The sequence below is a fragment of the Oncorhynchus nerka genome, linkage group LG1 (genome assembly GCF_034236695.1).
Source record: "Oncorhynchus nerka isolate Pitt River linkage group LG1, Oner_Uvic_2.0, whole genome shotgun sequence".
Taxonomy (NCBI): domain Eukaryota; kingdom Metazoa; phylum Chordata; class Actinopteri; order Salmoniformes; family Salmonidae; genus Oncorhynchus; species Oncorhynchus nerka.
The window spans coordinates 43,992,449-44,131,463 of NC_088396.1; the positions used below are offsets into that span (position 1 = coordinate 43,992,449).

General features: G+C 41.3%; 2 protein-coding genes across 3 annotated transcripts; one reads left to right on the forward strand and one right to left on the reverse strand.

The window, feature by feature from the left end:
* Nucleotides 1-9,177: 9,177 nt before the first annotated feature.
* On the forward strand, nt 9,178-19,163 carry LOC115122946 (cobalamin trafficking protein CblD-like). Of its 2 annotated transcripts, none has more exons than XM_029652223.2 (8): nt 9,178-9,324; nt 9,636-9,682; nt 9,765-9,915; nt 10,112-10,332; nt 11,794-11,902; nt 12,222-12,352; nt 18,327-18,413; nt 18,624-19,163. In XM_029652223.2, the coding sequence occupies exons 1-8, from the start codon at nt 9,300-9,302 to the stop codon at nt 18,822-18,824; spliced, it is 972 nt and encodes a 323-aa protein (XP_029508083.2). In that variant the 5' UTR covers nt 9,178-9,299; the 3' UTR covers nt 18,825-19,163. The 2 variants fall into 2 exon arrangements, with proteins under 2 accessions (XP_029508083.2, XP_029508084.2); XM_029652224.2 differs by having other exon boundaries at nt 9,211-9,337.
* A 57,092-nt stretch (nt 19,164-76,255) lies between these two features.
* On the reverse strand, nt 76,256-121,379 carry LOC115120958 (ly6/PLAUR domain-containing protein 6-like). Its single transcript, XM_029649943.2, has 5 exons — nt 121,215-121,379; nt 88,374-88,547; nt 82,925-83,023; nt 81,252-81,382; nt 76,256-79,020 (listed from the first exon to the last, which is right to left on the reverse strand). The coding sequence occupies exons 2-5, from the start codon at nt 88,489-88,491 to the stop codon at nt 78,847-78,849; spliced, it is 522 nt and encodes a 173-aa protein (XP_029505803.1). The 5' UTR covers nt 88,492-88,547; nt 121,215-121,379; the 3' UTR covers nt 76,256-78,846.
* Between the last annotated feature and the right edge of the window lie 17,636 nt (nt 121,380-139,015).

A 139,015-nucleotide genomic window follows, 5' to 3' on the forward strand; every position in this document is an offset into this window, starting at 1 on the left:
ATGACTAGCTGGTAGATGACTAGCAGGTATGTGACTAGCTGGTAGATGACTAGCAGGTATGTGACTAGCTGGTAGATGACTAGCAGGTGTGTGACTAGCTGGTAGATGACAAGCTGGTATATGACTAGCAGGTATATGACTAGCTGGTAGATGACTAGCAGTTATATGACTAGCAGTTATGTGACTAGCTGGTAGATGACTAGCAGGTGTGTGACTAGCTGGTAGATGACTAGCTGGTATGTGACTAGCTGGTAGATGACTAGCAGGTATATGACTAGCTGGTAGATGACTAGCAGTTATATGACTAGCAGTTATGTGACTAGCTGGTAGATGACTAGCAGGTGTGTGACTAGCTGGTAGATGACTAGCAGGTGTGTGACTAGCTGGTAGATGACTAGCTGGTATGTGACTAGTTGGTACATGACTCGCTGGTAGATGACAAGCTGGTATATGACTAGCAGTTATGTGACTAGCTGGTAGATGACTAGCAGGTGTGTGACTAGCTGGTAGATGACTAGCTGGTATGTGACTAGCTGGTAGATGACTAGCAGGTATATGACTAGCTGGTAGATGTCTAGCAGTTATATGACTAGCAGGTGTGTGACTAGCTGGTGGATGACTAGCAGGTGTGTGACTAGCTGGTATATGACTAGCTGGTACATGACTAGCAGGTATGTGACTAGCTGGTAGATAACTAGCTGGTAGATGACTAGCAGGTATATGACTAGCAGTTATGTGACTAGCTGGTAGATGACTAGCAGGTGTGTGACTAGCTGGTGGATGACTAGCAGGTATGTGACTAGCAGTTATGTGACTAGCAGTTATGTGACTAGCTGGTAGATGACTAGCAGGTATATGACTAGCAGTTATGTGACTAGCAGTTATGTGACTAGCTGGTAGATGACTAGCAGGTATGTGACTAGCAGTTATGTGACTAGCTGGTAGATAACTAGCTGGTAGATGACTAGCTGGTAGATAACTAGCTGGTAGATGACTAGCAGTTATGTGACTAGCTGGTAGATGACTAGCAGGTGTGTGACTAGCTGGTAGATGACTAGCAGTTATGTGACTAGCAGTTATGTGACTAGCTGGTAGATGACTAGCAGGTGTATGACTAGCAGGTATATGACTAGCAGTTATGTGACTAGCTGGTAGATGACTAGCAGTTATGTGACTAGCTGGTAGATGACTAGCTGGTATATGACTAGCAGTTATGTGACTAGCTGGTAGATGACTAGCAGGTGTGTGACTAGCTGGTAGATGACTGGCAGGTATTTGACTAGCCGGTATATCAAATCAAATCAAATCAAAGTGTATTTGTCACGTGCTCTGGATACAACAGGTAGACCTTAGAGTGAAATGCTTACTTACAGGCTCTAACCAATGGTGCGGGAAAAAAAGGTGTGTGTGTGTGTGTGGTGTGTGTAGGTAGGTAGGTAGGTAAAGAAATAAAACAACAGAAAAAAGACATTTGAAAAAAGATTAGCAAGGCTATATACAGACACCTGTTAGTCAGGCTTATTGAGGTAGTATGTACATATAGCTATCGTTAAAGTGACTATGCATATATGATAAACAGAGAGTAGCAGCAGAGTAAAAGAGGGGTTGGGGTGGCACACAATGCAAATAGTCCAGGTAGCCATTGGTTACCTGTTCAGGAGTCTTATGGCTTGGGGGTAAAAACTGTTGAGAAGCCTTTTTGTCCTAGACTTGGCACTCCGGTACCGCTTGCCATGCGGTAGTAGAGAGAACAGTCTATGACTGGGGTGGCTGGAGTCTTTGACAATTTTTAGGGCCTTCCTCTGACACCGCCTGGTATAGAGGTCCTGGATGGCAGGTAGCTTAGCCCTAGTGATGTACTGGGCCATACACATTACCCTCTGAAGTGCCTTGCTATCTGAGGCAGAGCAAATGCTGTACCAGGCAGTGATGCAACCGGTCAGAATGCTCTCGATGTTGCAGCTGTAGAACCTTTTGAGGATCTCAGGACCCACGACAAATCTTTTTAGTTTCCTGAGGGGGAATAGGCTTTGTCGTGCACTCTTCACGACTGTCTTGGTGTGTTTGGACCAATCTAGTTTGTTGTTGATGTGGACCCCAAGGAATTTGAAGCTCTCAACCTGCTCCACTAGAGCCCCGTCGATGAGAATGGGGACGTGCTCGGTGCTCCTTTTCCTGTAGTCCACAATCATCTCCTTAGTCTTGGTTACGTTGAGGGATAGGTTGTTATTCTGGCACCACCCGGCCAGGTCTCTGACCTCCTCCCTAAAGGCTATGACTAGCTGAGGATGACTATATGGTGTGTGACTAGCAGGTATGTGACTAGCTGGTATGTGACTAGCTGGTATGTGACTAGCAGGTATGTGACTATCTGGTTTATGACCAACTGATATATGACTAGCAGGATTGTGACTTGCTGGCATTTAACTATCTTATATCTGACTAGCTGGTGTGTGAGTAGCTGATATTTGACTATCTGGTGAGTGGCTATTGGGTATGTGACTAGCTGTTATATGACTATCTGGTATGTGAACCATCTTTTCATCTGAATATATTGGCTTTTGAAAAATGACACATTAAAGATCTATGTCTTTCATTCACACCTCTCCAAAGACCTTTTTTATTTATTTCATGTTAACACAATTTTTACCCTGTGTGTTTTCTGACCAACCGGTGACAGCCATTCATATCACACTCCTATCTGCTGTTATGGCTGACACATGTTCTTCCTTCATGAAAACATCCATGTGGGATTCTTTATGTCCCAGTGACAGGCCAGACCAGACATTTCCTCGTAACGCCTCAAGGAACCCAAATGAGTCTATCGAAACAATTACAACAGGTATGAGCCTAAAGAGAGCTGTTGAGTTAGAGGATAGATTTTTTTTTTAAATCACTCAGTCAGACACACATGTGCTGCTCTGAATTTTTTTTCTCCCACAGCATGGAAAAACATTGGACGGATAACATGCCTTTTAAAAGAAATGTCCAGCAGGAAAGTATTTTCAAACTTTCTTTCAGAACTAGAAATGCTTTTTCAATGTGTGTAATCTCTTTAGATGCAGAGGGGCTGTAGTGGCCTACAGTGTTGTCGTACAGATTCAAACAGTCACTGCAGCAATTGCAATTTTACACTCCTGATCCTCTATTCAAAAGGCTGCAGATGCAGCTGTCATTAAGAAACCAGTGCTTGCCTGGTGTTTAGCATAGAGCTAAAGCGTGCATGTACAGTACTCAGCAACTGGGCTTATTGTAGAATAGGGCAACCACCTAGTCTTCATGTACAGTACTCAGCAACTGGGCTTATTGTAGAATAGGGCAACCACCTAGTCTTCATGTACAGTACTCAGCAACTGGGCTTATTGTAGAATAGGGCAACCACCTAGTCTTCATGTACAGTACTCAGCAACTGGGCTTATTGTAGAATAGGGCAACCACCTAGTCTTCATGTACAGTACTCAGCAACTAGGCTTATTGTAGAATAGGGCAACCACCTAGTCTTCATGTACAGTACTCAGCAACTGGGCTTATTGTAGAATAGGGCAACCACCTAGTCTTCAAAGACATCAGAATGTTCACAGCTTTTTTGGAATCTCTTCTGTCTCTTTACAGGTTCTTCCTCAGTCGAATCCCTAAAAAATACATCATAGCAGAAGCTACTGCTGGGCTTCTTCATCCATTAAGGCCTCCATCATCTGTGTGTTCTGGAGTGTTGACTGTCAGGCAGTGTGAAGCCAGCTTTAAAAAATGGAATGTGTTGGAATACAGTGAGTTCCAGAAGTATTGGGACAGTGATTTGTGTTGTTGTTTTGGCTCTGTACATCAGCACTTTGGATTTCAAATGATACAAAGACTATGAGGTTAAAGTGCAGACTGACAGCTTTAATGTGGGGGTATTTTCATCCATATCGGGTGCACCGTTTAGAAATGACATTTTATGGGACCAAATGTATAGGGACAAATTCACTTATACAGTATTGTAATTAAAGTAGTAAAAAGTTAAGTATTTGGTCCCATATTCATAGAAATGACTACATCGAGCTTGTGATTCTACAAGTTGGATGTGTTTGCTGTTTTGTTTTCGTTGTGTTTTAGATTATTTTGTGCCCAATATATAAATGAATGGTAAATAATGTATTGTGTCACTTTGGAATCACTTTTATCGTGAATAAGAATAGAATATGTTTCTAAACACTTCTACATTAATGTGGATGCTGCTATGATTACAGATAATCCTGAATGAATCGTGAATAATGATGAATGAGAAAGTTACAGAGGCATAAATATCATACCCCCCCCCCTAAAAAAAAATTCTTTGGGGTTTGATATGTGTGTGTATGTAACTTTCTCACTCATCACTATTCACGATTCTTTCAGCATTATCCGTAGTCATGGTAAAGCTCAACAGTAACATCTCAGCACATTTGATACATTTGTGGATGGAGGAGCCTAACAGTAGCTTCTACTACGATATATCATTTCATATCATGTATTTCATACATATATATTCATATATAATATCATTTCATATCCGAAGTGCTGGCGTACAGAGCAAAACAATCAAGCGTGTCGTTGTATTTCGAACTACTTCACGACCTGCTGCTGTAAGCCCTACTACAATATAAACTGTCAGGGATATGTCTACTATCAAGCGTGTCGTTGTATTTCGAACTACTTCACGACATGCTGCTGTAAGCCCTACTACAATATAAACTGTCAGGGATATGTCTACTATCAAGCGTGTCGTTGTATTTCGAACTACTTCACGACATGCTGCTGTAAGCCCTACTACAATATAAACTGTCAGGGATATGTCTACTATCAAGCGTGTCGTTGTATTTCGAACTACTTCACGACATGCTGCTGTAAGCCCTACTACAATATAAACTGTCAGGGATATGTCTACTATCAAGCGTGTCGTTGTATTTCGAACTACTTCACGACATGCTGCTGTAAGCCCTACTACAATATAAACTGTCAGGGATATGTCTACTATCAAGCGTGTCAGTTGTATTTCGAACTACTTCACGACATGCTGCTGTAAGCCCTACTACAATATAAACTGTCAGGGATATGTCTACTATCAAGCGTGTCGTTGTATTTAAACTGAACTACTTCACGACATGCTGCTGTAAGCCCTACTACAATATAAACTGTCAGGGATATGTCTACTATCAAGCGTGTCGTTGTATTTCGAACTACTTCACGACATGCTGCTGTAAGCCCTACTACAATATAAACTGTCAGGGATATGTCTACTATCAAGCGTTTGTATTTGTTTTACCGAAGATCCTTTAACAGTAACAGATTGTACAGCATCTGTTGAGGTGCAGTGAGTTTCACACCTCCTGCGAAAACACCCATCTTAATGGCAGCCAAATTACAAACACATCTTTTTGTCACTCCACTGAGCTGCCTAAAAGGTGGAAAAGCATCTCACTGCTGCGATTCACTCTTTAATGGTGACATTCAGCAAAGGCCAATAAAATATGATTGTCTGAACAGAGAGATCTAATAAGCAGAGCATATTCACTACACACTCACTCTGCATGCAGGTTCTCTGGTGTTCAGCTGATAAGTCTCAAATGGAAGTTATACAGGGCATACAGTAGCTTGTGAAAGTATTCATCCCTTTGGCATTTATCCTATTTAGTTGCTTAACAACCTGGAATTAAAATGGATTTTGGGGGGTTTGTATCATTTGATTTACACAACATGCCTACCACTTTGAAGATGCAAAATAGTTTTGGGTGTGAAACAAACAAGAAATAAGACAATAAAACAGAACTTAACTTAACCCCCCCCAAAAAAAAAGCCAATACTTTGTAGAGCCAACTTTTGCAGCTTTTACAGCTGCAAGTCTCTCTGGGTATGTCTCTATAAGCTTGGCACATCTAGCCACTGGGATTTTTGCCCATTCTTAGAGGCAAAACTGCTCCAGCTCCTTCAAGTTGAATGAGTTCCGCTTGTGTACAGCAATCTTTAAGTCATACCACAGAATCTCAATTGGATTGAGGTCTGGGCTTTGACTAGGCCATTCCAAGACATTTACATTTTTCCCCTTAAACCACTCAAGTGTTGCTTTAGCAGTACGCTTAGGGTCATTGTCCTGCTGGAAGGTGACCCTCCATCCCAGTCTCAAATCTCCAGAAGACTGAAACAGGTTTCCCTCAAGAATTTCCCTGTATTTAGCACTATCTATCATTCCTTCAATTCTGACCAGTTTCCCAGTCCTTGCCGATGAAAAACATTCCCACATCATGATGCTGCCACTACCATGCTTCACTGTGGGGATGATGTTCCCAGGGTGATGAGAGGTGTTGGGTTTGCGCCAGATATAGCATTTTCCTTGATGGCCAAGAAGCTCAATTTGATACATTCTTCCATATGTTTGGGGAGTCTCCCACATGCCTTTGGCGAACACCAATGTTTTTCTTTAAGCAATGGCTTTTTATGGCCACTCTTCCGTAAAGCCCAGCTCTGTGGAGTGTACAACTTAAGGTGGTCCTATAGACAGATACTCCAATCTCCGCTGTGGAGCTTTGCAGCTCCTTCAGGGTTACTTTTGGTATTTTTGTTGCCTCTCTGATTAATTATTGCCCTCCTTGCCTGGTTTCTAGGTTTTGGTGGGCGGCCCTCTCTTGGGTTTGTTGTGGTGACATGTTCTTTCCATTTTTTAATAATGGATTTAATGGTGCTCAGTGGGATGTTCAAAGTTTCTGATATTTTTTTACCATTTAAAAAAAAATAAAAAAAAACGAGTTATTTTTTTAAATTTCACATCACCAATTTGGACTATTTTGTGTATGTCCATTACATGAAATCCAAATAAAAATCTATTTAAATTACAGGCTGTAATGCAACAAAATAGGAAAAATGCCAAGTGGATGAATACTTTTGCAAGGCACTGTGCATACACCAACAACAATGTAGCCTACTTTTTATATGTATTCCCATCATAGCATACAAGTATATTTACGCGGTCTCTATGGAAGCACAACAGCATGCACTTTTTTGAAAGACATCTGTTAGTTAATTAACGTGACCAAAAAGGCACAGAACAACCATGTCACTGTGGTCAGTCTCTAGGAGAGCATGGTGAGTGAATGCAGGTGAATGACGTCATCTCCTCTCAAGTTCAGAACCTCTGTGAGTCACTCAACGGGTGGAGCAAAACCAGAGACCCGTGGATTGAATTAGTCCAAACTAAATATAACCCAAACCCATATAGACTGATGAAAACAAGCTATAATACCTTATACTCACACAGCCAGCATCCTGTGTTTTGGAGGGCTGCTATGTAATATCCTGTTGGCTCAGGGCTGCTACAGATTGTCCACACCTGGTCTTTTCCAAGACATTGAGAACACTAAAGCCCTCATTCACATATTTCCATTGTATACTGCATATTTGTGTGACAGTGTATTCAATTACATAGTGGGAAAGGTTGATTTTATGCACAGGCGCCTTGGGCTGCTATATGCACAATCAATCTCAATAAAACAAAATGATCACAGAATTGATACAGGATTACGAATAACAAAACACAAGGTTAATCCCAGCACTAGTTATTTCTTAACCTGCCTCATTATATGGTTAGTAAAATGTGCAGCTGGATGGTTGGCTATTTGGTCTGGAAGTTAACAAGATGGAAAATGCCAATGATGTTTTTGCAAAGTATTAGGTTAACAAAGGCTGTACATTATTATTTTTCATACCTTTTTGAAAGAACATACTGACTGTAACGTGAGTAAATTAAGATAGTTGCTTAGCGAATCTCCATATTTGGTGAGGAACTAACGTATTTTGACATTATAACGCTTGCAGAGTTTGAATCGGAGGTTCCGGGGCATTAGATACTGGAGGATACTGATACTGGGGCAGGTTGCCCTAAAATGAAAACATTTGCATAGCAACAACACAGGACAACTTACCTGTATAAACACATGTACCTTCAGGTACCAAGTTCTCATATAAGCTAAAGTTAGAGGGCTAGTGTTATACATTGTAAAGGTAAATCAATAATTAGAGTCCCATATGAAACACTTTGGTTCCTACCCTGTCACATTTATTTTTGTCTGAAAACAACCATTAGAATTGCCACTGGCACCAAGAGTAACAATCTGTAGATAAATGCTGGTACTCATGGATAGGCATATGACGACTTCTAGTGGACAAACATGATTCTGCATGTTGCTCTTATATTTTGTATTTGTTTTCACAGTAGATATTGATGGAGCAGACAGACATCAAGACGAAGCAGCTGCTTTACAAGTTGGGATGATCTGTTGAGCGCTACATCCCGAGGGGTTCGTGTTGAGTGTATGGAGTTTGTGACAGCCGGTTAAATGGCGTCCCTTGAGTAGGTAAGAACAAGAGGTATGTCAGGAGAAGTGCAGTATTATCATAAGGAGACGTATACTTGGAATACAGAGGATGGATGGGGGGAAAAATATAGCGCGCGAGAGAGAGAGAGGGAGAAAGAGGGTGAGTTTGAGTCGGTTAAAAATGGTGAGAAAAGTGACATTAGTGTGCAAAGCTGTCACCGAGGCAAAGGGTGGCTACTTTAAAGAATCTCAAATATAAAATATATATTCATTTGCTTAACACTTTTTTTGGTTAGTACATGATTCCATATGTGTTATGTCATAGTGTTAATGTCTTCACTGTTATTCTACAATGTAAATAGTAAAAATAAAGAAAAACCCTGGAATGAGTAGGTTTGTCCAAACTTGACTGGTACTGCGTGTTTTAGTAAAATTAGATTTTTGGCAATTATAGCAATGGATATCAGCTGTACTGCAGAGATGGAATGTAAGTCGCAGAAAATAGGTTGGGGTGGCAGCTGCAGAGAGGTGTTTGGGTGAGTGAGACTTGACATCAGGAGAGCTGCAGGGTGTGTTAAGTGGTGATGTCCCATCCTTTCAGGTTGTTGGCCTGAAGTAGGACTTAATAGATTAAATAATGGAGTAGGGTTGTGTTTATGTTTTTTTGTGAAGGATGTGTTTGATGATATGGTCTATATATTTTTTTAAAGCAAAGTATAAGCAGGTGGCGGTAATGCAGTCTAGCAGGTGGCGGTAATGCAACATTTATTGGATCCCAACCGCCGTTAAACTTAATCGAAGAAGAAGAACAGTGTTACGTCAGACTGTTCTTGTCCCTTGTTGGTTCCTGCAGTTAACCCACGTAACGGCACATGTGCGCATCAAAAGCGATGTGACGCAGGCATATTGCAGGCCAGCTATAAACACAGATTAAAACTATTGAGTTTACCAACGTATTTTATTGATTTATGCATGCAAGAAGGGGATATTCTTCAAGGTATATATTTAAGGTAAAACTTCTGAAGTTACGATTGTCAGAGCTAATCAACTAAGGAAAATCCTCCACCTAGAAGCTAGCTAACGTTAGCAGTAGTTGCAGTACCTCTCACTTGTTAGCTAACAAACTAAACGTTCCGTTCTGTAGCCCGTTATGTAATGAGGCAGACAGCTATAAAGTTTGACATTTTTATCATAATTGAGCGTAACAAATGACAGACATACGAGCTCATTTATAAGATATTCATAATTGTGTGTTCAAATAATTAGCAAGCTATGCGTTTAGTTAATTTATTCCGTTTTCTTTTGCAGTTTTACAAGTGGACCACAGAAGAGAGAGGCCCAACAGGATGGCCAGTGTAAGTCAACACACACTTAACATGTTTATATTTATTTATCGTGTGTGTGACCTAATGGGGACGTCCATTCTCTGTTCCCCAGGTGCTCTGTAGTAGAGCCAGGCTGGTGACATACCTGCCAGGGCTTCACGTACTTGTCCGGCGGATCGCTGGACCCAACCAGAGAACATTCTCTGGTGCTGGATCCTCTGGCTCTGATGAGCCTCGATTAGCCGTCACACTCCCTGACCTTGGTAAGCACAGACCTCTAATCACAATGATGCTACTGTACTTGCCTGAACGTGAACATCATAAACCAACTGTCTGTTATTCAGAAGGAAAGTTTAATCAGTTCAATATTTGGGTCAACTTCTTGAAAAACATTTATTTTCAGTTCCCAGTGTTTTAGAAAGTGTTATATTATGTCTCATTGTTATTTGTTTACATCAGGTCACAGGACAGTGTGGCCTGATGAGAACATGGGTCCGTTCGGGCCTCAGAACCAGCGCTTCCAGCTGCCAGCTAACACAGCCTTCGACTGCCACCTGGAGGGCACAGCAGAACAGAACATTAAAGGCCCAGTCCACCAGACAGTGCCCGATGTACTGTCGGCCCTCTCCAGCAGCGAGAGGTATGAGTTCCTCCTGGCTCATGTTGTCGGAGAGTTCCAAGTAAGTAAGGTTTGGAATGACAATTGACACACATTTCGTCTAGGGCTGTGACGATGCCATTTTTCCATGGCAAAAATGAAAACAAGAAGCAGACAAAAATCTTTGGTCCTATTAAAAACCTGCTGTATGTAAACTATTGTGTGCTATAGCTTGAAAAATAAGTAAATGAGACTCTGGATGACAACATAATGATGTTTGTTTCCAACATCAGGGCTGTTATTCTGAAGAATTTAAATCCACTTCGTGTTTTGTTTCCTTGCCAAAACATGAACATGTATCCAATACTGGTATTGTCCTGGCCCTATTTTGTTCTGGTGTGTGGAAGTAGGCCTAATGGTGATCTGCAATGATTTTTTTTTTAAATAGCCTATGCCAGTTTTTTAAATGTTTTTTTTATACGTATAATAAATTACTGTGTGTTTATTTAATGAAAATAAAATATTTTATCATTGATTTCCCTCAGCCTATTTTGTCTATTGAAATGCTCAGTTTGATCGTGTGGGCGTTAGGACTGGGTGTAATATCGAATTCATTCCAACCTATGTTTTTGCGCAATATTCCATTTGGCTGTATCACAGAATAAAGTGTTTTGGTATTTTGTGTTTTTATGAACTTTGACGTCTGCTTGTTTTCGTATAGTTTTTTTGGTCTAGTCTAGTTCGCTCCTTCTGTGCTATGTGCACCTTCCCATTTACACCAGAGACCTCTATATAATAAACGAGATGCTCATGTCTCCGCCCTCGCAATGGGAGTCATTGTCCCAAAGGCGGGAAGGCAGACGACCAAGCTTTGCTTCAAAATAAGCACATAGAATAGCGTTGGGCTTATTTTGGCGAGAGTGAAGCCACTTTCTCCCATGCCCCTCCCCTTACCACTCACAACAACAAAGATGAGCGGTCACTTCATCCTCGCTATTTGCATTTGAGGTTTGGTCCAACATAATCTTGTCATATAGACACCGAAACACACAGACATTAGTTTAGTGTAATAGAGGAGAAGTTAACCTATCAAACCGTTTCAACTCACATTTGGAGCAGAGCAGACACGATTAAAACAGATGTACCAATTAACATTCATTCTGGAAAAAAGGAATGCTCAGTTGTGTGCATTACGATACCGCGTATCACTAGCAGCATTTTAGTCAAAGATTTCTCTACTAGCTATTTAATCTTGTGTTTTATAAAAATGCAATAAGCATAAACCAGTTATGTAAGGAGTTGGCAACTCGTTCGGAGAAACAAGGTAGGCCAGTAAAAAAGGAAAGATCACATTTTTAACTCCACTGCCCATTTAAATTGATATTTTTGCTACAACTGTTTCCTCTGTGCATGTAAAGTCATTGTATACCTCTTGTTTGCATTGATAAGAGAGATAATGAAGCATGTGTATATTATCCAGTAAAAAAAATCTGATGTTTTGGTTTTCTGAGCAACATCCCCTGATTGGTTTGTTTGTTCTTAGGGGAAAGATGCCACTCCCCCAGAACAAACGGTCAACAGAACAGAACAGTACTTTGAGAACTCCAATGTGGAGTGTGCCATACAGCCATGCCCTGAGCTGCTGAAGAAAGGTACATGTATGGTTCTGTTTTCCTTAGACCAATCAGATTTAGGCCTACTATTTGAAGCACACATCCGAAGATGCTACACATATTTTCTGGCACATGTTTTCCAACTTGTTGTTATACTGTCTCTAGTTTGTGTAAACTGTATTTAAACTTTAAAAGGGGAATGTGTAGGGAAAAGAGGTGGAAGTGGTTACTACATGTTGTTGTGAAATTGATATTCTACATGTGTCCAGTAGAGGGGGCTCGAACACTGAAGGAATGTTGATCCATGCTTGTTCTGAACGAAGTTTTGATCGTGCTTGTTCTCCCCATGTGTTTACAGAGTTTGAGTCAATGTTCCCTGAGGCCCCTAACAACATCATGACGGTTGTCACAGTGACCCAGAAGACGCAGAATGACATGACAGCGTGGTGTGAGGCAGTGGACAAAGAGAGGGAGTTGATGCTAGATGAAGTGAGTTTGGGTCTCAATCCACACTGGGTAGTTGTCCCCAGAGCTAGCTATATATATATATATTTATTTATTTATTTTTATTATAATTTTTTAATGTTATTATATATATTTATTTATTATATATATTGTATTTATGTATTATAGTCCCAGTGCATTCGGAAAGTATTCAGACCCCTTCCCTTTTTCCACATTTTGTTAGGTTACTGCCTTGTTCTAAAATGGATAAGATAAACATGTTTTCTCATCAATCTACACACAATACCCCATAATGACATCACAATACCCCATAATGACATCACATTACATTTACATGTACATTTAAGTCATTTAGCAGACGCTCTTATCCAGAGCGACTTACAAATTGGTGCATTCACCTTATGACATCCAGTGGAGCAGCCACTTTACAATAGTGCATCTAAATCTTTTAAGGGGGGTGAGAAGGATTACTTTATCCTATCCTAGGTATCCCTTAAAGAGGTGGGGTTTCAGGTGTCTCCGGAAGGTGGTGATTGACTCCGCTGTCCTGGCGTCGTGAGGGAGTTTGTTCCACCATTGGGGGGCCAGAGCAGCGAACAGTTTTGACTGGGCTGAGCGGGAACTGTACTTCCTCAGTGGTAGGGAGGCGAGCAGGCCAGAGGTGGATGAACGCAGTGCCCTTGTTTGGGTGTAGGGCCTGATCAGAGCCTGGAGGTACTGAGGTGCCGTTCCCCTCACAGCTCCGTAGGCAAGCACCATGGTCTTGTAGCGGATGCGAGCTTCAACTGGAAGCCAGTGGAGAGAGCGGAGGAGCGGGGTGACGTGAGAGAACTTGGGAAGGTTGAACACCAGACGGGCTGCGGCGTTCTGGATGAGTTGTAGGGGTTTAATGGCACAGGCAGGGAGCCCAGCCAACAGCGAGTTGCAGTAATCCAGACGGGAGATGACAAGTGCCTGGATTAGGACCTGCGCCGCTTCCTGTGTGAGGCAGGGTCGTACTCTGCGGATGTTGTAGAGCATGAACCTACAGGAACGGGCCACTGCCATAATGACAAAGCGAAAACAGAAATACCTTATTTACATAGGTATTCAGACCCTTTGCTATGAGACTCAAAATTGAGCTGCATCCTGTTTCCATTAATCATCCTTGATCTACAACTTGATTGGAGTCCACCTGTGGTAAATTCAATTGATTGGACATGATTTGGAAAGGCACACACCTGTCTATATAAGGTCCCACAGTTGACAGTGCATGTCAGAGCAAAAACCAAGCCATGATGTCAAAGGAATTGTCCATAGAGCTCCGAGACAGGATTGTGTCGAGGCACAGATTTGGGGAGGGTACCAAAAAATGTCTGCAGCATTGAAGGTCCCCAAGAACACAGTGGCCTCCATCATTCTTAAATGGAAGACGTTTGGAACCACCAAGACTCTTCCTAGAGCTGGCTGCCCGGCCAAACTACGCAATCGGGGGAGAAGGTGACCAAGAACCCGATGGTCACTCTGACAGAGCTCCAGAATTCCTCTGTGGAGATGGGAGATCCTTCCAGAAGGTCAACCATCTCTGCAGCAAGAAGACTCAATGCTGTAATCACTGCCAAAGGTGCTTTAACAAAGTACAGAGTAAAGGGTCAGAATAGTTATGTAAATGTTATATTTCTGTTTGTTTTTTTACCTGTTTTTGCCTTGTCATTATGGAGTATTGTGTGTAGATTAATGAGGGGAAAAACAACTGAATAATTTTTAAAATAATGCTGTAACGTAACAACATTTGGAAAAAGTCAATGGGTCTGAATACTTAACGTGTGTGTGTGTGCGTGTGCGAATATAACCAAAAACATTGTATAATATACCTCCTCCGTCTCCTGCAATTTGAAAAAACTCATTTGAATTGAATAATATCCCAACAATTCTAAACTTTAACTGTTCACTCTTAATCTCTATCCAACAATGTCACCAAGCAACACATAGAACCACCATAATGCTTTGTGGCACAATCCCAATACAACACACTAGGTTCATTCTATGATTGGATGGACTACATTTGAGTTCATACTGCAAAACCTTTGATTGGTTGGAGGTCGTCCTCCAGAAGTGGTCATAATTAACATGTATGTCTATGGAAGAGGGTGAGGCCTACCACCCTCCTAGCTTTTATATTAAAGTCAATGTCGCCAGAGGAGGACAGAAACTAGCTGTCCTCTGGTTACACCATGGTGCTACCCTACAGAGTGCTGTTGAAGTTACTGTAGACCTTCATTGCAAAACAGTGTATTTTAATCAATTATTTGGTGACATATGAATATATTTAGTATAGTTTTATCTAAAAAGGATCATTTATTTTTTAATGTTTCACTATTTTTATGAAATTTCACTGGGGAGGATGGTCCTTCACTTCCTCCACTGATATGTACAGTACCAGTCAAAAGTTTAGACACACATACTCATTCAAGGCTTTTTATTTATTTGTACTATTTTCTACATTGTAGAACAATAGTCAAGACATCAAAACTATGAAATTACAGATATGGAATCATGTAGCAACCAAAAAAGTGTTAAACAAATCCAAATGTATTTTAGATTCTTCAAAGTAGCCACCCTTTGCCTTGATGACAGCTTTGCATACTCTTGGCATTCTCTTAACCCACTTCACCTGGAATGCTTTTCCAACAGTCTTGAAGGAGTTCCCACATATACTGAGCACTTGTTGGCTGCTTTTCCTTCACTCTGCGGTCCAACTCATCCCAAACCATCTCAATTGGGTTGAGGTTGGGTGATTGTGGAGGCCAGGTCATCTGATGCAGCACATCACTCTCCTTGGTCGAATAGCCTTTACACAGCCTGGAAGTGTGTTGGGTCATTGTCCTATTGAAAAACAAATGATAGTTCCACTATGCGCAAACCAGATGGGATGAAGTATCGCTGCAGAATGCTGTGGTAGCCATGCTGGTTAAGTGTGCCTTGAATTCTAAATAAATCACCGACAGTGTCACCAGCAAAGCATCCCCACACCATGACTCCTCCTCCATGCTTCACGGTGGGAACCACACATGTGGATATCTTCCGTTCACCGACTCTGCGTCTCAAAGACACCGGTCTGAACCCAAAATTCCAAATTTGGACTCATCAGACCAAAGGACAGAATTACACCAGTCTAATGTCCATTGCACATTGCGGTTTCTTAGCCCAAGCAAGTCTCTTCTTCTTATTGGTGTCCTTAGTAGTGGTTTCTTTGCAGCAATTTGACCATAAAGGCCTGATTCACGCAGTCTCCTCTGAACAGTTGATGTTGAGATGTGTCTCTTACTTGAACTCTGAAGCATTTATTTGGGCTGGTAACTCTAATGAACTTAGCCTCTGCAGCAGAGGTAACTCTGGGTCTTTCCTTTTGGTGGTCCTCATGAGAGCCAGTTTTATCATAGCGCTTGATAGTTTTTGCGACTGCACTTGAAGAAACTTTCAAAGTTCTTGAAATGTTCCCAGATTGACTGACCTACATGTCTTTAAGTAATGCTGGACTGTCGAATCTGTTTGCTTATTTGAGTTGTTCTTGCCATAATATGGACTTGGTCTTTTACCAAATAGGGTTATCTTCTGTATACCGCCCCTACCTTGTAACAACACAACTGATTGGCTCAAATGCATTAAGAAGGAAAGAAAATCCACAAATTAACTTTTAACAAGGCACACCTGTTAATTGTTAATCTCATGAAGCTGGTTGAGAGAATGCCAAGAATGTGCAAAGCTTTCATCAAGGCAAAGGGTGGCTACTTTGAAGAATCTCAATTATCAAATATATTTGAATTTGTTTAACACTTTTTTGGTTACTACAAGATTCCATATGTGTTATTTCATAGTTTTAATGTCTTCATTATTATTATACAATGTAGAAAATAGTAAAAATAAAAACCCTTGAATGAGTAGCCTTTTCCAAACTTCTCGAGTGGCGCAGTGGTCTAAGACACTGCATTCCAGTGCAAGAGGCGTCACTGCAGCACCTGGTTTGAATCCAGGCTGCATCATTGGGAGTCCCATAGGGCGGCGCACAATTGGCCCAGCGTCGCCCGGGTTTGGCTAGGGTAGGCCGTCATTGTAAATAAGAATTTGTTCTTAACTGACTTGCCTGGTTAAATCAAATTTAAAATGTGTGTCTGCTTCCACATTGTGCTGTTTTTTTCCTAAACCTATGAAGATGTCCAGTGAACTCCTATATTCCATTTGTTGTCCCTACAACACAGTAAAGACTTGGATATATATATATTATCCCGGATGCTAATCAATAAAAATGTCTGTTAAATTCGCTGCTCTGTTATGCTTGTTTACAGAACCACTGAAGACCATTCTGACACTTTTACTGCCTGAAGTAGTATGGAGTTATGATTTGCTAGTCTATGGCTAACATGTATGTTTTAACACCATCTTTGTTAACCTGTAAGGAATTGAAAGGATTGAACTATACTCTCTAACTCAATGCCTCTTAAAGTATTAGCAAGTACGTAGTTGTTGTAAATTAGCTGCAGAATGAGTGTCAACTTTAATTGTCTCCTCCCCGACTAAGACCAAGACTGCACTGGTAATACGATAATGGGATTGTGCATGACTTATTTCTGATCCCAGCATTAAGTAGTCTTGAGTGTGTGAGAGGGTAGAGCGTGTAAGAGCAGGACGTGTTTTTGACTGTTATTCACCGTCTGGTTAACATGCCCATGGCTGAGAATCGGTCTAATTGTGCTGCTTACCCCCTTGACTGCAGTCATTTATTAGACACTGACACGTCGTCGTCCCCGTCCCAGCAATTGGCCACATCTCTACAACAGCACTTGTTGCGTGTGTACAGAGTTAAGAGTGTACCGTAAGCTCAGCCCACAGCTAGCTTGAAATGTCGCCGATAGAGCTATCAAATGAGATGTTTCCGTAGCTCAAACGGTTGGTACGTTGTCAAGGAGGGCCACGTGTGTTGAGATCAGAGGATAACGGGTTGGAGCCCAGTATGGGGACAGGAAGCTATACTGTTAGCAGCACATCTGTTTCACGTGTGTTTTTTTTACCCCTTTGTTCTCCACAATTTCGTGGTACAGTCTTGTCTCATCGCTGCAACTCCCGTACGGACTCGGGAGAGGCGAAGTTCGAGAGCCATGCGTCCTCCGAAACACAACAGCCGCACTGCTTCTTGACACAATGATTCCAACCCGGAAGCCAGCCGCACCAATGTGTCGGCTGGCGACCCGGTCAGCATGCACTGCGCCCGGCCCGCCACAGGGATATCCCTGCCTGCCAAACCCTCCCTAACCCGGATGACACTGGGCCAAATGTGCGCAGCCCAATTCTATTAGAGACAGTTTACGCTGTTCTGTGAAGGGAGTAGTACACAGTGTTGTACGAGATCTTCTGTTTCTTGGCAATTTCTCGCATGGAATAACCTTCATTTCTCAGAACAAGAATAGACTTGACAAGTTTCAGAAGAAAGTTATTTGTTTCTGGCCATTTTGTGCATGTAATCGAACCCACAAATGCTGATGCTCCTGATACTCAACTAGTCTAAAGAAGGCCAGTTTTATTGCTTCTTTAATCAGAACAACAGTTTTCAGCTGCGCTAACATAATTTCAAAAGGGTTTTCTAATGATCAATTAGCCTATTAAAATGATAAACTTGGATTAGCTACCACAATGTGCCATTGGAACACAGGAGTGATGGTTGCTGACGACGGGTCTCTGTACGCCTATGTAGACATTCCATTAAAAAATCTGCCGTTTCCAGCTACAATAGTCATTTACAACATTAACAATGTCTACACTGTATTTCTGATCAATTTGATGTTATTTTAATGGACAAAAAAAAATGTTTTTCTTTCAAAAACAAGGACATTTCTAAGTGACCCCAAACTTTTGAAGAGTAGTGTTCATTCAGAATGTTTGACACTTTCTCACATGTTTGTAACGAACACGAAAATGAAATCAATTGTCTTAAGATAAGTTTTGCATCGTTCTCTTGTTGCAGTTTGTTGCTGGTGCCAAAGAGATCTGTTATGCCCTGAGGACAGAAGGCTTCTGGGCTGACTTCATCGACCCATCGTCAGGCATGGCGGTAAGACAACTCATAGCTGCTCAAGGATTAGCACTATGCTACAGAAATAGCTGTCTCATAACAAACAGTACATACAGTTGTGACACAGTGATGGCAATTGTGTGGTCTTCTTGCCAATTGAAATGGATTATAATTGTTAAACTAAAGTCTTTCAAACATAAACAAGCAGTATTCAGATCTTTCCCTTAATGTCTTCTGTCTCTCTTCCAGTTCTTTGGGTCGTACACCAACAACACACTGTTTGAGACCGACGAGCGGTACTGTAACCTGGGCTTCAGCATCGAGGACCTGGGCTGCTGCAAAGTCATCCGCCACACCTTGTGGGGAACACATGTTTTTGTGGGGACAGTTATCACCAACGCACCTCCCGATAGCCATATCATGAAGAAGCTGCAAGGGAACTTAACCTGAATGATGGGAGAGTGTCTGGCATGTGGTTGCTATTATACCTTGATGTGTCATGGCTCTACACAGGCCTCAACTACTGTTTGGAGAGCTGTTTATTGTTCACATTTCTATAGAAACCCTCAAAATAGTACTATGGTGAAATACCCACACACATGGTCCCTGAGGGTTTTACCATTAGAGTATATGTATTTTTTTGTGTCTATGTGCCAGACAGTGTTTTTTTCCCCCTTCGGTGTGTTGTGGTTGAAGGCCTGATTTTGTATTGTCTCTCTTGCAAAATCGATTTTTTATCCCAGAGACTTAACTGTAGAAATAAAGGTTATATTGAATGTGAAATAGAAAGTGGTTAAAGGTGGGTTGACTCTGTCCAGTTAGTAGAATAAGTCATGTAGTTAGATATAAAGCTGGGTTGACTGTCCAGTTAGTAGAATAAGTCATGTAGTCAGATATAAAGCTGGGTTGACTCTGTCCAGTTAGTAGAATAAGTCATGTAGTTAGATATAAAGCTGGGTTGACTGTCCAGTTAGTAGAATAAGTCATGTAGTCAGATATAAAGCTGGGTTGACTCTGTCCAGTTAGTAGAATAAGTCATGTAGTCAGATATAAAGCTGGGTTGACTCTGTCCAGTTAGTAGAATAAGTCATGTAGTTAGATATAAAGCTGGGTTGACTCTGTCCAGTTAGTAGAATAAGTCATGTAGTTAGATATAAAGCTGGGTTGACTCTGTCCAGTTAGTAGAATAAGTCATGTAGTTAGATATAAAGCTGGGTTGACTCTGTAGTTAGTTAGATATAAAGCTGGGTTGACTCTGTCCAGTTAGTAGAATAAGTCATGTAGTTAGATATAAAGCTGGGTTGACTCTGTCCAGTTAGTAGAATAAGTCATGTAGTTAGATATAAAGCTGGGTTGACTCTGTCCAGTTAGTAGAATAAGTCATGTAGTTAGATATAAAGCTGGGTTGACTCTGTCCAGTTAGTAGAATAAGTCATGTAGTTAGATATAAAGCTGGGTTGACTCTGTCCAGTGAGTAGAATAAGTCATGTAGTTAGATATAAAGACAATAAGTCATGTAGTTAGATATAAAGCTGGGTTGACTCTGTCCAGTTAGTAGAATAAGTCATGTAGTTAGATATAAAGCTGGGTTGACTCTGTCCAGTTAGTAGAATAAGTCATGTAGTTAGATATAAAGCTGGGTTGACTCTGTCCAGTTAGTAGAATAAGTCATGTAGTTAGATATAAAGCTGGGTTGACTCTGTCCAGTTAGTAGAATAAGTCATGTAGTTAGATATAAAGCTGGGTTGACTCTGTCCAGTTAGTAGAATAAGTCATGTAGTTAGATATAAAGACAATAGTTAGTATATATAAAGCTGGGTTGACTCTGTCCAGTTAGTAGAATAAGTCATGTAGTTAAATATAAAGTAGAATAAGTCATGTAGTTAGATATAAAGCTGGGTTGACTCTGTCCAGTTAGTAGAATAAGTCATGTAGTTAGATATAAAGCTGGGTTGACTCTGTCCAGTTAGTAGAATAAGTCATGTAGTTAGATATAAAGACAATAAGTCATGTAGTTAGATATAAAGCTGGGTTGACTCTGTCCAGTTAGTAGAATAAGTCATGTAGTCAGATATAAAGCTGGGTTGACTCTGTCCAGTTAGTAGAATAAGTCATGTAGTTAGATATAAAGCTATTGTCTGTAGTTAGATGTCCAGTTAGTACAATAAGTCATGTAGTTAGATATAAAGCTGGGTTGACTCTGTCCAGTTAGTAGAATAAGTCATGTAGTTAGATATAAAGCTGGGTTGACTCTGTCCAGTTAGTAGAATAAGTCATGTAGTTAGATATAAAGCTGGGTTGACTCTGTCCAGTTAGTAGAATAAGTCATGTAGTTAGATATAAAGCTGGGTTGACTCTGTCCAGTTAGTAGAATAAGTCATGTAGTTAGATATAAAGACAGAATAAGTCATGTAGTTAGATATAAAGCTGGGTTGACTCTGTCCAGTTAGTAGAATAAGTCATGTAGTTAGATATAAAGCTGGGTTGACTCTGTCCAGTTAGTAGAATAAGTCATGTAGTTAGATATAAAGACAATAAGTCATGTAGTTAGATATAAAGCTGGGTTGACTCTGTCCAGTTAGTAGAATAAGTCATGTAGTTAGATATAAAGCTGGGTTGACTCTGTCCAGTTAGTAGAATAAGTCATGTAGTATAAAGACAATAAGTCATGTAGTAGATATAAAGAGTTAGTAGAATATGTAAGATATAAAGCTGGGTTGACTCTGTCCAGTTAGTAGAATAAGTCATGTAGTTAGATATAAAGCTGTCATGTTTAGACTCTGTCCAGTTAGTAGAATAAGTCATGTAGTCAGATATAAAGCTGGGTTGACTCTGTCCAGTTAGTAGAATAAGTCATGTAGTTAGATATAAAGGGTTGACTCTGTCCAGTTAGTAGAATAAGTCATGTAGTTAGATATAAAGCTGGGTTGACTCTGTCCAGTTAGTAGAATAAGTCATGTAGTTAGATATAAAGCTGGGTTGACTCTGTCCAGTTAGTAGAATAAGTCATGTAGTTAGATATAAAGCTGGGTTGACTCTGTCAGTTAGTTAGAATATAAAGATATAAAGCTGGGTTGACTCTGTCCAGTAGAATAAGTAGAATAAAGTCATGTAGTTAGATATAAAGCTGGGTTGACTCTGTCCAGTTAGTAGAATAAGTCATGTAGTTAGATATAAAGCTGGGTTGACTCTGTCCAGTTAGTAGAATAAGTCATGTAGTTAGATATAGATATAAAGATATAAAGCTGGGTTGACTCTGTCCAGTTAGTAGAATAAGTCATGTAGTTAGATATAAAGCTGGGTTGACTCTGTCCAGTTAGTAGAATAAGTCATGTAGTTAGATATAAAGCTGGTAGTTGACTCTGTCCAGTTAGTAGAATAAGTCATGTAGTTAGATATAAAGCTGGGTTGACTCTGTCCAGTTAGTAGAATAAGTCAATAAGTCATGTAGTTAGATATAAAGCTGGGTTGACTCTGTCCAGTTAGTAGAATAAGTCATGTAGTTAGATATAAAGCTGGGTTGACTCTGTCCAGTTAGTAGAATAAGTCATGTAGTTAGATATAAAGCTGGGTTGACTCTGTCCAGTTAGTAGAATAAGTCATGTAGTTAGATATAAAGACAGTTATAGAATAAGTCATGTAGTTAGATATAAAGCTGGGTTGACTCTGTCCAGTTAGTAGAATAAGTCATGTAGTCAGATATAAAGCTGGGTTGACTCTGTCCAGTTAGTAGAATAAGTCATGTAGTTAGATATAAAGACTCTGTCCAGTTAAGAATAAGTCATGTAGTTAGATATAAAGCTGGGTTGACTCTGTCCAGTTAGTAGAATAAGTCATGTAGTTAGATATAAAGCTGGGTTGACTCTGTCCAGTTAGTAGAATAAGTCATGTAGTTAGATATAAAGCTGGGTTGACTCTGTCCAGTTAGTAGAATAAGTCATGTAGTTAGATATAAAGCTGGGTTGACTCTGTCCAGTTAGTAGAATAAGTCATGTAGTTAGATATAAAGACAACTCTGTCCAGTTAGTAGAATAAGTCATGTAGATATAAAGCTGGGTTGACTCTGTCCAGTTAGTAGAATAAGTCATGTAGTTAGATATAAAGCTGGGTTGACTCTGTCCAGTTAGTAGAATAAGTCATGTAGTTAGATATAAAGCTGGGTTGACTCTGTCCAGTTAGTAGAATAAGTCATGTAGTTAGATATAAAGCTGGGTTGACTCTGTCCAGTTAGTAGAATAAGTCATGTAGTTAGATATAAAGCTGGGTTGACTCTGTCCAGTTAGTAGAATAAGTCATGTAGTTAGATATAAAGAGTTAGAATAAGTCATGTAGTTAGATATAAAGCTGGGTTGACTCTGTCCAGTTAGTAGAATAAGTCATGTAGTTAGATATAAAGCTGGGTTGACTCTGTCCAGTTAGTAGAATAAGTCATGTAGTTAGATATAAAGCTGGGTTGACTCTGTCCAGTTAGTAGAATAAGTCATGTAGTTAGATATAAAGCTGGGTTGACTCTGTCCAGTTAGTAGAATAAGTCATGTAGTTAGATATAAAGCTGGGTTGACTCTGTCAGTTAGATATAAAGTAGAATAAGTCATGTAGTTAGATATAAAGCTGGGTTGACTCTGTCCAGTTAGTAGAATAAGTCATGTAGTTAGATATAAAGCTGGGTTGACTCTGTCCAGTTAGTAGAATAAGTCATGTAGTTAGATATAAAGCTGGGTTGACTCTGTCCAGTTAGTAGAATAAGTCATGTAGTTAGATATAAAGCTGGGTTGACTCTGTCCAGTTAGTAGAATAAGTCATGTAGTTAGATATAAAGCTGGGTTGACTCTGTCCAGTTAGTAGAATAAGTCATGTAGTTAGATATAAAGCTGGGTTGACTCTGTCCAGTTAGTAGAATAAGTCATGTAGTTAGATATAAAGCTGGGTTGACTCTGTCCAGTTAGTAGAATAAGTCATGTAGTTAGATATAAAGCTGGGTTGACTCTGTCCAGTTAGTAGAATAAGTCATGTAGTTAGATATAAAGCTGGGTTGACTCATGTAGTTAGATAGAATAAGACTCTGTAGTTAGATAGAATAAGTCATGTAGTTAGATATAAAGCTGGGTTGACTCTGTCCAGTTAGTAGAATAAGTCATGTAGTTAGATATAAAGACACTCTGTCCAGTTAGTAGAATAAGTCATGTAGTTAGATATAAAGCTGGGTTGACTCTGTCCAGTTAGTAGAATAAGTCATGTAGTTAGATATAAAGCTGGGTTGACTCTGTCCAGTTAGTAGAATAAGTCATGTAGTTAGATATAAAGCTGGGTTGACTCTGTCCAGTTAGTAGAATAAGTCATGTATAAAGATATAAAGCTGTTAGTAGATATAAAGTTGACTCTGTCCAGTTAGTAGAATAAGTCATGTAGTTAGATATAAAGCTGGGTTGACTCTGTCCAGTTAGTAGAATAAGTCATGTAGTTAGATATAAAGCTGGGTTGACTCTGTCCAGTTAGTAGAATAAGTCATGTAGTTAGATATAAAGCTGGGTTGACTCTGTCCAGTTAGTAGAATAAGTCATGTAGTTAGATATAAAGCTGGGTTGACTCTGTCCAGTTAGTAGAATAAGTCATGTAGTTAGATATAAAGCTGGGTTGACTCTGTCCAGTTAGTAGAATAAGTCATGTAGTTAGATATAAAGCTGGGTTGACTCTGTCCAGTTAGTAGAATAAGTCATGTAGTTAGATATAAAGCTGGGTTGACTCTGTCCAGTTAGTAGAATAAGTCATGTAGTTAGATATAAAGACAATAAGTCATGTAGTTAGATATAAAGCTGGGTTGACTCTGTCCAGTTAGTAGAATAAGTCATGTAGTTAGATATAAAGCTGGGTTGACTCTGTCCAGTTAGTAGAATAAGTCATGTAGATATAAAGCTGGGTTGACTCTGTCCAGTTAGTAGAATAAGTCATGTAGTTAGATATAAAGCTGGGTTGACTCTGTCCAGTTAGTAGAATAAGTCATGTAGTTAGATATAAAGCTGGGTTGACTCTGTCCAGTTAGTAGAATAAGTCATGTAGTTAGATATAAAGCTGGGTTGACTCTGTCCAGTTAGTAGAATAAGTCATGTAGTTAGATATAAAGCTGGGTTGACTCTGTCCAGTTAGTAGAATAAGTCATGTAGTTAGATATAAAGCTGGGTTGACTCTGTCCAGTTAGTAGAATAAGTCATGTAGTTAGATATAAAGCTGGGTTGACTCTGTCCAGTTAGTAGAATAAGTCATGTAGTTAGATATAAAGCTGGTTAGTTGACTCTGTCCAGTTAGTAGAATAAGTCATGTAGTTAGATATAAAGCTGGGTTGACTCTGACTCCAGTTAGTAGAATAAGTCATGTAGTTAGATATAAAGCTGGGTTGACTCTGTCCAGTTAGTAGAATAAGTCATGTAGTTAGATATAAAGACAATAAGTCATGTAGTTAGATATAAAGCTGGGTTGACTCTGTCCAGTTAGTAGAATAAGTCATGTAGTTAGATATAAAGGTGGGTTGACTCTGTCCAGTTAGTAGAATAAGTCATGTAGTTAGATATAAAGCTGGGTTGACTCTGTCCAGTTAGTAGAATAAGTCATGTAGTTAGATATAAAGCTGGGTTGACTCTGTCCAGTTAGTAGAATAAGTCATGTAGTTAGATATAAAGCTGGGTTGACTCTGTCCAGTTAGTAGAATAAGTCATGTAGTTAGATATAAAGACAATAAGTCATGTATATAAAGGTGGGTTGACTCTGTCCAGTTAGTAGAATAAGTTATGTAGTTAGATATAAAGCTGGGTTGACTGTCCAGTTAGTAGAATAAGTCATGTAGTTAGATATAAAGCTGGGTTGACTATCCAGTTAGTAGAATAAGTCATGTAGTTAGATATAAAGTCAGTTAGTAGTAAGTCATGTAGTTATATAAAGCTGGGTTGACTCTGTCCAGTTAGTAGAATAAGTCATGTAGTTAGATATAAAGCTGGGTTGACTCTGTCCAGTTAGTAGAATAAGTCATGTAGTTAGATATAAAGCTGGGTTGACTCTGTCCAGTTAGTAGAATAAGTCATGTAGTTAGATATAAAGCTGGGTTGACTCTGTCCAGTTAGTAGAATAAGTCAATGGGTTGACTCTGTCCAGTTAGTAGAATAAGTCATGTAGTTGATCTGTCCAGTTAGTAGAATAAGTCATGTAGTTAGATATAAAGCTGGGTTGACTCTGTCCAGTTAGTAGAATAAGTCATGTAGTTAGATATAAAGCTGGGTTGACTCTGTCCAGTTAGTAGAATAAGTCATGTAGTTAGATATAAAGACAATAAGTCATGTAGTTAGATATAAAGCTGGGTTGACTCTGTCCAGTTAGTAGAATAAGTCATGTAGTTAGATATAAAGCTGGGTTGACTCTGTCCAGTTAGTAGAATAAGTCATGTAGTTAGATATAAAGCTGGGTTGACTCTGTCCAGTTAGTAGAATAAGTCATGTAGATATAAAGCTGGGTTGACTCTGTCCAGTTAGTAGAATAAGTCATGTAGTTAGATATAAAGCTGGGTTGACTCTGTCCAGTTAGTAGAATAAGTCATGTAGTTAGATATAAAGCTGGGTTGACTCTGTCCAGTTAGTAGAATAAGTCATGTAGTTAGATATAAAGCTGGGTTGACTCTGTCCAGTTAGTAGAATAAGTCATGTAGTTAGATATAAAGCTAGTAGAATAAGTCATGTAGTTAGATATAAAGCTGGGTTGACTCTGTCCAGTTAGTAGAATAAGTCATGTAGTTAGATATAAAGCTGGGTTGACTCTGTCCAGTTAGTAGAATAAGTCATGTAGTTAGATAAAATAAGCTGGGTTGACTCTGTCCAGTTAGTAGAATAAGTCATGTAGTTAGATATAAAGCTGGGTTGACTCTGTCCAGTTAGTAGAATAAGTCATGTAGTTAGATATAAAGCTGGGTTGACTCTGTCCAGTTAGTAGAATAAGTCATGTAGTTAGATATAAAGCTGACTCTGTCCAGTTAGTAGAATAAGTCATGACTATAAAGCTGGGTTGACTCTGTCCAGTTAGTAGAATAAGTCATGTAGTTAGATATAAAGCTGGGTTGACTCTGTCCAGTTAGTAGAATAAGTCATGTAGTTAGATATAAAGCTGGGTTGACTCTGTCCAGTTAGTAGAATAAGTCATGTAGTTAGATATAAAGCTGGGTTGACTCTGTCCAGTTAGTAGAATAAGTCATGTAGTTAGATATAAAGCTGGGTTGACTCTGTCCAGTTAGTAGAATAAGTCATGTAGTTAGATATAAAGCTGGGTTGACTCTGTCCAGTTAGTAGAATAAGTCATGTAGTTAGATATAAAGTAGAATAAGTCATGTAGTTGATATAAAGCTGGGTTGACTGTCCAGTTAGTAGAATAAGTCATGTAGTTAGATATAAAGCTGGGTTGACTCTGTCCAGTTAGTAGAATAAGTCATGTAGTTAGATATAAAGCTATTGAAGTTAGTAGAATAAGTCATGTAGTTAGATATAAAGCTGGGTTGACTCTGTCCAGTTAGTAGAATAAGTCATGTAGTTAGATATAAAGCTGGGTTGACTCTGTCCAGTTAGTAGAATAAGTCATGTAGTTAGATATAAAGCTGGGTTGACTCTGTCCAGTTAGTAGAATAAGTCATGTAGTTAGATATAAAGCTGGGTTGACTCTGTCCAGTTAGTAGAATAAGTCATGTAGTCAGATATAAAGCTGGGTTGACTCTGTCCAGTTAGTAGAATAAGTCATGTAGTTAGATATAAAGATATTGAAAGTTACAGAATAAGTCATGTAGTTAGATATAAAGCTGGGTTGACTCTGTCCAGTTAGTAGAATAAGTCATGTAGTTAGATATAAAGCTGGGTTGACTCTGTCCAGTTAGTAGAATAAGTCATGTAGTTAGATATAAAAGTTAGTAGAATAAGTCATGTTGACTCTGTCCAGTTAGTAGATTAAGTTAGATATAAAGCTGGGTTGACTCTGTCCAGTTAGTAGAATAAGTCTGTCCAGTTAGTAGAATAAGTCATGTAGTTAGATATAAAGCTGGGTTGACTCTGTCCAGTTAGTAGAATAAGTCATGTAGTTAGATATAAAGCTGGGTTGACTCTGTCCAGTTAGTAGAATAAGTCATGTAGTTAGATATAAAGCTGGGTTGACTCTGTCCAGTTAGTAGAATAAGTCATGTAGTTAGATATAAAGCTGGGTTGACTCTGTCCAGTTAGTAGAATAAGTCATGTAGTTAGATATAAAGCTGGGTTGACTCTGTCCAGTTAGTAGAATAAGTCATGTAGTTAGATATAAAGCTGGGTTGACTCTGTCCAGTTAGTAGAATAAGTCATGTAGTTAGATATAAAGCTGGGTTGACTCTGTCCAGTTAGTAGAATAAGTCATGTAGTTAGATATAAAGACTCTGTCCAGTTAGTAGAATAAGTTAGATATAAAGCTGGGTTGACTCTGTCCAGTTAGTAGAATAAGTCATGTAGAATAGTCAGATATAAAGCTGGGTTGACTCTGTCCAGTTAGTAGAATAAGTCATGTAGTTAGATATAAAGCTGGGTTGACTCTGTCCAGTTAGTAGAATAAGTCATGTAGTTAGATATAAAGCTGGGTTGACTCTGTCCAGTTAGTAGAATAAGTCATGTAGTTAGATATAAAGCTGGGTTGACTCTGTCCAGTTAGTAGAATAAGTCATGTAGTTAGATATAAAGACTAAGTCAGTGTAGTTAGATATAAAGCTGGGTTGACTCTGTCCAGTTAGTAGAATAAGTCATGTAGTTAGATATAAAGCTGGGTTGACTCTGTCCAGTTAGTAGAATAAGTCATGTAGTCAGATATAAAGCTGGGTTGACTCTGTCCAGTTAGTAGAATAAGTCATGTAAAGCTGGGTTGACTCTGTCCAGTTAGTAGAATAAGTCATGTATATAAAGCTGGGTTGACTCTGTCCAGTTAGTAGAATAAGTCATGTAGTTAGATATAAAGCTGGGTTGACTCTGTCCAGTTAGTAGAATAAGTCATGTAGTTAGATATAAAGCTGGGTTGACTCTGTCCAGTTAGTAGAATAAGTCATGTAGTTAGATATAAAGCTGGGTTGACTCTGTCCAGTTAGTAGAATAAGTCATGTAGTTAGATATAAAGTCTGGGTTGACTCTGTCCAGTTAGTAGAATAAGTCATGTAGTTAGTAGAATAAGTCATGTAGTTAGATATAAAGCTGGGTTGACTCTGTCCAGTTAGTAGAATAAGTCATGTAGTTAGATATAAAGCTGGGTTGACTCTGTCCAGTTAGTAGAATAAGTCATGTAGTTAGATATAAAGCTGGGTTGACTCTGTCCAGTTAGTAGAATAAGTCATGTAGTTAGATATAAAGCTGGGTTGACTCTGTCCAGTTAGTAGAATAAGTCATGTAGTTAGATATAAAGCTGGGTTGACTCTGTCCAGTTAGTAGATATAAGTGGGTTGACTCTGTCCAGTTAGTAGAATGTAGTTTAGATAGATATAAATAAAGCTGGGTTGACTCTGTCCAGTTAGTAGAATAAGTCATGTAGTTAGATATAAAGACTCTGTCCAGTTAGTAGAATAAGTGTGTAGTTAGATATAAAGCTGGGTTGACTCTGTCCAGTTAGTAGAATAAAGTCTGTAGTTAGTAGAAATAAGTCATGTAGTTAGATATAAAGCTGGGTTGACTCTGTCCAGTTAGTAGAATAAGTCATGTAGTTAGATATAAAGCTGGGTTGACTCTGTCCAGTTAGTAGAATAAGTCATGTAGTTAGATATAAAGCTGGGTTGACTCTGTCCAGTTAGTAGAATAAGTCATGTAGATATAGATATAAAGCTGGGTTGACTCTGTCCAGTTAGTAGAATAAGTCATGTCAGTTAGATATAAAGCTGGGTTGACTCTGTCCAGTTAGTAGAATAAGTCATGTAGTTAGATATAAAGCTGGGTTGACTCTGTCCAGTTAGTAGAATAAGTCATGTAGTTAGATATAAAGCTGGGTTGACTCTGTCCAGTTAGTAGAATAAGTCATGTAGTTAGATATAAAGCTGGGTTGACTCTGTCCAGTTAGTAGAATAAGTCATGTAGTTAGATATAAAGACAATAAGTAGAATAAGTCATGTAGTTAGATATAAAGCTGGGTTGACTCTGTCCAGTTAGTAGAATAAGTCATGTAGATATAAAGCTGGGTTGACTCTGTCCAGTTAGTAGAATAAGTCATGTAGTTAGATATAAAGCTGGGTTGACTCTGTCCAGTTAGTAGAATAAGTCATGTAGTTAGATATAAAATAAGTCTGGGTTGACTCTGTCCAGTTAGTAGAATAAGTCATGTAGTTAGATATAAAGCTGGGTTGACTCTGTCCAGTTAGTAGAATAAGTCATGTAGTTAGATATAAAGACAATAAGTCATGTTAGTTAGATATAAAATAAGCTGGGTTGACTCTGTCCAGTTAGTAGAATAAGTCATGTAGTTAGATATAAAGCTGGGTTGACTCTGTCCAGTTAGTAGAATAAGTCATGTAGTTAGATATAAAGCTGGGTTGACTCTGTCCAGTTAGTAGAATAAGTCATGTAGTTAGATATAAAGCTGGGTTGACTCTGTCCAGTTAGTAGAATAAGTCATGTAGTTAGATATAAAGACAATAAGTCATTAGTAGAATAGTTAGATATAAAGCTGGGTTGACTCTGTCCAGTTAGTAGAATAAGTCATGTAGTTAGATATAAAGCTGGGTTGACTCTGTCCAGTTAGTAGAATAAGTCATGTAGTTAGATATAAAGCTGGGTTGACTCTGTCCAGTTAGTAGAATAAGTCATGTAGTTAGATATAAAGCTGGGTTGACTCTGTCCAGTTAAGTCATGAATATAAAGCTGGGTTGACTCTGTCCAGTTAGTAGAATAAGTCATGTAGTTAGATATAAAGCTGGGTTGACTCTGTCCAGTTAGTAGAATAAGTCATGTAGTTAGATATAAAGCTGGGTTGACTCTGTCCAGTTAGTAGAATAAGTCATGTAGTTAGATATAAAGCTGGGTTGACTCTGTCCAGTTAGTAGAATAAGTCATGTAGTTAGATATAAAGCTGGGTTGACTCTGTCCAGTTAGTAGAATAAGTCATGTAGTTAGATATAAAGCTGGGTTGACTCTGTCCAGTTAGTAGAATAAGTCATGTAGTTAGATATAAAGCTGGGTTGACTCTGTCCAGTTAGTAGAATAAGTCATGTAGTAGATATAAAGCTGGGTTGACTCTGTCCAGTTAGTAGAATAAGTCATGTAGTTAGATATAAAGCTGGGTTGACTCTGTCCAGTTAGTAGAATAAGTCATGTAGTTAGATATAAAGCTGGGTTGACTCTGTCCAGTTAGTAGAATAAGTCATGTAGATATTAGATATAAAGACAATAGTAGAATAAGTCATGTAGTTAGATATAAAGCTGGGTTGACTCTGTCCAGTTAGTAGAATAAGTCATGTAGTTAGATATAAAGCTGGGTTGACTCTGTCCAGTTAGTAGAATAAAGTCATGACTCTAGTTAGTAGATAGTTAGATATAAAGCTGGGTTGACTCTGTCCAGTTAGTAGAATAAGTCATGTAGTTAGATATAAAGCTGGGTTGACTCTGTCCAGTTAGTAGAATAAGTCATGTAGTTAGATATAAAGCTGGGTTGACTCTGTCCAGTTAGTAGAATAAGTCATGTAGTTAGATATAAAGACAATAAGTTAGTAGAATAAGTTAGTTAGATATAAAGCTGGGTTGACTCTGTCCAGTTAGTAGAATAAGTCATGTAGTCAGATTAGATATAAAGCTGGGTTGACTCTGTCCAGTTAGTAGAATAAGTCATGTAGTTAGATATAAAGACTGTCCAGTTAGTAGAATAAGTCATGTAGTTAGATATAAAGCTGGGTTGACTCTGTCCAGTTAGTAGAATAAGTCATGTAGTTAGATATAAAGACAGTTAGTAGAATAAGTCATGTAGTTAGATATAAAGCTGGGTTGACTCTGTCCAGTTAGTAGAATAAGTCATGTAGTTAGATATAAAGCTGGGTTGACTCTGTCCAGTTAGTAGAATAAGTCATGTAGTTAGATATAAAGCTGGGTTGACTCTGTCCAGTTAGTAGAATAAGTCATGTAGTTAGATATAAAGCTGGGTTGACTCTGTCCAGTTAGTAGAATAAGTCATGTAGTTAGATATAAGTTAGTACAATAAGTCATGTAGTTAGATATAAAGCTGGGTTGACTCTGTCCAGTTAGTAGAATAAGTCATGTATAAAGACAATAAGTCATGTAGTTAGATATAAAGCTGGGTTGACTCTGTCCAGTTAGTAGAATAAGTCATGTAGTTAGATATAAAGCTGGGTTGACTCTGTCCAGTTAGTAGAATAAGTCATGTAGTTAGATATAAAGCTGGGTTGACTCTGTCCAGTTAGTAGAATAAGTCATGTAGTTAGATATAAAGCTGGGTTGACTCTGTCCAGTTAGTAGAATAAGTCATGTAGTTAGATATAAAGCTGGGTTGACTCTGTCCAGTTAGTAGAATAAGTCATGTAGTTAGATATAAAGCTGGGTTGACTCTGTCCAGTTAGTAGAATAAGTCATGTAGTTAGATATAAAGCTGGGTTGACTCTGTCCAGTTAGTAGAATAAGTCATGTAGTTAGATATAAAGCTGGGTTGACTCTGTCCAGTTAGTAGAATAAGTCATGTAGTTAGATATAAAGACAATATTAGTAGAAAAGCTGATCTGTCCAGTTAGTAGAATAAGTCATGTAGAGATATAAAGCTGGGTTGACTCTGTCCAGTTAGTAGAATAAGTCATGTAGTTAGATATAAAGCTGGGTTGACTCTGTCCAGTTAGTAGAATAAGTCATGTAGTTAGATATAAAGCTGGGTTGACTCTGTCCAGTTAGTAGAATAAGTCATGTAGTTAGATATAAAGCTGGGTTGACTCTGTCCAGTTAGTAGAATAAGTCATGTAGTTAGATATAAAGCTGGGTTGACTCTGTCCAGTTAGTAGAATAAGTCATGTAGTTAGATATAAAGCTGGGTTGACTCTGTCCAGTTAGTAGAATAAGTCAATAAAAGCTGGGTTGACTCTGTCCAGTTAGTAGAATAAGTCATGATATAAAGCTGGGTTGACTCTGTCCAGTTAGTAGAATAAGTCATGTAGTTAGATATAAAGCTGGGTTGACTCTGTCCAGTTAGTAGAATAAGTCATGTAGTTAGATATAAAGCTGGGTTGACTCTGTCCAGTTAGTAGAATAAGTCATGTAGTTAGATATAAAGCTGGGTTGACTCTGTCCAGTTAGTAGAATAAGTCATGTAGTTAGATATAAAGACAATAAGTCATGTAGTTAGATATAAAGCTGGGTTGACTCTGTCCAGTTAGTAGAATAAGTCATGTAGATATAAAGCTGGGTTGACTCTGTCCAGTTAGTAGAATAAGTCATGTAGTTAGATATAAAGCTGGGTTGACTCTGTCCAGTTAGTAGAATAAGTCATGTAGTTAGATATAAAGCTGGGTTGACTCTGTCCAGTTAGTAGAATAAGTCATGTAGTTGATATCTTGACTCTGTCCAGTTAGTAGAATAAGTCATGTAGTTAGATATAAAGCTGGGTTGACTCTGTCCAGTTAGTAGAATAAGTCATGTAGTTAGATATAAAGCTGGGTTGACTCTGTCCAGTTAGTAGAATAAGTCATGTAGTTAGATATAAAGCTGGGTTGACTCTGTCCAGTTAGTAAGTCATGTAATAACTCTGTCATGTAGTCAGATATAAAAGCTGGGTTGACTCTGTCCAGTTAGTAGAATAAGTCATGTAGTTAGATATAAAGCTGGGTTGACTCTGTCCAGTTAGTAGAATAAGTCATGTAGTTAGATATAAAGCTGGGTTGACTCTGTCCAGTTAGTAGAATAAGTCATGTAGTTAGATATAAAGCTGGGTTGACTCTGTCCAGTTAGTAGAATAAGTCATGTAGTTAGATATAAAGCTGGGTTGACTCTGTCCAGTTAGTAGAATAAGTCATGTAGTTAGATATAAAGCTGGGTTGACTCTGTCCAGTTAGTAGAATAAGTCATGTAGTTAGATATAAAGCTGGGTTGACTCTGTCCAGTTAGTAGAATAAGTCATGTAGTTAGATATAAAAGCTGGGTTGACTCTGTCCAGTTAGTAGAATAAGTCATGTAGTTAGATATAAAGCTGGGTTGACTCTGTCCAGTTAGTAGAATAAGTCATGTAGTTAGATATAAAGCTGGGTTGACTCTGTCCAGTTAGTAGAATAAGTTAGTAGAATAAGTCATGTAGTTAGATATAAAGCTGGGTTGACTCTGTCCAGTTAGTAGAATAAGTCATGTAGTTATAAAGCTGGGTTGACTCTGTCCAGTTAGTAGAATAAGTCATGTAGTTAGATATAAAGCTGGGTTGACTCTGTCCAGTTAGTAGAATAAGTCATGTAGTTAGATATAAAGCTGGGTTGACTCTGTCCAGTTAGTAGAATAAGTCATGTAGTTAGATATAAAGCTGGGTTGACTCTGTCCAGTTAGTAGAATAAGTCAATAAAGTCATTAGTAGAGTCAGATATAAAGCTGGGTTGACTCTGTCCAGTTAGTAGAATAAGTCATGTAGTTAGATATAAAGCTGGGTTGACTCTGTCCAGTTAGTAGAATAAGTCATGTAGTTAGATATCCAGTTACAATAAGTCATGTAGTTAGATATAAAGCTGGGTTGACTCTGTCCAGTTAGTAGAATAAGTCATGTAGTTAGATATAAAGCTGGGTTGACTCTGTCCAGTTAGTAGAATAAGTCATGTAGTTAGATATAAAGCTGGGTTGACTCTGTCCAGTTAGTAGAATAAGTCATGTAGTTAGATATAAAGCTGGGTTGACTCTGTCCAGTTAGTAGAATAAGTCATGTAGTTAGATATAAAGCTGGGTTGACTCTGTCCAGTTAGTAGAATAAAAGTCATGTAGTCAGATATAAAGCTGGGTTGACTCTGTCCAGTTAGTAGAATAAGTCATGTAGTTAGATATAAAGCTGGGTTGACTCTGTCCAGTTAGTAGAATAAGTCATGTAGTTAGATATAAAGCTGGGTTGACTCTGTCCAGTTAGTAGAATAAGTCATGTAGTTAGATATAAAGCTGGGTTGACTCTGTCCAGTTAGTAGAATAAGTCATGTAGTCAGATATAAAGCTGGGTTGACTCTGTCCAGTTAGTAGAATAAGTCATGTAGTTAGATATAAAGCTGGGTTGACTCTGTCCAGTTAGTAGAATAAGTCATGTAGTTAGATATAAAGACAATAACTCTGTCCAGTTAGTAGAATAAGTCATGTTAGATATAAAGCTGGGTTGACTCTGTCCAGTTAGTAGAATAAGTCATGTAGTTAGATATAAAGCTGGGTTGACTCTGTCCAGTTAGTAGAATAAGTCATGTAGTTAGATATAAAGCTGGGTTGACTCTGTCCAGTTAGTAGAATAAGTCATGTAGTTAGATATAAAGCTGGGTTGACTCTGTCCAGTTAGTAGAATAAGTCATGTAGTTAGATATAAAGCTGGGTTGACTCTGTCCAGTTAGTAGAATAAGTCATGTAGTTAGATATAAAGCTGGGTTGACTCTGTCCAGTTAGTAGAATAAGTCATCTGTCCAGTTATAAAGAATAAGTCATGTAGTTGATATAAAGCTGGGTTGACTCTGTCAGTTAGTAGAATAAGTCATGTAGTTAGATATAAAGCTGGGTTGACTCTGTCCAGTTAGTAGAATAAGTCATGTAGTTAGATATAAAGCTGGGTTGACTCTGTCCAGTTAGTAGAATAAGTCATGTAGTTAGATATAAAGCTGCTGTCCAGTTAGTTAAGATGTAGTCTGGGTTGACTCTGTCAGTTAGTAGAATAAGTCATGTAGTTAGATATAAAGCTGGGTTGACTCTGTCCAGTTAGTAGAATAAGTCATGTAGTTAGATATAAAGCTGGGTTGACTCTGTCCAGTTAGTAGAATAAGTCATGTAGTTAGATATAAAGCTGGGTTGACTCTGTCCAGTTAGTAGAATAAGTCATGTAGTTAGATATAAAGCTGGGTTGACTCTGTCCAGTTAGTAGAATAAGTCATGTAGTTAGATATAAAGACAATAAGTTGTGTTTAGATATAAAGACTCTGTCCAGTTAGTAGAATAAGTCATGTAGTTAGATATAAAGCTGGGTTGACTCTGTCCAGTTAGTAGAATAAGTCATGTAGTTAGATATAAAGCTGGGTTGACTCTGTCCAGTTAGTAGAGATAAAGTCTCTGTCCAGTTAGTAGAATAAGATATAAATATAAAGCTGGGTTGACTCTGTCAGTTAGTAGAATAAGTCATGTAGTTAGATATAAAGAATAAGGGTTGACTCTCTGTCCAGTTAGTAGAATAAGTCATGTAGTTAGATATAAAGCTGGGTTGACTCTGTCCAGTTAGTAGAATAAGTCATGTAGTTAGATATAAAGCTGGGTTGACTCTGTCCAGTTAGTAGAATAAGTCATGTAGTTAGATATAAAGCTGGGTTGACTCTGTCCAGTTAGTAGAATAAGTCATGTAGTTAGATATAAAGCTGGGTTGACTCTGTCCAGTTAGTAGAATAAGTCATGTAGTTAGATATAAAGCTGGGTTGACTCTGTCCAGTTAGTAGAATAAGTCATGTAGTTAGATATAAAGCTGGGTTGACTCTGTCCAGTTAGTAGAATAAGTCATGTAGTTAGATATAAAGCTGGGTTGACTCTGTCCAGTTAGTAGAATAAGTCATGTAGTTAGATATAAAGACAATAAGTAGAATGTCATGTAGTTAGATATAAAGCTGGGTTGACTCTGTCCAGTTAGTAGAATAAGTCATGTAGTTAGATATAAAGCTGGGTTGACTCTGTCCAGTTAGTAGAATAAGTCATGTAGTTAGATATAAAGCTGGGTTGACTCTGTCCAGTTAGTAGAATAAGTCATGTAGTTAGATATAAAGCTGGGTTGACTCTGTCCAGTTAGTAGAATAAGTCATGTAGTTAGATATAAAGCTGGGTTGACTCTGTCCAGTTAGTAGAATAAGTCATGTAGTTAGATATAAAGCTGGGTTGACTCTGTCCAGTTAGTAGAATAAGTCATGTAGTTAGATATAAAGCTGGGTTGACTCTGTCCAGTTAGTAGAATAAGTCATGTAGTTAGATATAAAGCTGGGTTGACTCTGTCCAGTTAGTAGAATAAGTCATGTAGTTAGATATAAAGCTGGGTTGACTCTGTCCAGTTAGTAGAATAAGTCATGTAGTTAGATATAAAGCTGGGTTGACTCTGTCCAGTTAGTAGAATAAGTCATGTAGTTAGATATAAAGCTGGGTTGACTCTGTCCAGTTAGTAGAATAAGTCATGTAGTTAGATATAAAGACAATAAGTTGTGTAGAGATATAAAGCTGGGTTGACTCTGTCCAGTTAGTAGAATAAGTCATGTAGTTAGATATAAAGCAATTGTCTGTCCAGTTAGTAGAATAGTTAGATATAAAGCTGGGTTGACTCTGTCCAGTTAGTAGAATAAGTCATGTAGTTAGATATAAAGCTGGGTTGACTCTGTCCAGTTAGTAGAATAAGTCATGTAGTTAGATATAAAGCTGGGCTGACTCTGTCCAGTTGACTCTGTCCAGTTAGTAGAATAAGTCATGTAGTTAGATATAAAGCTGGGTTGACTCTGTCCAGTTAGTAGAATAAGTCATGTAGTTAGATATAAAGCTGGGTTGACTCTGTCCAGTTAGTAGAATAAGTCATGTAGTTAGATATAAAGCTGGGTTGACTCTGTCCAGTTAGTAGAATAAGTCATGTAGTTAGATATAAAGCTGGGTTGACTCTGTCCAGTTAGTAGAATAAGTCATGTAGTTAGATATAAAGCTGGGTTGACTCTGTCCAGTTAGTAGAATAAGTCATGTAGTTAGATATAAAGCTGGGTTGACTCTGTCCAGTTAGTAGAATAAGTCATGTAGTTAGATATAAAGCTGGGTTGACTCTGTCCAGTTAGTAGAATAAGTCATGTAGATATAGAATAAAGACAATAAGTCATGTAGTTAGATATAAAGCTGGGTTGACTCTGTCCAGTTAGTAGAATAAGTCATGTAGTTAGATATAAAGCTGGGTTGACTCTGTCCAGTTAGTAGAATAAGTCATGTAGTTAGATATAAAGCTGGGTTGACTCTGTCCAGTTAGTAGAATAAGTCATGTAGTTAGATATAAAGCTGGGTTGACTCTGTCCAGTTAGTAGAATAAGTCATGTAGTTAGATATAAAGCTGGGTTGACTCTGTCCAGTTAGTAGAATAAGTCATGTAGTTAGATATAAAGCTGGGTTGACTCTGTCCAGTTAGTAGAATAAGTCATGTAGTTAGATATAAAGTTAGTAGTTGAGTCTGTCCAGTTAGTAGAATAAGTCATGTAGTTAGATATAAAGCTGGGTTGACTCTGTCCAGTTAGTAGAATAAGTCATGTAGTTAGATATAAAGCTGGGTTGACTCTGTCCAGTTAGTAGAATAAGTCATGTAGTTAGATATAAAGCTGGGTTGACTCTGTCCAGTTAGTAGAATAAGTCATGTAGTTAGATATAAAGCTGGGTTGACTCTGTCCAGTTAGTAGAATAAGTCATGTAGTTAGATATAAAGACAATAGTTAGTAGAATAAGTCATGTAGTTAGATATAAAGCTGGGTTGACTCTGTCCAGTTAGTAGAATAAGTCATGTAGTTAGATATAAAGAATAAGTCATGTAGTTAGATATAAAGCTGGGTTGACTCTGTCCAGTTAGTAGAATAAGTCATGTAGTTAGATATAAAGCTGGGTTGACTCTGTCCAGTTAGTAGAATAAGTCATGTAGTTAGATATAAAGCTGGGTTGACTCTGTCCAGTTAGTAGAATAAGTCATGTAGTTAGATATAAAGCTGGGTTGACTCTGTCCAGTTAGTAGAATAAGTCATGTAGTTAGATATAAAGCTGGGTTGACTCTGTCCAGTTAGTAGAATAAGTCATGTAGTTAGATATAAAGCTGGGTTGACTCTGTCCAGTTAGTAGAATAAGTCTGGGTTGACTTAGATAGTTAGTAGAATAAGTCATGTTGATATAAAGCTCTCTGTCCAGTTAGTAGAATAAGTCATGTAGTTAGATATAAAGCTGGGTTGACTCTGTCCAGTTAGTAGAATAAGTCATGTAGTTAGATATAAAGCTGGGTTGACTCTGTCCAGTTAGTAGAATAAGTCATGTAGTTAGATATAAAGCTGGGTTGACTCTGTCCAGTTAGTAGAATAAGTCATGTAGTTAGATATAAAGCTGGGTTGACTCTGTCCAGTTAGTAGAATAAGTCATGTAGTTAGATATAAAGCTGGGTTGACTCTGTCCAGTTAGTAGTAAGTCATGTAGATATAAAGCTGGGTTGACTCTGTCCAGTTAGTAGAATAAGTCATGTAGTTAGATATAAAGCTGGGTTGACTCTGTCCAGTTAGTAGAATAAGTCATGTAGTTAGATATAAAGCTGGGTTGACTCTGTCCAGTTAGTAGAATAAGTCATGTAGTTAGATATAAAGCTGGGTTGACTCTGTCCAGTTAGTAGAATAAGTCATGTAGTTAGATATAAAGCTGGGTTGACTCTGTCCAGTTAGTAGAATAAGTCATGTAGTTAGATATAAAGACAATAAGTTGTGTAGTTAGATATAAAGCTGGGTTGACTCTGTCCAGTTAGTAGAATAAGTCATGTAGTTAGATATAAAGACAATAAGTCATGTAGTTAGATATAAAGCTGGGTTGACTCTGTCCAGTTAGTAGAATAAGTCATGTAGTCAGATATAAAGCTGGGTTGACTCTGTCCAGTTAGTAGAATAAGTCATGTAGTTAGATATAAAGCTGGGTTGACTCTGTCCAGTTAGTAGAATAAGTCATGTAGTTAGATATAAAGCTGGGTTGACTCTGTCCAGTTAGTAGAATAAGTCATGTAGTTAGATATAAAGCTGGGTTGACTCTGTCCAGTTAGTAGAATAAGTCATGTAGTTAGATATAAAGCTGGGTTGACTCTGTCCAGTTAGTAGAATAAGTCATGTAGTTAGATATAAAGCTGGGTTGACTCTGTCCAGTTAGTAGAATAAGTCATGTAGTTAGATATAAAGCTGGGTTGACTCTGTCCAGTTAGTAGAATAAGTCATGTAGTTAGATATAAAGCTGGGTTGACTCTGTCCAGTTAGTAGAATAAGTCATGTAGTTAGATATAAAGACAATAAGTTGTGTAGTTAGATATAAAGCTGGGTTGACTCTGTCCAGTTAGTAGAATAAGTCATGTAGATATAAAGCTGGGTTGACTCTGTCCAGTTAGTAGAATAAGTCATGTAGTTAGATATAAAGCTGGGTTGACTCTGTCCAGTTAGTAGAATAAGTCATGTAGTTAGATATAAAGCTGGGTTGACTCTGTCCAGTTAGTAGAATAAGTCATGTAGTTAGATATAAAGCTGGGTTGACTCTGTCCAGTTAGTAGAATAAGTCATGTAGTTAGATATAAAGCTGGGTTGACTCTGTCCAGTTAGTAGAATAAGTCATGTAGATATAAAGCTGGGTTGACTCTGTCCAGTTAGTAGAATAAGTCATGTAGTTAGATATAAAGCTGGGTTGACTCTGTCCAGTTAGTAGAATAAGTCATGTAGTCAGATATAAAGCTGGGTTGACTCTGTCCAGTTAGTAGAATAAGTCATGTAGTTAGATATAAAGCTGGGTTGACTCTGTCCAGTTAGTAGAATAAGTTAGTAGAATAAGTCATGTAGTTAGATATAAAGACAATAGTTAGTAGAATAAGTTAGATATAAAGCTGGGTTGACTCTGTCCAGTTAGTAGAATAAGTCATGTAGAGATATAAAGCTGGGTTGACTCTGTCCAGTTAGTAGAATAAGTCATGTAGTTAGATATAAAGCTGGGTTGACTCTGTCCAGTTAGTAGAATAAGTCATGTAGTTAGATATAAAGCTGGGTTGACTCTGTCCAGTTAGTAGAATAAGTCATGTAGTTAGATATAAAGCTGGGTTGACTCTGTCCAGTTAGTAGAATAAGTCATGTAGTTAGATATAAAGCTGGGTTGACTCTGTCCAGTTAGTAGAATAAGTCATGTAGTTAGATATAAAGCTGGGTTGACTCTGTCCAGTTAGTAGAATAAGTCATGTAGTTAGATATAAAGCTGGGTTGACTCTGTCCAGTTAGTAGAATAAGTCATGTAGTTAGATATAAAGCTGGGTTGACTCTGTCCAGTTAGTAGAATAAGTCATGTAGTTAGATATAAAGCTGGGTTGACTCTGTCCAGTTAGTAGAATAAGTCATGTAGTTAGATATAAAGCTGGGTTGACTCTGTCCAGTTAGTAGAATAAGTCATGTAGTCAGATATAAAGCTGGGTTGACTCTGTCCAGTTAGTAGAATAAGTCATGTAGTTAGATATAAATCTGGGTTGACTCTGTCCAGTTAGTAGAATAAGTCATGTAGTTAGATATAAAGACAATAAGTTGTGTAGTTAGATATAAAGCTGGGTTGACTCTGTCCAGTTAGTAGAATAAGTCATGTAGTTAGATATAAAGCTGGGTTGACTCTGTCCAGTTAGTAGAATAAGTCATGTAGTTAGATATAAAGCTGGGTTGACTCTGTCCAGTTAGTAGAATAAGTCATGTAGTTAGATATAAAGCTGGGTTGACTCTGTCCAGTTAGTAGAATAAGTCATGTAGTTAGATATAAAGCTGGGTTGACTCTGTCCAGTTAGTAGAATAAGTCATGTAGTTAGATATAAAGCTGGGTTGACTCTGTCCAGTTAGTAGAATAAGTCATGTAGTTAGATATAAAGCTGGGTTGACTCTGTCCAGTTAGTAGAATAAGTCATGTAGTTAGATATAAAGCTGGGTTGACTCTGTCCAGTTAGTAGAATAAGTCATGTAGTTAGATATAAAGCTGGGTTGACTCTGTCCAGTTAGTAGAATAAGTCATGTAGTTAGATATAAAGCTGGGTTGACTCTGTCCAGTTAGTAGAATAAGTCATGTAGTTAGATATAAAGCTGGGTTGACTCTGTCCAGTTAGTAGAATAAGTCATGTAGTTAGATATAAAGTGGGTTGACTCTGTCCAGTTAGTATAATAAGTCATGTAGTTGATATAAAGCTGGGTTGACTCTGTCCAGTTAGTAGAATAAGTCATGTTTAGATATAAAGACTCTGTCCAGTTAGTAGAATAAGTCATGTAGTTAGATATAAAGCTGGGTTGACTCTGTCCAGTTAGTAGAATAAGTCATGTAGTTAGATATAAAGCTGGGTTGACTGTCCAGTTAGTAGAATAAGTCATGTAGTTAGATATAAAGCTGGGTTGACTCTGTCCAGTTAGTAGAATAAGTCATGTAGTTATATGTAAAGCTGGGTTGACTGTCCAGTTAGTAGAATAAGTCATGTAGTTAGATATAAAGCTGGGTTGACTCTGTCCAGTTAGTAGAATAAGTCATGTAGTTAGATATAAAGCTGGGTTGACTCTGTCCAGTTAGTAGAATAAGTCATGTAGTTAGATATAAAGCTGGGTTGACTCTGTCCAGTTAGTAGAATAAGTCATGTAGTTAGATATAAAGCTGGGTTGACTCTGTCCAGTTAGTAGAATAAGTCATGTAGTTAGATATAAAGACAATAAGTCATGTAGTTAGATATAAAGCTGGGTTGACTCTGTCCAGTTAGTAGAATAAGTCATGTAGTTAGATATAAAGCTGGGTTGACTCTGTCCAGTTAGTAGAATAAGTCATGTAGTTAGATATAAAGCTGGGTTGACTCTGTCCAGTTAGTAGAATAAGTCATGTAGTTAGATATAAAGCTGGGTTGACTCTGTCCAGTTAGTAGAATAAGTCATGTAGTTAGATATAAAGCTGGGTTGACTCTGTCCAGTTAGTAGAATAAGTCATGTAGTTAGATATAAAGACAATAAGTTGACTGTAGTTAGATATAAAGCTGGGTTGACTCTGTCCAGTTAGTAGAATAAGTCATGTAGTTAGATATAAAGCTGACTCTGTCCAGTTAGTAGAATAAGTCATGTAGTTAGATATAAAGCTGGGTTGACTCTGTCCAGTTAGTAGAATAAGTCATGTAGTTAGATATAAAGCTGGGTTGACTCTGTCCAGTTAGTAGAATAAGTCATGTAGTTAGATATAAAGCTGGGTTGACTCTGTCCAGTTAGTAGAATAAGTCATGTAGATATAGATATAAGTCATGGTTGACTCTGTCCAGTTAGTAGAATAAGTCATGTAGTTAGATATAAAGCTGGGTTGACTCTGTCCAGTTAGTAGAATAAGTCATGTAGTTAGATATAAAGCTGGGTTGACTCTGTCCAGTTAGTAGAATAAGTCATGTAGTTAGATATAAAGCTGGGTTGACTCTGTCCAGTTAGTAGAATAAGTCATGTAGTTAGATATAAAGCTGGGTTGACTCTGTCCAGTTAGTAGAATAAGTCATGTAGTTAGATATAAAGACAATAAGTCTGTGTTAGTTAGATATAAAGCTGGGTTGACTCTGTCCAGTTAGTAGAATAAGTCATGTAGTTAGATATAAAGCTGGGTTGACTCTGTCCAGTTAGTAGAATAAGTCATGTAGTTAGATATAAAGCTGGGTTGACTCTGTCCAGTTAGTAGAATAAGTCATGTAGTTAGATATAAAGCTGGGTTGACTCTGTCCAGTTAGTAGAATAAGTCATGTAGTTAGATATAAAGCTGGGTTGACTCTGTCCAGTTAGTAGAATAAGTCATGTAGTTAGATATAAAGCTGGGTTGACTCTGTCCAGTTAGTAGAATAAGTCATGTAGTTAGATATAAAGCTGGGTTGACTCTGTCCAGTTAGTAGAATAAGTCATGTAGTTAGATATAAAGCTGGGTTGACTCTGTCCAGTTAGTAGAATAAGTCATGTAGTTAGATATAAAGCTGGGTTGACTCTGTCCAGTTAGTAGAATAAGTCATGTAGTTAGATATAAAGCTGGGTTGACTCTGTCCAGTTAGTAGAATAAGTCATGTAGTTAGATATAAAGCTGGGTTGACTCTGTCCAGTTAGTAGAATAAGTCATGTAGTTAGATATAAAGCTGGGTTGACTCTGTCCAGTTAGTAGAATAAGTCATGTAGTTAGATATAAAGACAATAAGTTGTGTAGTTAGATATAAAGCTGGGTTGACTCTGTCCAGTTAGTAGAATAAGTCATGTAGTTAGATATAAAGCTGGGTTGACTCTGTCCAGTTAGTAGAATAAGTCATGTAGTTAGATATAAAGCTGGGTTGACTCTGTCCAGTTAGTAGAATAAGTCATGTAGTTAGATATAAAGCTGGGTTGACTCTGTCCAGTTAGTAGAATAAGTCATGTAGTTAGATATAAAGCTGGGTTGACTCTGTCCAGTTAGTAGAATAAGTCATGTAGTTAGATATAAAGCTGGGTTGACTCTGTCCAGTTAGTAGAATAAGTCATGTAGTTAGATATAAAGCTGGGTTGACTCTGTCCAGTTAGTAGAATAAGTCATGTAGTTAGATATAAAGCTGGGTTGACTCTGTCCAGTTAGTAGAATAAGTCATGTAGTTAGATATAAAGCTGGGTTGACTCTGTCCAGTTAGTAGAATAAGTCATGTAGTTAGATATAAAGCTGGGTTGACTCTGTCCAGTTAGTAGAATAAGTCATGTAGTTAGATATAAAGCTGGGTTGACTCTGTCCAGTTAGTAGAATAAGTCATGTAGTTAGATATAAAGACAATAAGTTAGTAGAATAAGTTAGATATAAAGCTGGGTTGACTCTGTCCAGTTAGTAGAATAAGTCATGTAGTTAGATATAAAGCTGGGTTGACTCTGTCCAGTTAGTAGAATAAGTCATGTAGTTAGATATAAAGCTGGGTTGACTCTGTCCAGTTAGTAGAATAAGTCATGTAGTTAGATATAAAGCTGGGTTGACTCTGTCCAGTTAGTAGAATAAGTCATGTAGTTAGATATAAAGCTGGGTTGACTCTGTCCAGTTAGTAGAATAAGTCATGTAGTTAGATATAAAGCTGGGTTGACTCTGTCCAGTTAGTAGAATAAGTCATGTAGTCAGATATAAAGCTGGGTTGACTCTGTCCAGTTAGTAGAATAAGTCATGTAGTTAGATATAAAGCTGGGTTGACTCTGTCCAGTTAGTAGAATAAGTCATGTAGTTAGATATAAAGACAATAAATAAGTCATGTAGTTAGATATAAAGCTGGGTTGACTCTGTCCAGTTAGTAGAATAAGTCATGTAGTTAGATATAAAGCTGGGTTGACTCTGTCCAGTTAGTAGAATAAGTCATGTAGTTAGATATAAAGCTGGGTTGACTCTGTCCAGTTAGTAGAATAAGTCATGTAGTTAGATATAAAGCTGGGTTGACTCTGTCCAGTTAGTAGAATAAGTCATGTAGTTAGATATAAAGCTGGGTTGACTCTGTCCAGTTAGTAGAATAAGTCATGTAGTTAGATATAAAGACAATAAGTTAGTAGAATAAGTTAGATATAAAGCTGGGTTGACTCTGTCCAGTTAGTAGAATAAGTCATGTAGTTAGATATAAAGTTAGTAGAATAAGTCATGTAGTTAGATATAAAGCTGGGTTGACTCTGTCCAGTTAGTAGAATAAGTCATGTAGTTAGATATAAAGCTGGGTTGACTCTGTCCAGTTAGTAGAATAAGTCATGTAGTTAGATATAAAGAATAAGTCAGTTAGTAGTAAGTCAGATATAAAGCTGGGTTGACTCTGTCCAGTTAGTAGAATAAGTCATGTAGTTAGATATAAAGCTGGGTTGACTCTGTCCAGTTAGTAGAATAAGTCATGTAGTTAGATATAAAGCTGGGTTGACTCTGTCCAGTTAGTAGAATAAGTCATGTAGTTAGATATAAAGCTGGGTTGACTCTGTCCAGTTAGTAGAATAAGTCATGTAGTTAGATATAAAGATGGGTTGACTGGGTTGACTCTGTCCAGTTAGTAGAATAAGTCATGTAGTTAGATATAAAGCTGGGTTGACTCTGTCCAGTTAGTAGAATAAGTCATGTAGTTAGATATAAAGCTGGGTTGACTCTGTCCAGTTAGTAGAATAAGTCATGTAGTTAGATATAAAGCTGGGTTGACTCTGTCCAGTTAGTAGAATAAGTCATGTAGTTAGATATAAAGCTAAGTTGACTCTGTCCAGTTAGTTAGATATAAAGCTGGGTTGACTCTGTCCAGTTAGTAGAATAAGTCATGTAGTTAGATATAAAGCTGGGTTGACTCTGTCCAGTTAGTAGAATAAGTCATGTAGTTAGATATAAAGCTGGGTTGACTCTGTCCAGTTAGTAGAATAAGTCATGTAGTTAGATATAAGCTGGGTTGACTCTGTCCAGTTAGTAGAATAAGTCATGATATAAAGTTAGATATAAAAGCTGGGTTGACTCTGTCCAGTTAGTAGAATAAGTCATGTAGTTAGATATAAAGCTGGGTTGACTCTGTCCAGTTAGTAGAATAAGTCATGTAGTTAGATATAAAGCTGGGTTGACTCTGTCCAGTTAGTAGAATAAGTCATGTAGTTAGATATAAAGCTGGGTTGACTCTGTCCAGTTAGTAGAATAAGTCATGTAGTTAGATATAAAGCTGGGTTGACTCTGTCCAGTTAGTAGAATAAGTCATGTAGTTAGATATAAAGCTGGGTTGACTCTGTCCAGTTAGTAGAATAAGTCATGTAGTTAGATATAAAGCTGGGTTGAAGTTAGTAGAATAAGTCATGTAGTTAGATATAAAGCTGGGTTGACTCTGTCCAGTTAGTAGAATAAGTCAGTTAGTAGAATAAGTCATGTAGTTAGATATAAAGCTGGGTTGACTCTGTCCAGTTAGTAGAATAAGTCATGTAGATATAAAGCTGGGTTGACTCTGTCCAGTTAGTAGAATAAGTCATGTGTTAGATATAAAGCTGACTCTGTCCAGTTAGTAGAATAAGTCATGTAGTTAGATATAAAGCTGGGTTGACTCTGTCCAGTTAGTAGAATAAGTCATAGTAGATATAAAGCTGGGTTGACTCTGTCCAGTTAGTAGAATAAGTCATGTAGTTAGATATAAAGCTGGGTTGACTCTGTCCAGTTAGTAGAATAAGTCATGTAGTTAGATATAAAGCTGGGTTGACTCTGTCCAGTTAGTAGAATAAGTCATGTTAGATATAAAGCTGGGTTGACTCTGTCCAGTTAGTAGAATAAGTCATGTAGTTAGATATAAAGCTGGGTTGACTCTGTCCAGTTAGTAGAATAAGTCATGTAGTTAGATATAAAGCTGGGTTGACTCTGTCCAGTTAGTAGAATAAGTCATGTAGTTAGATATAAAGCTGGGTTGACTCTGTCCAGTTAGTAGAATAAGTCATGTAGTTAGATATAAAGCTGGGTTGACTCTGTCCAGTTAGTAGAATAAGTCATGTAGTTAGATATAAAGCTGGGTTGACTCTGTCCAGTTAGTAGAATAAGTCATGTAGTTAGATATAAAGCTGGGTTGACTCTGTCCAGTTAGTAGAATAAGTCATGTAGTTAGATATAAAGCTGGGTTGACTCTGTCCAGTTAGTAGAATAAGTCATGTAGTTAGATATAAAGACAATAAGTTGACTGTCCAGTTAGATATAAATATAAAGCTGGGTTGACTCTGTCCAGTTAGTAGAATAAGTCATGTAGTTAGATATAAAGACTGTTGACTGTAGTTAGATATAAAGCTCTCTGTCCAGTTAGTAGAATAAGTCATGTAGTCAGATATAAAGCTGGGTTGACTCTGTCCAGTTAGTAGAATAAGTCATGTAGTTAGATATAAAGCTGGGTTGACTCTGTCCAGTTAGTAGAATAAGTCATGTAGATATAAAGCTGGGTTGACTCTGTCCAGTTAGTAGAATAAGTCATGTAGTTAGATATAAAGCTGGGTTGACTCTGTCCAGTTAGTAGAATAAGTCATGTAGTTAGATATAAAGCTGGGTTGACTCTGTCCAGTTAGTAGAATAAGTCATGTAGTCAGATATAAAGCTGGGTTGACTCTGTCCAGTTAGTAGAATAAGTCATGTAGTTAGATATAAAGCTGGGTTGACTCTGTCCAGTTAGTAGAATAAGTCATGTAGTTAGATATAAAGCTGGGTTGACTCTGTAGTTAGTAGAATAAGTCATGTAGTTAGATATAAAGCTGGGTTGACTCTGTCCAGTTAGTAGAATAAGTCATGTAGTTAGATATAAAGCTGGGTTGACTCTGTCCAGTTAGTAGAATAAGTCATGTAGTTAGATATAAAGCTGGGTTGACTCTGTCCAGTTAGTAGAATAAGTCATGTAGTTAGATATAAAGCTGGGTTGACTCTGTCCAGTTAGTAGAATAAGTCATGTAGTTAGATATAAAGCTGGGTTGACTCTGTCCAGTTAGTAGAATAAGTCATGTAGTTAGATATAAAGACTGGGTTGACTCTGTCCAGTTAGTAGAATAAGTCATGTCTGTCCAGATATAAATGTAGTTAGTTGACTCTGTCCAGTTAGTAGAATAAGTCATGTAGTTAGATATAAAGCTGGGTTGACTCTGTCCAGTTAGTAGAATAAGTCATGTAGTTAGATATAAAGCTGGGTTGACTCTGTCCAGTTAGTAGAATAAGTCATGTAGTTAGATATAAAGACTAAGACTCTGTCCAGTTAGTAGAATAAGTCAAGCTCTCTGTCCAGTTAGTAGAATAAGTCATGTAGTCAGATATAAAGCTGGGTTGACTCTGTCCAGTTAGTAGAATAAGTCATGTAGTTAGATATAAAGCTGGGTTGACTCTGTCCAGTTAGTAGAATAAGTCATGTAGTTAGATATAAAGCTGGGTTGACTCTGTCCAGTTAGTAGAATAAGTCATGTAGTTAGATATAAAGCTGGGTTGACTCTGTCCAGTTAGTAGAATAAGTCATGTAGTTAGATATAAAGCTGGGTTGACTCTGTCCAGTTAGTAGAATAAGTCATGTAGTTAGATATAAAGCTGGGTTGACTCTGTCCAGTTAGTATGAATAAAGTCATTGAGTTAGATATAAAGACAATAAGTCATGTAGTTAGATATAAAGCTGGGTTGACTCTGTCCAGTTAGTAGAATAAGTCATGTAGTTAGATATAAAGCTGGGTTGACTCTGTCCAGTTAGTAGAATAAGTCATGTAGTTAGATATAAAGCTGGGTTGACTCTGTCCAGTTAGTAGAATAAGTCATGTAGTTAGATATAAAGCTGGGTTGACTCTGTCCAGTTAGTAGAATAAGTCATGTAGTTAGATATAAAGCTGGGTTGACTCTGTCCAGTTAGTAGAATAAGTCATGTAGTTAGATATAAAGCTGGGTTGACTCTGTCCAGTTAGTAGAATAAGTCATGTAGTTAGATATAAAGCTGGGTTGACTCTGTCCAGTTAGTAGAATAAGTCATGTAGTTAGATATAAAGCTGGGTTGACTCTGTCCAGTTAGTAGAATAAGTGTAGTTAGATATAAAGCTGGGTTGACTCTGTCCAGTTAGTAGAATAAGTCATGTAGTCAGATATAAAGCTGGGTTGACTCTGTCCAGTTAGTAGAATAAGTCATGTAGTTAGATATAAAGCTGGGTTGACTCTGTCCAGTTAGTAGAATAAGTCATGTAGTTAGATATAAAGCTGGGTTGACTCTGTCCAGTTAGTAGAATAAGTCATGTAGTTAGATATAAAGCTGGGTTGACTCTGTCCAGTTAGTAGAATAAGTCATATAGTTAGATATAAAGACAATAAGTCAGTTAGTAGTAGTTAGATATAAAGCTGGGTTGACTCTGTCCAGTTAGTAGAATAAGTCATGTAGTCAGATATAAAGCTGGGTTGACTCTGTCCAGTTAGTAGAATAAGTCATGTAGTTAGATATAAAGCTGGGTTGACTCTGTCCAGTTAGTAGAATAAGTCATGTAGATAGATATAAAGCTGGGTTGACTCTGTCCAGTTAGTAGAATAAGTCATGTAGTTAGATATAAAGCTGGGTTGACTCTGTCCAGTTAGTAGAATAAGTCATGTAGTTAGATATAAAGCTGGGTTGACTCTGTCCAGTTAGTAGAATAAGTCATGTAGTCAGATATAAAGCTGGGTTGACTCTGTCCAGTTAGTAGAATAAGTCATGTAGTTAGATATAAAGCTGGGTTGACTCTGTCCAGTTAGTAGAATAAGTCATGTAGTTAGATATAAAGACAATAAGTCATGTAGTTAGATATAAAGTGTTGACTCTGTTAAGATAGATAAAAGCTGGGTTGACTCTGTCCAGTTAGTAGAATAAGTCATGTAGTTAGATATAAAGCTGGGTTGACTCTGTCCAGTTAGTAGAATAAGTCATGTAGTTAGATATAAAGCTGGGTTGACTCTGTCCAGTTAGTAGAATAAGTCATGTAGTTAGATATAAAGCTGGGTTGACTCTGTCCAGTTAGTAGAATAAGTCATGTAGTTAGATATAAAGCTGGGTTGACTCTGTCCAGTTAGTAGAATAAGTCATGTAGTTAGATATAAAGCTGGGTTGACTCTGTCCAGTTAGTAGAATAAGTCATGTAGTTAGATATAAAGACAATAAGTTGTGTAGTTAGATATAAAGCTGGGTTGACTCTGTCCAGTTAGTAGAATAAGTCATGTAGTTAGATATAAAGCTGTTGACTCTTAGTCCAGTTAGTAGAATAAGTCATGTAGTCAGATATAAAGCTGGGTTGACTCTGTCCAGTTAGTAGAATAAGTCATGTAGTTAGATATAAAGCTGGGTTGACTCTGTCCAGTTAGTAGAATAAGTCATGTAGTTAGATATAAAGCTGGGTTGACTCTGTCCAGTTAGTAGAATAAGTCATGTAGTTAGATATAAAGCTGGGTTGACTCTGTCCAGTTAGTAGAATAAGTCATGTAGTTAGATATAAAGCTGGGTTGACTCTGTCCAGTTAGTAGAATAAGTCATGTAGTCAGATATAAAGCTGGGTTGACTCTGTCCAGTTAGTAGAATAAGTCATGTAGTCAGATATAAAGCTGGGTTGACTCTGTCCAGTTAGTAGAATAAAAGTCATTAGTAGTAGTTAGATATAAAGCTGGGTTGACTCTGTCCAGTTAGTAGAATAAGTCATGTAGTTAGATATAAAGCTGGGTTGACTCTGTCCAGTTAGTAGAATAAGTCATGTAGTCAGATATAAAGCTGGGTTGACTCTGTCCAGTTAGTAGAATAAGTCATGTAGTTAGATATAAAGCTGGGTTGACTCTGTCCAGTTAGTAGAATAAGTCATGTAGTTAGATATAAAGACAATAAGTTGTGTAGTTAGATATAAAGCTGGGTTGACTCTGTCCAGTTAGTAGAATAAGTCATGTAGATATAAAGCTGGGTTGACTCTGTCCAGTTAGTAGAATAAGTCATGTAGTTAGATATAAAGCTGGGTTGACTCTGTCCAGTTAGTAGAATAAGTCATGTAGTTAGATATAAAGCTGGGTTGACTCTGTCCAGTTAGTAGAATAAGTCATGTAGTTAGATATAAAGACAATAAGTTGTGTAGTTAGATATAAAGCTGGGTTGACTCTGTCCAGTTAGTAGAATAAGTCATGTAGTTAGATATAAAGACAATAAGTCATGTAGTTAGATATAAAGCTGGGTTGACTCTGTCCAGTTAGTAGAATAAGTCATGTAGTTAGATATAAAGCTGGGTTGACTCTGTCCAGTTAGTAGAATAAGTCATGTAGTTAGATATAAAGACAATAAGTCATGTAGTTAGATATAAAGCTGGGTTGACTCTGTCCAGTTAGTAGAATAAGTCATGTAGTCAGATATAAAGCTGGGTTGACTCTGTCCAGTTAGTAGAATAAGTCATGTAGTCAGATATAAAGCTGGGTTGACTCTGTCCAGTTAGTAGAATAAGTCATGTAGATATAAAGCTGGGTTGACTCTGTCCAGTTAGTAGAATAAGTCATGTAGTTAGATATAAAGCTGGGTTGACTCTGTCCAGTTAGTAGAATAAGTCATGTAGTTAGATATAAAGCTGGGTTGACTCTGTCCAGTTAGTAGAATAAGTCATGTAGTCAGATATAAAGCTGGGTTGACTCTGTCCAGTTAGTAGAATAAGTCATGTAGTTAGATATAAAGCTGGGTTGACTCTGTCCAGTTAGTAGAATAAGTCATGTAGTTAGATATAAAGCTGGGTTGACTCTGTCCAGTTAGTAGAATAAGTCATGTAGTTGATAGTTAGTAGAATAAGTCATAAAAGCTGGGTTGACTCTGTCCAGTTAGTAGAATAAGTCATGTAGTTAGATATAAAGCTGGGTTGACTCTGTCCAGTTAGTAGAATAAGTCATGTAGTTAGATATAAAGCTGGGTTGACTCTGTCCAGTTAGTAGAATAAGTCATGTAGTTAGATATAAAGCTGGGTTGACTCTGTCCAGTTAGTAGAATAAGTCATGTAGTTAGATATAAAGCTGGGTTGACTCTGTCCAGTTAGTAGAATAAGTCATGTAGTTAGATATAAAGCTGGGTTGACTCTGTCCAGTTAGTAGAATAAGTCATGTAGTTAGATATAAAGCTGGGTTGACTCTGTCCAGTTAGTAGAATAAGTCATGTAGTTAGATATAAAGCTGGGTTGACTCTGTCCAGTTAGTAGAATAAGTCATGTAGAGATATAAAGCTGGGTTGACTCTGTCCAGTTAGTAGAATAAGTCATGTAGTAGATATAAAGCTATAAAGCTGGGTTGACTCTGTCCAGTTAGTAGAATAAGTCATGTAGTAGATATAAAGCTGGGTTGACTCTGTCCAGTTAGTAGAATAAGTCATGTAGTTAGATATAAAGCTGGGTTGACTCTGTCCAGTTAGTAGAATAAGTCATGTAGTTAGATATAAAGCTGGGTTGACTCTGTCCAGTTAGTAGAATAAGTCATGTAGTTAGATATAAAGCTGGGTTGACTCTGTCCAGTTAGTAGAATAAGTCATGTAGTTAGATATAAAGCTGGGTTGACTCTGTCCAGTTAGTAGAATAAGTCATGTAGTTAGATATAAAGCTGGGTTGACTCTGTCCAGTTAGTAGAATAAGTCATGTAGTTAGATATAAAGCTGGGTTGACTCTGTCCAGTTAGTAGAATAAGTCATGTAGTTAGATATAAAGCTGGGTTGACTCTGTCCAGTTAGTAGAATAAGTCATGTAGTTAGATATAAGTTAGTACAATAAGTCATGTAGTTAGATATAAAGCTGGGTTGACTCTGTCCAGTTAGTAGAATAAGTCATGTAGTCAGATATAAAGCTGGGTTGACTCTGTCCAGTTAGTAGAATAAGTCATGTAGTTAGATATAAAGCTGGGTTGACTCTGTCCAGTTAGTAGAATAAGTCATGTAGTTAGATATAAAGCTGGGTTGACTCTGTCCAGTTAGTAGAATAAGTCATGTAGTTAGATATAAAGCTGGGTTGACTCTGTCCAGTTAGTAGAATAAGTCATGTAGTCAGATATAAAGCTGGGTTGACTCTGTCCAGTTAGTAGAATAAGTCATGTAGTTAGATATAAAGACAATAAGTTGTGTAGTTAGATATAAAGCTGGGTTGACTCTGTCCAGTTAGTAGAATAAGTCATGTAGTCAGATATAAAGCTGGGTTGACTCTGTCCAGTTAGTAGAATAAGTCATGTAGTTAGATATAAAGACAATAAGTCATGTAGTTAGATATAAAGCTGGGTTGACTCTGTCCAGTTAGTAGAATAAGTCATGTAGTTAGATAAAGACAATAAGTCATGTAGTTAGATATAAAGCTGGGTTGACTCTGTCCAGTTAGTAGAATAAGTCATGTAGTCAGATATAAAGCTGGGTTGACTCTGTCCAGTTAGTAGAATAAGTCATGTAGTTAGATATAAAGCTGGGTTGACTCTGCCCAGTTAGTAGAATAAGTCATGTAGTTAGATATAAAGCTGGGTTGACTCTGTCCAGTTAGTAGAATAAGTCATGTAGTCAGATATAAAGCTGGGTTGACTCTGTCCAGTTAGTAGAATAAGTCATGTAGTCAGATATAAAGCTGGGTTGACTCTGTCCAGTTAGTAGAATAAGTCATGTAGTCAGATATAAAGCTGGGTTGACTCTGTCCAGTTAGTAGAATAAGTCATGTAGTCAGATATAAAGCTGGGTTGACTCTGTCCAGTTAGTAGAATAAGTCATGTAGTCAGATATAAAGCTGGGTTGACTCTGTCCAGTTAGTAGAATAAGTCATGTAGTCAGATATAAAGCTGGGTTGACTCTGTCCAGTTAGTAGAATAAGTCATGTAGATATAAAGCTGGGTTGACTCTGTCCAGTTAGTAGAATAAGTCATGTAGTTAGATATAAAGCTGGGTTGACTCTGTCCAGTTAGTAGAATAAGTCATGTAGATATAAAGCTGGGTTGACTCTGTCCAGTTAGTAGAATAAGTCATGTAGTTAGATATAAAGCTGGGTTGACTCTGTCCAGTTAGTAGAATAAGTCATGTAGTCAGATATAAAGCTGGGTTGACTCTGTCCAGTTAGTAGAATAAGTCATGTAGTTAGATATAAAGCTGGGTTGACTCTGTCCAGTTAGTAGAATAAGTCATGTAGTAGATATAAGCTGGGTTGACTCTGTCCAGTTAGTAGAATAAGTCATGTAGTTAGATATAAAGCTGGGTTGACTCTGTCCAGTTAGTAGAATAAGTCATGTAGTTAGATATAAAGCTGGGTTGACTCTGTCCAGTTAGTAGAATAAGTCATGTAGTCAGATATAAAGCTGGGTTGACTCTGTCCAGTTAGTAGAATAAGTCATGTAGTTAGATATAAAGCTGGGTTGACTCTGTCCAGTTAGTAGAATAAGTCATGTAGTTAGATATAAAGACAATAAGTTGTGTAGTTAGATATAAAGCTGGGTTGACTCTGTCCAGTTAGTAGAATAAGTCATGTAGTTAGATATAAAGCTGGGTTGACTCTGTCCAGTTAGTAGAATAAGTCATGTAGTTAGATATAAAGCTGGGTTGACTCTGTCCAGTTAGTAGAATAAGTCATGTAGTTAGATATAAAGCTGGGTTGACTCTGTCCAGTTAGTAGAATAAGTCATGTAGTTAGATATAAAGCTGGGTTGACTCTGTCCAGTTAGTAGAATAAGTCATGTAGTTAGATATAAAGACAATAAGTTGTGTAGTTAGATATAAAGCTGGGTTGACTCTGTCCAGTTAGTAGAATAAGTCATGTAGTTAGATATAAAGACAATAAGTCATGTAGTTAGATATAAAGCTGGGTTGACTCTGTCCAGTTAGTAGAATAAGTCATGTAGATATAAAGCTGGGTTGACTCTGTCCAGTTAGTAGAATAAGTCATGTAGTTAGATATAAAGACAATAAGTCATGTAGTTAGATATAAAGCTGGGTTGACTCTGTCCAGTTAGTAGAATAAGTCATGTAGTTAGATATAAAGCTGGGTTGACTCTGTCCAGTTAGTAGAATAAGTCATGTAGTTAGATATAAAGCTGGGTTGACTCTGTCCAGTTAGTAGAATAAGTCATGTAGTTAGATATAAAGCTGGGTTGACTCTGTCCAGTTAGTAGAATAAGTCATGTAGTTAGATATAAAGCTGGGTTGACTCTGTCCAGTTAGTAGAATAAGTCATGTAGTTAGATATAAAGCTGGGTTGACTCTGTCCAGTTAGTAGAATAAGTCATGTAGTCAGATATAAAGCTGGGTTGACTCTGTCCAGTTAGTAGAATAAGTCATGTAGTCAGATATAAAGCTGGGTTGACTCTGTCCAGTTAGTAGAATAAGTCATGTAGTTAGATATAAAGCTGGGTTGACTCTGTCCAGTTAGTAGAATAAGTCATGTAGATATAAAGCTGGGTTGACTCTGTCCAGTTAGTAGAATAAGTCATGTAGTCAGATATAAAGCTGGGTTGACTCTGTCCAGTTAGTAGAATAAGTCATGTAGTTAGATATAAAGCTGGGTTGACTCTGTCCAGTTAGTAGAATAAGTCATGTAGTTAGATATAAAGCTGGGTTGACTCTGTCCAGTTAGTAGAATAAGTCATGTAGTTAGATATAAAGCTGGGTTGACTCTGTCCAGTTAGTAGAATAAGTCATGTAGTTAGATATAAAGACAATAAGTCGTGTAGTTAGATATAAAGCTGGGTTGACTGTCCAGTTAGTAGAATAAGTCATGTAGTTAGATATAAAGTTGGGTTGACTCTGTCCAGTTAGTAGAATAAGTCATGTAGTTAGATATAAAGACAATAAGTCATGTAGTTAGATATAAAGCTGGGTTGACTCTGTCCAGTTAGTAGAATAAGTCATGTAGTCAGATATAAAGCTGGGTTGACTCTGTCCAGTTAGTAGAATAAGTCATGTAGTTAGATATAAAGCTGGGTTGACTCTGTCCAGTTAGTAGAATAAGTCATGTAGTTGATATAAATAAGCTGGGTTGACTCTGTCCAGTTAGTAGAATAAGTCATGTAGTTAGATATAAAGCTGGGTTGACTCTGTCCAGTTAGTAGAATAAGTCATGTAGTTAGATATAAAGCTGGGTTGACTCTGTCCAGTTAGTAGAATAAGTCATGTAGATATAAAGCTGGGTTGACTCTGTCCAGTTAGTAGAATAAGTCATGTAGATATAAAGCTGGGTTGACTCTGTCCAGTTAGTAGAATAAGTCATGTAGTCAGATATAAAGCTGGGTTGACTCTGTCCAGTTAGTAGAATAAGTCATGTAGTCAGATATAAAGCTGGGTTGACTCTGTCCAGTTAGTAGAATAAGTCATGTAGTTAGATATAAAGCTGGGTTGACTCTGTCCAGTTAGTAGAATAAGTCATGTAGTTAGATATAAAGCTGGGTTGACTCTGTCCAGTTAGTAGAATAAGTCATGTAGATATAAAGCTGGGTTGACTCTGTCCAGTTAGTAGAATAAGTCATGTAGTTAGATATAAAGCTGGGTTGACTCTGTCCAGTTAGTAGAATAAGTCATGTAGTTAGATATAAAGCTGGGTTGACTCTGTCCAGTTAGTAGAATAAGTCATGTAGTTAGATATAAAGACAATAAGTCATGTAGTTAGATATAAAGCTGGGTTGACTCTGTCCAGTTAGTAGAATAAGTCATGTAGTCAGATATAAAGCTGGGTTGACTCTGTCCAGTTAGTAGAATAAGTCATGTAGTTAGATATAAAGCTGGGTTGACTCTGTCCAGTTAGTAGAATAAGTCATGTAGTAGATATAAAGCTGGGTTGACTCTGTCCAGTTAGTAGAATAAGTCATGTAGTTAGATATAAAGCTGGGTTGACTCTGTCCAGTTAGTAGAATAAGTCATGTAGTCAGATATAAAGCTGGGTTGACTCTGTCCAGTTAGTAGAATAAGTCATGTAGTTAGATATAAAGACAATAAGTTGTGTAGTTAGATATAAAGCTGGGTTGACTCTGTCCAGTTAGTAGAATAAGTCATGTAGTCAGATATAAAGCTGGGTTGACTCTGTCCAGTTAGTAGAATAAGTCATGTAGTTAGATATAAAGACAATAAGTCATGTAGTTAGATATAAAGCTGGGTTGACTCTGTCCAGTTAGTAGAATAAGTCATGTAGTTAGATATAAAGACAATAAGTCAGTAGAATAAGTTAGATATAAAGCTGGGTTGACTCTGTCCAGTTAGTAGAATAAGTCATGTAGTCAGATATAAAGCTGGGTTGACTCTGTCCAGTTAGTAGAATAAGTCATGTAGTTAGATATAAAGCTGGGTTGACTCTGTCCAGTTAGTAGAATAAGTCATGTAGTTAGATATAAAGCTGGGTTGACTCTGTCCAGTTAGTAGAATAAGTCATGTAGTCAGATATAAAGCTGGGTTGACTCTGTCCAGTTAGTAGAATAAGTCATGTAGTTAGATATAAAGCTGGGTTGACTCTGTCCAGTTAGTAGAATAAGTCATGTAGTTAGATATAAAGCTGGGTTGACTCTGTCCAGTTAGTAGAATAAGTCATGTAGTCAGATATAAAGCTGGGTTGACTCTGTCCAGTTAGTAGAATAAGTCATGTAGTATAAAGCTGGGTTGAGATATAAAGCTGGGTTGACTCTGTCCAGTTAGTAGAATAAGTCATGTAGTTAGATATAAAGCTGGGTTGACTCTGTCCAGTTAGTAGAATAAGTCATGTAGTAGATATAAAGCTGGGTTGACTCTGTCCAGTTAGTAGAATAAGTCATGTAGTTAGATAGTCAGATATAAAGCTGGGTTGACTCTGTCCAGTTAGTAGAATAAGTCATGTAGTCAGATATAAAGCTGGGTTGACTCTGTCCAGTTAGTAGAATAAGTCATGTAGTTAGATATAAAGCTGGGTTGACTCTGTCCAGTTAGTAGAATAAGTCATGTAGATATAAAGCTGGGTTGACTCTGTCCAGTTAGTAGAATAAGTCATGTAGTTAGATATAAAGCTGGGTTGACTCTGTCCAGTTAGTAGAATAAGTCATGTAGATATAAAGCTGGGTTGACTCTGTCCAGTTAGTAGAATAAGTCATGTAGTCAGATATAAAGCTGGGTTGACTCTGTCCAGTTAGTAGAATAAGTCATGTAGTTAGATATAAAGCTGGGTTGACTCTGTCCAGTTAGTAGAATAAGTCATGTAGTTAGATATAAAGCTGGGTTGACTCTGTCCAGTTAGTAGAATAAGTCATGTAGTTAGATATAAAGACTCTGTCCAGTTAGTAGAATAAGTCATGTAGTTAGATATAAAGCTGGGTTGACTCTGTCCAGTTAGTAGAATAAGTCATGTAGTTAGATATAAAGCTGGGTTGACTCTGTCCAGTTAGTAGAATAAGTCATGTAGTTAGATATAAAGACAATAAGTCATGTAGTTAGATATAAAGCTGGGTTGACTCTGTCCAGTTAGTAGAATAAGTCATGTAGTCAGATATAAAGCTGGGTTGACTCTGTCCAGTTAGTAGAATAAGTCATGTAGTAGATATAAAGCTGGGTTGACTCTGTCCAGTTAGTAGAATAAGTCATGTAGTTAGATATAAAGCTGGGTTGACTCTGTCCAGTTAGTAGAATAAGTCATGTAGTTAGATATAAAGCTGGGTTGACTCTGTCCAGTTAGTAGAATAAGTCATGTAGTTAGATATAAAGCTGGGTTGACTCTGTCCAGTTAGTAGAATAAGTCATGTAGATATAAAGCTGGGTTGACTCTGTCCAGTTAGTAGAATAAGTCATGTAGATATAAAGCTGGGTTGACTCTGTCCAGTTAGTAGAATAAGTCATGTAGATATAAAGCTGGGTTGACTCTGTCCTGTTAGTAGAATAAGTCATATAGTCAGATATAAAGCTGGGTTGACTCTGTCCAGTTAGTAGAATAAGTCATGTAGTCAGATATAAAGCTGGGTTGACTCTGTCCAGTTAGTAGAATAAGTCATGTAGTTAGATATAAAGCTGGGTTGACTCTGTCCAGTTAGTAGAATAAGTCATGTAGATATAAAGCTGGGTTGACTCTGTCCAGTTAGTAGAATAAGTCATGTAGTTAGATATAAAGCTGGGTTGACTCTGTCCAGTTAGTAGAATAAGTCATGTAGTTAGATATAAAGCTGGGTTGACTCTGTCCAGTTAGTAGAATAAGTCATGTAGTTAGATATAAAGACAATAAGTCATGTAGTTAGATATAAAGCTGGGTTGACTCTGTCCAGTTAGTAGAATAAGTCATGTAGTCAGATATAAAGCTGGGTTGACTCTGTCCAGTTAGTAGAATAAGTCATGTAGTTAGATATAAAGCTGGGTTGACTCTGTCCAGTTAGTAGAATAAGTCATGTAGATAGATATAAAGCTGGGTTGACTCTGTCCAGTTAGTAGAATAAGTCATGTAGATATAAAGCTGGGTTGACTCTGTCCAGTTAGTAGAATAAGTCATGTAGTCAGATATAAAGCTGGGTTGACTCTGTCCAGTTAGTAGAATAAGTCATGTAGTTAGATATAAAGACAATAAGTTGTGTAGTTAGATATAAAGCTGGGTTGACTCTGTCCAGTTAGTAGAATAAGTCATGTAGTCAGATATAAAGCTGGGTTGACTCTGTCCAGTTAGTAGAATAAGTCATGTAGTTAGATATAAAGACAATAAGTCATGTAGTTAGATATAAAGCTGGGTTGACTCTGTCCAGTTAGTAGAATAAGTCATGTAGTTAGATAAAGACAATAAGTCATGTAGTTAGATATAAAGCTGGGTTGACTCTGTCCAGTTAGTAGAATAAGTCATGTAGTCAGATATAAAGCTGGGTTGACTCTGTCCAGTTAGTAGAATAAGTCATGTAGTTAGATATAAAGCTGGGTTGACTCTGTCCAGTTAGTAGAATAAGTCATGTAGTCAGATATAAAGCTGGGTTGACTCTGTCCAGTTAGTAGAATAAGTCATGTAGTCAGATATAAAGCTGGGTTGACTCTGTCCAGTTAGTAGATTAAGTCATGTAGTTAGATATAAAGCTGGGTTGACTCTGTCCAGTTAGTAGAATAAGTCATGTAGATAGATATAAAGCTGGGTTGACTCTGTCCAGTTAGTAGAATAAGTCATGTAGTCAGATATAAAGCTGGGTTGACTCTGTCCAGTTAGTAGAATAAGTCATGTAGTCAGATATAAAGCTGGGTTGACTCTGTCCAGTTTGTAGAATAAGTCATGTAGATATAAAGCTGGGTTGACTCTGTCCAGTTAGTAGAATAAGTCATGTAGATATAAAGCTGGGTTGACTCTGTCCAGTTAGTAGAATAAGTCATGTAGATATAAAGCTGGGTTGAGAGTTAGTAGAATAAGTCATGTAGTCAGATTAAAGACTCTGTCCAGTTAGTAGAATAAGTCATGTAGTCAGATATAAAGCTGGGTTGACTCTGTCCAGTTAGTAGAATAAGTCATGTAGTTAGATATAAAGCTGGGTTGACTCTGTCCAGTTAGTAGAATAAGTCATGTAGATATAAAGCTGGGTTGACTCTGTCCAGTTAGTAGAATAAGTCATGTAGATATAAAGCTGGGTTGACTCTGTCCAGTTAGTAGAATAAGTCATGTAGTCAGATATAAAGCTGGGTTGACTCTGTCCAGTTAGTAGAATAAGTCAATAAGCTCAGTTAGTAGAATAAGTCATGTAGATATAAAGCTGGGTTGACTCTGTCCAGTTAGTAGAATAAGTCATGTAGTTAGATATAAAGCTGGGTTGACTCTGTCCAGTTAGTAGAATAAGTCATGTAGATATAAAGACAACACGGGGATCTGCTGCTGCACCTTGGGACTTGGGTTGATCAACTGCCATTTTTTATCAGAAGATAAAGGTTTACTTTTCTGATGTCATGAGATGAATCTCAAGAGCTCTTATTTGATCCATGTTACCTTCAGAATAGAGACCTCGTGTCTTGTTCACAGGTCCTGAGATCCAGTTAACCCTCAAATCCGTGAATATTGTGCTCGTGACAGTAATCAGTGCACTTTGATCTGAAAGAGACGGGTATTGTCTCTCTCTACAAAATCATCTGTTTTAGAAACGGGTCTGTGATTCTTGAGGCTGCTTTAATCCAGAAGTCCACACGTGAAATGCAATAAACCAAATAATCTTGTCACTGTGGTCAGTTCTGTCAGGGTGAAGGGAAATAGGTTATTGTTGATTAACTAACCTTCATAGTACTAATACATTGATACAGTATGTACTGAACAAAAATATAAACGCAACATGTGAAGTGTTGGTTTCATGAGCTGAAATAAAAGCACACAAAAAATGTATTCTATATGCACAAAAAGCTAATGTGTCGTGAAGGGAGGGATATAAAACAAAAATGATAACATTTAGATTGTAATTATTTGTCATCATGACCCACAGCTCTCATTGACTGTAAGAGGCACGTGTTGAACTTGATAAGCTGAAATGAGCACCTGTCGGCTCAGGCTGTTTTACTGGAAGGGTGTCAGTAGTAGGGAGTGTATGTGGTACCATTAACATTCATTGACCTCTACTGTTCCAACAATCACACAGCAGATGGGACATAATCTCCTTTTAGACCCACACCGGGATTATTCACTGCATCATTTAGATGGGTCCCTTGTCAACACACGATCTGAAATGAATTGCCGTTGTCTTTTGTACCTAGTGGAAATAATGCGTTCAAATTCACTATCCTTGTTCTTGCAGTCTGAACTTTGTAAGTACGTTATTGCTATGGGCCCAAAATCTAACTCTAACAAACACCCAACAACATAGCATAGGCCAGTAAACTATCCCACAAAATTAACTTGGTCAACTTTGGTATTTTTGTTTGTTTGTATTTTATTAGGATCCCCATTAGCTGTTGCAAAAGTAGCAGCTACTCTTCCTGGAGTCCAACACAAAACATGAAACATAATACAGAATGACATAATACAGAACATTAATAGACAAGAACAGCTCAAGGACAGAACTACATTAAAAAAGGGGTACTCACTTGTAATTAATGAGTACATTCTTCAGGCAGAAATTTCACTACTCTGGACGGCTCTGACTTAGCATACGTGGACAACTACAAATACCTAGGTGTCTGGTTAGACTGTAAACTCTCATTCCAGACTCACATTAAGCATCTCCAATCCAACATTAAATCTAGAATTGGCTTCCTATATCGCAACAAAGCATCCTTCACTCATGCTGCCAAACATACCCTCGTAAAACTGACCATCCTACCGATCCTCGACTTTGGTGATGTCATCTATAAAATAGCCTCCAACACTCTACTCAACAAACTGGATGCAGTCTATCACAGTGCCATCCATTTTGTCGCCAAAGCCCCATACACTACCCACCATTGCGACCTGTACGCTCTCGTTGGCTGGCCCTCGCTTCATACTCGTCGCCAAACCTACTGGCTACAGGTTAACTACAAGTCTCTGCTAGGTAAAGCCCCGCCTTATCTCAGCTCACTGGTCACCATAGCAGCACCCACTTGTAGCATGCGCTCCAGCAGGTATATCTCACTGGGCACCCCCAAAGCCAATTACCCCTTTGGTCATCTTTCCTTCCAGTTCTCTGCTGCCAATGACTGGAACGAACTGCAAAAATCTCTGGAGCTGGAGACTCATATCTCCCTCACTAGCTTTAAGTGCCAGCTGTCAGAGCAGCTCACAGATCACTGCACCTGTAAACAGCCCATCTATCTACCTACCTCATCCCCATTCTGTATTTATTTCATTATCTTGCTCCTTTGCACCCCAGTATTTCTACTTGCACATTCATCTTCTGCACATCTACCATTCCAGTGTTTAATTGCTATATTGTAATTACTTCGCCACCATGGCCTATTTATTTCCTTAACTCCCTTATCTTATCTAATTTGCTAACCAAGGTTGCCAGGTGCACTGTGTTTCCTCCGACACATTGGTGCGGCTGGCTTCCGGGTTGGATGGCGCTGTGTTAAGAAGCAGTGCGGCTTGGTTGGGTTGTGTATCGGAGGACGCATGACTTTCAACCTTCGTCTCTCCCGAGCCCGTACGGGAGTTGTAGCGATGAGACGAGATAGTAGCTACTAAACAATTGGATACCATGAAATTGGGGAGAAAAATGGGTAAAATTCAAACAAAAACATAATAAATGTGATTTGATTTGATTTGACAGCGAAGAGCTTGGACTGGGCTGAGCTGGAGCTGCCCTCCCGTAGGGGTGGGAGGGACAAAGACCTGAGGTGGCAGAATGGAGTGCTCAGTTGGGGTGTAGGGTTTGAGCATAGCCTGAAAGTAGGAAGGGGCAGTTCCTCTTGCTGTTCTGTAGGTAAGCACCATGGTTTTGTAGTGGATGCACGCTTCGACTGGAAGCCAGTGGAATGTGTGGAGGAGCGGGGTGAATGAAAACGGGCGGGCTGCAGCATTCTGGATAAGTTGCAGGGGTTTGATGGCACAAGCGGGGAGCCCAGGCACATCTAGTTCCGGACTATAGAACTAATCAATGGGGCCCGGAACTAATCATGGGGGCCTAGAACTCTGGAACTCTAGTCTATTTAGTTGTATGCTAATTATGGGCCTAGAACTCTGGAACTCTACTCTGTTTAGTTGTGTGCTAATCATGGGCCTAGAACTCTGGAACTCTAGTCTATTTAGTTGTATGCTAATCATGGGCCTAGAACTCTGGAACTCTAGTCTGTTTAGTTGTGTGCTAATCATGGGCCTAGAACTCTGGAACTCTAGTCTGTTTAGTTGTGTGCTAATCATGGGCCTAGAACTCTGGAACTCTAGTCTGTTTAGTTGTGTGCTAATCATGGGCCTTAGAACTCTGGAACTCTAGTCTGTTTAGTTGTGTGCTAATCATGGGCCTTAGAACTCTGGAACTCTAGTCTGTTTAGTTGTGTGCTAATCATGGGCCTAGAACTCTGGAACTCTAGTCTGTTTAGTTGTGTGCTAATCATGGGCCTTAGAACTCTGGAACTCTAGTCTGTTTAGTTGTGTGCTAATCATGGGCCTTAGAACTCTGGAACTCTAGTCTGTTTAGTTGTGTGATTTCTCCATCAGACAGTGAAGGGTTAATGGGTGAAGCAAGGCCCCATGCTGCTGACAGATCAGGCCATGAGGCACACAACAATTAGCCCAAATTCCTGCCAGGTTGCGAGACAGAGACGTGATGGTTGGCGAGCGCCAGGGAGCAAACAAGTTAATCTGGTTGTACTATCTCTGAATCCCGCAACTCTTCCGAAGTCTGGTACTATCGGGCATCTCAAACCATGGCCTCCGAGGTTTTAGTCTCAAGTTCTCATCACTACATACAGCAGGTCTACCGACTGTGGTTGACTGGGTCTGTCAGTCTCACAGATCAGTCTCGGTTCAAACACAAAGTACTTCTTATTTCTGCTCACAACTCAATGTTGACACTGGCTTTGTATGCCAGTGTCAACACTTATTTTTTTCTGTCATTGTGATTTCTGCTATTGTGTTGATGGAATATTACATGAAAGTAAAGTGTTTAATGTACGATTAGTCAATCAGTGTGTATTTCCATTTATCGTCCCCACAACTGTAACTAAGGGGTTAGTGTAAATATTATACATACTGTACAGTATGTGGATGAAAACTCTGGTGGTCTCCGTTTCCTGTCTAAAGAATAGAGGTCGAGGAGGTTGTTCTGTTAGTGATGAGAGGGGTTCTTGTCATTTCCTAAAGTCTGACTCCCTCCTTGGAATTACTTTCTTAAGGAAATGGCAATGGCCGCCAGACAAAAAAAAAGCTGTCTGTCGGTCTTGATATGAGCTGATTATGGATTGATCCTGTCAGCAATACAAACAATACAGCAATACTGTTACTGTGAGGTTTCACACATGCTGGCAGAATTTATCACATTAATTCATCCATATTCATATTTAGTCAAGGTTGATAGCTAGGTCAGACTAGTTGCTTGTTAGTTTGCATTCAAAAAAAGAGTAATTAACATCAAACCTGACTCCCAAAGACAAATCATTTCCGACATTCAATTGAAATAGAATAAAAACATGTTTAGCCTGTATTTATTAAAAGACCCCATTAATCAACTGTATCACGCACACACTTCTTGTGATAAACAGGCTCCAAGGACCACGTGCAAAAACATTAAGCATACAGTCATGAGAAATCAGCGCTTTCTAACTTTATTGTTTCAAGTTTACTGAGTCAGGGCCAGTGTTCATTCAGCCAGGCCAGGAGGATGTACCTTATTGTAGGGAGTGGGAAAGAACAATGGAGAAACAAAACTATCTATAATTCATTATTTCCTGTTTAATTAACTGTCTGAACTATACTGCATTCCTTCAAATTGACATAAATCTATTTCAAAACATATGCCGGTACCTCGTCTGCATGTACAGAACATCTCTGTGGCAGAGCTTTCATTCAGATCCCCAGTCAGTCAGAGACAGTGTAGTCAGTTAGAGACCTTCTCTGCCCCCAGTCAGTCAGAGACAGTGTAGTCAGTTAGAGACCTGCTCTGGCCCCAGTCAGTCAGAGACAGTGTAGTCAGTTAGAGACCTGCTCTGGCCCCAGTCAGTCAGAGACAGTGTAGTCAGTTAGAGACCTGCTCTGGCCCCAGTCAGTCAGAGACAGTGTAGTCAGTTAGAGACCTGCTCTGGCCCCAGTCAGTCAGAGACAGTGTAGTCAGTTAGAGACCTGCTCTGGCCCCAGTCAGTCAGAGACAGTGTAGTCAGTTAGAGACCTGCTGGTGACCCCAGTTAGTCAGAGACAGTGTAGTCAGAGACCTGCTCTGGCCCCAGTCAGTCAGAGACAGTGTAGTCAGTTAGAGACCTGCTCTGGCCCCAGTCAGTCAGAGACAGTGTAGTCAGACCTGCTGGAGTTAGTCAGCAGTGTAGTCAGAGACCTGCTCTGGCCCCAGTCAGTCAGAGACAGTGTAGTCAGTTAGAGACCTGCTCTGGCCCCAGTCAGTCAGAGACAGTGTAGTCAGTTAGAGACCTGCTCTGGCCCCAGTCAGTCAGAGACAGTGTAGTCAGAGACCTGCTCTGGCCCCAGTCAGTCAGAGACAGTGTAGTCAGAGACCTGCTCTGGCCCCAGTCAGTCAGAGACAGTGTAGTCAGTTAGAGACCTGTTCTGGCCCCAGTCAGTCAGAGACAGTGCAGTCAGTTAGAGACCTGCTGGTGACCCCAGTTAGTCAGAGACAGTGTAGTCAGAGACCTGCTCTGGCCCAGTGATCAGAGGGGCTCAGAGTCTGACCTCCTTGTAACATCAAGACCTGTCTGTCGGTCCCCAATGGAGTAGAGACCTTAGCTCTGGCCCCAGTCAGTCAGAGACAGTGTAGTCAGTTAGAGACCTGCTCTGGCCCCAGTCAGTCAGAGACAGTGTAGTCAGTTAGAGACCTCTGGTGAGTTAGAGAGACCTGCCTGCTGGCCCCAGTCAGTCAGAGACAGTGTAGTCAGTTAGAGACCTGCTCTGGCCCCAGTCAGTCAGAGACAGTCAGAGACCTGCTCTGGCCCCAGTCAGTCAGAGACAGTGTAGTCAGAGACCTGCTCTGGCCCCAGTCAGTCAGAGACAGTGTAGTCAGAGACCTGCTCTGGCCCCAGTCAGTCAGAGACAGTGTAGTCAGTTAGAGACCTGTTCTGGCCCCAGTCAGTCAGAGACAGTGTAGTCAGTTAGAGACCTGCTGGTGTGTACCCTGCTCTGTTAGTCAGAGACAGTGTAGTCAGAGACCTGCTCTGGCCCCAGTCAGTCAGAGACAGTGTAGTCAGTTAGAGACCTGCTCTGGCCCCAGTCAGTCAGAGACAGTGTAGTCAGTTAGAGACCTGCTCTGGCCCCAGTCAGTCAGAGACAGTGTAGTCAGTTAGAGACCTGCTCTGGCCCCAGTCAGTCAGAGACAGTGTAGTCAGTTAGAGACCTGCTCTGCCCCAGTCAGTCAGAGACAGTGTAGTCAGTTAGAGACCTCCTCTGGCCCCAGTCAGTCAGAGACAGTGTAGTCAGTTAGAGACCTGCTTAGTCAGAGACAGTGGCCCCTGGCCCCAGTCAGTCAGAGACAGTGTAGTCAGTTAGAGACCTGCTCTGGCCCCAGTCAGTCAGAGACAGTGTAGTCAGAGACCTGCTCTGGCCCCAGTCAGTCAGAGTGTACAGTGCTCTGGCCCCAGTCAGTCAGTGTAGAGAGACCTGCTCTGGCCCCAGTCAGTCAGAGACAGTGTAGTCAGTTAGAGACCTGTTCTGGCCCCAGTCAGTCAGAGACAGTGCAGTCAGTTAGAGACCTGCTGGTGACCCCAGTTAGTCAGAGACAGTGTAGTCAGAGACCTGCTCTGGCCCCAGTCAGTCAGAGACAGTGTAGTCAGTTAGAGACCTGCTCTGGCCCCAGTCAGTCAGAGACAGTGTAGTCAGTTAGAGACCTGCTCTGGCCCCAGTCAGTCAGAGACAGTGTAGTCAGTTAGAGACCTGCTCTGGCCCCAGTCAGTCAGAGACAGTGTAGTCAGTTAGAGACCTGCTCTGGCCCCAGTCAGTCAGAGACAGTGTAGTCAGTTAGAGACCTGCTCTGGCCCCAGTCAGTCAGAGACAGTGTAGTCAGAGACAGTGTCAGAGACAGTGTAGTCAGAGACCTGCTCTGGCCCCAGTCAGTCAGAGACAGTGTAGTCAGTTAGAGACCTCCTCTGGCCCCAGTCAGTCAGAGACAGTGTAGTTAGTTAGAGACCTGCTGGTGACCCCAGTTAGTCAGAGACAGTGTAGTCAGAGACCTGCTCTGGCCCCAGTCAGTCAGAGACAGTGTAGTCCGTTAGAGACCTGCTCTGGCCCCAGTCAGTCAGAGACAGTGTAGTCAGAGACCTGCTCTGGCCCCAGTCAGTCAGAGACAGTGTAGTCAGTTAGAGACCCTGCTCTGGCCCCAGTCAGATACTGTAGCCAGTGTAATTATATATACAGATGAAGTCGTAAGTTTACATACACCTTAGCCAAATACATTTAAACTCAGTTTTTCCTGACATTTAATCCTAGAAAAATGTACTATCTTAGGTCAGTTAGGATCACCACTTTCTTTTAAGAATGTGAAATGTCAGAATAATAGTAGAGAGAATTATTTATTTCAGCTTTTATTTCTTTCATCACATTCCCAGTGGGTCAGAAGTTTACATACATTCAATTAGTATTTGGTAGCATTGCCTTTAAATTGTTTAACTTGGGTCAAACATTTTGGGTAGCCTTCCACATGCTTCCCACAATAAGTTGGGTGAATTTTGGCCCATTCCTCCTGACAGAGCTGGTGTAACTGAGTCAGGTTTGTAGGCCTCCTTGCTCGCACATTCTTTTTCAGTTCTGCCCACAAACTTTCTATAGGATTGAGGTCAGGGCTTTGTGATGGCCACTCTAATACCTTGACCTTGTTGCAAGTCTCACCCTTTTTCCTCCAAGCATAACAATGGTCATTATGGCCAAACAGTTCTATTTTTGTTTCATCAGACCAGAGGACATTTCTCCAAAAGTATGATCTTTGTCCCCATGTGCAGTTGCAAACCGTAGTCTGGCTTTTTATGGCGGTTTTGGAGCAGTGGCTTCTTCCTCGCTGAGCGGACTTTCAGGTTATGTCGATATAGGACTCATTTTACTGTGGATATAGATATATATTTTGTACCTGTTTCCTCCAGCATCTTCACAAGGTCCTTTGCTGTTGTTCTGGGATTGATTTGCACTTTTCACACCAAAGTACGTTCATCTCTAGGAGACAGAACGTGTCTCCTTCCTAAGCGGTATGACGGCTGCGTGGCCCATGGTGTTTATACTTGTGTACTATTGTTTGTACAGGTGAACGTAGGTACCCTTCAGGCATTTGGAAATTGTTCCCAAGGATGAACCAGACTTGTGGAGGTCTACAATTTTCTTTCTGAGATCTTGGCTGATTTCTTTTGATTTTCCCATGATGTCAAGCAAAGAGGCACTGAGTTTGAAGGTAGGCCTTAAAATACACCCACAGATACACCTCCAATTGACTCAAATTATGTAAATTAGCCTAATAAAAGCTTCTAAAGCCATGACATCATTTTCTGGAATTTTCCAAGCTGTTTAAAGGCACAGTCAATTTAGTGTATGTAAACTTCTGACCCACTGGAGTTGTGATACAGTGAATTATAAGTGAAATAATCTGTCTGTAAACAATTGTTGGAAAAATGACTTGGCTCATGCACAAAGTAGATGTCCTAACTGATTTGCCAGAACTATAGTTTGTTAACAAGAAATTTGTGGAGTGGTTGAAAAACAAGTTTTAATGACTCCAACCTAAGTGTATGTAAACTTCCAACTTTATTTAAAACATTTTTAACTAGGCAAGTCAGTTAAGAACAAATTCTTATTTACAATGATGACCTACAATAATCCCAGGGTTGTCCAGGGCCAGGACGGGTGCTCTGTCTTTTCATTCTCATACCCACACCCACTTAATCCTGTCAGACCTTCACGCCAGGGAGTTCATTCAATTAAGACACAGATTAGCACAGGGGTTTGCAATGAACTACAGGACTGGGTTTTGGACAGACAAAAGCAAACACAGCTTACCTGACATAGAGAGAGGGTGCTTCTGGGAAAGCTGCGGTGTGGGAGTGCTGGGCACAGAGAGCTTTGCAGCATGGGACATAGTTGGATCAGTAGAGCACAAATGTGTGTTGCCAAATTTGAGGTTAGACATAAAAAATAAAATAAAAATCGATGCTATTTTAGTGATTTCCTTCCATACCAACTTTCATAACAAGCAGGTGTTGAAAGTTGGTTCTGTTCTTCTGTTTTACTGTAAAGGGGTCAGAGAACCCCTCCATCTATCCGTCCGTTACGCTCTCCCTAACAAGTTGCCATGACGCAAACTTCCATAATGCATCTAAAACAGTTACACTTCCTGGATCACTTCCAAAACCAGAAACAACACCCATAAATATGTTGGGGGTTCTCACAACATGCTTCCTTACTGTCAATGTCTTACTTCAACATCCATTTTATTGTTTAGTCGGTTACGCCTAGAGAAAATATAGCTGTGCCATTTTACCACGTTCCCACGGTAATGTCTTCATTTATTGAAATCCTTCTCAGCACGGCTGACATTTTCACCTCATATCATTTCCTACACTAATACTTCCTATATGCTAGAAGCATTAACAACGACAAATCAGGGTGTTTGATCTTTAGGGCCAGGGCCCGGTTTCCCAAAAGTATCTTAAGGCTAAGTTCATGTTAGAACCTTGTGGGAAACCGGGCCCTGGGCTGTTCACTGATAATTCTAACATGCACCAAAGCCTTTCATCGATTTAAACATTTTATTAGCCAGACTCTTGAAAAAATAACTGTTTTCCTTTGACCTTTTTCTGTTCCTTTTATCAGTGGTTTGATCTGGAAAAAGTGACACGTTGAAATGATTAAGCAGTCTGAGTGAGCTGGTGATTACGGCAATTAAATAAATATGGGAAAGAGTTGGAGGAGAACTTGTGTTGGTCTCCTAGGTGGGCATGGACTCTACAAAGTGGTGGGCATGGACTCTACAAAGTGGTGGGCATGGACTCTACAAAGTGGTGAGCATGGACTCTACAAAGTGGTGAGCATGGACTCTACAAAGTGGTGGGCATGGACTCTACAAAGTGGTGGGCATGGACTCTACAAAGTGGTGGGCATGGACTCTACAAAGTGGTGGGCATGGACTCTACAAAGTGGTGAGCATGGACTCTACAAAGTGGTGAGCATGGACTCTACAAAGTGGTGAGCATGGACTCTACAAAGTGGTGGGCATGGACTCTACAAAGTGGTGAGCATGGACTCTACAAAGTGGTGAGCATGGACTCTACAAAGTGGTGAGCATGGACTCTACAAAGTGGTGAGCATGGACTCTACAAAGTGGTGGGCATGGACTCTACAAAGTGGTGGGCATGGACTCTACAAAGTGGTGGGCATGGACTCTACAAAGTGGTGGGCATGGACTCTACAAAGTGGTGAGCATGGACTCTACAAAGTGGTGGGCATGGACTCTACAAAGTGGTGGGCATGGACTCTACAAAGTGGTGGGCATGGACTCTACAAAGTGGTGGGCATGGACTCTACAAAGTGGTGGGCATGGACTCTACAAAGTGGTGGGCATGGACTCTACAAAGTGGTGGGCATGGACTCTACAAAGTGGTGAGCATGGACTCTACAAAGTGGTGAGCATGGACTCTACAAAGTTGTAAGCATGGACTCTTCCGCACCATTGGTTAGAGCCTGTAAGTAAGCATTTCACTCTAAGGTCTACCTGTTGTATTCAGAGCACGTGACAAATACACTTTGATTTAATTTGATATACCGGATAGTCAAATACCTGCCAGTCATCTACCAGCTAGTCACACACCTGCTAGTCATCCACCAGCTAGTCACATAACTGCTAGTCATATAACAGCTAGTCATCTACCAGCTAGTCACACACACACACACACACACACACACACACACACACACACACACACACACACACACACACACACACACACACACACACACACACACACACACACACACACACACACACACACACACACACACACACACACACACACACACACACACACACACACACACACACACACACACACACACACACACACACACACACACACACACACTGTAATCTCATCTGGCCTGTGCTCCAGATACACTTTTAATCCCCTTCCCTGACATTCCAGGGGGATTGTGGTTCACAGCTGACCAACCCAGTCACCAGGGCACCCATATGCCCCTGTAATTATACCCCTCCATCCACCCCACGTACCCCCATCCACCCCCGTACCCCCCATCCACCCCTGTACCCCCCTGTACTTATGTCCCCTTCCTCGCTTTCCTGTCTCATCCTTTCCATGGATCAGCAACCATCCATAAAATCTCTGTCATGGTTGTTCACGCTCCATTCTCTGCTTCTCTACAGTTCACAACACCCCTACCAGTCCAGGTGCAACGGCTTCATCAGTCCTAACACTGTTTCATTACATCAATGTAAGAACATTAAAGATAGGATCAAATTAACATTCGTACAAGGTAGTGTCCTAATCTCTGGCCATTTTCAGAATCACAAGCACTTCGACCTAGCTACACTGTCACCTCTTATTTAAAAAAATATATATGAACCCCTCCCCCAATCCACCCCCCCCTTTTCAGAGGACAAATATTTTCCTCTCACTGTCAACTGTTTATTTTCAGCAAACTTAACGTGTGTAAATATTTGTATGAACATAACAAGAGTCAACAACTGAGACATAAACTGAACAAGTTCCACAGACATGTGACTAACAGAAATTGAATAATGTGTCCCTGAAACAAAGGGTCAACAGTAACAGTCAGTATCTGGTGTGCCCACCAGCTGCATTAAGTACTGCAGTGCATCTCCTCCTCATGGGCTGCACCAGATTCGCCAGTTCTTGCTGTGAGATGTTAACCCAGTCTTCCACCAAGGCACCTGCAAGTTCCCGGACATTTCTTGGGGGAATGGCCCTAGTCCTCACCCTCCGATCCAACAGGTCCCAGACGTGCTCAATGGGATTGAGATCCGGGCTCTTTGCTGGCCATGGCAGAACACTGATATTCCTGTCTTGCAGGAAATCACGCACAGAACGAGCAGTATGGCTGGTGGCATTGTCATGCTGGAGGGTCATGTCAGGATGAGCCTGCAGGAAGGGTACCACATGAGGGAGGAGGATGTCTTCCCTGTAACGCACAGCATTGAGATTGCCTACAATGGCAACAAGCTCAGTCCGAATATGCTGTGACACACCGCTGTAGACCATGACAGACCTTCCACCTCCAAATCGATTCATCTCCAGAGTACAGGCCTCGGTGTAACGCTCATTTCTTCAACGATAAACGCGAATCCGACCATCAGCCTTGGAGAGACATAATTGCGTCTTGTCAGTGAAGAGCACTTTTTGGTTCGTGCCCATAGGCGACGTTGTTGCCGGTGATGTCTGGTGAGGACCTGCCTTACAACAGGCCTACAAGCCCCCAGTCCAGCCTATTGTGGACAGTCTGAGCATTGATGGAGGAATTGTGCGTTCCTGGTGTAACTCAGCAGTTGTTGTTGCCATCCTGTACCTGTCCCGCAGGTGTGATGTTTGGATGTACCGATCCTGTGCAGGTGTTGTTACACATGGTCTGCCACTGCGAGGACGATCAGCTGTCCATCCTGTCTCCCTGTAGAGCTGTCTTAGGCGTCTCACAGTATGGACATTACAATTTATTGCCCTGGCCACATCTGCTGTCCTCATGCCATCTTGCAGCATGTCTAAGGCACATTCACGCAGATGACCAGCGACCCTGGGCATCTTTCTTTTAGTGTTTTCCAGAGTCAGTAAAAAGGCCTCTTTAGTGTCCTAAGTTTTCGTAACTGTGACCTTAATTGCCTACCGTCTGTAAGCAGTTAGTGTCTTAACGACCATTCCACAGGTGCATGTTCATTAATTGTTTATGGTTCATTGAACAAGCATGGGAAACAGTGTTTAAACCCTTTACAATGAAGATCTGTGAAGTTGGAGTTTTACAAATGATCTTTGAAAGACAGGGTCCTGAAAAAGGGATGTTTCTTTTTTTGCTGAGTTTAGATATGAAGACAATGGACAGCCTTGTTTAACTCCACTGACAAGCTATGTCAGGTAACCATGTGTACTGTAGCCTACTTTATGTCAGGTGACCATGTGTACTGTAGCCTACTTTATGTCAGGTGACCATGTGTACTGTAGCCTACTTTATGTCAGGTGACCATGTGTACTGTAGCCTACTTTATGTCAGGTAACCATGTGTACTGTAGCCTACTTTATGTCAGGTAACCATGTGTACTGTAGCCTACTTTATGTCAGGTGACCATGTGTACTGTAGCCTACTTTATGTCAGGTAACCATGTGTACTGTAGCCTACTTTATGTCAGGTGACCATGTGTACTGTAGCCTACTTTATGTCAGGTAACCATGTGTACTGTAGCCTACTTTATGTCAGGTATTATTGCCATTACAAGAATACCATTGCCACCGGCAACCACTTGTTTCAATGCTAAATGGCACAGGAATCCAGAGAGCCCTGTACTGTGCTGTGTCGTTGGGTGTTTCCCCTGCAGTGAGAGAGGACTTGATGTGTTTCCATTGCAGATCCCTCTTCCCTGAGAGTCCTCTAAGGGTAATTAAAATCTCAGCAGGTAGAAGCTGAACAGGATATGCAGCCGTGCCCTCATACAATGAGGGTAATTCTTGAAACCCTGCACCAGCCAGGCATCCGACAACCAGGCCTGAAACAGCATTCAATCACAATCACTAAAAACATGTCATTTAACAACCAGGCCTGAAACAGCCCTCAATCACAATCACTAAAAACATGTCATTTAACAACCAGGCCTGAAACAGCCCTCAATCACAATCACTAAAAACATGTCATTTAACAACCAGGCCTGAAACAGCCCTCAATCACAATCACTAAAAACATGTCATTTAACAACCAGGCCTGAAACAGCCCTCAATCACAACATTTATATAAGGGTCAAGCTCTATCTTTTCCTGTTGCAGGCTTCTCTCTCTTCTCTCCCTCTTTCTCTCTCTCTCTCTCTCTCTCTCTCTCTGCTCTCCCTCTCTCAGCTCTCCCCCTCTCTCTCTCTCTCTGCTCTCCCTCTCTCTCTCTCAGCTCTCCCCCTCTCTTTCTCTCTCTGCTCTCCCTCTCTCTCTGCTCTCCCTCTCTCTCTCTCTCTGCTCTCCCCCTCTCTCTCTCTCATGCTTCTGTATAGCTGTGGTTTCTTGTTGACTCCTCTAAACTGATGTTTCTGTGGTTCTCTTTTCCTACGGTGAGAGGCTGTGAGAGCAGATCTCTGGGCAACACAACCACTCCACCGGTCACCTTTAAATGAACAAAGATCCTGAGGCAAAAGAGAAAGAGGTTAATCCCTTTGGGGAAAAAAAGGATTGGAAATGACACTGCAGGGTCTAAAGCCTGAGAACGCTATTGCTGTTTTCACTGCCCCTGAAAGAGGAGAAGGCAAAAAAAGAGAACAAGATATTTTTCTCCCACTGGCTGCCATACATATACGGCTGTTTCCAGATTAGGACATCACCTAAGAACCCCAGCTACCACTGACGCCACCTCAGAGTGAAACCTAAAGCCTTTAGAATTTTCTACAAAGTCGACTTCATTTTCGCCGCGGAGTCCATATGCGGTAGGAAGAGGACAAAGGCCCCAGGATATTAACCCCCGACTCCCCCGGACATCTATCCAACTGGGGTCATGTTCCCAAACAACGCCTCACTATGGGAGAAGTCTGAGGCCACTTGGACCAGACCATAACTCACCATGGAGGACATCACCCAGTCCCAACAGATTTTACTGTTGCATTGTATTTGACCACTTGTTTTGACTGTTTGTTTTGACTGTTTGTTTTGACTGTTTGCTCAAGTAATTTGGATCTGAATTGGAACAAAGCACCACAATTCACTTTATTTTCAATGTTAAACTGTCAATTTGTCATATTTACTCTTGAATGCCTTCTCTTGAATGATGCACTTTTACCTAGTGCCTATTGCTTATACTGTTGCATTCCATCCCTTTGTAGTCCAATACACCAGGTTGAGGAATGGTCGCTATGCTGATCTTCAGGGCAGTATACTACCAGCAGGGCTACCCTGCCCTGAGGATCAGCATAGCGACCATTCCTCATCCAAGGGGGACATAAACACTGTCCAGACTGAAGGGTTGTTTGTTTGCTTTGCCCCCGGGGCGGCCGGGTAGCCTAGTGGTTAGAGCTGACAAGGTACAAATATGTCGTTCTGCCCCTGAACAGGCAGTTAACCCACTGTTCCTAGGCCGTCATTGAAAATAAGAATTTGTTCTTAACTGACTTGCCTGGTTAAATAAAGTATTAGAACGGGGAATCAGGGGCCTGTCAGAGGCACACAGGGGCCCGATCAACACTCCAGAGATGGCTTATCAGGAACTGCTGCCGATTCTACTGATGACATGGGTCTGCTCGGTTCCGAGGAGTCATCCTCAGATGTCACTTTTATATTTATGACCACTGAAAGTTGGACAGGTAGAAAAACAAACAGATTTATAGGCACCACACTGGGGCTGGGGCACTGGGGCTGGGGCTGGGGATGGGACTGGGGCTGGGGGCTGGGACTGGGGCTGGGACTGGGGCTTGGACTGGGGCTGGGGCTGGGACTGGGGCTGGGACTGGGGCTGGGGCTTGGGCTGGGACTGGGGCTTGGGCCGCAATTGATGGAAATTCTGCAATCTGTGGAAAAGGGACGGATATGAATAGCAATGGAATGCAGATGCATGGCAAAAATGGGACATCTATCAAATGATCCTCATATATAGGAATCTCCCACTAATTCCTATTGTAGTGAGAGGACGAAGCGTAGTGATTGAATGCTGATTCTCTTGTCTGACTCTGAATGGGTATTCAGGCCTAGTTTGGTCAGACCATTGGTTGAATTGGTATCCAGCACTACAGTAGTATTGTTTTGTTGCTCAAATAACACTTATCTCATACGCCATTGACTAAGTGGTCATGTCATCATCTTTAATATGAAGTTACAAAGTCATTCACATCTATATATACAGTTATTTACAAAAACATTGCATGTAAAAAAACAGAGATGATATTTACACAATATCAATTGGCACAACATAACATGCAACAGCCACATTATCAATGTTGATAAACTCATACAAACGCACTTGTACGGTGCTTCTCTAGAGTCAGATTAAGGCAACATCTGGCAAGATATGTTGGTGTAACAGTTTAACTTTAGAACGTCCCCTCACCCATACCCGGGCGCGAACCAGGGACCCTCTGCACACATCAACAACAGTCACCCACGAAGCATCGTTACCCATCGCTCCACAAAAGCCGCAGCCCTTGCAGAGCAAGGGGAACTACTACTTCAAGGTCTCAGAGCAAGTGGCGTCACCGATTGAAACGCTATTTAGCGCGCACCACCGCTAACTAAGCTAGCGTTTCACATCCGTTACATTGGCTCTCAGGTCACAATGCAAAAGACCTTGTGAAATATTTGAAAGATAAACTCTAGTATTGCCTGATTGATTTAAAGGGGAACAACATGTTCTAGCCCTTAAAGGGATACTTCGGGATTTTGGCAATGAGGCTCTTTATCTACTTGCCCAGAGTCAGATGAACTCATGAATACCATTTTTATGACTGTGTCCAGTATGAAGTTTAGAGGTTATTTCGCGAGCCAATGTGAAGTAGCGTTAGCACAATGACTGGAAGTCTATGGGTATCTGCTAGCATGCTAACAGCGAAACTACCTCTAACATCCTTCGTACTTGACAGAGACATAAAATGGTGTCCATGAGTTCATCTGACTCTAGGGAAATAGATAAAGGGCCTCATTTCCAAAATCCCAAAGAATTCCTTTGTTTACCACAATAAATAGGACCCTGTGTTTTGAGCAATCGTCACATGACCTGGATTTGAACCTTTATTTAAAGCTGCCCCCTTTTTCTGTTTATTTCAGATGGTCCAGAACCATCCTCAGACAAATGCAAATCGGGTGCAATCCTCATTTCTGGATAAGCTCAGAATACAGGATAAAATCTTGCTGTAATAGTGGACAACACAAGGCCCGCCATAAAAAAACTGAATGTAATTTATCAAATGTGAACAGAGCAGACTACAGTAGATAAAAACGTTCGCCAGCTGTAAATCACGCTTCACTCTTTTCCTCTTAGCATTTGCCTGTAAGTGAACAGACAGCAGAGATGGAGGCTTGCACACCTTGGTTCAAATCCCATTTGAAATGACCGGTCTCCTCTATGTCTCGGGCGGTCAGCCTAAACAAATCATAAAAACCTGGAGAACAATAACACTGTATTTGCTTACTCTGCATTTTTCTCGGCCAGCCAGGCAGCCACGCCGGCCAACAAAGAGTGATGGATGACAAACATGTCACGAAACACCGTATAAACACCAGAGGTATGTGTCACGAGAACGGAAAACATTAAAACAGGGGTGAGTAAAAGACTGAAGAGCATCCTGTGTGGCTCAGGTGGTTGAGCAACGCCAAGGTTGTGGGTTTGATTCCCACAGGGGACAAGTATGAAAATGTATGCACTTCCTACTGTAAGGAGCTCTGGTTAAGAGCATATGTATAATGTAGTATCAGTAAATAATGGTGTCATGCATTGTTTCCTCTCACTAAAAATGCAGTTAAGTGCTAGAATTACAGTACAGCTCCCAAAGCCTATCCCAAGTGCTGTGCTTAGCTATGGGGGTAGCTTACTGTACTGTGCGGAAAATCAGATTTGTTTTTCATCATCGGAAAATGTTAAGCCAAAATAGACCTGTAATTAACTTGAATCCTTTTTAAGGTTTGAGGAAATAGTTTTTCCACAACAGAAACACCAGCTCATGCAAAGCGTTCTACGTTTGTTTGATGGGCACCAGGCTCTCATTCCGTTGTTAAAAAGACTCTCCACGTACTACACATAAAAACATGTTATCTGTTCCACTTGACCTAAATGCTAACATTTCACACATACATATTCACTGTCTAACAACCATGTTCCTTAAAAAAATAAATACTATGTATATGTACATAATGCGTCAAACATACAACATGAGGAACTGACTCACAAATGTGAAAACATAAAAACACATAAAAGGTTCAAGCGGACTAATCCTCACAGAAGCTGCTGTCTGTCTGTTATTCTTCCTCATCACTGGAACACTGGAAAATATTGCAGCTTTTACAATGACCTATAGCCTACTGACGAGTCCAAACACGCCACCGTTTCACCTCCTTCTGTCCCTGTGCAGAAGACTAGTAGGGGGAGAATGATGCAATGTCATACTGTGATATTTAGTATGTTTGATCCTTCACGATTGACAGCCATATTGCCTATTTCAGAAGCACTGTCCAGCTCTAAGTGCTTGTTTTATTGAGGCCCTGCATAACGATGAAAGATAATCAAAACTGGTTTCCTATTGAATTGAAAGGGAAATAAATTGTCCAAAACCTGTAGTGAGTCCGATCTCCATCGGGTGTATATTGAGTCCATCTAGTCGTATCAGACCTTCAACTGTTAAATAAAATGCTATATATATATGTGTGTGTTTCTCTCCACTGGTCAGACATAGGTGGAGATGAGCAGGGTGAAGTAGAGCAGGCTGGATGTTAGTGTGTAGCACTGTGAGAGCCCCGTGGTGCCGCTGAGGGGTGAGGTGGTGGCGAACACAGCCTCCGTCACGTTCCAGGGGAGAGGAAGGTTACAGATGTTCCCCTCACAGCATGCTGTGCAAACCTAAGGAGAAAAGTTTCACCATTAGATACAACACTCTCTCTCTCCCTCTCTCTCTCTCTCTCTCTCTCCCTCTGCCTTCCTCTGCCTCTCTCTCCCCTCTCTCTCTCTCTCTCTCTCTCTCTCTCTCTCTCCCTCCCTCCCTCCCTTCCTCCAGTGGAATCAATTTCAGTTTTCAATTTTTACTAACAGACATACGGCCTTTAGTATAGCCTTTGACAGACATATAGCCTATAGTATTGAATATGGCGTTTACTTCTAAAGGGAATGCTCCTTTTGAAATGTTTCACACATCCTTTCATAAAGTTAATGTCCAACTTTTATATAAGGGTCAAGCTCTATATTTTCCTGTTGCAGGCTTCTCTCTCTGCTCTCTCTCTCTCTCTACTCTCCCTCTCCCTCTCTCTGCGCTCTCTCTCTCTCTCTCTGCTCTCCCTCTCTCTTCTCTCTCTCTCCCTCTCTCTCCCTCTGCCTCTCTCTCCCTCTCTCTCCCTATCTCTCTCTCTCCCTCTCTCTCTCTCTCCCTCTCTCTCCCTCCCTCCCTCCCTTCCTCCAGTGGAATCAATTTCAGTTTTCAATTTTTACTAACAGACATACGGCCTTTAGTATAGCCTTTGACAGACATATAGTCTATAGTAATTAGTAACTAATGGCGTTTACTTCTAAAGGGAATGCTCCTTTTGAAATGTTTCACACATCCTTTCATAAAGTTAATGTCCAACTTTTATATAAGGGTCAAGCTCTATCTTTTCCTGTTGCAGGCTTCTCTCTCTGCTCTCTCTGCTCTCTCTCTCTACTCTCCCTCTCCCTCTCTCTCTCTCTGCGCTCTCTCTCTCTCTCTGCTCTCCCTCTCTCTTCTCTCTCTCTCTCTGCGCACTCTCTCTCTCTCTCTGTGCACTCTCTCTCTCTCTACTCTCCCTCTCTCTCTGCGCTCTCTTTCTCTCTGCTCTCCCGCTCTCTGCTCTCCCTCTCTCTCTCTGCTCTCTCTCTCTCTGCTCTCCCTCTCTCTCTTTCTCTCTCTCTCTGCACACCCTCTCTCTCTCTGATCTCTCTCTCTCCCCTCTCTCCCTCTCTCTGCTCTCTCTCTCCCCTCTCTCTCTCTCTCTGCACTCCCTCTCTCTCCCCCTCTCTCTCTCTCTCTCTCTCTCTCTCTCGCTCTCTCTCTCTCTTTCCCCCTCTCTCTCTCTGCTCTCTCTCCCCCCTCTCTCTCTCTCCCCTCTCTCTCTCTCTGCTCTCTCTCTCCTCTCTGTCTCCCCTCTCTGTCTCTCCTCTCTCTCCAGGGGAATCATGCAGACTTCCGAGGTTGTGAGGACACACCTTTCACCAGGGATTAGAATGGCAGTGTACTGGAGTGAGCACTGTGGAGGATCTCCAGATGAACTCAAAAGCACCGTTAAGTGGTGGTGACATGGACTGGGCCGTAACATAAAGGGCCATTTTCACATCGTCTGACCCTGGTTATTGACCCCCCCGGCCAATATTAAGTCAATATTATTTAAAGTACTACTTAAGTAGTTTTGGGGGTATCTGTACTTGACTTTACTATTTATATTTTTGACAACTTTTACTTTACTACATTCATAAAGAAAATAATGTACTTTTTACTCCATACATTTTCCTTGACACAAAAAAAGTACTCGTTACATTTGTAATACTTTGCAGGACAGGAAAATGGTCCAATTCATACATGTATCAAGAGAACATCCCTGGTCATCCCTACTGTCTCTGATCTGGCATACTCACTAAGCGCGCATTCTTCATTTGTAAATAATGTCTGAGTGTGCCTCCAGTTTATCCATTAAAAAAAAGTTTTTTTTAAATGGTGCCTGTCTGGTTTGCTTAATATAATATTTTTTTCTTATTTTCCAAGTAAGAAAATGCCATGCCCAAGGTCAACCAGAATAATTACGCCAGAGAAACCCCTACCCCACATCATTCCATTCTATCCTCCCAACACCAGGCCAAACTATTCCCCTCTTCCCATCTTGAATCTAACCTCCCAACACTATTCCCCTCTTCCCATCTTGAATCTAACCTCCCAACACTATTCCCCTCTTCCCATCTTGAATCTAACCTCCCAACACTATTCCCCTCTTCCCATCTTGAATCTAACCTCCCAACACTATTCCCCTCTTCCCATCTTGAATCTAACCTCCCAACACTATTCCCCTCTTCCCATCTTGAATCTAACCTCCCACCACTATTCCCCTTATTGAATACTCCCCACTCCTTACCCTGGTTCCTTCATTGTCTTCTTCAGAGCATCCAGTAGAGAGGCAGTCTCCCAAAGCCACACAACGCTTTGTCACAGAGACACTGTCCCCCTCCATGTCCATCTTGTGCCGCGTGTAACAGTATCTAGCCTCTGTTGAGAATAATAAAGATAGTAAATAAGACATATTGACCTGGTAGCTACAATGCCACATTTTGGTTAGCATGGATGGATACTGAGTTAACTCAGCTTAACCAGGGACTAAGAATTGAGAGAAAACTGTTGTTATTTTTTTCTGTTCAGTTTGTGGGATAAAAACACCACATACTAATAACTCCATCTAACGCCTCTGCCAAACGGTGTCTTAATTGAAGTCTCTGCCAAACGGTGTCTGAATTGAAGCCTCTGCCATACGGTATCTGAATTGAAGCCTCTGCCAAACGGTATCTGAATTGAAGCCTCTGCCAAACGGTATCTAAATTGAAGCCTCTGCCAAACGGTATCTGAATTGAAGCCTCTGCCATACGGTATCTGAATTGACACCTTTACCATACGGTATCTGAATTGACACCTTTACCATACGGTATCTGAATTTACACCTTTACCATACGGTATCTGAATTTACACCTCTGCCAAACGGTATCTAAATTGAAGCCTCTGCCAAACGGTATCTAAATTGAAGCCTCTGCCAAACGGTATCTAAATTGAAGCCTCTGCCAAACGGTATCTGAATTTACACCTCTGCCATACGGTATCTGAATTGACACCTCTACCATACGGTATCTGAATTGAAGCCTCTGCCATACGGTATCTGAATTGACACCTCTACCATACGGTATCTGAATTGAAGCCTCTGCCATACGGTATCTGAATTGACACCCCTGCCATACGGTATCTGAATTGACACCTCTGCCATACGGTATCTGAATTGACACCTCTGCCATACGGTATCTGAATTGACACCTCTGCCATACGGTATCTGAATTGAAGCCTCTGCCATACGGTATCTGAATTGACACCTCTACCATACGGTATCTGAATTGAAGCCTCTGCCATACGGTATCTGAATTGAAGCCTCTGCCATACGGTATCTGAATTGACACCTTTACCATACGGTATCTGAATTGAAGCCTCTGCCATACGGTATCTGATATACTCCAAAGTGACACATGACTGTAGGTCACCTTGGTCACTTTTAGTATCAAACCCACTAAAACCTGGAGGAAATGCCAATCATACCATGTTACAAGTGCATTCCAGGCAGTTTAGGTCAAGCACAGCATCTCTCTATCCAACAATCTATGAAGTTGTTATTCATACAAAGAATGTGTCTTGTCTAGGGCTCTTAGTCCTTAAGAGAGTGCTGTAAATCTGGCCTGATTGTGGTCGCGACACGCTAACTCTCTTGATGAGGTTAGCTATTTATGAGCTAAACATGTCAACAGCAGGGTGACATTATACTCAATAATACACAGGTACAGAGGCCTCCATTGAACCAATAGAGTGTTAATTTACAACTTTGTTGGAAGCACTCAGAGAAGGAAAGAACACCTAATCTAAATACAATATAATGGTAGGCCTATCCGAGAGCAGAGGGAGTGTAGAATTTACACATTGAGTATTACTTCCTGAGTCCTAATGTAATCATCAACAGTGCTGAGAAGAACAATGGTTTGTCCTAGTGGTCTGACTCACCTTGTGGGCAGTACAGGTCTGGCGCCCAGCGATTACACTCATAGTTGTCAGGTGCTTCTTCACAGGTGAAGCACTTGAACCCGCCTGGGAATGGAGTAGCTGCGGAAACATACACACACTTAGAAGGGGTCATGCACAGGGCACTGGGACAGCCATAACGAATCACCTTAACAGACATGAATAAGCTATATACAGAGGTTCTGAAACATTTAATTAGTTATACACTGAGTGTACAAAACATTAGGAATGTGATCGACTGACCAGGTGAATCCAGGTGATCCCTTATTGATGTCACTTGTTAAATCCACCTCAATCAGTGTAGATGAAGGGGAGGAGACAGCTTAAATAATGATTTTTAGGCTTTGAGACAATTGAGACATGGGTTGTGCCATTCAGAGGGTGAATGGTCAAGACAAAATATTTAAGTGCCTTTGGTAGTAAGGGTCAGGCGCACCGGTTTGAGTGTGTCGAGAACTGCAACGTTGCTGGGTTTTTCACGCTCAACAGTTTTCTGTGTGTATCAAGAATGGTCCACCACCCAAAGGACATCCAGCCAACTTGACACAACTGTGGTAAGCATTGGAGTCAACATGGGCCAGCATCCCTGTGGAACACTTGTAGAGTCCATGCCCTGACGAATTGAGACTGTTCTGAGAGCAAAAGGGGCTGCCACTCAATAGTAGGAAGATGTTCCTAATGTTTTGTACACTCAGTGTATACAGAGGTTCTGAAATGTTGAATAAGATTTGCAAGTTCATACCATAAACTGTGTTAATAACATCAGTTTAGGAAATCTGCCCAGAAAAATATGAAACATCTGGATAATTAAGATGGATAAAAAAGTTTGGAATGCATCGAAGGCCTTATTTTGGATTGGTTTAATATAGTCACACTTCTTATATGGACTCTGAGAAACCATTGTCTGGGGGAACTCAGTCCTTCCAAACATATACTGTAGTTTAATCTATCTCTCTTTATAGCTGTTATCACCAGCCAAGCCATTTATCTCTCTCCCACAATTGTTCTCATATAGACCTATAGTGTCAAGTGCAGTTTAACCCATCATGCACTCTGCTAATCGAGTAAAACACTAAGACTAAGAGCATGTAGCCCAGTTGCTCCCTTCCCTTCTCAATTATTGGTCCCCAGAGGTTGGAAAATGTCCATGGAGGCCATATGTTGTGAGCAAACAGACGAAGAAGCTGTTAGTCTTTCCAATTTCGCACCATTACATTAATCTAATTGGCCAGGTCCACACCCTTCCCTAGTGATAGCTGAAGGTCTGCAGAGCAGGCAAACACCATTTAGAACACAAAGTATGTTGCCAATCACCATGGCTACATCTCCAATGGCACCCTATTCCCCATGTAGTGCACTATATATCCTAAAGGGCTCTGCTCAAAAGTAGTGCCGTTCATAGGGAATAGGGTCCCCTTTGGGACGCATACTATGATACTGCCATGTTATGTCTAGCTAGACCATGATACCACCATGCCATGTCTAGCTAGACCATGATACCGCCTTGCCATGTCTAGCTAGACCATGATACCGCCTTGTCATGGTTAGCTAAACCATGATACCGCCTTGCCATGTCTAGCTAGACCCTGATACCGCCTTACAATGGCTAGCTAGACCATGATACCGCCTTACAATGGCTAGCTAGACCATGATACCGCCTTGCCATGGCTAGCTAGACCATGATACCGCCTTGCCATGGCTAGCTAGACCACGATACCACCTTGCCATGGCTAGCTAGCTAGACCATTATACTGCCTTGCCATGGCTAGCTAGACCATGATATCGCCTTGCCATGGCTAGCTAGCTAGACCATGATACTGCCTTGCCATGGCTAGCTATACCATGATATCGCCTTGCCATGGCTAGCTAGACCATGATACTGCCTTACCATGTCTAGCTAGACCATGATATCGCCTTGCCATGGCTAGCTAGACCATGATACTGCCTTGCCATGTCTAGCTAAACCATGAGACTGCCTTGCCATGGCTAGCTAGACCATAATACTGCCTTGCCATGTCTAGCTAAACCATGATACTGCCTTGTCATGGCTAGCTAGCTAGACCATGATACCGCCTTGCCATGTCTAGCTAGACCATGATATATCTTTGTAATGGCTAGCTAGACCATGATACTGCCTTGCCATGGCTAGCTAGCTAGACCTTGATACCGTCTTGCCATGGCTAGCTAGACCATGATACTGCCTTGCCATGGCTAGCTAGCTAGACCATGACACCGCCTTGCCATGGCTAGCTAGCTAGACCATGATACTGCCTTGCCATGGCTAGCTAGCTAGACCTTGATACCGTCTTGCCATGGCTAGCTAGACCATGATATCTCCTTGTCATGGCTAGCTAGACCATGATACTGCCTGGCCATGGCTAGCTAGACCATGATATCTCCTTGCCATGGCTAGCTAGCTAGACCATGATATCGCCTTGCCATGGCTAGCTAGACCATGATACCGCCTTGCCATGGCTAGCTAGACCATGATACTGCCTGGCCATGGCTAGCTAGACCTTGATACCGTCTTGCCATGGCTAGCTAGACCATGATACTGCCTTGCCATGGCTAGCTAGCTAGACCATGACACCGCCTTGCCATGGCTAGCTAGCTAGACCATGATACTGCCTTGCCATGGCTAGCTAGCTAGACCTTGATACCGTCTTGCCATGGCTAGCTAGACCATGATATCTCCTTGTCATGGCTAGCTAGACCATGATACTGCCTGGCCATGGCTAGCTAGACCATGATATCTCCTTGCCATGGCTAGCTAGCTAGACCATGATATCGCCTTGCCATGGCTAGCTAGACCATGATACCGCCTTGCCATGGCTAGCTAGACCATGATACTGCCTGGCCATGGCTAGCTAGACCATGATACCGCCTTTGCCATGGCTAGGTAGACCATGATACTGCCTTGCCATGGCTAGCTAGCTAGACCATGATACCGCCTTGCAATGGCTATCTAAGCAAGACTACTCCTTCATCTCCCCAGGAAATCTGTCTCGTTACCATATCACTCCCTTAGCAGCCCTCTCTCACACACACACACACACACACACACACACACACACACACACACACACACACACACACACACACACACACACACACACACACACACACACACAATCTACACAATTACCCTTCCACATGCTCACATGTATACACTCACGCACACACACACAAGCCAACTAACTTGCGTACACACACACACCAAATCCCCAGTGGGGCTAGAGGGGTGGCCTCGAGCCGACACAGATATCTCCAGTATCCCGGAAACCTGATCCCGGGAGTTCTGTCTCTCTGTGATGAAAGAGACACAGATCTTAAGAGTTTGCTTTCTGGCTATGCAGGGGCCTGTTTCTGAGACGTGGGAGGGCTGACCTCTAACATGACCGCGGCCTGGGGAGAGTTAGGGTTGTTTCAGACCATAATCTAGCGGCTTATACCTGGCATATGTCCTTCCCAGAGGCCTACAGTATAGTGACCCAGTCTGTTGTTGTACACTGACTGGGGTGAGGGGAGGGCCAGGGGAGAAAGAGAGAGTGAGAGGGAGAGAGACAGATTGACAGAGAGAGAGAGAGATAGCGTGAGAGAGAGAGAGAGAGAGAGAAAGCGTGAGAGAGAGAGAGAGAGAGAGAGAGAGAGAGAGAAAGCATGAGAGAGAGAGAGAAAGCATGAGAGAGAGAGAAAGCATGAGAGAGAGAGAAAGCATGAGAGAGAGAGAGAGAGAGAGAGAGAGAGAGAGAGAGAGAGAGAGAAAGCGTGAGAGAGAGAGAGAGAGAGAGAGAGAAAGCGTGAGAGGGAGAGAGAGAGAGAGAGAGAGAGAGAAAGAAAGCGTGAGAGAGAGAGAGAGAGAGAAAAGGTTGTGGCTTGGGAACATGATCTAATTGACACTGAAGACCAATTAGTGAGCGTCCACATTCTGGCCACGCTGGAACATTCTGTTCGGGTCATAAGGACAGCCAAAGGACAATAATCAATCAGTTACCCTCAGCTGGGTCTTGTTGATCATCATCACATTGCTGGGTCATGCCACTAGAATTCTAATCCACATGACAGTTATTTGCTGTTAGAATTGTCTTTGATTTGTTGATAATGGAAGTCATAAATATCATACACGATAAGAGACAAAGCCACAGTGCTGTAAAAAAGAAAATGTGTCCCCTTTCAGATTTTCTCCACTTTTGCATATTTTTTTATACTGAATGATCTTCAAGCAAAACCTAATAAAGGGAACCTGAGTTTACAAATAACAATTTATTCAATAAACAATGTTATGCAACACCCAATTCCCCTGTGTGAAAAAGTAATGACCCCCTTACACTAAGTAACTGGTTGTACCACCTTTAGCTACAATGACTGCAACCAAATGCTTCCTGTAGTTGTTGATGAATCTCTCACGTTGCTGTGGAGAAATTTCGGCCCACTCTTCCCTGCAGAACTGGTTTAACTCAGCGACATTTGTGGGTTTTCAAACATGAACTGCTTGTTTTAAGCCCTGCCGCAACATCTCAATTGGGATTAGGTCTGGACTTTGACAAGACCATTTCAAAACTTTTCAAATTTGTTGACCATTTTTATGTCGACTTGATTGTGTGTTTTGGATCGTCTTGCTGCATGACTCAGCTGAGCTTCAGCTCACAGACAGATGGCCTGACATTCTCCTGTAGAATTCTCTGATACAGAGCATAAGTCATGGTTCCTTCTATTAAGGCAAGTTGTCCAGGTCCTGAGGCAGCAAAGCATCCCCAAACCATCACACTAGCACCACCATGCTTCAGCTTTGGTATGAGGTTCTTACTGTGGAATGCAGTGTTTGGTTTTCGGCAGACATAATGGAACCCACCTCATCCAAAAAGTTAACTCAAGTTTGCCAAAAAGCACCTGGATGATCATCAAGACTCTTGGAAGAATGTTCTATGGGCAGATGAGACAAAAGTATAACTTTTTGGACGACATGGAAATATTAAATAGCCATCAATAACATATAGATGCTAATATACAGTGTGTAAAATGTTGCTAATGGGTGGATGAGACTAAAGAGGGCAGAAAGCACTGACAACATGGGGCGTCTGACTGCCCAGTAGCTATGCACGGAGTCACGTGACCCTACACCTCAGCTCAACGAGACGTGCCTGGTGCAGAGGGGTGGGGGGTGGAGAAGGGTGTGGCGGGGTGCAGAGGGGTGGGGAGGCAGCAGACAGTTGCTGTGCCAGCTGTGGATCTGTCTGGTTAGGCTGGGGATCACAAGTTCACTGGATACCCCTAACTGCTATTCATGCATAGCATAGCCTCTGATCCACTTTTTCATAACCCTTAAAGAGATTCTCCGGTACTTTTGTTTACTTTTTTTTAGGAAATAGCCCTGAAAGTAGGCTCCCGAGCCAAAAGTGGTCCCCAAAACTATAATAATAAAAACTATTACTTGAGGGATGGAGGTAGATGATATCCTGTTCTGTGAAGTCCTTTGATTGTGTCATTTTCAGCCAATCAGCGAGGACCATCAGCAGTAGGACCCAGGCCACTGCAGGCCAGGGTTCCATTGCTGGCCGCGGCTTCACACATGCAGGTCTCTGATTGGACAACAACACGATGACACCTGCAGAGGAAAAGAGAGCCCACATGTAACCCGATTCTTAGTTAAAGTACCTGTTTGAGTCTATATAAAATCATGCTTCATTTTGCACAATGCAGACAATCCCTTTGGATGTCTGATCAAGGCTTCCTGACTGCCTATTCCAACTACATGCCATGGAACAGTGACCCATGGGTGTCTCCAGCCCTATTGGAAAACACAGAGGAAAGCCACTAGACATCCATCAGACCAGAAACAACAGAGTAGTGTTCCTCATTACAGCTGCGTTCGAAATAGCATCCTTTTTCCGATGTAGTGCACTACTTTTGACCAGGGCCTGTACGTCTTTAGTCAAAAGTATGGAATTAGGTGCCAGTTGGGACGCAAGCCTACATCTATTATCCCCCCAGTCAAACATCTCCTCACTAGTTCCAAGGATAGTCTGCCAGGGACCAGGCCAGATGCATCATCAGCCCTCATACAGTTTTCATTCTGATCGAGCTCAGTCTTAGCGGAGGGAGAAAAGAGTAACAGAGCTAGACATGGATTAACAGTTGGGAGAGTAATAAACAGTGGATGCACGCAACAATGTCTTGCAGGCCAAGGATGTCACAGATGACACCTAACATATTTTGAATAAGATATTTCAAGGTATCAATTGAGAATAGTCTAATCTTGGGCACATTAAAGACACACCCCTCTACAGAAAGTCCTTTTTTCAGAGTGTTTTTTAAATTTATTTATTTATTTAACCTTTATTTAACTAGGCAATTCAGTTAAGATAAAAATCTTATTTACCTTTGTCACGTTCTGACCTTTATTTCCTTTGTTACAATCTCCACCCGGCACAGCCAGAAGAGGACTGGCCACCCCACATAGCCTGGTTCCTCTCTAGTTTTCTTCCTAGGTTTTGGCCTTTCTAGGGAGTTTTTCCTAGCCACTGTGCTTCTACACCTGCATTGCTTGCTGTTTGGGGTTTTAGGCTGGGTTTCTGTACAGCACTTTGAGATATCAGCTGATGTACGAAGGGCTATATAAATCAATTTGATTTGATTTAATTTGTTTTGTCTTTATTTAGTATGGTCAGGGCGTGAGTTTGGGTGGGCAGTCTATGTGTGTTTTTCTATGTTTTTCCATTTCTATGTTTGGCCTGATATGGTTCTCAATCAGAGGCAGCTGTTTATCGTTGTCCTTGATTGAGAACAATATTTAGGTAGCCTGGGTTTCAATGTTGGTTTGTGGGTGTTTGTTTCCGTGTCTGTCACCACACGGGACTGATTTGGTTTGGTTTTCGGTCATGGTCACAGTCACAGTTATTGTTTTGTAGTTCTTAGTGTTTATGTTTTATAATAAATGATATTGACACTTACCAAGCTGCATTTTGGTCCGATCCCTGCTACACCTCCTCTTCAGACAAAGAGGAGGAAATCTGCCGTTACAACATTTTATTTTATTTATTTAGGCAAGTAGGTTAAGAACAAATTCCTATTTACATCCGACAACAGCCAAACCCTAACGATGCTGGGCCAAATGTGCACCACCCTGTGGGACTCCCAATCAGAGCCGGTTGTGAAATATCCTGGAATCGAACCAGGGTGTCTGTAGTGGCACCTCTAGCACTGAGATGCAGTGCCTTAGACCCCTGCGCCACTCGGAAGCCCCAGTGTGTAGCAGGTGCAGTGTTGAGTAGTTGTGATACTTTGCCATGTCAAATATCTAATTTTGTTTATTTATTAGGTCATTACACTAATCTATTTTTCTCCCCCCAAAATGTCCTCAGCTATAACATTCATGCGCGTGAAAAGAAGGATTTGACAGCATCTCAAATTATTTTGATTTTGGGGAAAATGAGCAGTTCATTATCTTATCTTGTTCTGTAGAGTAAGAGCAGAAAGCTAATCAGAGGAAAGATGGTGAGAAGACAGCGCTTTCAGAAAGTGTTCACACCCCTTTACTTTTTCCACATTTTGTTGTGTTACAACTTGAATTTAAAATGTATTAAATTGAGATTTTGTGTCACTGATCTACACACAATACCCAATAATGTAAAATGTTGTTTATAGAAAATGTTAGAAATTAATTTTAAAAAATGTAATGCTGAAATGTCTTGAAGCAATAATCCCTTTGTTATGACAAGCCTAAATAAATTGTTGAGTAAAAATGTGCTTAACAAATTGCAAAAAAGTTGCTTGGACTCAATCAGTGTTCAATAATAGTGGTTAACATGACTACCACATCTCTGTACCCCACACATACAATGATCTGTAAGGTTCCTCAATCGAGTAGGGAATTTGACACACAGATTCAAGCACAAAGACCAGGGATGTTTTCAATGCCTTGCAAAGAAGGACACCTGTTGATAGATGGGTAAAAAATAAAAGTAGACATTGAATATTTTGAGCATGGTGAAACTATTATTTATACCCCGTCACTACAAAGATACAGGCCAAAGGTTATTTTAAAACAGTTACAGAGTGTAATGGCTGTGATGGGAGAAAACTGAGGATGGATCAACAACATTGTAGTTACTCCACAATACTAACCTAATTGACAGAGTGAAAAAGAAGGACGGCTGTACAGAATAAAAAACCTGCATCCTGTTTGTAACAAGGAATTTAAGGAATACTGCAAAAAATTTGGCAAAGAAATGAACTTTTTGTCCTGAATAAAAAAAAGTTAGGTTTTTGGGAAAATCCAACACATCACATCAATGAGTAACACTATTCATATTTTCAAGCATGGGGGAGGCGGCATCATGTATTGGGTATGCTTGACATTGGCAAGGGAGTTTAAAAAAAATTAAAATAAATGGAATACAGGTCGCTATAAGCACAGGCAAAATCCTACAGAAAAACCTGGTTCAGTCTGCTTTCGAACAGATACTTGGAGACAAATTCACCTTTCAGCAGGAGAATAACCTAAAACAGGCCAAATCTACGCTGGAGTTGCTTAACAAGACAACATTGAATGTTCCTGAGTGGCCTAGTTACAGTTCTAACTTAAATCGTCTTGAAAATCTATGGCAAGACAAGAAAATGGCTGTCTAGCAATGATCAACAGTCAACTTGATAGAACTTGAAGAATAAAAAAGAATAATAATGGGGAAATATTGTACAATCCAAGTGTGGAAAACTCTTGGAGACACCCAAAATCGCAGCCAAAGGTGCTTCTACAAAGTATTGACTCAGGGGTGTGAATACTTAAATAAATAAGATATTTCTGTATTTCATTTTCAATATATTTGCAAAAAATTCTAAACACATGTTTTGACTTTGTCAATATGGGGTATTGTGCGTAGATGCGTGAGAAAAAACATGTAATCCATTTTGAATTCAGGATGTAACTCAACGACTGTCAATTACCACATTCTTATTGGCAGACTCAACAGCTATGGTTTCTCAAATGATTGTCTCGTCTGGTTCACCAACTACTTCTCTGATAGAGTTCAGTGTGGAAAATGGGAGGGCCTGTTGTCCGGGCCTCTGGCAGTCTTTATGGGGGTGCCACAGGGTTCAATTCTCGGGCCGACTCTCTTCTCTGTATACATCAATGATGTCGCTCTTGCTGGTGGTGATTCTCTGATTCACCTCCACGCAGACGACACCATTCTGTATACTTCTGGTCCTTATTTGGACACTGTGTTAACTAACCTTCAGACGAGCTTCAATGCCATACAACTCTACTTCCGTGGCCTCCAACTGCTCTTAAATGCAAGTAAAACCAAATGCATGCTCTTCAACCGATTGCTGCCCGCTCCTGCCCGCCCGTCCAGCATCACTACTCTGGACGGTTCTGACCTAGAATATATGGACAACTACAAATACCTAGGTGTCTGGTTAGACTGTAAACTCTCCTTCCAGACTCACATTAAGCATCTCCAATCCAAAATTACATTTAAAATCGGCTTCCTATATCGCAACAAAGCATCCTTCACTCATGCTGCCAAACATACCCTTGTAAAACTGACCATCCTACCGATCCTCGACTTCGGCGATGTCATTTATAAAACAGCCTCCAACAGTCTACTCAACAAATTGTATGCAGTCTATCACAGTGCCATTCGTTTTGTCACCAAAGCCCCATACACTACCCACCACAGCAACCTGTACGCTTCGTTGGCTGGCCCTCGCTTCATACTCGTCGTCAAACCCACTGGCTCTAGGTCATCTATAAGTCTCTGCTAGGTAAAGCCCCGCCTTATCTCAGCTCACTGGTCACCATAGCAGCACTCACCCGTAGCATGCGCTCCAGCAGGTATATCTCACTGGTCACCCCCAAAGCCAATTCCTCCTTTGGCCGCCTTCCCTTCCAGTTCAGGAACGAACTGCAAAAATCACTGAAGCTGGAGGCTCATATCTCCCTCACTGGCTTTAAGCACCAGCTGTCAGAGCAGCTCACAGATCACTGCACCTGTACATAGCCCATCTGTAAACAGCCCATCCAACTACCTCATCCCCATTCTGTATTTATTTATTTATCTTGCTCCTTTGCACCCTAGTATTTCTACTTGCACATTCATCCTCTGCACATCTACCATTCCAGTGTTTAATTGCTATATTGTAATTACTTTGCCACCAATGGCCTATTTATTGCCTTACCTCCCTTATCTTACCTCATTTGCACTCACTGTATATAGACTTTTTAAAATGTAATTTTTGTTATATTGTGTTATTGACTGTATTTGTATGTATATGTTTGTTTACTTCCATGTGTAACTCTGTGTTGTTGTATGTGTTGAACTGCTTTGCTTTATCTTGGCCAGGTCGCAGTTGTAAATGAGAACTTGTTCTCAACTAGCCTACCTGGTTAAATAAAGGTTAAATAAAAAAAATAAAAGTGAAATAAGTCAAGGGATATTAATACCTTTAAAGGCACCGTATGAGTTTCCAGGTAAGTTATGAGAAAGAAGCAGCATTGCGATTCTCAGCTGACACCCACACAAACATGTTTCCCTAAAAGACATTCCATCTGATACAATCTAACACTGCACATTTCTGGTTGACAAGGTATCAAGAGATGAGCACATAATGGATTTCAACACCACGAGGTCACTAGAGTCATTGAAATGAAATATATTTGAGGGACAGTAGATACCAGAGCATTGGTGTAAGCAACTAGTAGACAAACATCTTCGAACGGAATGGCTCCAATCACAAAGCTAGTCATTCTACTGGTTGTTCTAGACAGGACTTTCCTTGCAGGCCAAGAAACAAATCATATTCTTGTGGAAGGTGACGTTTTTTCATTTGAAACTCCGTCAGAGGTACTGTGTGATCTTTAAATCCACTGGTGAAGAAAGCCTGCTGTTGTGGAACACGTCTAACCCTTCACTTAGTAATTACTAAATTAAAAGCTTGTTCAATCTAAATTGTACAGGGTGGAGTGCTGGACAGCTGGCAATATTTCCCACCAACAACGTATTAGTCTCTCAGTTTGCAGGCATAATAGTAATGGAATATTTTGCCATTTAGGATGGACAGTAGACCTGCAATGTAAAGGTGCAAGTGGTGGTGACAGCATGACGGTTCAATGGTACACACAGGCAAATTCAAGATACATTAACCCGGAAGCCTCTCACCCAACTGGCTGAATCCAATTCATTGAGAATAACTCCTCTCTCCGCATTACCAACTTTACCACGGAGGACATAGGCATTTACATCTGCACTGTAGAGGAAGGATATCATTGTAGTAGTAACCTGATATTGACGTATGTTAAGGATCTGTATATGCATGGCTTTGTGGGAGAGAGGCCTGCACTGCCTTGCTTTAATACTGACTCAAATACGACACAGATGTGGTGGGACACCTACAAGAAGGGAAAAGTCATCACATCATTGCCATCTGAAAACCATTCGAGTGACCTCGCTGACCTCGGAAAGCAGATGCATGTGGTGGATGGAAGAGAGACTGGGAATTACTCGCTGGTCAACCCATTCCTGATGCTGAACCACTCTGAGGTTTACTCCTGTCTGAAGCATCACAATCAAGTGAAGAATCTCATCCAAAAGGTATATGCTAGTGGTCTGCCCAAAGTCTGACCAGCTCACACAGTTCTTCTCAGAATGAGAGGAGGTTGCTCTCCGCTGTAACTCTAATTCTAGTCTGACCAGCTCACACAGTTCTTCTCAGAAGGAGAGGAGGTTGCTCTCCGCTGTAACTCTAATTCTAGTCTGACCAGCTCACACAGTTCTTCTCAGAAGGAGAGGAGGTTGCTCTCCGCTGTAACTCTAATTCTAGTCTGACCAGCTCACACAGTTCTTCTCAGAAGGAGAGGAGGTTGCTCTCCGCTGTAACTCTAATTCTAGTCTGACCAGCTCACACAGTTCTTCTCAGAAGGAGAGGAGGTTGCTCTCCGCTGTAACTCTAATTCTAGTCTGACCAGCTCACACAGTTCTTCTCAGAAGGAGAGGAGGTTGCTCTCCGCTGTAACTCTAATTCTAGTCTGACCAGCTCACACAGTTCTTCTCAGAAGGAGAGGAGGTTGCTCTCCGCTGTAACTCTAATTCTAGTCTGACCAGCTCACACAGTTCTTCTCAGAAGGAGAGGAGGTTGCTCTCCGCTGTAACTCTAATTCCAGTCTGACCAGCTCACACAGTTCTTCTCAGAAGGAGAGGAGGTTGCTCTCCGCTGTAACTCTAATTCCAGTCTGACCAGCTCACACAGTTCTTCTCAGAAGGAGAGGAGGTTGCTCTCCGCTGTAACTCTAATTCTAGTCTGACCAGCTCACACAGTTCTTCTCAGAAGGAGAGGAGGTTGCTCTCCGCTGTAACTCTAATTCTAGTCTGACCAGCTCACACAGTTCTTCTCAGAAGGAGAGGAGGTTGCTCTCCGCTGTAACTCTAATTCTAGTCTGACCAGCTCACACAGTTCTTCTCAGAAGGAGAGGAGGTTGCTCTCCGCTGTAACTCTAATTCTAGTCTGACCAGCTCACACAGTTCTTCTCAGAAGGAGAGGAGGTTGCTCTCCGCTGTAACTCTAATTCTAGTCTGACCAGCTCACACAGTTCTTCTCAGAAGGAGAGGAGGTTGCTCTCCGCTGTAACTCTAATTCTAGTCTGACCAGCTCACACAGTTCTTCTCAGAAGGAGAGGAGGTTGCTCTCCGCTGTAACTCTAATTCTAGTCTGACCAGCTCACACAGTTCTTCTCAGAAGGAGAGGAGGTTGCTCTCCGCTGTAACTCTAATTCTAGTCTGACCAGCTCACACAGTTCTTCTCAGAAGGAGAGGAGGTTGCTCTCCGCTGTAACTCTAATTCTAGTCTGACCAGCTCACACAGTTCTTCTCAGAAGGAGAGGAGGTTGCTCTCCGCTGTAACTCTAATTCTAGTCTGACCAGCTCATACAGTTCTTCTCAGAAGGAGAGGAGGTTGCTCTCCGCTGTAACTCTAATTCTAGTCTGACCAGCTCACACAGTTCTTCTCAGAAGGAGAGGAGGTTGCTCTCCGCTGTAACTCTAATTCTAGTCTGACCAGCTCATACAGTTCTTCTCAGAAGGAGAGGAGGTTGCTCTCCGCTGTAACTCTAATTCCAGTCTAACCGGCTTGAGTGGAAAAGAAAGACTGCTGAAGGGGACGATGTCATTCTGGTCAAATCTACTTGACAAATCAGAAAAGCAACCATATCGGAGGATTTGAATGGCCAAATAAATGCATCTCAACCTCACATCTCTCTGGTCCTCTCTAACCTGTCACTGGGGGACAGTGGGGAGAACTATGTCTGAACGGGGAGGTGAAGGGGTGTGTGTATGGATAACTACTACCTTCTTAATTCATGAGGAGAAAGACCCCTTTGGCATCGACTACACTTTCTACACAATGTGGTCTTCATTGATGGTCTGTGGTCTGCTGGTGATGGTCTGTGATGTGATCGCTATGAACCTGAAGACCAGGAGAAGAGACCAGGCTTCTCAAAAGAGCAGGAAGGTCCAGCCTTATGGAATGCCTGAAATATTATTGGTTTGTTATATACACCTGTCATTAGAGGGAAATATGATTTAATCAAAAGTTATTCCGGAAGGCTTATGGAATGCCTGTGGCTGTCTGTCTTCAAAGCCTGAGGCATTGTGACGTACAGTAGGATGACTGCCATTGGATAGACGTATCAAGACAAGGCTTGTCCATCAACCCCGAGGGAAATGTAGGGGTTGGCTGGTGTAATTGTGTTCTCCTCACCCTGAGAAAGACCTTGGGCCATTCTGTCAGAGAGAGCTGACAGGGATACAGAAGAGAGCCTTGTCAGGGGACAGCCCTGTGGTTGTTTTTTATTCTTTAAACATAGATTGAAACTATTTATGTATTTGTCACATACAGTTGAATCAAGCCCTAGGTATGGAGGTACAAGACACAGAGAGGGGTACAAAGCAAACTGAGTAAGAAATTGTATTTGGCTCCTTCCTAAGATCAATACAAACAAGAAACAACAACAAATACATTCCACTTAACTTCACATTCAGATCAATTTAATCTGGTAAAATCTGACACCCCCAGTCATAAGTCAAACTGATTCTTATTAGATTTACCTCTGAGGCTCACTGGGTAATTTTAGGATTAGCTCTCAAAGTCAGGTGACCCAAACTGAGCAGGGAATTCACCAAACCAAATCAAATATTGCTCACAAATTGCAGCAACTCCTTGAGATGTTACACTTTAAAGTCTCCTGTAAGCCATCTTTTATACATCCCATTGGCTCTTCAGTTAACCGGTGATGTCATTAAGGACAGGCGTACAAAAACCATTAGCTCTTCTGTTGCCCAGGGCGACCAGGCCGCTGTGGTTGGGGGGTGATGAAGCACTTTAATGTATTTAACCAAGCAGCACCATCTAAGAACACAGCCAAACCACAACTTTTTACTCTGGACTTATAAGCTTTAATATTTGACATTGTTATATCAAAGCTGCTAAACCAAGTTTACTGTGGATTAGGATTTGTATTGTGTATGAACCTAGAGGCAGGTAGCTAAAGTAACATGGGCCAAAGAAATCTAAAAGACTAAGGAAATGATCTTTATCTTATTGACACACTGTTTAATTTGCAGCATACCAAAACAAAACATCTTTCATTTTCTGGGCTCTGGCTCATAGCGTACTGTGAGTGTTTTCCCTTCTTTAACATCTTTCATTTTCTGGGCTCTGGCTCATAGCGTACTGTGAGTGTTTTCCCTTCTTTAACATCTTTCATTTTCTGGGCTCTGGCTCATAGCGTACTGTGAGTGTTTTCCCTTCTTTAACATCTTTCATTTTCTGGGCTCTGGCTCATAGCGTACTGTGAGTGTTTTCCTTCTTTAACATCTTTCATTTTCTGGGCTCTGGCTCATAGCGTACTGTGAGTGTTTTCCTTCTTTAACATCTTTCATTTTCTGGGCTCTGGCTCATAGCGTACTGTGAGTGTTTTCCTTCTTTAACATCTTTCATTTTCTGGGCTCTGGCTCATAGCGTACTGTGAGTGTTTTCCCTTCTTTAACATCTTTCATTTTCTGGGCTCTGGCTCATAGCGTACTGTGAGTGTTTTCCCTTCTTTAACATCTTTCATTTTCTGGGCTCTGGCTCACGTACTGTGAGTGTTTTCCCTTTTTAACATCTTTCATTTTCTGGGCTCTGGCTCATAGCGTACTGTGAGTGTTTTCCCTTCTTTAACATCTTTCATTTTCTGGGCTCTGGCTCATAGCGTACTGTGAGTGTTTTCCCTTCTTTAACATCTTTCATTTTCTGGGCTCTGGCTCATAGCGTACTGTGAGTGTTTTCCCTTCTTTAACATCTTTCATTTTCTGGGCTCTGGCTCATAGCGTACTGTGAGTGTTTTCCCTTCTTTAACATCTTTCATTTTCTGGGCTCTGGCTCATAGCGTACTGTGAGTGTTTTCCCTTCTTTAACATCTTTCATTTTCTGGGCTCTGGCTCATAGCGTACTGTGAGTGTTTTCCCTTCTTTAACATCTTTCATTTTCTGGGCTCTGGCTCATAGCGTACTGTGAGTGTTTTCCCTTCTTTACGTCAAGCTGATGTTGGAAAGATAAGATACGTTTGTTTATCTTATCATGTTAAATCAGATTCTTTTTTTAACTAATGACCCAGAGCAAATATTTTCATTTTAGTCTGAGCTATTGGCAGGGTACCTGATTTATAAAAACAACAGAACCGTTTGGTGTAGGGATGTTTCTGTGATAGAGAAGATAGGGCTGGAGGTTGTGGTTGTGCTCGAAATTGGCATATGAAATATAATAAAGCCTTATGGGAATGCAGAAACCATCGTAATACTCAATGTATGTCCGCAATAATGGATTTGATTTTAATAGATTAAGCAATAACTAAGAGCACAAAACGTTCCAACAGAGTCATCACGACGGCAGAGCCATCACGACGGCAGAGCCATCACGACGGCAGAGCCCTCACGACGGCAGAGCCATCACGACGGCAGAGTCATCACGACGGCAGAGCCCTCACGACGGCAGAGCCATCACGACGGCAGAGCCATCACGACGGCAGAGCCCTCACGACGGCAGAGCCATCACGACGGCAGAGCCATCACGACGGCAGAGTCATCACGACGGCAGAGTCATCACGACGGCAGAGCCCTCACGACGGCAGAGCCCTCACGACGGCAGAGCCATCACGACGGCAGAGCCATCACGACGGCAGAGCCCTCACGACGGCAGAGTCATCACGACGGCAGAGCCATCACGACGGCAGAGCCCTCACGGCGGCAGAGCCCTCACGGCGGCAGAGCCCTCACGGCGGCAGAGCCATCACGACGGCAGAGTCATCACGACGGCAGAGCCATCACGCCGGCAGAGCCATCACGACGGCAGAGCCATCACGTCGGCAGAGCCATCACGACGGCAGAGCCATCACGACGGCAGAGCCATCACGACGAGAACAAGTGTGTTCAGACAACTGATATGTAATAGCAGAACACTTTATATATACAGGTAACTGCCAAAATAACGGAAACACTTCAGTAAATGAAGGATACTGATTATATTGAAAGCAGGAACTTCCACACCGGTGTGGTTCCTGAGTTAATTAAGCAATAAACATCCCATCATGCTTAGGGTCATGTATAAAAACGCCCAGTCGCCCATTCTTTTGACTACCATGGCTAGAAGAAGAGATCTCAGTGACTTTGAAAGAGGGGTCTCAAAGGAGCATAGGGGGTTTAAAGTGTGTGTGTGTGTGTGTGTGTGTGTGTGTGTGTGTGTGTGTGTGTGTGTGTGTATGTCTCAGTCACCAGATCTCAACCCAATTGAACACTTATGGGAGATTCTGGAGCGGCGCCTGAGACAGCGTTTTCCACCACCAGCAACAAAACACTGAATTGTGGAATTTATTGTGGAAGAATGGTGTCACATCTCTCCAGTAGAGTTCCAGACACTTGTAGAATATATGTCAAGGAGCATTGAAGCTGTTCTTGTTCATGGTGGCCCAACAACCTATTAAGACACTTTATGTTGGTGTTTCCTTTATATTGGCAGTTACCTGTAGGTTGTCAAAGTTATCAGGAAAAAAGGGGAATTCAAAAAAATTCCTGCATTTGCTGAACGGTGGTATTCAAGCCTGAACTAATCTCTACAATCACACAGACTCTTCCCTTCAGCAGCACACTAACCTGACTGGAGAGAACCATGTAGGATCATTTGTTAAGGTAAAGTACGTCAAGCCCCAAACGATACCAGCCCATCAGGTAAGGGTGCTCTCGAACCAAATGTTCTTTACCATTTGGTCATCAGATTTGCCACCAATGCTCCTTCTAGGACACAACACTGCACTCTATACTTCTCTGTAAACTGGACATCTCTGTATAACCATCGCAAGACCCACTGTTCGATGCTTATTTATAAAACCCTCTTAGGCTTCACTCCTCCCTATCTGAGATATCTACTGCAGCCCTCATCCTCCACACACAACACCCGTTCTGCCAGTCACATTCTGTTAAAGGTCCCCAAAGCACACACATCCCTGGGTCACTCATCTTTTCATTTCACCGCAGCTAGTTCTAGTTTCAGTTCGCTTCAGACTGGAACGAGCTGCAACAAATACTCAGACTGGACAGTTTTATCTCAATCTCTTCATTCAAAGACTCAATCATGGACACTCTTACTCACACTTTGTGTGATGTATTGTTGTTGCTACCTTCTTGCCCTTTGTGCTGTTGTCTGTGCCCAATAATGTTTGTACCATGTTTAGCGCAGCTACCATGTTGTGTTGCTACCATGCTGTGTTGTCATGTGTTGCTGCCTTGCTATGTTGTTGTCTTAGGTCTCTCTTTATATAGTGTTGTGTTGTCTCTCTCATCGTGATGTATGTTTCGTCCTATATTTTTATTTTCATTTTAATCCCAGCCCCCATCCCCGCAGGAGGCCTTTTGACTATTGGTAGGCCGTCATTGTAAATAAGAATGTGTTCTTAACTGACTTGCCTAGTTAAATAAATGTTAAATAAAAAAATACAAATAAAATCAGGGTTTACCATTTGAATGCTATTAAAACATGTTGTTGACTGTGTTACAGTAACTGTGAGTACGATAACATGAGTATTGGCAACGCTCCACTGCAAACTGTGGAAGGAAGTCATGAGGGATGGTTGGTCGAGTAGTTTCTTTAGAAAACAACTGGTTTACATTCAACACCTGAATCAGTGCCTCTCAACTACACGTGTTCATTACAGCTCTCCTGTATACACATACATCGTGTAATGCAATTTCTACTTCCAATTTGATGCCAGGAAAACCAACACCCACCTATTTATTGAGCTAAGCATCACAAGACAAGAAACACAAAACAACATATACGGGCTATGCAGAGTCACCTCCCTATGTAACACACTGCCTCCTGGCCCGCTGGACACTGGGCTGTGGCACTCTGTCGCCACGCTGGACTGCATTGACTTTCCTCCCAGAGATGTTATCATGGTTGAAGGTCCACAGTGTATTCAGGGAGAGACCAAAGAGAGAGGTGTACATATCAACCAGCAGCCACCCTGACCCATTTCCTGTTTCGGTCTGTCAACAGGGTAGACATGAGCAACTACTGTAGCAGGTAGACAGACACATACATGAAGCATATTGACAGTACGGTAAAATCACTGTCGACACACTAAAGAGGGAAAAAAACGATCAATAGAAGTATGAAGTCTGACAAAAAGTTCAAATACTTTTACTTAATCAGTTCGAGAGATGTGGTAAACACTAACTTGAAACCATTTTACTTACCTAAACTTTATGCGAACAGACACATTCTTGCATGACCTTACAGTATAAGCTCTAGGGCAAAGGGCTTTCTTTGTCAGGAGTTTCTTGACCACGAAGTCTGTCTTAGAACACGTATTTAGAAAATACCAGCATTCCAGACCTCCCCCATTTGGAGTGAAGTGATTACCTAATTCCATTATTTCCCCAGATGGAATCACTTTCTCAGTAGCACATTAAGTCCTTAGAGGACTGTTGAGGTTCTAAAACAAGCCAGAGAAACCGTTGACTTGCCTACAGAACTGATGAGGCAGATCAGATGTGTGTTTCTGATAGACTAAACTCTGCCTGAACCTCTACAACTCTGGGGAATACAAAAGAATAGCTCCTATATGAATGAGGAGAAAGCTAACGGACACAACCCCACAGGCATCCCATTGACATGGGGAGTGGGGACAAGGGTCTGGTTTCAACCTTCAGGTCTCCACACAGAAGCCTGTGGACATCTTCTTTACCTCCATCTCTCTGCAAGGAGTCTAGATTTACATGTTACATGCTAATGTTTCTGTGTTAGGGGGTGACACTGTGACCTTGTCAGCAGGTGCCTGGCCTGATAAAGACCCCTCCCACTAGGACTTTGGAGCAGACAAATAGACCAGATTCGAACAGAAATGGAGAAGGATTGAGAAAGACACAGGGCGACTAACAACATAGTTTATCTACAGAGGTCAAATGGATAACGGAATTACAAAGGAATTGCCTACAAATTGAGATAAAAATGACCACTAGCTAAAAGCTTCCCACAAACTATGGGTGTTTGTATTTATCCTTTGACATGATTCTTGAAGATAGATTTCAAATGGCATTTGATGTCGGTCTTCGTCTGTTTTGAGATCAGCACTAGGAATTTCTTTAACAGAGCTTACTCTTCGATTAATTCATTAATAATCTTAACTAGAGGTCGAACGATTATGATTTTTCAACGATAGCGATTATTGGAGGACCAAAAAAAAGACGATATCGATTAATCGGACGATTTTTATATATATATATATTTGTAATAATGACAATTACAACAATACTGAAATAACACTTTTATTTTAACTTAATATAATACATCAATAAAATCAATTTAGTCTCAAATAAATAATGAAACATCTTCAATTTGGTTTAAATAATGCCATTTGCCATGTAAAAAAGCTATGTTTAAGTTCCTTGCTCAGAACATGAGAACATATGAAAGTTGATGGTTCCTTTTAACATGAGTCTTCAATATTCCCAGGTAAGAAGTTTTAGGTTGTAGTTATTATAGGAATTATAAGACTATTTCTCTCTATACCATTTGTGTTTCATATACCTTTGACTATTGGATGTTCTTATAGGCACTGTAGTATTGCCAGCATAATCTTTGGAGTTGATAGGCTTGAAGTCATAAACAGCTCAATGCTTGAAGCACAGCGAAGAGCTGCTGGCAAATGCAGGAAAGTGCTGTTTGAATGAATGCTTACGAGCCTGCTGCTGCCTACCACCGCTCAGTTAGACTGCTCTATCAAATATGAAATCATAGACTTAATTATAATATAATAACACACAGAAATACGAGCCTTAGGTTATTAAAATGGTAAAATCCGGAAACTATCATTTTGAAAACAAAACATTTATTCTTTCAGTGAAATACGGAACCGTTACGTATTTTATCTTACGGGTGGCATCTAAAAATTGCTGTTACACAACCTTCAACGTTATGTCATAATTATGTACAATTCTGGCAAATTAATTACGGTCTTTGTTAAGAGGAAATTATCTTCACACAGTTCGCAACGAGCCAGGCGGCCCAAACTGCTGCATATACCCTGACTCTGCTTGCACAGAACGCAACGAGCCAGGCGGCCCAAACTGCTGCATATACCCTGACTCTGCTTGCACAGAACGCAACGAGCCAGGCGGCCCAAACTGCTGCATATACCCTGACTCTGCTTGCACAGAACGCAACGAGCCAGGCGGCCCAAACTGCTGCATATACCCTGACTCTGCTTGCACAGAACACAAGAGAAGTGACACAATTTCCGTAGTTAAAATAAATTCTTGTTAGCAGGCAATATTAACTAAATATGCAGGTTTAAAAATATATACATGTGCATTGATTTTAAGAAAGGCATTGATGTTTATGGTTAGGTACAACGACAGGTGCAACGACAGTGCTTTTTTTCGCAAATGCGCTTGTTAAATCATCACCCATTTGGCGAAGTAGGCTGTGATTCAATGATAAATTAACAGGCACCGCATAGATATGCAACGCAGGACAAGTTAGATAAACTAGTAATATCATCAACCATGTGTAGTTAACTAGTGATTATGTTAAGATTGATTGTTTTTAATAAGATAAGTTTAATGCTAGCTAGCACCTTACCTTGGCTCCTTGCTGCACTCGCATAACAGGTAGTCAGCCTGCCACGCAGTCTCCTCATGGAGTGCAATGTAATCGGCCATAATCGGTGTCCAAAAATACAGATTAGCGATTGTTATGAAATCGGCCCTAATTAATCGGCCATTCTGATTAATCGGTCGACCTCTAATCTTAACATGCTATCTGAGATAAGCATCGATCCTTGGTCAAACAGAGAGCATTAAAAAAATATTTAAAAAATATATGAGGAACATTTTAATAAGTCATAATAATGAATAGGTGGTTGAGAAGGGCAACCTTTCAGTCAGGAAATTCTTGGAGTGGAACTTCAATGGCACCACCCTCTCTTAACCTCTGCCAGGTCATCTGCCATAAACTACACTTGTCATGAAAACCTTCATACCTGCCACCTGCTGGCACGTGGTGCTAACGGAAGCTGTGGTCACTTGTTTGTATAAGGTTGGAATGTTCCCTTTTGTTTAACAGGTCTGACGGCAGGGGCTGATACACTGTTGGTTGGTGGATCGCACAGCCGTAGAGGTTATCACTGTTGGAGAAGAAGAGGAGGAACCCACGGTCTCATTTCATTTACCTGTGTAGTATTTTTCACTCTCTCTTTATCCATTCCGCCACACGGACAGGATGAATCTCAGTCTGAGATAACAGGATAAAGGTCAAAGCATCACACTCCAGCCTTTAACGCATTTTAGAGTGGTTGCATTTCCCCAAACCTCTCCCTTTTAGTTTTTCACCAAAACAAGTGGCTGGTCGGAGCAACAGATCACAGACTCAGGATTGTGGCTTTAAATGCAAATGCATAGGAAAAGCTGTGTGTCTAGGAGTGCTTACGCTTAATTAGCCTGATGTGAGAGGTCAATAGGGAAGCAATGAACCAAAGTGGCCCTTCGTCCTTGTAAGATCCCTCTCAGTGCCCCTCATGGCCCAAGGGGAATAGTGAATAACTCCAGGTGGTTGTGGACATTGGAGGAGGGAAGCATTAACACCACTCATAAACAAACAAACCCCATTCATCACACAACCTTAGTGAAATGTATTCTCTAGTTGTAGATCCACATACTGTAAGAAACATAATGACATTTGCCTTGCCTCCGTACAACTGGACACAATGTCATCCCATCCCATTCTCCTTTCAGATATGTTGCCAAAGTCAGACCTCACGTTAATATTACTTCAGATATAAAAATCCAAACCCCAAAACGTTTAGGTTCAGTGCCTGAGCCTTTTTGTGGGTGAGAGCAGTAGAGACCCTTTCTGTAATGCTGCCAGCATTGTAAGGCAATTTGTGGACCGCAACACCATCTCCTGGGCTGAGCAACGACCTGTGAACTGTGGTTCCTCCCTTCTGACTGAGCAGCAGAAATGCAAATCACCAGGAGTCTTGTGACTCCGAGAACTGGTCTGATCAGATTCAGTAAGGGAGGGAGGAACAGAGAAGGTAGGGAGGGAGGGCGGGAGGGAGGGGGAGAGAAGGAGGGGAGAGTGGTAAGGTAGTACCTGCCAGCTTTTCTTCCTGTGCTGTGTGCCTTTTACATTTGTGCACATTTCAACCACATTTCAACCGTGTTGGACCCAGGGAGCAGAAGGGAATAAAATATGATAAAAGTTATTATTATAGCATAATAAGCCCCAGTATATGTTACGGTTATTATGATAGCATAATAAGCCCCAGTATATGTTACGGTTATTATTATAACATAATAAGCCCCAGTATATGTTTTGGTTATTATTATAGCATAATAAGCCCCAGTATATGTTATGGTTATTATTATAGCATAATAAGCCCCAGTATATGTTACGGTTATTATTATAGCATAATAAGCCCCAGTATATGTTACGGTTATTATTATAGCATAATAAGCCCCAGTATATGTTACGGTTATTATTATTATAGCATAATAAGCCCCAGTATATGTTACGGTTATTATTATAGCATAATAAGCCCCAGTATATGTTACGGTTATTATTATAGCATAATAAGCCCCAGTATATGTTACGGTTATTATTATAGCATAATAAGCCCCAGTATATGTTACGGTTATTATTATAGCATAATAAGCCCCAGTATATGTTACGGTTATTATTATAGCATAATAAGCCCCAGTATATGTTACGGTAGGAGGGGTTTGCCTGAACTTGCCTGCTCTGCTGAAAAAAAAGCTAAACAAATCTATGCAGTATGAAGACCTTTTGTCCCATAACTAATCCAATTACGCTATTCTCTCAGAGCGATTCAGAGTAACAAAGTAAAGCTGATTAAACGCAGGGCTGACAACCACAGTCGAGACAAACCCCCATTGATCCAAAAGAGCCAGAACAATGCTTCACCAACCACCATCTCTCTTGTCATTTGCCATATGGCAGCAGCCAACGATGCCCCAGCCCCTTGGTAGCCTACCCACAAACCCCGGGGTTGCATTCCACATGGCACCCAGTATTCCCGGTAACGTTTACATATTTTGCATTACTTGTCTCATATATACTGTATTCTATCCTATTCTACTGTATCTTAGTCTGTGCCGCTCTGACTTCGCTCGTCCAAATATTGATATATTCTTAATTCCATTCCATTACTTGAGATTTGTGTGTATTGTGTTTATTGTCGTGAATTGTTAAGATATTACTGCGCTGTTGGAGCTAGAAACACAAGCATATCGATACACCCGCAATAACATCTGCTAAACGCATTGACAAATAAAATGTATACAGTGCACTACTTTTGACCAGGGATTATAGAGCTCTGGTCAAAAGTAGGGCACTATATAGGGAATAGGGTGCCATTTGGGACGCAGAATAGGAGTCAGATCGGATCAGAATCACTGGCTGCTTAATTTAAATCCTACATGCGACCAGCACAAACCTAATTCAGCAGTTTTCTTTTGAAGTGCTCCAAGTCAGTTGTATAACTTTCTAATCCCCATCTCGACCGCTTGGCGCATACGAAGACCCAGAGGATTAGCCATGTAGCTGGTACTCATGGAGGGAACAGGCTGCTGGCTACAGCCTACAAATGCCACGTCCAGGAATAAAGGGTGTCCACTCTACAATAATAATGCAGCGGAATGTCGCCTGCCTTGGCCTTACCATGACATGGGATCTGCCTAGGTACTCCTTTTAAACCAGACTTAAGTCACATGATGATAGACACAAGCTATGAGATATGCAGATTTACCACAGTAGGGTGAAACTGTCTGGGCCTGTAATAAAAGAGTGTCAGGAAAGAGACACATTAACAAATGAAGACTTAATTAAGATTGTATGGCTCAACAGTTTGGTAATATAGTCATTATAGTCAATGCCTGTTTGTGTTGGTGTATACAGTTTCTTAGGTACACCACCCTGTTCACGAAAAAGGTTCGCTCCTTTAGACACGTGGCTTGCTATATAAAGCAGGCATTGCGGCATTCAGTTACTGTTTGATTGAACGTTAGCCTGGGCAAAACGAGTGACCTAAGCGACTTTGAGTGTGGTATGATCGTGGGTGCCGGCCGCGCTGGTTCCAGTATCTCAGAAACGGCTGACCTCCTGGGCTTTTCACACACGACAGTGTCTAGGGTTTACAGAGAATGGTGCAGCAGACAAAACACATCCAGTCATCGGAAGTCCTGTGGGGGAAAACAGCTTGTTGATGAGAGGTTGAAGGAGAATGGCAATAATCGCGCAAGTTAACAGGCGGGCTACAACAGGCAAATAACGGCGCAGTACAACAGTGGTGGGCAGAACAGCATCTCAGAAGGCACAACTTGTCGGTCCTTGTCACGGATGGGCTATTGCAGCAGACAACCACACCAAGTTCCACTCCAATCAGCTAAAAACAAGAAGAATCAGCTCCAGTGGGCACACAATCACCAACACTGGACAATTGAGGAGAGAAAAAACATTGCCTGGTCCGACGAATCCCAGTTCCTGTTGTAAGGATTTGGCATAAGCAGTATGAGTCCATGGCCCCATCCTGCCTGGTGTTAACGGTACAGGCTGGAGGCAGTGGTTTAATGGTGTGAGGAATGTTTTCCTGGCACACATTAGGTCCCTTGATACCAATTGAGCAACGTTTCCATGCCCCGAAGAATTCAGGCTGGTCTGGAGGCAAAGGTGTGTCCGACCCGGTACTAGATGGGTGTACCTAATAAACTGTTCCATTCAATTGCTAGTGAGTAGGCTAGTTATATACTTTAGAAGACAAGACACCACTCCATTTAAAGGAGCAGGGAACTTTCAACTGTGGAGTTCATGTTTTAGGGCCTTCTAGAAAATAAAAGAATGCTCCAAGTGCAATGCGATCAAAGCTTCATTTACTTTTAACTAGAGGTCGACCGATTAATCGGAATGGCCGATTAATTAGGGCCGATTTCAAGTTTTCATAACAATCGGAAATCGGTATTTATGGACACCGATTTGGCCGATTTTTTATATTATAATTTTTTTCCCATACCTTTATTTAATCTTTATTTAACTAGGCAAGTCAGTTAAGAACACGTTCTTATTTTCAATGACGGCCTAGGAACGGTGGGTTAACTGCCTAGTTCAGGGGCAGAACGACAGATTTTTACCTTGTCAGCTTAACTAGCCCAACGCTCTAACCACCTGATTACATTGCGCTTCACGAGGAGACTGCCTGTTACGCGAATGCAGTAAGCCAAGATAAGTTGTTAGCTAGCATTAAACTTATCTTATAAAAAAGAATCAATCAATTATAATCACTAGTTAACTACACATGGTTGATGATATTACTAGTTTATCTAGCATGTCCTGCGTTGCATATAATCGATGCGGTGCGTATCGTTGCTCCAATGTGTACCTAACCATAAACATCAATGCCTTTCTTAAAATCAATACACAGAAGTATATATTTTTAAACCTGCATATTTAGTTAAAAGAAATCTAGGTTAGCAGGCAATATTAACCAGGTGAAATTGTGTCACTTCTCTTGCGTTCATTGCACGCAGAGTCAGTGTATATGCAACAGCTTGGGCCGCCTAATTTGCCAGAATTTTACGTAATTATGACATACATTGAAGGTTGTGCAATGTAACAGGAATATTTAGACTTATGGATGCCACCCGTTAGATAAAATATGGAACGGTTCCGTATTTCACTGAAAGAATAAACGTCTTGTTTTCGAGATGATAGTTACCGGATTCGACCATATTAATGACCTAAGGCTTGTATTTCTGTGTGTTATCATGTTATAACTAAGTCTATGATTTGATAGAGCAGTCTGACTGAGCGATGGTAGGCAGCAGCAGGCTCGTAATCATTCATTCAAACAGCACTTTTGTGCGTTTGCCAGCAGCTGTTTATGACTTCAAGCCTATCAACTCCCGAGATTGGGCTGGTGTAACCAATGTGAAATAGCTAGCTAGTTAGCGGGGTGCGCGCTAATAGCGTTTCAAGCGTCACTCGCTCTGAGACTTGGAGTAGTTGTTCCCCTTGCTCTGGAAGGGCCGCGGCTTTTGTGTAGCGATGGGTAACGCTGCTTCGAGGGTGGCTGTTTTAGTTGTGTTCCTGGTTCGAGCCCAGGGAGGAGCGAGGAGAGGGATGGAAGCTATACTGTTACACTGGCAATACTAAAGTGCCTATAAGAACATCCAATAGTCAAAGGTTAATGAAATACAAATGGTATAGAGAGAAATAGTCCTATAATAACTACAAACTAAAACTTCTTACCTGGGAATATTGAAGACTCATGTTAAAAGGAACCACCAGCTTTCATATGTTCTCATGTTCTGAGCAAGGAACTTAAACGTTAGCTTTCTTACATGGCACATATTGCACTTTTACTTTCTTCTCCAACACTTTGTTTTTGCATTATTTAAACCAAATTGAACATGTTTCATTATTTATTTGAGGCTAAATTGATTTTATTGATGTATTATATTAAGTTAAAATAAGTGTTCATTCAGTATTGTTGTAATTGTCATTATTACAAATAAATGCAAAAAAAAAATCGTCCAATTAATCGGTATCGGCTTTTTAATCGGTCGACCTCCAATTAAAATATGATTAGTATTTATTGAAGCATTTAGGCCTACATAAATCACATTAACTCAAATGCTGTCGTGACATCACACAACAAAGACCAGGCGAGCAATCCTCTTAATCACAGGGTCATTTCCCAAATGTCTAAATAATGACCTTTATCCCGACATTCTGTGTTTTCTGGCCTGTAGCTGTAGCTTTTTTTTCTCAAACAAAGCTTGTAAATTTGCCTGAATTTGGGTGTCCTTTAGTATTGAATAATGTTTACGACCTACACATAACCTATGAATATGAAAACAGTAAATATATTATGAATACTTTTTAATATGTCACATGTGACTGTGACTGGGGTTTGGTGGGAAACAGAGGGGCTGAGGTGGGGGTAATGTACCCCGTAACAGCTGTAGAAGATTCGGACACAGCTGTAGAAGGTTCAGACACAGCTGCAGAAGGTTCAGACACAGCTGTAGAAGGTTCGGACACAGCTGTAGAAGGTTCAGACACAGCTGTAGAAGGTTCAGACACAGCTCTAGAAGGTTCAGACACAGCTGCAGAAGGTTCGGACACAGCTGTAGAAGGTTCAGACACAGCTGTAGAAGGTTCAGACACAGCTGTAGAAGGTTCGGACACAGCTGTAGAAGGTTCGGACACAGCTGTAGAAGGTTCAGACACAGCTGCAGAAGGTTCAGACACAGCTGTAGAAGGTTCGGACACAGCTGTAGAAGGTTCAGACACAGCTGTAGAAGGTTCAGACACAGCTGTAGAAAGTTCGGACACAGCTGCAGAAGGTTCGGACACAGCTGTAGAAGGTTCAGACACAGCTGTAGAAGGTTCGGACACAGCTGTAGAAGGTTCAGACACAGCTGTAGAAGGTTTGGACACAGCTGTAGAAGGTTCGGACACAGCTGCAGAAGGTTTGGACACAGCTGTAGAAGGTTTGGACACAGCTGTAGAAGGTTTGGACACAGCTGTAGAAAGTTCAGACACAGCTGTAGAAGGTTCGGACACAGCTGTAGAAGGTTTGGACACAGCTGTAGAAGGTTCAGACATAGCTGTAGAAGGTTCGGACACAGCTGTAGAAGGTTCGGACACAGCTGTAGAAGGTTCGGACACAGCTGTAGAAGGTTCGGACACAGCTGTAGAAGGTTTGGACACAGCTGTAGAAGGTTCGGACACAGCTGCAGAAGGTTCAGACACAGCTGCAGAAGGTTCGGACACAGCTGTAGAAGGTTTGGACACAGCTGTAGAAGGTTCGGAGAGAGGGTCTGCAGGGGAGGACCTGATCCCTGTGAACTTGATGGCAACATGAAGCCATGGGTCCAGTTGAAAGTCAACATAGGAGCTAATTGGCATTTATCCCTTTTGTTTAAATAGAGGTACAGTACACAGGACGGGACAAACCTCCCTGCTCAGTGACAAAATCATTTCACACCACATGTGCAGGGATTGGACTGGTGACTTTAAAGGTTTAATGAGGAAAGCTCCTCTTTGGTGTTCCCCAGGTGGATGGATAAATGAACAGTACAGCGTTTCAGTTTCAGCAAGCTGAACAGCTATAAAACTGGACTGGTTCTGATTTTGTTTGAGATTGATTGAACATTTGAGGTCAACAGTGCTGAGGCTGGGCCTGCAGTAACGAGACAGACGACAAGACCCATATAAAGAACCCGTCAACTATCGATAAAAGACTAATATATTGTTATTTTTTACTGCTGCTCTTTAACTACTTGTTACGTTTATCTCTTATTCTTATCTTATTCATATTTTTTTGAAACTGCACTGTTGGTTAGGGTCTCGTAAGTAAGCATTTCACTGTAAGGTCTACACCTGTTGTATTCGGCACATGTGACTAATACAATTTGATTTGATCTTTCCAACCAGAACTCAACAAATCTCTGCTTCTCCGATTTACTCCATAGCAGCCCGTGGAAGTGACACTGAAGTTACAGGAGATCTTACAGGTCTGCTCGCCTTGTGACGATCTCATTTCTCTCAGTAAATATGAGACCACATTTGAACATGAACTCCTTTCTTCCCAACAACAGAGTCTGTCAAAAAAGCACACAATTAGACACAGTGCTTCAGCTTTAAACAATATGTTCTGTAAAGGCCTGACTTCAAAGTCAGAATGACTGGCCACTTCGTTTGGAAGAAAATGACCATGTAACCTGAGGAAAATTGGACTGACCGATTCACAGTCAGAAAATATAGTTTCAAGCGTTCAATTGAAGATGGGCTTAGGTTTTAGGCAACAACAAAAAACGTTGAATGTTACATTTTACTATTGGAAATGCTCAGGTCATGGAAGGGAATTATTATTTTACTCACGTGAAGAACAACTGTGATTATTGTAGTATATCCAAGATTAGGAATTCAATAAACAGAATGTAAAACAGGAAATGGCTTCATAGAAAGGAAATGAATGATCCTCTAATTTATTTGACTGAGTTGTATTGCTTGCTTTCCCTTTGCATGCCAGAAAAATGTGTAACTTTGCAGAAAAAAAACTAGTACAAAGCATGATTTATGCATAAGACACCATCCAATCACATTCATGGCATAAAAGTGCTGAACTTCAAAGAAATATCATCAAACGACATTTCTCAAGAGACGTGCTTGTATCTCTGGTTGTGGATAGAAGAACCGTGCCCCTTTACGCTCTGTTCCATTCAAAGGGTTGAGCAGGGTGCCGAACTTGCCTGCACACTAAAATGGAGGTTAATCAGCGGTTCTTCATACTTCACTGCAATGCAAATGAACACTCTGTGATGAGAAAATACACAGCATGAAACCACCCAGATATCAAAACACAGAAGATTCATATCAGTTGAATATTTAGGATCTGCCACTCGGTCGATACAGCAGATTATGGTAATCGAGCATCCTTAACCCCAATATACCAGGACAATAAAATACAGCAGATTAAGGTAATCAAGCATCCTTAACCCCAATATACCAGGACAATAAAATACAGCAGATTATGGTAATCGAGCATCCTTAACCCCAATATACCAGGACAATAAAATACAGCATATTAAGGTAATCAAGCATCCTTAACCCCAATATACCAGGACAATAAAATACAGCAGATTATGGTAATTGAGCATCCTTAACCCCAATATACCAGGACAATAAAATACAGCAGATTATGGTAATCGAGCATCCTTAACCCCAATATACCAGGACAATAAAATACAGCAGATTATGGTAATCACGCATCCTTAACCCCAATATACCAGGACAATAAGATACAGCAGATTATGGTAATCGAGCATCCTTAACCCCAATATACCAGGACAATAAGAGTAGTGGTGTGGGGTTATATCCTTCCTGTTTGGCCCTGTCCGGGGGTGTCCTCGGATGGGGCCACAGTGTCTCCTGACCCCTCCTGTCTCAGCCTCCAGTATTTATGCTGCAGTAGTTTATGTGTCGGGGGGCTAGGGTCAGTTTGTTATATCTGGAGTACTTCTCCTGTCCTATTCGGTGTCCTGTGTGAATCTAAGTGTGCGTTCTCTAATTCTCTCCTTCTCTCTTTCTTTCTCTCTCTCGGAGGACCTGAGCCCTAGGACCATGCCCCAGGACTACCTGACATGATGACTCCTTGCTGTCCCCAGTCCACCTGGCCATGCTGCTGCTCCAGTTTCAACTGGCCTGGGCCCTAGGACCATGTCCCAGGACTACCTGACATGATGACTCCTTGCTGTCCCCAGTCCACCTGGCCATGCTGCTGCTCCAGTTTCAACTGTTCTGCCTTACTATTATTCAACCATGCTGGTCATTTATGAACATTTGAACATCTTGGCCACGTTCTGTTATAATCTCCACCCGGCACAGCCAGAAGAGGACTGGCCACCCCACATGCTCTCTCTAATTCTCTCTTTCTTTCTCTCTCTCGGAGGACCTGAGCCCTAGGACCGTGCCCCAGGACTACCTGACATGATGACTCCTTGCTGTCCCCAGTCCACCTGACTGTGCTGCTGCTCCAGTTTCAACTGTTCTGCCTTATTATTATTCGACCATGCTGGTCATTTATGAACATTTGAACATCTTGGTCATGTTCTGTTATAATCTCTACCCGGCACAGCCAGAAGAGGACTGGCCACCCCACATAGCCTGGTTCCTCTCTAGGTTTCTTCCTAGGTTTTGGCCTTTCTAGGGAGTTTTTCCTAGCCACCGTGCTTTTACACCTGCATTGTTTGCTGTTTGGGGTTTTAGGCTGGGTTTCTGTACAGCACTTTGAGATATCAGCTGATGTACGAAGGGCTATATAAATAAATTTGATTGATTGATTGATTGACCCATGCCCTTATGATTCCACTAGAGGTTAGAAGGGTTTCTACCCTGCAGTACGGAGTGTCGGAGCAGTGACCGAACAGAAACATCTGGTAGTAAAAGTCATCCATGCGGTTAAACTTCCACAAACTTTTCTGAATAATTCCCAGAGAGCAGCATTATCAGTATGTCAGACTACAGGAACATACAACAGCTAAAGGGAACCACATAATCTACAGTAATCGTTGTTTAACACGCGTAGGCTACAGATTACAATTAAAGTACTGTCCTCAAAAATACAGTAACCGTATGCATAATTTGATTGAGAATAATCAAAAGAGCCATCTTAAACCTGATTGGACTAATTTGTGAATGTTCTGAGTATTACAGATGCCCTGGGGGAAAACCTACACCTAGCTATGTGGCAGGCCATCTCATCTCTGATCCTGTTGACAGCCTCTCCTCAGTGACACTCCGACTGGAGAGTAGGGAGTACCCTACATTACACGCCCAGCCTCTGAGGTAATGGAGACAGAAAGCCTCTCTCTCTCTCTCTGCCCACGGGGCTGGGTGAAGGGTTAATACAGGTTTGAATTGGTTTAAACATTACTATCATAGCTCGGAACTCAGATCTCGACCACCACTTACCTCCGCTTTGAGCTGTGACCCAATTGAACATCATGGCGATGACAAGTGTGCACCTTTGATTTGAGAGGACTGTGTGAGGGCAGCTGAGAAGTTCCTGAGTTTCCTTGTGGAGTATTTCTTTATACTGTTTTTCAGTCCAGAGAGAGAAAGAGAGAACACAAACATACCCCACAGAGCCCCAGGAGAGCAACACAATTACACCCAACCAAATCATGAGAAAACTAAAAGATAATTACTTGACACATTGGAAAGAATTAACAAAAAAACTGAGCAAACTAGAATGCTATGTGGCTCCAAACAAAGAGTACACAGTTGCAGAATACCTGACCACTGTGACTGCCCCAAACTTAAGGAAAGCTTTGACTATGTACAGACTTAGTGAGCAGAGCCTTGCCATTGAGAAAGGCCGCCGTAGGCAGACATGGCTCTCAAGAGAAGACAGGCTATGTGCTCACTGCCATAAAATGAGGTGGAAACTGAGCTGCACTTCCTAACCTCCTGCCAAATAAATGTATGACCATACTAGAGACATACAATTCCCTCAAATTACACAGACCCACAAAGAATTCAAAAACAAATCCAAATTTGACAAACTCCCATACCTTTTGGTTGAAATACCACAGTGTGTCATCACAGCAGGAAGATTTGTGACCTGTTGCCACAAGAAAAGGGCAACCAGTGAAGAACAAACACCATTGTAAATACAACCCATATTTATGTTTATTTATTTTCACTTTTGTACTTTAACAATTTGTACATCGTTACAAATGTATGTATACACTGTATAGAGACATAATGTGACATTTGAAATGTCTTTATTCTTTTGGAACTTGTGTAAGTGTAATATTTACTGATCACTTTTTATAGTTTATTTCATATTTGTTTATCTATTTAACTCGCTTTGGCAATGTAAACATGTTTCCCATGCCAATAACGACCCTTGAAATTAATTGAAAGAGAGAAAGAGAGAGCAGAGAGAGGAGAGAGACCTATCCTAACCAAATGTGTGTGTGTGTGTGTGTGTGTGTGTGTGTGTGTGTGTGTGTGTGTGTGTGTGTGTGTGTGTGTGTCTGTGTGGAAAAAGGGAGACAGAAAGACATGGCTACCCAAAGAGGAGGGTCTATGTGGTCACTGCACGACATGGGAGGTAGAAACAGATGGTGCACTTTCCCTCTACTGTGATAAATACTCCTCAATATGATCATATTTTTTCAAGAAATATCTAAATCAATTCCCAACTCCTGTCCATTTACTAATGACATATAGCTGGGAATTATTCTGGGTGAGGGAGGATCAGCAAATATTACAAAATGTATGCCGCCCTATAGGACTCCCAATCACAGCCAGATGTGATAGAGCCTGGATTTGAACCAGGGATTGTAGTGATGCCTCTTGCACTGAGATGCAGTGCCTTAGACCGCTGAGCCACTCAGGAGGCCTTGTATATATATCATTGCCATAGCCTGAGGGGCATCCCATGACCAGTAATTCCCTGAAGTATTTACATTGTATTTAACTTACTAGTGTAACCATCATCATGTTGTTGTTTATTTATATTTACATTGTATATAAATGACAGTAATACATAGTGGAACCATCATCATGTTGTTGTTTATTTATTAGCTATTATTTATTTTTATAATCGTATTTTCTTTAATTACATTTATCGAGAGAGAGAGAGAAAGAGAGAGAGAGGGAGAAGGAGAGAGCAGAGGGAGAAGGAGAGAGCAGAGGGAGCGAGAGAGAGAGCAGAGGGAGCGAGAGAGAGAGAGAGAGGCAGAGGGAGAAGGAGAGAGCTGAGAGAGGAGTGAGCTGAGAGAGAAGGAGAGAGCTGAGAGAGAAGGAGAGAGCTGAGAGAGAAGGAGAGAGCTGAGAGAGAAGGAGAGAGCTGAGAGAGAAGGAGAGCGCTGAGAGAGAAGGAGAGAGCTGAGAGAGAAGGAGAGAGCTGAGAGAGAAGGAGAGCGCAGATAGAGCTGGAGAGAGCTGAGAGAGAAGGAGAAAGCTGAGAGAGAAGGAGAGAGCTGAGAGAGAAGGAGAGAGCTGAGAGAGAAGGAGAGCGCAGATAGAGGAGAGACCAAGAAGGAGAGAGAGAGAGAGTGAAAGAGAGAGAGCGAAAGAGAGAGTGAAAAAGAAAGAGCGAAAGAGAGTAAAAGAGAGAAGGGAGCAGAGAGAGCGAGAGAGAGAGAGGGCGAGGGAGAGAAGAGAGAGAGAGAGAGAGAGAAGCCTGCAACAGGAAAAGATGGAGCTTGACCCTTATATAAAAGTTGGACATTAACTTTATGAAAGGATGTGTAAAACATTTCAAAAGGAGCATTCCCTTTAGAAGTAAACGCCATATTCAATACTATAGACTATATGTCTGTCAAAGGCTATACTAAAGGCCCGATGTCTGTTAGTAAAAATGGGGAACTGCAGTTTCTTTATCTGTCTGCTGATTAACTACCAGACATGCTCTGGTCTGCCATCCAGGTCTACACCAGGAAACAGGGTGGCATATTCCACCATGACTCCCTGTGTCCGTGCGTGCGAGCGAGAGAGAGCGCACTATCACCATTCTCGTGTTTTTTTCTCCAACAGCATCTCGTTCCTGGGGCTAAATTACTGCAGCTAACTCAGATACTGTAAACGGCAGGCAGAACCAATTTATCACTGAGAAAACAGTCAACACAGCATTCTAGCAAGACCAACACAGAGTTGAAAGCACTTAGAGTATACTTTAACAGGCCTAGTTTATCATGTGTTTGAAAGCAAAAAGGGACGGACCAAAGACCATCAGGCACGTTACACAAGCCATCCATCAACCTGGTAGGGAGGCTCAGCACCATACCTGTCTGTCCCAGGACATGACTGAGTGAGGTTTCCTACAGCAGTCCATTACCATCCTCCACCAGCACCATACCTGTCTGTCCCAGGACATGACTGAGTGAGGGTTCCTACAGCAGTCCATTACCATCCTCCACCAGCACCATACCTGTCTGTCCCAGGACATGACTGAGTGAGGGTTCCTACAGCAGTCCATTACCATCCTCCACCAGCACCATACCTGTCTGTCCCAGGACATGACTGAGTGAGGGTTCCTACAGCAGTCCATTACCATCCTCCACCAGCACCATACCTGTCTGTCCCAGGACATGACTGAGTGAGGGTTCCTACAGCAGTCCATTACCATCCTCCACCAGCACCATACCTGTCTGTCCCAGGACATGACTAAGTGAGGGTTCCTACAGCAGTCCATTACCATCCTCCACCAGCACCCTACCTGTCTGTCCCAGGACATGACTGAGTGAGGGTTCCTACAGCAGTCCATTACCATCCTCCACCAGCACCATACCTGTCTGTCCCAGGACATGACTGAGTGAGGGTTCCTACAGCAGTCCATTACCATCCTCCACCAGCACCATACCTGCATCTTCCAGCCAGGTAACAGCCCCCATCCCCCATCCCCCTGCCAGGAGCCACCGGGGATAAGGACCAGACAGCCTGCATCTTGCCTCCACATCCTTGTTGTTATTAACCACGTCTCAAATTACACCCGGGGGTGTCTCATCTCACCGTCCCCCATTCCTGGTCCATCACACCGCCATCTACACCCCCCCCCCCCCCCCCCACATCTGTCTCTGCCCAGCCACAGCGCCACGTTGACTGGTGATGGGTGACCGGGAGCACTTTCCATCAGAACACCACATAAGACTGTGTCCAAGCTAATGAGGAGGAATAGTGTGGACAGAGGAATAGTGTAGATAGAGGAATAGTATGGACAGAGGAATAATGTAGATAGAAGATAATGTAGATAGAAGAATAGTGCAGATAGAGGAATAGGGTGGATAGAGGAATAGAGTGAGTGCACACACTTCTTAGTGTGTTGTGAAATCTTGTTGTGAAATGTATTGTCATATTTTTCAAATTGTATAACTGCCTTAATTTTGCTGGACCCCAGGAAGAGTACCTGCTGCCTTGGCAGGAACTAATGGGGATCCATAATAAATACAAATACAACATTAGGGCACTATGAAGGGAATAGGGTGCTCTTTGGGACGAACCCTCTGTTTACTGGAGGACCTTTCATCTCAAAAACAAATTAGTCATCCTCTGTAGTTTTGCTGATGGCCTCCCAAACAAAAGCATGCAGAGCCCCAACTCACAAGCCACACGGTTATAAATATGAGCCAGACTACAGATGGTTCTTCACACTGAATTAAACACACTTATCCTCTATTCTGATCACATATCAGTTCATATACTCCTCTATTCTGATCACATATCAGCTCATTTACTCCTCTATTCTGATCACATATCAGTTCATACACTCCACTATTCTGATCACATATCAGTTCATAAGTAAGGTTGTCGTCGGTGATGATGTGCTGGGGATTTCAACTAGTTGCACAGATTGTCTAGAAGTGTTTTTTTCCCCATGTATCAGTGTCCTTATCTAACCGTTGACACAGATGAAACCTCAGGGAAAATATCATACCCGGTGATAAAGTGGTCTATGCTACTATAGGAGGACAACAACATCTCATAGTTTCCCTTCTAAAATCTGCGTATGTTGGATAAACGTCTATTTTTGACACATTAATTAAGCTTTTTTTACAGGGTTAATTCCAGGTGTTGACAGGGTTAAAACAGAAGCAACTCAAAAGGTTAACAGTTTAGACATGAATTCCAAGTGGTTAAGGTTAGGACTATGATTTGGGGAAGGGCTTTAAAAAAGTATTGTAAAAAAACAACTCGCTATTACCATCAAGTACACTCACGGCTTGCTAGATCATTGTGAGCTGCAGTGGCACAGTGGTCTGAGCAGCGCACTTCGGCTCTGAGCATCACGAGCTCGTACCCAGTGTTGGTCAATCGTTTTCCTTTTTTTTTTGTGAGTGCTGAGCAGGACGTTCTCAGGACCTTTTCAACCCTCCGAAATCAAAGTATATTTCTAGTGATCAGGCTGAGGAGGGACCCTCTTGTCATCAACAGACATTTTTCTCTGACCACCAGATTTTAGTGGCACTCATACATGGTATAAATGGGTACAGGGATAAACAGCAAAGTGATCTGAGCCAACCTGACAGGACTACCACCAGAGTTTGAGCACTCAGAGGGGAGCAGCCTAGCAGGAGGAAGGAGGAAGGAGGAGGAGGGAGCAGGGGTGACCAGGGGAGAGTAACCTCTGACTGCAGAATATGGAGCGACGAGAGAGACCACTCCCAAACAGATGCACTAAAATCCACATAGCAACAGCAGCAACCCCCCCCTGTGAACAAAGCCCCCTTCCCTCCACCACTGAGGGTGTTACGTACAACCTCTGGCCTCCGTGGATGCATCTGTCTGGGGTTAGGGAATACACTGTACATGGACAAGACAAGGGTATGGGAGCCTCCATGCTCATGTTAGTCTACATTAACATCCATTGCAATATTGAACAGTGGATCAGGACCCTGTAATACTGACCAAACGTGTGAAATTGAAGCTGCATGCATGGCATAGCACAGCACACAGAGGGTGGTATGTATTTAGTACAATCTAACAGGGGTGTGTTCTGTTCCAAATGGAGCTCATAGTTTCTACTCCTTGAATAAACCAACCTCTTGATTTAGGAATATAACACCTACAAAACGTATAAATTAGGTCATTATTGTGTAATAATAACAGTAACTAGTAATCTGTAGCCTAATAATTATCTTGTGGAGGATCAAACAGTCCTCTTTTGTTCAGGGAGTATCATTTGTTAATATCAAACACAAAAACAGATTTTCAAATATATTTCACAGTATAATCAATTTGAACGTCTCATTTTACTCAAATGACAGGCTACATTTTCTCCACCCATATAGGAAGTATTATTCATATAGTCATTGGATCATATTTTTTCTCTCTATTCTGGTTATCATGTTAAAGTCCTGACTCCTGACACAGGAGGATGGGGGTCAAAGTGGGTCAACAAGAAGCGCATTACTACAGAAACTCAACACAAAAACAGTACGCACTACATATAGTATCATATTGCACTCGGTTTTTCTATTCCTGTTGTAGTATGCATTTTCTTTCTCAAATAATGAATCATGTAAATGTATCCATAGCCTTCTTGATGGGGGGGCTCCGTTCGCATTATATGCCACGGCATAACCACTCGTATTGTCGCTCATTGATCCCATGTGTATTTGTGGTTACTAAATAAACGAAACACTTTACTCACCAGGAATTCTACCTGCAGCCTTCAAACTTCGCCTCGGGTCCAAGCTTTAGAATAGTCCAAAAACAAACATACACTCCTCCGTTTGTTAGCTTTTCGCGTTAGGTCGGTGTATTAGCTACGGATGTGACTCTTTGAACGTCTTTGAAATGGAATAGGCTGCATTAGTTGACGGGTTATTGGGATGATTTGCAACGCCGATCCTATCAGAGGTTGCGGGAGGCGTGTTCAGTACCGGCTGGGACGGTCCCAATAGGCTGCGCACCTCGATATTAGGAATACGTTGAATTGAGGTAGACAGACAACGCACTTTCACTTATCCCTTATTTTTCCAGTTAAGTAATATTGCTGTCGTCTTTGAAGTGCAAACAATACTTTTATTTCAAAAATATAGGCCAATCCACATTTCTGTGTCCATCTTCTCCAGTTTGTCGGCAACATCAGAACTTGAGTGAAGGCTATTGTTCATTGCAGCCACATTAGCATGTCAATTTCATTTTAAATTGTGTATTTTACTATTGATTAAAAAAACGTTGATGACTCATTATTTTGTGGATCAAATCAAATCAAATATTATTTGTCATGTATTTCGTAAACAACAGTGAAATGCTTACTTATGGGCCCTTCCCAACAATGCAGAGAAAATATAGAAACAATTGTACCACGAGGAATAAATCCACAATGTGTAACGATAACTTGGCTACGGGGTGCAAGAGTACGAGGTAATTGAGGTTGATACACTACATGACCAAAGGTATGTGGACACCTGCTCATCAAACAAGTCATGGGCATTAATATGGAGTTAGTCCCCCCTTTGCTGCTATAGCAGCATCCATTCTTCTGGGAAGGCTTTTCACTAGATATTGGAACTTTGCAGCAAGGACTTGCCACTTGCTCCTGAGTGGTGCAGCGGTCTAAAGCACTGCATCTCAGTGCTAGAGAAGTCACTACAGAGTTCAATTCCAGGCTGAATCACAACCGGCCGTGATTAGGAGTCCAATAGGGCGGCGCACAATTGGCCCAGCGTCGTTCGGGTTTGGCCGGGGTAGGACGTCATTGTAAACCGGAATCTGTTCTTAACTGACTTTTTTTAAACAATAAAAAAAACAAGAGCATTAGTGAGGTTAGGCGCTGATGCTGGGCGATTAGGCCTGGCTCGCAGTCGGTGTTCCAATTCAATCCAAAATTGTTCGATGGGGTTGAGGTCAGGGCTCTGTGCAGGCCAGTAAAGTTCTTCCACATCAATCTCGACAAACCATTTCTGTATGGACCTCGCTTTGTGCAGTGGGGCATTGTCATGCTGAAACAGGAAAGGGCCTTCCCAAAACTGTTGCCACAAAGTTGGAAGCATAGAATTATCTAGAATGTCATTGCATGATGTACTGTTAAGATTTCCCTTCCCTGGAACTAGCCCGAAACATGAAATGAACAGCTACAGACCATTATTCCTCCTCCACCAAACGTTCTACTGCCAATGTTTGTCTATGGAGATTGCATGGCTGTATGCTAGATGTTATACAAGGTACAAATCTGTCGTTCTGCTCCTGAACGGGTTGGAGCGATCTGGTCGCATCCGCGCTTCGGTCTGCAGGTTGTATAACTTTTTCATTACATTTCATTATAGTACAACGGTCTGATTTGTCTAATCTTAGCAATTTCTTCTTAGCTAGCTACATAGTCGTCGTTGTATCAAAGATAATTGCGTAATTATCGTATTTCGTCGTTTCCTATCTGTCCAACACGTTCACCGTCTACCGTAGCACTGTAGTAACTATCACACTCAACTGAACGACTTGATTAGTGTAGTGTTAGCTAGCTACATAGCTAGCTACACAGTTGTCTTTGCTGTCTTCGTATCCAAGATAATTGTGTAGCTTAGAGTGTGGAGTCTTAGAGTGATAATTGCGTTATTATCGTATTTCGTCGCCCTCCTATCTGCCTAGCAGCTAGCCAGCTAGCATACGTTCACCGGCTACCGTAGCACTGTAGTAACTATCACACTCAACTGAACGACTTGATTAGTGTAGTATTAGATAGTTACATAGTTGTCTTTGCTGTCTTCGTATCCAAGATAATTGTGTAGTTTAGAGTGTGTAGTCTTAGAGTGATTATCTTAATTCACCGAGGTTAGCTAGCCAGCTATTTTGTCGCCCTTAACGTAGGAGACACTCCTAGCTAGCCAATAGCCAGCCAACGTCTACTGAATAGAACTTTCGCATTCGGTCGCATTCCGCGTCGCTCCACAGGTAGTATCACTTTTTCATTTCATTTCATTACAGTCCCAACGGTGTGATTTGTTTGATCGTAGCTAGCTACATAGCTAGCTACATAGCGTCTTTGTTTCAAAGATAATTGTGTAGTCTAGAGCGATTTTCTAGGTTAGCTAGCCAGCTATTGTCATTCTCCTAACGCAACGTAACGTAACCAACACTGCTAGCTAGCCAGCTAGCTCCCAAAAGCAGCATTGTAGAAACTTCACACTCAACGGTACGACTTGATTAGGTAGTGTCAACAACGCAGCTAGCCTACCCCAGCAGTACTCTATCATTTTAATCATTTTAGTCAATTAGATTCTTGCTATGTAAGCTTAACTTTCTGAACATTCGAGACGTGTAGTCCACTTGTCATTCCAATCTCCTCTGCATTAGCGTAGCCTCTTCTCTAGCCTGTCAACTATGTGTCTGTCTATCCCTGTTCTCTCCTCTCTGCACAGACCATACAAACGCTCCACACCGCATGGCCGCAGCCACCCTAATCTGGTGGTCCCAGCGCGCACGACCCACGTGGAGTTCCAGGTCTCCGGTAGCCTCTGGAACTGCCGATCTGCGGCCAACAAGGCAGAGTTCATCTCAGCCTATGCCTCCCTCCAGTCCCTCGACTTCTTGGCTCTGACGGAAACATGGATCACCACAGACAACACCGCTACTCCTACTGCTCTCTCTTCGTCCGCCCACGTGCTCTCGCACACCCCGAGAGCTTCTGGTCAGCGGGGTGGTGGCACCGGGATCCTCATCTCTCCCAAGTGGTCATTCTCTCTTTCTCCCCTTACCCATCTGTCTATCGCCTCCTTTGAATTCCATGCTGTCACAGTTACCAGCCCTTTCAAGCTTAACATCCTTATCATTTATCGCCATCCAGGTTCCTCGGAGAGTTCATCAATGAGCTTGATGCCTTGATAAGCTCCTTTCCTGAGGACGGCTCACCTCTCACAGTTCTGGGCGACTTTAACCTCCCCACGTCTACCTTTGACTCATTCCTCTCTGCCTCCTTCTTTCCACTCCTCTCCTCTTTTGACCTCACCCTCTCACCTTCCCCCTACTCACAAGGCAGGCAATACGCCGACCTCATCTTTACTAGATGCTGTTCCTCCACTAACCTCATTGCAACTCCCCTCCAAGTCTCCGACCACTACCTTGTATCCTTTTCCCCTCGCTCTCATCCAACACTTCCCACACTGCCCCTACTGGATGGTATCGCGCCGTCCCAACCTTCGCTCTCTCTCCCCCGCTACTCTCTCCTCTTCCATCCTATCATCTCTTCCCTCTGCTCAAACCTTCTCCAACCTATCTCCTGATTCTGCCTCCTCAACCCTCCTCTCCTCCCTTTCTGCATCCTTTGACTCTCTATGTCCCCTATCCTCCAGGCCGGCTCGGTCCTCCTCCCGCTCCGTGGCTCGACGACTCATTGCGAGCTCACAGAACAGGGCTCCGGGCAGCCGAGCGGAAATGGAGGAAAACTCGCCTCCTGCGGACCTGGCATCCTTTCACTCCCTCCTCTCTACATTTTCCTCCTCTGTCTCTGCTGCTAAAGCCACTTTCTACCACTCTAAATTCCAAGCATCTGCCTCTAACCCTAGGAAGCTCTTTGCCACCTTCTCCTCCCTCTTGAATCCTCCTCCCCTCCCCCCTCCTCCCTCTCTGCAGATGACTTCGTCAACCATTTTGAAAAGAAGGTCGACGACATCCGATCCTCGTTGCTAAGTCAAACGACACCGCTGGTTCTGCTCACACTGCCCTACCCTGTGCTCTGACCTCTTTCTCCCCTCTCTCTCCAGATGACATCTCGCGTCTTGTGACGGCCGGCCGCCCAACAACCTGCCCGCTTGACCCTATCCCCTCCTCTCTTCTCAGACCATCTCCGGTGACCTTCTCCCTTACCTCACCTCGCTCATCAACTCATCCCTGACCGCTGGCTACGTCCCTCCCGTCTTCAAGAGAGCGAGAGTTGCACCCCTTCTGAAAAAAACCTACACTCGATCCCTCCGATGTCAACAACTACAGACCAGTATCCCTTCTTTCTTTTCTCTCCAAAACTCTTGAACGTGCCGTCCTTGGCCAGCTCTCCCGCTATCTCTCTCAGAATGACCTTCTTGATCCAAATCAGTCAGGTTTCAAGACTAGTCATTCAACTGAGACTGCTCTTCTCTGTATCACGGAGGCGCTCCGCACTGCTAAAGCTAACTCTCTCTCCTCTGCTCTCATCCTTCTAGACCTATCGGCTGCCTTCGATACTGTGAACCATCAGATCCTCCTCTCCACCCTCTCCGAGTTGGGCATCTCCGGCGCGGCCCACGCTTGATTGCGTCCTACCTGACAGGTCGCTCCTACCAGGTGGCGTGGCGAGAATCCGTCTCCTCACCACGTGCTCACCACTGGTGTCCCCAGGGCTCTGTTCTAGGCCCTCTCCTATTCTCGCTATACACCAAGTCACTTGGCTCTGTCATAACCTCACATGGTCTCTCCTATCATTGCTATGCAGACGACACACAATTAATCTTCTCCTTTCCCCTTCTGACGACCAGGTGGCGAATCGCATCTCTGCATGTCTGGCAGACATATCAGTGTGGATGACGGATCATCACCTCAAGCTGAACCTCGGCAAGACGGAGCTGCTCTTCCTCCCGGGGAAGGACTGCCCGTTCCATGATCTCGCCATCACGGTTGACAACTCCATTGTGTCCTCGTCCCAGAGCGCTAAGAACCTTGGCGTGATCCTGGACAACACCCTGTCGTTCTCAAATAACATCAAGGCGGTGGCCCGTTCCTGTAGGTTCATACTCTACAACATCCGCAGAGTACGACCCTGCCTCACACAGGAAGCGGCGCAGGTCCTAATCCAGGCACTTGTCATCTCCCCGTCTGGATTACTGCAACTCGCTGTTGGCTGGGCTCCCTGCCTGTGCCATTAAACCCCTACAACTCATCCAGAACGCCGCAGCCCGTCTGGTGTTCAACCTTCCCAAGTTCTCTCACGTCACCCCGCTCCTCCGCTCTCTCCACTGGCTTCCAGTTGAAGCTCGCATCCGCTACAAGACCATGGTGCTTGCCTCACGGAGCTGTGAGGGGAACGGCACCTCAGTACCTCCAGGCTCTGATCAGGCCCTACACCCAAACAAGGGCACTGCGTTCATCCACCTCTGGCCTGCTCGCCTCCCTACCACTGAGGAAGTACAGTTCCCGCTCAGCCCAGTCAAAACTGTTCGCTGCTCTGGCCCCCCAATGGTGGAACAAACTCCCTCACGACGCCAGGACAGCGGAGTCAATCACCACCTTCCGGAGACACCTGAAACCCCACCTCTTTAAGGAATACCTAGGATAGGATAAAGTAATCCTTCTCCCCTCCCCCCTTAAAAGACCTAGATGCACTATTGTAAAGTGGCTGTTCCACTGGATGTCATAAGGTGAAAGCACCAATTTGTAAGTCGCTCTGGATAAGAGCGTCTGCTAAATGACTTAAATGTAAATGTAATGAACAGGCAGTTAACCCACTGTTCCTAGGCCGTCATTGAAAATAAGAATGTGTTCTTAACTGACTTGCCTAGTTAAATAAAGGTAAAAAAAAAATTAAAAAATACACCTGTCAGCAACGGGTGTGGCTGAAATAGCCGAATCCACTAACTTGAAGGGGTGTCCACATACTTTTGTATATATAGTGTATGTACATATACTGTAGGTAGTGGTCAATTGACTAGGCGACAGGATAGATAATAAACAGTAGCAGCAGCGTATGTGATGAGTCCAAAGAGTTAGTGCAAAGAGTGTCAATGCAGATAGTCCAGGTAGCTATTTGGTAGTCTGATGGCTTGGGGGTAGAAGCTGTTCAGGGTCCTGTTGGTTCCAGACTTGGTGCATCTGTACAAAGAGAACCGTCTGTGACTTGGGTGGCTGGAGTCTTTGACAATTCTTATGTCCTTCCTCTGACACCGTCTGGCATAGATGTATTGGATGGTAGGGAGCTCGGCCCCAGTGATGTACTGGGCCATATGCACTGCCCTCTGTAGCTCCTTGCGGTTGGATGCCAAACTAAGCCTTACTCAGCGGTGATGCAGCCAGTCAAGATACTCTCAATGATGTAGCTGTAGAACTTGTTGAGGATCTGAGGGCCAATGACACATATTTTCAGCCTCATGAGGTGGAAGAGGCGCTGACGTGCCCTCTTCACAACTGTGTGGGTGTCTGTGGACCATGTTAATTATTGAGTGATGTGGACACAGAGGAACTTGAAGCTCTCGACCCGCTCCACTACCGCCCCATCGATGTGGATGGGCGGCGTGCTCTGCTCTCCATTTCCTGTAGTTACCGATCAGCTCCCTCCACTGGTCGAACATTAATAGGAGGGAGAGCAAACAAACAAAACATCACTCATGCTTATAAGACTACTTACAGGGTAGGCTAATACTTTAAAAAAAATGTTTTACAGTGTGTGTTTTGTTCTTGTGTGAATGCAGCTGTGTGTGTGTCAGGGTTGGAGTCAATTCGAATTGAAGGCAGTCAATTGAGGAAGTGATTTGAATTTAATTGAAAAAAAACTAAAAATGTACTTTCTGAACTGACTGACTTAATTTAAAATTGACCCCAACCCTGGTGTGTGTGTGTGTGTGTGTGTGTGTGTGTGTGTGTGTGTGTGTGTGTGTGCGTGTGTGTGTGTGTGTGTGTGTGTGTGTGTGTGTGTGTGTGTGTGTGTGTGTGTGTGTGTGTGCATACGATAACTGTTGAACGACAGGTAGGCCTATATGACATTTGATGACACTTCACAGTACCAACAAATCACAGTACCAACATGTACTAACACTGTAGGCCTGTATGCGAATCGTCTCTCACTGACGCTATAACAGATTTACCACAGAGACATAAATGGGGGCATGATTTACGTGCTGATTATGTATTTTAAAGATCTCCGCTTCCTTTGCTGAAACCAAATGGGAGGGTTCGCTCTTGATAAGTAAATAAATCAAGGACACATTAAACGATCTGCCTAAAGTTACACCTCAAATGGAATGTGCCCAGGTTCTACAGTATGTCTGGATGTTGAGTTTGATTTGTGTTGTGCGGATCTGAGAGTCAGCGGAACGGAACTGCTTGTGAATAAAAGTCATGTTATTTGGTGGAAGCGTTGATAGATATATGGCTGGTGCATTGTCCCATGAGGAGAGAAGGGATCCTTTTCTCTGGTGCTTATTTGATCTCGGTCTAGTCTTAGTCTTAGAGTTAAGAGTTCTGTTGTTATTAGTAAATGTTGGGATTCAGCTGTTGAACGGTTTTGAAGCAGGCTTTCTAGCTCAACTATTTGTTTATCTTGTATAAGGGCAACTATTATGTAATTAATACATTGTTTAAAACATGAATTCATCATTATATTTCAAATCACGGCGTCAAGATAAAAAAAAAAAAATTTGATCACATTCAGGGCGAGCGGCCGAATTAATCAGTTGGACGGGCCTTTGATTTGCATAGGGGGGTACGTTTTATCAAGAGACCTCCTCCTGTGGTTCACGCGCTTGCCGGTTCACAATTTTTTGGGGTGTTATGGTAAAGAAAAGACCAGAGACAGCTCATGAGTTTCAATTTTGGGGAAGCTTACAATTTAGCCTACCATTTCTACCAGTTATGATTATTTTATATGCGCGTTTTCGTGAAACAGTTTCATTTCAATAATAACATTTTCGTTTCTCAAATTCATTGTCACATGGTTAATCATAAAAATCTGAATTAGACATATAAAAATATAAATGTTAAAATGTAACTATGGCGTTAGCACCAGCCTCTGCCATATGGACACTTTGATAGACTACACTGTGATCCATTGGCGGCTAAAGAAATGAGCGCATGGAACTCAGAGATAGCCTATAGACCAATGCAGCAGTAGACCTGTAACTTCCATCATCAACTAAGTAAAATACATAGGCCTAAAGCCTTCATATATCCTGATGAAAATAAGATTTATTTCAAATGAACATGAATCTCTCTACTCCGCATGTCTGCCTAGAATTTCTTGCACCTGTAAACTTGGGACAGACAGCTGTTTTTTGTGACGTTTCCTCTGGATATAGGGGATCATCAGATCCTGATACTGTATGTTTCTTTTTCACACCGAGGCTTGGCGGTTATCGAGGCCGGGAGAGTATGTTGAAAATATGTTTCAAATACTGTGAATAACAATTATTCACAAAGATGTAAAAAAAAAAAATAAATGTAATGACTTCCAGTGTGAGGTGAAAAAAAAGAATGATTAGTGGTGGGCATGGTGAGTTAAGACAATCAGAAATCCCAAATGGGAACTTTCCTACATATGCACGCAGCAGGCCAGGGAGGCCTACTTCTGTGGGTGCTCAGGCGCGAGCTTTGTGAGAGAAACCAGACACATGCTCATTGCTCACATGCAGCACTCCAAACAAAATACAGTTTTAAAAAATTGACAAAACTCATAAATTATGGTTATGAAATAAACCAAGACTTGTTTCTCATAAGTGTAGCAGGTTGTGAACTCTGCAAACAAAGTTTCCACTCCGATAACGTGAATTGTAGACCAATGGTACATTTACGAGGCCTACAGGTGACATGTAATGTAATGGGTAATTGATACAACATATACAAATGGCAAACCATTCACACAATGAATGCGCCCTAATTGGCGGGAGACAGCTGAGCGCATTCCGGGAGAGCTGAGTGCATGTATGCTGGAGTGAGAAGCGCTATATCTTCTCCACACCCTTCCCCTTCTTCTTGTTGCAACATTTTCTATTATACTCAAGACACATATTTGAGATGTTTTTGCTGACAGCAGAAAATCAATCAGCTAGGCCGCTTAAATGCGTGTTTCTCATAATAGGCATAGGCTTATCTATGCACTTGGGATTTGAAACAATCCGCCGCTATTTTTTAAAGAAGCTAATGATCCTCTGTGGCTAATTCGTGCTCTCTGGTGAAGTATTTTGAATGATTTTATTTAGACAGGAGTAATTGTATACTTTTGGCAAGACATCCATTTGCATTAGAGCAGCCGAACAGAGCACTGTGCTATCGCCAACTTTCCTTTCCATTTCGCAAGAGGCTAAAATCAGAGATCTGTATAATGATGAGATGCTCATGTCTCCGCCCTAACAATGGGAGTCGTTGTCCCAAAGGCTGGAAGACAGTCTAGAAGCTTAGTTCTGCTTAACATGCCCATAAAAAGTGTTTTCTGGACAGACTTTGGCGAGAGTGAGCCCTCTCGATTTGCTTCTTCCTCTCTGCTAAAACTATCACCGGAGAAGGAGTCAGAGCGAGCCACACATGGGATAAACAAACGTACAGTAAATAACACAATAGAAAAATCTATATACAGTTTGTGCAAATGTAGTAAGATTAGGGAGGTAAGGCAATAAATAGGCCATAGTGGCGAAATAATTACAATTTAGCATTAACACTGGAGTGGTAGATGTGCAGATGATGTGCAAGAAGAGATACTGGTGTGCAAAAGAGCAAAAAAAACAATATGGGGATGAGGTAGTTGGGTGGGCTAATTACAGATGGGCTGTGTAGAGGTGCAGTGATCGGTAAACTGCTCTGACAGCTGATGCTTAAAGTTAGTGAGAGAGATTTAAGTTTCCAGCTTCAGTGATTTTTGCAATTAGTAACAGTCATTGGCAGCAGATAACTGTTAGGAAAGGCGGCCAAATTAGGTGTTGGCTTTGGGGATGACCAGTGAGATATACCTGCTGGAGCGTGTGCTACGGGTGGGTGTTGCTATGGTGACCAGTGAGCTGAGATAAGGCAGGGCTTCACCTAGCAAAGACTTATAGATGACCTGGAGCCAGTGGGTTTGACGACGAATATGTAGCGAGGGCCAGACAATGATAGCATACAGGTCGCATTTTGTAAATGACATCGCCAAAGTCAAGGATCGGGAAGATAGTTCGTTTTACGAGGGTATGTTTGGCAGCATGAGTGAAGGAGGCGTTGTTTTGCGAAATAGGAAGCCGATTTTAGATTTAATTTTGGATTGGAGATGCTTAATGTGAGTCTGTAAGGATAGTTTACAGTCTAACCAGACACCTAGGTATTTGTAGTTGTCCACATACTCTTAAGTCAGAACCGTCCAGAGTAGTGATGCTAGTCGGGCTGGCGGGTGCGGGCAGCAATCGGTTGAAGAGCATGCATTTAGTTTTACTAGCATTTAAGAGCAGTTGGGGGCCACGGAAGGAGTGTTGTATGGCATTGAAGCTCATTTGGAGGTTTGTTAACACAGTGTCCAAAGAGGGGCCAGAAGTATAAAGAATGGTGTTGTCTGCATAGAGGTGGATCAGAGAATCACCAGCAGCAAGAGTGACATCATTTATATATACAAAGAAAAGAGTTGGCCCGAGAATTGAACCCTGTGGCACCCCCATAGAGACTGCCAGAGGTCCGGACAACAGGCCCTCCGATTTGACACACTGAAATCTATCTGAGAAGTACAGTCGTGGCCAAAAGTTTTGAGAATGACACAAATATTAATTTCCACAAAGTTTGCTGCTTCAGTGTCTTTAGATATTTTTGTCAGATGTTACTATGGAATACTAAAGTATAATTACAAGCATTTCATAAGTGTCTAAGACTTTTATTGACAATTACATGAAGTTGATGCAGTCAATATTTGCAGTGTTGACCCTTGTTTTTCAAGACCTCTGCAATCCGCCCTGACATGCTGTCAATTAACTTCTGGGCCACATCTGATGGCAGCTCATTTTTGCATAATCAATGCTTGGAGTTTGTCAGAATTTGTGTGTTTTTGTTTGTCCGCCCGCCTCTTGAGGATTAACCACAAGTTCTCAATGGGATTAAGGTCTGGGGAGTTTCCTGGCCATGGACCCAAAATATTGATGTTTTGTTCCCCTAGCCACTTAGTTATCACTTTTGCCTTATGGCAAAGTGCTGCATCATGCTGGAAAAGGCATTGTTCGTCACCAAACTGTTCTTGGATGGTTGGGAGAAGTTGCTCTCGGAGGATGTGTTGGTACCATTCTTTATTCATGGCTTTGTTCTTAGGCAAAATAGTGAGTGAGCCCACTCCCTTGGCTGAGAAGCAACCCTACACATGAATGGTCTCAGGATGCTTTACTGTTGGCATGACACAGGACTGATGGTAACGCTCACCTTGTTTTCTCCGTACAAGTTTTTTTTCCGGATGCCCCAAACAATCGGAAAGGGGATTCATCAGAAAAAATGACTTTACCCCAGTCCTCTGCAGTCCAATCCCTGTGCCTTTTGCAGAATATCAGTCTGTCCCTGATGTTTTTCCTGGAGAGAAGTGGTTTCTTTGCTGCCCTTCTTGACACCAGGCCAACCTCCAAAAGTCTTCGCCTCACTGTGCGTGCAGATGCACTCACACCTGCCTGCTGCCATTCCTGAGCAATCTCTGTACTGGTGGTGCCCCGATCCCGCAGCTGAATCAACTTTAGGAGACGGTCCTGGCGCTTGCTGGACTTTCTTGGGCGCCCTGAAGCCTTCTTTACAACAATTGAACCGCTCTACTTGAAGTTCTTGATGATCCAATAAATAGTTGATTTAGTTGCAATCTTACTGGCAGCAATATCCTTGCCTGTGAAGCCCTTTTTGTGCAAAGCAATGATGACGGCACGTGTTTCCTTGCAGGTAACCATGACTGACAGAAGAAGAACAATGATTCCAAGCACCACCCTCCTTTTGAAGCATCCAGTCTGTTATTCGAACTCAATCAGCATGACAGAGTGATCTCCAGCATTGTCCTTGTCAACACTCACAGCTGTGTTAACGAGAGAATCACTGACATGATGTCATCTGGTCCTTTTGTGGCAGGGCTGAAATGCAGTGGAAATGTTTTTGGGGGATTCAGTTCATTTGCATGGCAAGAGGGACTTTGCAATTAATTGCAATTCATCGGTTCACTCGTCATAACATGCTGGAGTATATGCAAATTGCCACCATACAAACTGAGGCAGCAGACTTCGGAACATTAATATTTGTGTCATTCTCAAAACTTTAGTTCACGACTGTAGTTGGTGAACCAGTCGAGGTAGTCATTTGAGAAACCAAGGCTATTGAGTCTGCCGAAAATAATGCGGTGATTGACAGAGTTGAAAGCCTTGACCAGGTCGATGAATATGGCTGCACAGTACTGTCTTTTATCGATGGCGGTTATGATATCGTTTAGGACCTTGAGCGTGGCTGAGGTGCACCCATGACCAGCTCAGAAACCAGATTGCATAGCAGAGAAGGTATGGTGGGATTCGAAATGGTTGGTGATCTGTTTGTTAACTTGGCTTTCGAAGACTTTAGAAAGGCAGAGCAGGATGGATATAGGTCTGTAACTGTTTGAGTCTAGAGTGTGGTTCTGATTCTGTCTGGCTAAAAGGATGACATGCAATGCTATTTTTGTCCAGACAGCATCAGCTGCGTGGTCTACACATACTGGGACAGAGGGGCGCTGTTTGGCTCGATCGGATGCTTTATCTGAGAATGATGCATCTTTCTGTTGGTGTGCAACTCGGTCAAATGAATTATAAATATTTCCATATTTTATTTTGGCGGCAAGGAGGTACGGTAGGGCAGGCAGGCCCCCTAATGTCATCCGTAACACCATCCCTGGTCATCTTCCAGAGCAGTTATTCATTGGCCTACATATGTTTTCCAGCATATAAACTCAATTAGGCTCTGGGGAACCAAGCTAGCGATGGTATCCTTTAAGAAAGTTGGCATGATGCAAATTTAATTCATGACCAAGTGACCTCAACTTGCAGTTTGAATGAGAAACATACATGTTTCAGAGTAGAGGTCTGTCGCCTATGCAAAAATGTGTTTGATATGCACAATGTCTCACTGATTAAATTAAGACAAACATTTTGTCATTATCATTTTGGGATCTCAGTGCAGGAAAAAACTAAATGGACTAGAGGCTCATTTAAAAATACCCAGAATTTCATTGATTTAATTAAGTTATGCGTCTTTTGAACACATTTTTACTACATAAATCAAATAATTATATTACCCAACTGCGTGCTTATTAAAATGTTGACTTATTTTCCCTCCTTCCGTACACTGCCTCCTATTCATGTAATCCAACTGTCGTGAAAAGATCATCGTCTCCATGTACAGATTTCAAGCATGACTGGATTCCACGTGCAGTTAAGCTAAAAAAAACAACAACAGTCATTTGCCATAATTACAACCTCATCCTCCCTGAGGATCAGGTGTCTTCTAATGGTGGAGTGAGAATGTCAGAGGGCCCATCCTCAACATAAGGATGATTTCACTTCAGGATAAAAGAGGAAAGAGAGAGAGAGTAGGTAGAGAACAGGGTGAGGGGTGAGGGGGTGTCTGAAGAAGAATAGGGGTACCTAAGGAATGGAAGCTGAGAGAAAGGTGACCATAGGTTCACATATTAACACTCAATAACATATAAAGGGATGAGAAAGAGAGAGAGAAAGAGAGTGAGAGCACGCAACACACACTCCTTTGGCCTAATCACGTCACTCAGCCTGACGTGTCATAACTAGATTTATCTGTGATGGTGTGTGTACAAAATGCCTACAGAAAACCCATTGCAAGTACAGCTCAGGCAGACCATCAAAGCATATTCATATTTCAATATTGCTTCTGTCTATTTTTAGGCATTGTATTAAAGTTCCATTCATTAATTATCTGAAAATCTTCCCTCCACCAACTATGCTCGACCATATCTTGTTTTCATTCCATTTTTTCTGAAAATTAACATGGTGAAATTATAAGCCTACCTCTTCCTTCTGACAGGGGATGCTGTCCGCAATGCAGTCTGGGATATCACATCCTTTAATGTTATCAGAGTTGGTCCTGTCAATCAGGAGAGACAATGGTTACAGTGAGGAGGACAAGTCTGCAGACAGAGGCCCATTCATATAGTGGTGAACATCAACTCTGCAGTCGTACAGAGGAGACAGGAGAGAGGCCAGGGCTCAGGTCTACCGCTCCACTGCAAGACAAGACCTGAGAGCATTTTCTGGATGTCCGATATGGGCCTTTACACCCATTATTTATCAGTATATCAGACACAAGAGCTGGGCTCATCCCATCTCACAAGCCTGTTTGAAGTGCACTTTGGAAACGGCTGCATGATGAAGCAAAACTGAAACTTTTCCTCTAGAACTCTCTGGTATTTGTCATGTGGAAATACAGTGAGCAAAATCTGACCACAAATATAGCTGGGATTAAAACCCTGGATAGCAGAAATGATTAACACTGTACTGTATCTATTTGTGACATTGTCTTTAAAGGGGAATGGAAACCCTTTAGGAAGTACATGTAAATCTCTCTCCTGCCAGTGATGCAACCACACCAACATGGCGATTTACAGTTCTAGTTTTCTGGCGTTGTAAATCCTAGTGTTTCCATTCCCCGTTTAAAGAGCCATTGAAGTGACCTTCACTGTACCTTCTGTTTGATTTTTCACAGCTTTCTAATACATTTAAACCCAACTAAATCTCCTTCAGCCCAGAGGGGTGTGTTACTGTGTGCATGTCGAGTCTAAGTGTTTTGTCCACACATCAGAGCAGAGCTGTAGAGACAAGGCCCTGGGCAAGGGAAGCTACTGACAACACCCTTGGCCTCCTCTGTTAGCACCTCAGACAGGGTAGCATGTTTGGACTAAATGCAACCATCTGTATCCTAAACAGGGTTGGGGAGTAACTGATTCCATGTAATCTTATTACAACAAATAAAACCTGTAATCAGTTACAGATACTTAAAAAAAAACTAGATTCATCTTTTACTTTTAGATTTGTGTGTATTGTTGTGAATTGTTAGATATTCCTGCATTGTTGGAGCTAGGAACACAAGCATTTTGCTACACCCGCAATAACATCAGCTAAATATGTGTATGTAACCAATAACATCAGCTAAATATGTGTATGTGACCAATAACATCAGCTAAATATGTGTATGTGACCAATAACATCAGCTAAATATGTGTATGTGACCAATAACATCAGCTAAATATGTGTATGTGACCAATAACATCAGCTAAATATGTGTATGTAACCAATAACATCAGCTAAATATGTGTATGTGACCAATAACATCAGCTAAATATGTGTATGTGACCAATAACATCAGCTAAATATGTGTATGTGACCAATAACATCAGCTAAATATGTGTATGTGACCAATAACATCAGCTAAATATGTGTATGTGACCAATAACATCAGCTAAATATGTGCATGTGACCAATAACATCAGCTAAATATGTGTATGTGACCAATAACATCTGCTAAATATGTGTATGTGACCAATAACATCTGCTAAATATGTGTATGTAACCAATAACATCTGCTAAATATGTGTATGTGACCAATAACATCTGCTAAATATGTGCATGTGACCAATAACATCTGCTAAATATGTGCATGTGACCAATAACATTAGATTTGATTACTTATTGGAATACTTTTAAATTCAGGAAGAATGTTACCGATAAAGTATCTAATATCTTGACACCTCCTGGTTCCGTATGTCTGACATGCTATGAACAATATACAGAATCTCATTAAAATAACATCAGATTAATTATTTTAGGAAACCGTTATCAACAATCTAATCTGTATATAGAGATTCCAGATATTTATGTCTGTGAAATAAAGGATATATACTTCAGACACCCTAGAAAAGTTTCTGGTTCGAATACCCGAGCTGACAAGGTGAAAACTCTGACGATGTGCCCTTGAACAAGGCACTTAACCCTAATTTTCTCCAGGGCCATCGTACCACTATGGCTGACCCTGTAAAACAACATATTTTTCACTGCACCTATCTGGTGTATGTGACAATGAAACATAATTTATTTTATCTAAGGAAACAAGTCACCCTCTCTGTGAATGATAGGAGCCACATGTCCTGTGACCCGGGTCAGAGGCAGAGTCATTCCTTCCCATGGTCCCTACAAGGGGACCTTAGTCTGTGGCCAACACCTGACACCCTGTTCATGGCCATCAAATGACATCTCCTAAAACGTAGGGGAGATGAACAGAGACAGAAATACGACGTGAGACAGGACATCTCCTAAAACACAGGGGAGATGGACAGCGACAGAAAGATGACGTGAGACAGGACATCTCCTAAAACTAAGGGGAGATGGACAGAGACAGAAAGATGACGTGAGACAGGACATCTCCTAAAACGTAGGGGAGATGGACAGAGACAGAAAGATGACGTGAGACAGGACATCTCCTAAAACGTAGGGGAGATGGACAGAGACAGAAAGATGACGTGAGACAGGACATCTCCTAAAAGATGGACAGAGACAGAAAGATGACGTGAGACAGGACATCTCCTAAAACACAGGGGAGATGGACAGAGACAGAAAGATGACGTGAGACAGGACATCTCCTAAAACTAAGGGGAGATGGACAGAGACAGAAAGATGACGTGAGACAGGACATCTCCTAAAACTAAGGGGAGATGGACAGAGACAGAAAGATGACGTGAGACAGGACATCTCCTAAAACACAGGGGAGATGGACAGAGACAGAAAGATGACGTGAGACAGGCCATCTCCTAAAACACAGGGGAGTGGGACAGAGACAGAAATATGACGTGAGACAGGACATCTCCTAAAACACAGGGGAGATGGACAGAGACAGAAATATGACGTGAGACGGGACATCTCCTAAAACACAGGGGAGATGGACAGAGACAGAAATATGACGTGAGACGGGACATCTCCTAAAACACAGGGGAGATGGACAGAGACAGAAAGATGACGTGAGACAGGACATCTCCTAAAACCTGGGAGAGATAGGGACAGAAAGATGACGTGAGACAGGACATCTCCTAAAACTAAGGGGAGATGGACAGAGACAGAAAGATGACGTGAGACAGGACATCTCCTAAAACACAGGGGAGATGAACAGAGACAGAAATACGACGTGAGACAGGACATCTCCTAAAACTAAGGGGAGATGGACAGAGACAGAAAGATGACGTGAGACAGGACATCTCCTAAAACACAGGGGAGATGAACAGAGACAGAAATACGACGTGAGACAGGACATCTCCTAAAACTAAGGGGAGATGGACAGAGACAGAAAGATGACGTGAGACAGGATATCTCCTAAAACCTGGGGGAGATAGGGACAGAAAGATGACGTGAGACAGGACATCTCCTAAAACACAGGGGAGAGGGACAGAGACAGAAATATGACGTGAGACAGGACATCTCCTAAAACACAGGGGAGATGGACAGAGACAGAAATATGACGTGAGACGGGACATCTCCTAAAACACAGGGGAGATGGACAGAGACAGAAATATGACGTGAGACGGGACATCTCCTAAAACACAGGGGAGATGGACAGAGACAGAAAGATGACGTGAGACAGGACATCTCCTAAAACCTGGGAGAGATAGGGACAGAAAGATGACGTGAGACAGGACATCTCCTAAAACTAAGGGGAGATGGACAGAGACAGAAAGATGACGTGAGACAGGACATCTCCTAAAACACAGGGGAGATGAACAGAGACAGAAATACGACGTGAGACAGGACATCTCCTAAAACT

Coding starts and splice junctions, on each gene's coding strand:
- LOC115122946 (XM_029652223.2), top strand. CDS start 9,300: ATGCAAGAAGGGGATATTCTTCAAG. Junction 9,683..9,764: donor GGCCCAACAGGATGGCCAGT/GTAAGTCAACAC, acceptor TCTGTTCCCCAG/GTGCTCTGTAGTAGAGCCAG. Junction 12,353..18,326: donor GGGAGTTGATGCTAGATGAA/GTGAGTTTGGGT, acceptor CTCTTGTTGCAG/TTTGTTGCTGGTGCCAAAGA.
- LOC115120958 (XM_029649943.2), bottom strand. CDS start 88,491: ATGGAACCCTGGCCTGCAGTGGCCTGGGTCCTACTGCTGATGGTCCTC. Junction 81,383..82,924: donor AGACCTGTACTGCCCACAAG/GTGAGTCAGACC, acceptor TATTCTCAACAG/AGGCTAGATACTGTTACACG. Junction 79,021..81,251: donor AAGACAATGAAGGAACCAGG/GTAAGGAGTGGG, acceptor TTTTCTCCTTAG/GTTTGCACAGCATGCTGTGA.